Here is a 144,179-nt window from a genome sequence, read left to right on the forward strand (position 1 = left end):
TAGCAGAGGAATTCCGGAATTGCTCCAGTTTCCTATTTAGTTCCACCACTTTTACCTGGTGATCAGCAATCTGTTTTTCTTTCTCAGCGATTAACTTGGTTTTCTCTTCTAAAACCTCATAGCTTAGATCGATCACATCAATTTTCTCAGCTAATTTTGTTTTTAAACTTTTAACGTCTTTTTCACAAGCTTTAATTTTTATTCTATAATTATTTTCTCTTGTTTTTGTGAAGTGATGGTCTTTTTTCAAGGTTTTAAATTCGGCATCCAACTTAACATACTGATCAGTAATTGTAGCAAGCTGTTCAGACAAGTTCTCACATTTAGTACAGATAGGTTTAGTACATACCTCAGAGTTCTGGTCATTAGCCATGAAAGCTTTTTCATTTTCAGCAGCTTTCATACATTCTTCAGCTGCAACCTTTGCCATGTGTGCCTGCTCAAAGAGTTCTCCAGAGAACATGTTCCAGTTGTATTCACCAGCATCAGACATCATGGCATTATCCCCATTGTTATTTCCACTTTGCTGTGTAGTCCTCCCCTGACTACGTTCTACCTGTGCATTAGTGCACTCCTTTGCAAAGTGTCCATTTCGTTGACAATTGTAACACCTCACCCTTGACTTATCAAATCCTGGCTTTCCACCTACGAACTTTCTGCCAGTCTTCTTAATGAAACGCTTCACTCTTCTGACTATCATCGCCATCTGCCACTGCAGATCCATTTCCTCCAGATCATCAGGATCGATCTGGTCATAGTCATCTTCCAGAGCAGCAGGGTCCACAATCTTCCCTTGTATGTAGTTCTCGTAAGAAGCAATAAAAGATGCATAGAGTGCAAACTGCTCTTCAGCAGATTTGACACTCATTGGCATCTTAGTGTAGTTATTGCTTGAAGCACTGGGAGAGAAACTACTTTTGGATGCTTGAGGTTTTGAAGCACTTGATCCTCCAGCAACAAAGCAAACATCACCGTTCATGTTTACTGACACATTTCCTTCATGAGAAGAGTTAGAACCAGACTCTCCTTTGGAGTAGTAAGCAGCAGATTCAGACTTCGAACTTGAGCCTGAGTTAACTTTGGCACCATACATACCAGGGTCTTGAACCTGATCCGTTGATGTCTCTTTACGAACCATATTAAGCTCAAAGGTTCTGAGCTTGTTTACTGCTGTCTCCAAGTCATAATTAGGAAAGTCTTTGTCTTCCCTCATTAGAACAGTGTACATTTCCCACTTTGGTGGGAGAGCATCGAGAAGCTTCTCAACTATTTTCTCCTCTCTGTAAGCAATAGAATAGTTGTTCAGCTCTGTCATGAGATGATAATATCGGGTGATAATATCATCGAGCGATTCGTTCTACAAATACTTGAAGACAGAGAACTGAGTCTTTAACAGCTTAATCTTCGAGGCACGAATACCCACGTTCCCTTCGAATCTATTCTCAAGAGCATCCCAAAGCTCTCGTGCAGAAGTGTACTTCCGGAATGTATGGAGAATCTCTTGAGGAAGAGCCATAGTAATTGCAGCATGGGCCTTGCTCTCGGCCTCGTACATCTTCTTCTCTTCTTCCTCCATCTTGCTGTACTTCTTTATCACATCCCGACCTTCGTATTCCATTGTTGGTGGAATATATCCATCCTGGATGCACACCCACATCTTTGCATCCTGGTATTTAATATACTGAATGAACCTATCCTTCCAAGCTACAAAGTCGGTTCCTTTGATCAACCTTGGGGCCTTAGTAGCCGACCCCGCTTCAACTTCCATTTTGACTAACTCTGAGATGTTAATTGACGACATCTTCTCGAAAACACGAAAAACCTGAAACAAACAAAATTTTTTTTTTTTTTTTTTTTTAAACAGTACTATAGGCGAAGTTAAGGATAACTTCGCTTAAGTGTTAACTTCGCTGGAAAATCCTTAAATTCGCGTGACTTGGCGAAGTTGAGAATAACTTCGCTTAAGGTAAGCGAACTTAGGAGGTAAGCGAAGTTGAGGATAACTTCGCTTAGGCGAACTTATGAGGTAAGCGAAGTTGAGGATAACTTCGCTTAGGCGAACTTATGAGGTAGGCGAAGTTGTGGATAACTTCGCTTAGCCTTATATCTTCGTCGAAACCCTACTTCCAGTGACGGCAACTTCGCCTGAAGAACAACAACTTCGCCCGAAGAACACTGAAAATATTCAGATCTGTTTTCGACGATTTAGCAGTTTCCGGTCGGTGTAACGGCTTGAATATGACTGTATAAGGTGAGTATAACACAATATCAACGAAAACGCGTCCCGCGAATAGGTCAAACGAGACGTTTTCTACACCCGCGTGAAATCCCGAACCACACAATCGAGCACAAAGGCTCTGATACCAATTGTAGGTTCCCGGACGGATCTTACACGGGATATCGCTATATACGCAGGTGCGGAATCCCTGCGTAGGTAGTTACGAACGTAGAATACGTAAGACAATCACACGCGATACAAACGAACACGTTATATATTATAACTTGTAACACGTCTATTACAGACTCGATCTCTCGTCTACTGACTTACACGTGATTAAACAAAACTCTCACTGACCAACTCAATCAACCCTTAAACAGTTAACCCGTAAACTGTTTAAATACACGACAACTTCGCCTCAGGCGAAGTTGTCTATAATTTCGCTCGTTGAACAAGTTCGCCTAGGCGAACTTGTCTACAACTTCGCTTGTTCAACAAGTTCGCCTAAGCGAACTTGTTGACAACTTCGCTTACATACAAAATCATAAACTTAAACATAATTACATTACAGACTCGATTACAAACGCTAGACTATGAACTACTGACATTTATGTACCAACAGAAAGTCATTGTGACTTAAATAGCTTGTCGGTGACTTTAACGATCAGAAAGTTCGACTTTTAAGGTGAACCGACATGAGTTTTTGGAACTGAATTAAAACAGCTCCTAAAGTCATAATATTCTTATATTTAACATAAGTTAAAATATAAGAAAAGTCAAGAATAGCAAAACTTAAACCAACACGGTTCGTGTCGCGAAAACCGACACGAAAACGTTAAAAATTGGCATTTTTAAGAAATTGGCAATAAAATAAAAACCAAAACATTTTTATTGAAAAACCAATAAAACTTGACTAAAAACCATATAAAAAGTGTTTTAGATAATTTAAAACGAAAAGTTTCGTAAAAAGGGCAACCGGTTCGTTTTAAGCTCAAAACCGACGAAACCGGCAAAACCGACAAAACCGATTATAATAGAGTCAAAATTTTAAATAAAATGATAACTTGAATTTTTCCAAAACACTCCAGCAACTAAAGGTAATAAATTTTATAAATTTTAATAATTAAATTAAATTATTAAATAAAACAATTATTAGTTGATTATTACTTGTTTATATTTTTAAGTATAGAATTATAAGTAGTAAACTTTATGTGTTATATGCTTGTGTGGATTTTTAGAATAAGAATATGTATATTTTAGTCAAATTTAAGATTAACGAACGTGTACTAATATAGGAACGAGCGTTTATTCGAAATCAAAGGTGAGTTCTTCCTCCGAAATGCATATTGTATATCTATATTCGTATTTATATATATGTTTTGAAAACGCATTATACTACAAATTGTCGTTATTGTGGGATGAATCAATTTGGTTAAATAACTGTTAACCGAGTGAGGGCACAGAAATGTTGGTAGATCTATCGGGGTGACGCCCCCCACTTCCATTCGCGTTGGGTTAAAAGTGGGAATATTTCGAGTATGGTACGTTTCGAGTTATCAAATTGGTAGTCATACACGCGTTGTATTCGTAGCTAGTCTACAACTAACGCTTTTTGTGCTTAAAGGTAAAATGCGGGTTTCGTTATTGTGTGTACCGTGTTTGATCGGTCTTTAATTGGGAGTATAATGGCCGTACACCATTATATTCATGTGTTGTTTATATATAAATTGTTTATATTTATATAATAAGTTTTTCTTCTCAGGAATAACTCACCAACATTCGTGTTGACCCAAAAATTATTTAAATATGCTATGCAGGAAAGTGAAGGTTTCGAGATGGTATGGAAACGAGAGCGTGGGGTGTTTGAACAAAAGTGATGTGTTGTAAACCGTGCATCAGCACGTGTAATAAACTCTGATGTTGTAAAATATTTCCTTATAATAAAAGACGATGCTTTTATTATTAACTGTTTATTATTGTTGACTATCGGCGTCTGTCATAACCCGACGAATTAAAGTTAAGACTTCCGCTGTGTTAAGTTAAGGTTTTCGGGGTGTGACATCGAAGTCCTTCGAAATATTTAGTATTACACAGGTACCGAGGGAAGAAAACGTTGGGGCAGATGCCTTAGCAAACTTAGCCTCATCTCTGAAGGTTCCTGAGGATTTGAAAATCCCAATAATCCATATTCTCTCGCCAGCAATAGGAGAACAGGAAGTTGGAGAGATAACGAATGATAAAGAAATCGTGCTCTGCGATCCTTTATTCTCAAATAATAGAGGATCATGGATCCATCCTATCAAGAACTATATTCAGACTGGAGAAATTCCAGCCACAGAAAATCCCAAGTCCTTCAAACTCAAGGTATCCCAATACATTTTGTTAAACGATATGGTATATAGAAAATCTCTTGCATGTCCATATTTGAGATGCATTGAGGATCCTGAGATCCAAGAAGTACTCAAGAATTTTCATGAAGGAGATTGCGGCAATCACACAGGTGGAAGAGCATTATTTTCCATAATACTTAGAACTGTATACTTCTGGCCAACAATGAAGAAGGATGCAGTGGAGTATTCAAGGAAATGTGATGCTTGTCAAAGACACGCGAATATCCTTCATCAACCAGCGGAGCCTCTATATCCTATATCCTCCTTATGGCCTTTCATGAAATGGGGTATGGATATTGTAGGCAAGCTACCAAAAGCACCAGGTGGAAAAGTCTTTATGCTTGCTATGACTGACTACTTCTCCAAATGGATTGAGGCAGAAGCATTTGTACAAGTCCGAGAAAGGGAAGTAATATCTTTTATTAAACGAAATATTATAACTAGATTTGGTATTCCCGCTGAAATTGTTTGTGACAATGGTTCCCAATTTATCGGGAATAGAACCACTAACTTTTGTGACAGTTGGGGCATCAAAATGATTACTTCTACTCCAGTTCACCCTTAAGCCAATGGTCAAGCAGAATCTAGCAACAAGATCATCATCAACAATCTGAAAAAGAAGCTAGGATCCAAGAAGGGAAAATGGGCTGAAGAACTTCCTTATGTTCTTTGGGCAGACAGAACCACACCTAAAAATGCAACAGGCCAGACACCTTTCTCTTTGGTGTTTGGATCAGAAGCAGTAATTCCCACAGAAATGGTGGTTCCTATAGCAAGAACAAGCATCCGTGATCCTGTGGCCAATGAAGAAATCCTTCTTGAAGACTTGGATACTATAGAATAACTCAGAGAGTTGGCCAAGATCAGAATGTATTATTAATAATGCTATTTGGTTCTTTACAACTTAGAAAAAAATATCACTTTTTCCAAAACTAACCAAAATTATATTTTTTCTAAAAAGAACATGGCGCCAAAAACAAGGCGATCCACTAATAATCAAGCAACCGGATTACCTTCCTCTCAAGACGAGTTATCTCAGCTAATCGCTCAACATGTAAATACGGCACTCGAGCAACATGAGGCTAATCGCAACACAAGCCAAAACCCCCTAAATACAACTAATACTTCGAATGGAGAAACACCTAGAACCGAAAATCTAAACGAAAACCCCTTAGGTAGCACGGTACGCGGGTGCTCATACAAAATTTTCCAAGGTTGCGGACCGAAAGAATTTACCGGTGCCGAAGGACCTTTGGAAATTATCCGGTGGATCGAGAAAATGGAATCTGTAATGAAAATCAGTGATTGCACTCCTCTCGAATGGATAAAATACGGAGTGTGCTCATTCCGTGATGAGGCACTCGAGTGGTGGAACTCCATAATTCAAAATCTTGGAGAAGATGCCGCTTACCGTCTAACCTAGGAAGAACTAAAAGAAATGTTGTTAAAAGAGTACTGTCCCCGAAACGAACTTCAGAAAATCAAATACGAATTCTGGCAGTTAAAGATGGAAGGTGCTGACATTGGAGGATATACTTCCCGATTCAACGCTTTGGCACGGCTAGTACCCCGACTGGTTACGCCTGAATATGCAAGAATCGAGAGGTACATTTGGGGCTTAGCTCCTGAAATCCGAGGATTGGTTACCTCCTCCAAACCAACCACTATCCAGTCAACCCGAGAGCTGGCAAAATCTTTAACTGATAATGCAATTCGTATGGGAACTCTGAAAGACTTCGGTAAGAAAGCGACTAACGCCGAACCTGAACGAAAAACAGTTGCCGAAAATCAGAAAACCGGAGAACTCAAACGAAAGTGGATTGGTAACTCAGGAGGACAGTTCAATCGAAACTAAGGAGCACGAAGAATGTTTGCAGCGAACGCAAGAGGATCAGGACAAGGATTCACTTGTAACAAGTGTGGAAAGAGTCATAATGGGGAATGTTGGAAATGTCAGAAGTGTAATCGATTTGGACACCAGACTCAGAACTGTTTCAGTAAGGACTCTCAGTCCGGTTCAGGAAGCCGAACTTTCGAATGTTTCGAATGCGGTGTCATCGGACATTTCAGAAATGATTGCCCCAAACTCAAGGTACAAAATGCTAAGAGCAAGGCATTCGAGATGAACGCGAAAAAGGCCCGGAAAGACTCATCCGTAGTCACCGGTACGTTTCTCGTTAATAATCATTATGCTTATGTACTATTTGATACTGGAGCAGATTTAAGTTTTATTTCTAATCAATTTGAACCCCTTCTCGGTATTGAACCAAGCAAGTTAGACAATAATTACTCAATAGAATTAGCCAACGGGAAGCTAATTGAAACCAGTAAAATTGTCCGAAACTGCAATATTCTGTTAGAAAACCTTAGGTTTCCAATCGATCTTTTACCCGTAGAGTTAGGCAGTTTTGATATAGTAGTAGGAATGGATTGGTTATCCAAAAATGGTGCTGAAATCATATGCTCCGAAAAGCTAGTTCGTTTACCAACCCCAACCGGTCAAATTCTGAGCATTCGAGGTGACCAGAGTAACACCAAGTTAAAACTCTCTAGTATCACAAAGACTCGCAAAATGTTAAGGAAAGGATGTTCTGCTTTTCTTGTCAATGTAGTCGACACAAAGGCTAAATAGCGAAAGATAGAGGATATTCCTGTAGTATGGGATTTTCCAGAAGTTTTTCCTGAAGACTTGCCTGGATTACCTCCTCAGCGTCAAGTCGAATTCAGAATCGATCTGGTGCAAGATGCCGCACCGATAGCTCGATCTCCGTACAGATTAGCACCATCGGAAATGCAGGAGTTATCTAATCAGCTCCAGGAACTACTAGACAAAGGATTCATAAGGCCAAGTTTCTCACCTTGGGGAGCTCCAGTCTTATTTGTGAAAAAGAAGGACGGTTCTTTTCGAATGTGTATCGATTACAGAGAACTGAACAAACTTACTATTAAGAATCGGTACCCACTACCGAGAATTGATGATTTGTTTGATCAGTTGCAAGGATCAAGCTATTACTCAAAAATCGACTTGCGGTCCGGGTATCATCAGTTACGTGTTGCAAAAGAGGATGTTCCTAAAACCGCTTTCAGAACTCGTTATGGCCATTATAAATTCTTGGTCATGCCTTTTGGCCTAACGAATGCACCGGCTGTGTTCATGGATCTTATGAACAGAGTTTGTAAGCCATACTTGGATAAATTCGTGATAGTATTCATCGATGACATACTTATCTACTCACGAACCAAGAAAGAACATGAACAACACTTAAAACTGATTCTAGAATTGCTAAAAGAAGAGAAGTTATATGCCAAATTTTCCAAGTGCGATTTCTGGCTTCGAGAAGTTCACTTTTTAGGGCATGTAATCAATGAGAATGGTATCCTAGTTGATCCAACAAAAATTGAAGCAATTAAGAATTGGGAGACACCAAGATCGCCCACTGAAGTGCGACAATTTTTAGGATTAGCTGGCTACTATCGTAGATTCATTGAAAATTTTTCTTCTATAGCTCAACCCTTAACCCAATTAACCCAATAAGACAAGAAATATGAGTGGACAGAAAAACAAGAAGGAGCCTTCCAATTGCTTAAACAAAAGTTGTGTAGTGCACCAATCTTGTCCTTACCAGAAGGTACCAATGGATTTGTAGTATATTGTGATGCGTCTCGCATAGGTCTTGGCTGTGTGCTTATGCAACAAGACAAGGTGATAGCATACGCGTCCAGACAACTCAAGGTGCATGAAAAGAACTACGCAACGCATGATTTGGAATTAGGAGCTGTTGTGTTTGCTCTTAAGATTTGGAGGCATTATCTGTATGGAACCAAATGTACAATATTTACTGATCACAAGAGTCTCCAGCATATCTTTGATCAGAAAGAGCTAAATATGAGGCAACGTCGATGGGTAGAATTACTCAATGATTACGACTGTGAGATTCGTTACCACAAGGGTAAAGCGAATGTTGTGGCTGATGCGTTGAGTCGAAAGGAAAGAGAAAAGCCTCTGCGTGTTCGTGCATTAGGATTGACGATTCAAACGAGTCTTACTACTCGAATTCGTGATGCACAGCATGAAGCCTTAAAACCGCAAAATGTAAGGTTTGAGAAATTGCGAGGACTTGAAAATGAATTTGTCTCAAAGTCTGATGGAACACTATACCTACTCGATCGAGTTTGGGTACCACTCTATGGAAATCTGCGTAATCTTGTTCTAGACGAAGCGCATAAGTCTGGATATTCGATCCACCCAGGATCAACCAAGATGTATAAAGATCTCCAAGAACATTATTGGTGGCCTAACTTGAAAAGAGACATAGCTATTTATGTCAGCAAGTGCCTGACATGTTCCAAAGTGAAAGCTGAACATAGAAGACCGCCTGGTCTACTGCAACAACCAGAGATCCCTTAGTGGAAATGGGATAATATTACCATAGACTTCATAACCAAACTGCCAGTTACGCCGCGAGGTTATAATGCAATTTGGGTAATTGTGGATAGATTAACTAAATCCGCTCATTTTATACCCATTAGAGAAAAGACAGAATGGAGAAGTTAACTCAGCTGTATCTGAAAGAGATCGTAGCCAAACATGGAATACCGGTCTCAATCATTTCTGATAGAGATGGTCGATTTGTTTCTCGTTTTTGGCAATCTCTTCACGAATCCCTAGGAACTCGCTTAGATATGAGCACCGCCTATCACCCCCAGACAGACGGTCAAAGCGAGAGAACTATCCAAACATTGGAAGACATGCTGCGAGCCTGTATCATTGATTTCGGAAGTAGTTGGGATACTTATCTGCATTTAGCTGAATTCTCCTATAATAACAGCTACCACTCCAGTATTAAGGCTGCACCGTTTGAAGCCTTATACGGAAGAAAATGTCGATCTCCCCTTTGTTGGGCAGAAGTCGGAGAAAAGCAACTTACAGGTCCTGAAATTGTCCAAGAGACCACCGACAGGGTCTTTCAAATCAAGGATAGGTTAAAAGCTGCAGCCGACAGACAGAAAAGTTATGCGGATAATCGCAGGAGACCGTTGGAATTCCAGGTAGGAGACCAAGTGTTACTAAAGGTATCACCTTGGAAAGGCATAGTCAGATTTGGTAAAAGAGGAAAACTTAGCCCGCGATACGTTGGACCGTTCAAAATCACCGAACGAGTAGGGTCGGTAGCCTATCGACTCGACCTACCTTCAGAACTCAGTGGAATACACGACGTGTTTCACATATCCAAACTGAAGAAATGTCTATCTGACGAGTCGCTGATGGTTCCTATTGAAGACATAAGGGATGATGATAAGCTTCGTTTTGCAGAAGAACCTGTTGAAGTCTTGGACTGGAAAATCCAGAAGCTAAGGCATAACAGGATTAAGCTTGTCAAGGTTCGCTGGAATTCAATACTTGGTCCCGAATTCACGTGGGAACGTCAGGATCAAATGAAGGCGAAATACCCTCACCTCTTCCCAGAAGAAACCGAAACCAGCACTACATCCTAAATTTCGGGACGAAATTTCTAAAAGGATGGGTGAATGTGACAACCACCAAAAATTAGACTAATCTGGTAATTATATTAACCATAATCGTGTATTAATTAGTAAAATAAGTACATAGGAATAATATTTTTAGTCAAAGTTTTTGACTTTAGTTGAATTTTAAAATATGGAACCCGAGAAAGTTCAATTTTGTCGTGTAGCTGACACTGTGTAAATTGACACCGGGTAATATCCCAAAACGGATAAATTCATAAACGTGTCAAGATGACCTCGAAAAATAAAATTTTATGTTAGAGTATTAGAGATAGTGTATAAACTTAATTTTAGAAGGTTCGAATCGCAAAAATTAGAAAATAAGTAACCGAAAGCCAGTAGAGGACACCGTAAGAGCCCGACATTAAGTTTTTCAGAAAATTATGTTTTTAGGCAGACATTGACTGTAATCTAATTTCGCTCAAAGTATGATAAAAATTATTAGAAACGGAAGTCGTTTGGCTAGATAAATTACGAGATACGTTAAACGTTAATACCTAGTTTTTAGCACATGTCAATATTCAAATTACCTCTCCCTCTCCCTCTCCCATCTCTCTCGGCCGCCACACTCACACAACCCAACCCACCTCCCAAACCCACCAATAAGAAGCTCACATGTATGTATCTCATGATTACTTAGGTTACTTGTAAACCCAACAAGCCATCTAACACACCTATCCTAGAATCCAACTCACCACTCTACTCCTCTCTTCCTTCCTTCATATAACCGGCCACCCCATCACCTCCCTACCATCTCACATTTTCAAACTTTTACACACACAACAATTGATTAGGAGGTATTTGGTAGAGGTTTAAGCAAAATACAAGAAGTATGAAGCCAAAGGAAGGATTATAGCTAACCCAAGGTCACATTATCACCACCATAGGCACCAAATCCGAAACCCAAGGTAACCCACTTCAAAGATTTGTGTATACTAGTTGTTATTTGATGTTTAAGGTTTGATTCTAGTATGTTTGGTAGTATACATGCAAGTATGATATGGATATATGCATGTATGTATGTGGCCGTGAGTTTACATAGGAATGTATAAGATAGGTTTTGTTGATTATAGGACTTGATATGGTTGCATTTAAGCTTGTATAGATTGTCCATATGGATGTTACTTGAGTTTGTTTAACAAATGAGTTTAAGTATTGTTTTTAATATTGGAAGTAAATGTGAAAATGGTCAAAAGATTGGAAATGGATTATGGGTAAAAACACCCATTAGAACCATGGGTTTTGATTTTGGTATTGGATTGAAGTTGTAAGCTTGTTAAATGGTAAAATGGTTAAAGAAAGAATGATAAATTTTGAAAACCCACATACTTGATTACTTGAAAAAGTTGTAAGTAATGATAATAATGGTTTTGAAAGAATCTTGGAAAAGGGTTGACAAAAGTGTAAGGATTTGACTTTGTTGGAAAGTCACTTACACATGCAAGTAATACAAAATTTGACTTTTGATCATAAAGCTCATACTTGACTTGTATTGATTTTATATGGATTGAAAATGACAAACTAAGTGATTGAATGGGACATATGGAAAAGAATAAAATCTACTAGAAGTACTAGGATGCATGAAACATGATAACTTAGATAAACAAGAGTTTGTGTTAAACTTACTAATAAAGGAAACTTTGTAAATTGTACAAGATGTTTTGCAAAATGATTTGATAAGTGAACTTAATCTTGTGTGGATGATTAAAGACTTGTGATTAGGATTACTTTAGTAAACTCTATTGTAAAGATTGTTAGTATGATAATAGGGTTATTAAAAATTGCTACTTACTAGTAATAGAAACTTTGTTGTTAAAGAAATCAAGAATGTGTTTGTTAAAGGATAATTATGGGATGAAATAAGATGTTACTATGGATTAGTAAGATCTGGAAATTTTGGTACATAAACACCTTGTAGAGATTGAAGAAATAACATGTATATTGTATAGTTGAAAACTTAAACTAAGGCTTGAACATGTGTAGTTAAAAATTTGTTTTATGTGCATACTTGGTGCTAGATGATCAAACATGTATATGATGATATATTATTTGTTATTATGTGTATATTTGCTGTACCAAATGGTTTGGTTTTGACATTGTGACTTAAATAGCTTGTCGGTGACTTTAACGATCAGAAAGTTCGACTTTTAAGGTGAACCGACATGAGTTTTTGGAACTGAATTAAAACAGCTCCTAAAGTCATAATATTCTTATATTTAACATAAGTTAAAATATAAGAAAAGTCAAGAATAGCAAAACTTAAACCAACACGGTTCGTGTCGCGAAAACCGACACGAAAACGTTAAAAATTGGCATTTTTAAGAAATTGACAATAAAATAAAAACCAAAACATTTTTATTGAAAAACCAATAAAACTTGACTAAAAACCATATAAAAAGTGTTTTAGATAATTTAAAACTAAAATTTTCGTAAAAAGGGCAACCGGTTCGTTTTAAGCTCAAAACCGACGAAACCGGCAAAACCGACAAAACCGATTATAATAGAGTCAAAATTTTAAATAAAATGATAACTTGAATTTTTCCAAAACACTCCAGCAACTAAAGGTAATAAATTTTATAAATTTTAATAATTAAATTAAATTATTAAATAAAACAATTATTAGTTGATTATTACTTGTTTATATTTTTAAGTATAGAATTATAAGTAGTAAACTTTATGTGTTATATGCTTGTGTGGATTTTTAGAATAAGAATATGTATATTTTAGTCAAATTTAAGATTAACGAACGTGTACTAATATAGGAACGAGCGTTTATTCGAAACCCCGAAATCAAAGGTGAGTTCTTCCTCCGAAAAGCATATTGTATATCTATATTCGTATTTATATATATGTTTTGAAAACGCATTATACTACAAATTGTCGTTATTGTGGGATGAATCAATTTGGTTAAATAACTGTTAACCGAGTGAGGGCACAGAAATGTTGGTAGATCTATCGGGGTGACGCCCCCCACTTCCATTCGCGTTGGGTTAAAAGTGGGAATATTTCGAGTATGGTACGTTTCGAGTTATCAAATTGGTAGTCATACACGCGTTGTATTCGTAGCTAGTCTACAACTAACGCTTTTTGTGCTTAAAGGTAAAATGCGGGTTTCGTTATTGTGTGTACCGTGTTTGATCGGTCTTTAATTGGGAGTATAATGGCCGTACACCATTATATTCATGTGTTGTTTATATATAAATTGTTTATATTTATATAATAAGTTTTTCTTCTCAGGAATAACTCACCAACATTCGTGTTGACCCAAAAATTATTTAAATATGCTATGCAGGAAAGTGAAGGTTTCGAGATGGTATGGAAACGAGAGCGTGGGGTGTTTGAACAAAAGTGATGTGTTGTAAACCGTGCATCAGCACGTGTAATAAACTCTGATGTTGTAAAATATTTCCTTATAATAAAAGACGATGCTTTTATTATTAACTGTTTATTATTGTTGACTATCGGCGTCTGTCATAACCCGACGAATTAAAGTTAAGACTTCCGCTGTGTTAAGTTAAGGTTTTCGGGGTGTGACATCGAAGTCCTTCGAAATATTTAGTATTACACAGGTACCGAGGGAAGAAAACGTTGGGGCAGATGCCTTAGCAAACTTAGCCTCATCTCTGAAGGTTCCTGAGGATTTGAAAATCCCAATAATCCATATTCTCTCGCCAGCAATAGGAGAACAGGAAGTTGGAGAGATAACGAATGATAAAGAAATCGTGCTCTGCGATCCTTTATTCTCAAATAATAGAGGATCATGGATCCATCCTATCAAGAACTATATTCAGACTGGAGAAATTCCAGCCACAGAAAATCCCAAGTCCTTCAAACTCAAGGTATCCCAATACATTTTGTTAAACGATATGGTATATAGAAAATCTCTTGCATGTCCATATTTGAGATGCATTGAGGATCCTGAGATCCAAGAAGTACTCAAGAATTTTCATGAAGGAGATTGCGGCAATCACACAGGTGGAAGAGCATTATTTTCCATAATACTTAGAACTGTATACTTCTGGCCAACAATGAAGAAGGATGCAGTGGAGTATTCAAGGAAATGTGATGCTTGTCAAAGACACGCGAATATCCTTCATCAACCAGCGGAGCCTCTATATCCTATATCCTCCTTATGGCCTTTCATGAAATGGGGTATGGATATTGTAGGCAAGCTACCAAAAGCACCAGGTGGAAAAGTCTTTATGCTTGCTATGACTGACTACTTCTCCAAATGGATTGAGGCAGAAGCATTTGTACAAGTCCGAGAAAGGGAAGTAATATCTTTTATTAAACGAAATATTATAACTAGATTTGGTATTCCCGCTGAAATTGTTTGTGACAATGGTTCCCAATTTATCGGGAATAGAACCACTAACTTTTGTGACAGTTGGGGCATCAAAATGATTACTTCTACTCCAGTTCACCCTTAAGCCAATGGTCAAGCAGAATCTAGCAACAAGATCATCATCAACAATCTGAAAAAGAAGCTAGGATCCAAGAAGGGAAAATGGGCTGAAGAACTTCCTTATGTTCTTTGGGCAGACAGAACCACACCTAAAAATGCAACAGGCCAGACACCTTTCTCTTTGGTGTTTGGATCAGAAGCAGTAATTCCCACAGAAATGGTGGTTCCTATAGCAAGAACAAGCATCCGTGATCCTGTGGCCAATGAAGAAATCCTTCTTGAAGACTTGGATACTATAGAATAACTCAGAGAGTTGGCCAAGATCAGAATGTATTATTAATAATGCTATTTGGTTCTTTACAACTTAGAAAAAAATATCACTTTTTCCAAAACTAACCAAAATTATATTTTTTCTAAAAAGAACATGGCGCCAAAAACAAGGCGATCCACTAATAATCAAGCAACCGGATTACCTTCCTCTCAAGACGAGTTATCTCAGCTAATCGCTCAACATGTAAATACGGCACTCGAGCAACATGAGGCTAATCGCAACACAAGCCAAAACCCCCTAAATACAACTAATACTTCGAATGGAGAAACACCTAGAACCGAAAATCTAAACGAAAACCCCTTAGGTAGCACGGTACGCGGGTGCTCATACAAAATTTTCCAAGGTTGCGGACCGAAAGAATTTACCGGTGCCGAAGGACCTTTGGAAATTATCCGGTGGATCGAGAAAATGGAATCTGTAATGAAAATCAGTGATTGCACTCCTCTCGAATGGATAAAATACGGAGTGTGCTCATTCCGTGATGAGGCACTCGAGTGGTGGAACTCCATAATTCAAAATCTTGGAGAAGATGCCGCTTACCGTCTAACCTAGGAAGAACTAAAAGAAATGTTGTTAAAAGAGTACTGTCCCCGAAACGAACTTCAGAAAATCAAATACGAATTCTGGCAGTTAAAGATGGAAGGTGCTGACATTGGAGGATATACTTCCCGATTCAACGCTTTGGCACGGCTAGTACCCCGACTGGTTACGCCTGAATATGCAAGAATCGAGAGGTACATTTGGGGCTTAGCTCCTGAAATCCGAGGATTGGTTACCTCCTCCAAACCAACCACTATCCAGTCAACCCGAGAGCTGGCAAAATCTTTAACTGATAATGCAATTCGTATGGGAACTCTGAAAGACTTCGGTAAGAAAGCGACTAACGCCGAACCTGAACGAAAAACAGTTGCCGAAAATCAGAAAACCGGAGAACTCAAACGAAAGTGGATTGGTAACTCAGGAGGACAGTTCAATCGAAACTAAGGAGCACGAAGAATGTTTGCAGCGAACGCAAGAGGATCAGGACAAGGATTCACTTGTAACAAGTGTGGAAAGAGTCATAATTGGGAATGTTGGAAATGTCAGAAGTGTAATCGATTTGGACACCAGACTCAGAACTGTTTCAGTAAGGACTCTCAGTCCGGTTCAGGAAGCCGAACTTTCGAATGTTTCGAATGCGGTGTCATCGGACATTTCAGAAATGATTGCCCCAAACTCAAGGTACAAAATGCTAAGAGCAAGGCATTCGAGATGAACGCGAAAAAGGCCCGGAAAGACTCATCCGTAGTCACCGGTACGTTTCTCGTTAATAATCATTATGCTTATGTACTATTTGATACTGGAGCAGATTTAAGTTTTGTTTCTAATCAATTTGAACCCCTTCTCGGTATTGAACCAAGCAAGTTAGACAATAATTACTCAATAGAATTAGCCAACGGGAAGCTAATTGAAACCAGTAAAATTGTCCGAAACTGCAATATTCTGTTAGAAAACCTTAGGTTTCCAATCGATCTTTTACCCGTAGAGTTAGGCAGTTTTGATATAGTAGTAGGAATGGATTGGTTATCCAAAAATGGTGCTGAAATCATATGCTCCGAAAAGCTAGTTCGTTTACCAACCCCAACCGGTCAAATTCTGAGCATTCGAGGTGACCAGAGTAACACCAAGTTAAAACTCTCTAGTATCACAAAGACTCGCAAAATGTTAAGGAAAGGATGTTCTGCTTTTCTTGTCAATGTAGTCGACACAAAGGCTAAATAGCGAAAGATAGAGGATATTCCTGTAGTATGGGATTTTCCAGAAGTTTTTCCTGAAGACTTGCCTGGATTACCTCCTCAGCGTCAAGTCGAATTCAGAATCGATCTGGTGCAAGATGCCGCACCGATAGCTCGATCTCCGTACAGATTAGCACCATCGGAAATGCAGGAGTTATCTAATCAGCTCCAGGAACTACTAGACAAAGGATTCATAAGGCCAAGTTTCTCACCTTGGGGAGCTCCAGTCTTATTTGTGAAAAAGAAGGACGGTTCTTTTCGAATGTGTATCGATTACAGAGAACTGAACAAACTTACTATTAAGAATCGGTACCTTACTCAATGAAGCGAAGAATAAGGATTAAATGAAGGTAGCTTACTCAATGAAGCATCAAATGCAAAGGACGGTTCTTTTGCTTTCTCTTCTGTTCAAGGTAGCTTACTCAATGAAGCGAAATTCTCAACTGCAAACAACAAAAGAGTATAAGGATTAAAATCGAAGAATAAGGGATCCTGCTATTCCTTAGGGATTCAGGATCCTACCCTTCGTGACCCACGTTGAAGGAAGATCAGTTCCTCCTGGTATTGAGTCGCGTTTTACGAAGAAGAACTGATTCCTCCACACGGAATCGTTTAGAGTGGCTTTTAAGATCGGATAGGGCTATCGGGGCTTGTATTTGAAGATGAAACGAGCGGGACCGTGGGTAGTGAGGGTATATAAGTATGACAACTCGGGAAGACCAAAATCGAATTTCTCCTCTTTGATGATTCTTTCGATAGTGCTCAAAACTCTCCACAACATCGGCATAGCCTGTATGTAGGATATGTCGGTAGAGTCGAAGAAACTTTGGGTAAAGGATGGAAAAGGGTACTTGTAGCCGATTAAAAATGGAGTCGCCGGGAAACAGATCCAAACCTTGGAATACACATCGCTTCTGACACTAGATTCGTAAGGTCGGAATAGGGTTTTTGGAGGAAACAATGTACGAAAGTTTTCGACCTCGGGATCCGTAAGCTTGCAAATTTCAGAAGATGGGTTGGCAAGCAGACATTGGGGTTCCATTTCGGTTAACTCAGAACCACCGGAGGTATGTTCAGAAGGTTTAGAAGGGACCGGAGAAGAAGAAGATGAAGCAGCAGACATGATTAAAGAAAATAAGAAAGAAAGGTAAGAAGGATACCTGATGCGTCGGATGAAGGCGTGTATATAATCAAAGATATAGGGCGGCATATATAGACGGTTATAATTAATCTTGTGGGCTAAATGGTAAATATTCTGGCAAAACCGTCCCATCTATCAATTTTCACAACAGGTTTGAATTTCAAAATGCCAGCTGTTTCGCATAATCACCCGCCATTTTGGGGGCAATTGTTAGGCCATGAATTTTACACTGAGGATCCTTTATCCTTGACTGTCTTATGGATAGTTTATCCTTGAAATATATATATATCAGGATATAAAGGATCGAAGATCCTCGGTATTACTTGTTTACTAATGATTGCGTTTAGTATGGTGATGTGTTAAACAGGTGTAGCAACTTTAAGACGAACTTGCATCAATTATCCTCACAGGACAGCTTCTAGCTGGAACGTGGATCCAGGATCCTACTTCAATTTAGCTGATTATGGACGAATTCATGTGAAGATGAACGTGCAAATATCAACAACGGCTATGAGACTCGTTATTCCGCTTATCTCGCTACTAGGTGGCTATTGGCACGTGGTCAAAGGTCGTGGAGCGGCTAGGTGGGAGACTTCCGGATAGATAGGAGATATAGTTAGTGATATTATCTTATTTAAACGAGTTATGATTGAGTAGAAGGACACATGTACTTACACACACACTAGAGCATAAGCAAACATTCTCTCTATACACTAGCATACTTTGTAATCTCGATCATATACTTCACCGCATTTGTAACCACCTTTTGTTTATTAATATAGTCGACGATGATAGTTTTCACCGTCCGGGGTTTTTTGTGTCGGAGACCACGATAATCATATACTCATCGACCAAAGGTTACCTTGTTGATCCTTGAGCGAAGTGACTTGACCAAAGATTAGCTTATTAATCCTTGACCGACGTCATTTCTTCAAAGATTACCTCGATAAGTTTTGATCGAAGTAAGACTATCTTGGTTAAGGGCTTTTTCCCTCGTGATCAAACCTTTGTGTTCATTAATCTCACGCTCATACACTTGTCATTATCAAGTCAGCACCTTACCCCACATAACAGATTTGGATACTTGATCCTTAGCTGATTTTTGTCCAAAACAGGGGTTACCGTTGGGATCCGTGGAAATGTTTCTGGAGATGGGTTACCGTTCACCGCCGGTGAGTAACTCCGGCAGCGGCTGTTCAAGTTTTGACCGGTAAGGGTTTGTTGGGTGGTGGCGGTGGTGTTGGTTAGGTTTATCCGAGGTATGGATGGGATTGATTCCAACGACCTGTTTTTCGGCGAGTTGATCCCGGAATGATTTAATGGACAACGGACTTGGAATCAATTGTGATTTAATGAAAAGGAAGTGACACGGGAACGTGAAGATATTGTGGACGTGAGTTTAACTCCATTTAATACTGATCATATCAAGTTTTATAATATAGTATAACTCAATTTTGTTTTACTCTACTTTCTTTGTTTAAGGTTTTGTTTGAGGCTCCTTTATATTATTTTGTTGTAATCTGTTTTGTTTTGTTTGATCCCGACGACCTGTTTTCTGGCGAGTTGAGTCCGGTTAAGGTTAAATTTATTATTATTAATTAAAAAAAACAAAAAAGTGTAAAAGTGACTGGACGCCACGTGGCGCAAAATGCCCAAGTGTGGAGAGTTATGACTACACCCTCTTTTTGCAAAATTTGAAAAAGTTGACTGGACGCCACATGGCGCAAAATGCCCACATGTGAAGAGTTATGACTACACATGGTCTAACTAGCTCACTTGATAGAGATTTTTGTCTCTTAGTGAAAGGTTTTGGGTTCTAATAAGATACACTCTTAGTGACTCACGACCAAATAATCTTAGCATCAAACAAATTATAGACAAGAAAATGTTAAAAAAAATTACCTAAAATCGTGGATGTTCGTCTGCTTAGGACTGTTCTTCAAGAAGGTTGTTCGAGTAGTAGTCGTCGTCATTGGCGACATGGGAGCGTCGCATGAGTGACATCAGTTAGCAAAGACAGTATACAGTTAATAGGGGAAAAGCCCCACTCAATTCCTAGCTAGCAGTGTATAATTTCTAACAAATACACTAATGTCCCTAAAAATTTTAGCAACAGGCCAATAACATACGTAACAAACTGTTATATAATAAGCCCATAGTCCATGGCCATAGATTCGATACAAATTTCCCGGGAGTTTCAATGTTGAGTAGACTCTTCCCCCAAGCTCTATATATCCGACTATCCTCCCTCGTTTGTCAACTTCATAATTTCAAACGTAATTTAATAAAATGCGCCACTAGCTATTTAATGGATTTATATTTTCATTGTAATCATTTAGATATCATTGAAGTTAAGACTATATGTTATGTTTTATATCTTTCTATTTATAATATGTATTAAGTTAACTCTCTCTCCTACTTTGTTTGTCATATCAATTTTTCCAAGTATATAATATATATAAACGAAAACATAAAAATCCTACGTGTCGCGATGTGGTTGCTCCCCCTTTTTTTGGAGTCACCAGATTTTTTTGATTTTTAAATGGAGGCTTCTCATGCATTTGACCTGAATTCACGGGTATGGATCTTACCAAACCCAGATATTCCTTAAACGGGTTATAACATCTCATTAAATTAAAAATTAATCTTACCAAATATTTGATGTAAAAATCCTATAAAATAGGGATATATTAAACATTAACTAAATGGGTGCCCGCGCGATGCGGCGGCGTGTTTGAACATGTTAATCACGTACAAATATAAGTGTTTATGGTTTTTTTTAAAACCTTGAAATCGTTTAAATCGATCATTGGTTTGACTTCGTTTTTTCTTTTTCTTTTTTACTTTCGGTTTGTTGGTCGGTTTCAAAATTTTCAAAACGTAGTGAACGGTTGGTTCGTAGTTTATATCGGCAACCAGCCATATGAAACCAGAAAATACTGTAAATTAACCTAATTGCAATATGATTCCTTTTGTAATCTTTGTTGTTAGCATTTCACGTCCTAGATCTTCCATTAATATTTACCATTTATGTAGCTAAAATTATCATTTATGATCATTTCAAGTATCATATCATGTTGGTTTTAGTTAAAATTGACGGTACATTTAAATTGTTAATTATTTTAAACTAAATTTATTATTAAAGTTTAAACTGTGAAACCAAAATGAAACCAGGGCGTTAGTAACAATTCGGTTTCAACTTTCAATTGTTGAGTTTGGTTTTAGACGACAAAAAATCAGTATTAACGGTTTGACTCACAAGTTTAACTTAAAAACCATCAAAACCGACACTGAACACCCCTACGTAACATATTAATTTATTTAAAATGAAAATAAAAATTACAACAATATCATATCCAAATTAAAGAGAATAAAATGTCTGTTTTTATGGTGCAATTTTTTATAAAAATATTAACGTATGAAAAGGTTTTAGTCATTTAAAAATCATGGGTGGGAAGTTAGTTTACAAGTTAAATTAAAAACATAATATGGTTAAAGATGAGACACCAAACTTATAAGTTGAATGGATTGTGTTTAAAAGACATGTTTACCCTTACTAACATATATACCTCTTGTAAATTACTTAAAAACGGGTGTCTTAAATTGCCCTTGTTTGGTGTTTTATATATAGTATAGATATATGAATATTTTTAATATATATTATTATAATAAGAAACAATTTTATGTTAAAAAAAATAAATAAGTCTTGTGTCTCACCGAACTCATATAACTTTTAAACCGGGTTATAATTTGTGAAACATTTTATCATCAAACTATCAGTATATTCTTAACTAACATACAATAAATAATATTAAAATTCAAAAAATATATAAATACTGGAAACAAATAATATAAAACAATCCCCGTAATACGGGGATAAAAACTAATAACTTATATCTTTTAAAAAATATAGCTAATGCATTAGACTAAATATTTATTTCAACTTAAGAAAAACATGCATTTATATATATGATGAATGGTGTAGTGACTACGACTCTTGAGAGTGAAATGTATATTTTAGTTTAAAGTGAAATCTATCTATCTATACTAATAAAAGAAAATAATTATGGACACATGTTATTGTAAGGTTAATTCTTACTATCAAATTCCCTCCAAAATTCTTCTCTTCTATTGACGAAAAGGAAAAAAAATCTCGGTTTTAAATATAATATTAATGTCATAAATTATATTCTAAACATACTTAATATAAAAATAATATTAGTATAATAATTACGTGTCAAAAATATTTTCTTTAAGATTGAAATGTATAAATAAAAGAGTTTATGTTTAAATATTACATCAACATTTAATTTTTTGAAACATCTCCATATTGAAAAAAACTATAATAATTTTGTATATTTTTTTGACAAATATTTAATCTTAAAAATCATAGACAAATTCTTCATTTTATATTTAGTATAAGATTATTGTGATAGTTGAACAACAGTGTGTTTATAAGGACAACATGAAAACTGTTTAAAAAGAAAAAGCTGGTGTCTTTTTTGTCTTTGGCCGGGTATGGAACGTATAACATTTTTGTGAAAGACTTTAGTTACATCTTTCACATCGAAAGACCTCATTGCTTCCAGTGGCATTGCTTCATTGTTGTATACCACTGGTAGAACAACTCATTCTCGATTTAAAATTCAAATATATTTGATGATATAACACGACTATATTTTTAATACATATTTTTTACATAATATAAAGAGACTTAATTATTATTTTTTTATTTGTATTAAATTATTCATTGTAATTTATATATTAATTTATCACGTATAATACACGGGTTTCTAAAACTAGTCTTTTTATATAAACTAAAACAGAAACGCTAAAGCTTTTTTAGACAATGAGAAAATATTTTAACAAAAATACTTAATCATAACAATACATCAACTTACATAATTATATGTTCCCAAACCAATATATATAATTTACCCAACCTATATCCAATTTTTATACCCACTAACGAAAAATCTTGTATTCTCATCGAAAGATTATTTTACGACGACCATCAAATCTCAACGCCCTTAACTATAACCATTAGAATCATCATTTCATAAAATATATAAATCCCTGGTCTCTTTTCATAAGTTTTGAAATAAATTGAAAAAAAGAAAAATACTTTTTTTTTGAATGACAAATTAGGATCACTCACGGACCACTGAAGCATCATCATGTCACTAGACACCAGCACCAGCAGAACCACGCGATCATATCCATCTCCACTGGACAATAATGTCCAACCACCCATTTTAACTTTTTTTTAAAGTTGGTTACTCAACTTTACCCATATTATAATATTCAGTTACACCACAGTTGATGTTACCACTTACCAAATCTTCCTGGAACTTAGAAATTAAGCTTTACTTTTATAGCCCTAACCCTAACTGTAACTAGTCAAAATCCATTTGCTTCAATTTCTACACTTTTCTTCCTGCAAACTTTAATTCATCACCGATCTCAGCTACCCTTTTCTACTAACCCCCAAATTCACCTTTTATTATTATTCCAATTAATAATCAAATACAAAGACTAAATTTCAATTAAAATCTCATAATGCTAGTGAATCTGAAACCCTTGAATTCAATCACCATAGCCACCATGTTAGCTTTCTCACTCTTGATCTTCTTCTGTTACATCCTCTTCAATTTCCCATCTGCTGCCACCACATCTTCCATCCCAATTGCCACCACAAGTCAACCCAAAAGTCAACTCCAATACACGCATCTTCAATCTGACCGAGAACCCTTCCAGAAACTGTCCGCTGCCTTCCGAAACTGGGATTCGCAAGTGGGTTGTGTTCGGTTTAAGCAAAAACATGTGGGTTTGGTGAAAAGGAGGCTGAATTTGTCATCTTTGCAAGTGGTTGGTGGTGATGGTGAATGCGGTGAGTTGAAGATGGATCATGTGGGTGTGTTGATTAAAGGGTGGACTTGGATTCCGGATAATTTGGATAATTTGTATTCGTGTCGCTGCGGGTTGAGCTGTTTGTGGACCAAATCTTCGGTGCTTCTTGATAAACCGGATGCGTTGTTCTTTGAGACCACCACGCCGCCGTCTCGGGTATTATACTTAACCTTTCGGTTTTGTTGTTGTGAATCAGATTTGGTTCATTTCAGATTGTGAAATTGGCATACATGTGCTTAGATATGATCATTTATGTTCTTGTTGTTATTAGCTATGAGCCTATGTATGATGCCTTCTTAGTTTTGGTGTGCAAATCTGAATATCTTGTGGATGCATTGTTTAGTTAATACGAAGTTATGAACTCTAAAATTTGGTGGAAAGGTGCGTGAGGCTATTAGGAAAAAGAAAAACGGCGCGTCTCAAGTAGTTCTTAGGTCAAATTAGGGTCTGTAGGAGGTTTACATACCAAAGAGATGAAGTAGTTATGAAAGGTTTGCTTGATAAATAAATTGGCATGATAAGATGAATGAGAGAGACACAACTTCTGGTTGTAAATAAGGCTTGTTTGGTTGTGCATGGACGAGCACCTTAGGTTCGTGATACGTGTGCTCATGGTTTTTAGACCAAGGTTCCAAATGGTTTTATAATCATGAAATTAGAACACATCTTTCTTATGTATGACTGTTACTCGTTTATACTTGTGCCCTTATACACGAATTTTAAGATCTTTTGTTGTATTTTTTGTAGATAAATCTTTTGTTTGGTTTGCCATATGAATTTGTATTATTGATTCCTTGCAAGAATAGGTTTTTGATATAGTGACAAGGGGATTATGTTGGGAGTTTAATGATATTAGACTTTTTTTTTTAATATAGCATCACATCATTTACATGCACTTTAATTTAAATCTTTAGAGACGCACTGGAGATCCGCTTCGTGTGTACATGGATCTTGAGGCTGGCAGAAAACGATCCGGTTATGAAGATATTTACATCAGTTATCATGCCAAAGATGATGTTCAGTCAACTTATGCTGGTGGCCTCTTTCATAATAACCGCAATTATCATCTTTCTCCCTTCAAAAACAACGTAAGTCGCCCTACCACATTCTTTAATATGTATAGTATTAGATGTAAAGGACAATTTCGACCCAATTGTATATAAATGGATTGATTCGGTTTATGATAATCTCTAACAGGTTAAAGAAAAAATATTAGCTCAAAATAAATTGGGTCAGTAAGTGAAAAGCCCACATGCAAAAAAACCTTCTTTTATCTGAAAATTTATACAAAAGGTGTTTCGGGTCGGCCCAATCTGACCCGTTTTAGCCTGTTTCATAAAGGGCCTGTTTTGGCCCAACCAGTTATCCAAAGCTTCCAACCTGCTGATTTTATCCAAAACAAACAATTCATACAAAAGGTATTTTGTGTCAGCTAATCTGGCCCATTTCAGAATTACGATAAATAACCCGTATTGACCAGACTTGTTATCCAAACATTCTAATTTATGAGAAACTTCAAAAATTTTCATACAAAAGGTGTGTCGGGTCGGCCCGTTTTGACCCGACTCGTTATCCAAACCTTCCAACCCGCCGAGTTTATCCAAAATAATTTATACAAAAGGTGCTTCGTGTTGACCCAATTCAGCCCGTTTTGGCATGTACCATAAATGGCCCGTTTCGACTCGACCCATCACCAAACCTTAAAAACTCTTGATTTTGCCAACTCTAGTAACAATAATAATCGTAAGTGTTTAATGGGTCACATTTACCAGGATACCCTCGTGTATTGGTCTTCATCACGATGCCTGCCTCAAAGAAACCAGCTTGCAAAACGCATGCTCAGCTTATTGCCACATCACTCGTTCGGTAAATGTTTAAACAACATGGGCGGTCTAGATATGGCCCTATCTCTATACCCCGAGTGCACTAAAGACCCGAACGCATCTCCTCAATGGTGGGACCACTTGCATTGTGCCATGTCGCACTACAAGTTCGTTTTAGCAATTGAAAACACGTACATCGAGAGTTATGTAACCGAGAAGCTGTTTTACGCCTTGGATTCAGGCGCGGTCCCCATATATTTTGGTGCACCAAATGTGATGGATTTTGTACCGCCACATTCGATTATTGATGGCACAAAATTTAAGTCAATGGAGGAACTGGCTGATTATGTTAAAGCAGTTGCTAATGATCCAGTAGCTTATGCAGAATATCATGCTTGGAGAAGGTGTGGTGTGTTGGGTAACTATGGGTACACACGGGCTGCCAGCCTGGACACCCTGCCATGTCGCCTGTGTGAAGCGGTTAGCAGACGAGGTGGCAGAGATAGTACAGCTTCTTGATGGTTGTATGTGATTGAGTGGTGACATGGTTCATATATGGGCTACATTTGGTTCAACAATTTTTTAGGAAGAAAATATGAGGTCATAAGAGTTAGATGGGAGGTAAATCTTGATTTGTGAAGCATTCAGTTTTGAATATATTTGGTATGTTGAAATTTGTGTTATATAGTTTATGTAGATCGTTATACAAAAGTTGAGCATGTCGAAGCATTTCTTGTTCGTGATCGTGAAGCAACTTTGGTTACTTGATCTTCGAGTTCTTTTAGTATTTACCATCTAATCTTAAAAGGCAAATACTATAAAATATCTAACACGATTTCTATTTTTCCTCACAAAAGTCTCTTAAGAACTTTTGTAATAAAGTCCATGTACTTGTTAAATTTAAATAAAATATTGAAATTTTATCTTAAAAACAACTTGAAACTTGTTCATCCAAATTGTTTTAAAAAACATCCGGGATAAGATAAGTACAAGCCATGTAACACAATAAAAGGACATGTAAAGTTATTTATTATTCTTTGGAGAAAAAAGACTTTTAATGACTTGAATAGAATGTTGGTGTGTTATGAATTATGATATTAGCCCAAAACTCAAAATTCAAGTTTCATACTTATATTTCTCTTTAATCTATAAAACACTAATATGAAGTTTTATAAGTAATGGTATAAAGTAGTATCATTTACTAAGAAATGAATATATTTGAAACCTTGATTATATATAATAAAATCAGAGTAAACTGGTTTATAAGGGAGCAAAACAAAATATGCTAAAGTTTACAACAATATAACATACCAAAGTCTATGTTGTCAAGTTGACAATTTATACACTGCTTCCACTTTAGAAACTAAACACACATCTATACATACACCCATTTCATAGCAAAGCCCGGTTTCCAAACAGTAACTACCAAAACTCTTAAGCCGGTTTCCAAACAGTAAGCACCTCTTGAAACATCTCCTGAATCAACTCTCTCTCAGCACTCCTAAAAAAGTCATCAACCTCATCTCTAATATCATAAATCTTCCCAAAGTCAAACAAGTAAGTCAAACACCCCTTCTTCAACTTATTAAGCTGGTAAAGCCATGCTTCTTGCAGCCTCTCAAGAACATTACCAGTGTTTATATCCTCCAACAAACTCTCTTCACATAAATCTTTCAAACCTGAAATCGCGTACTTGTTTGCAGCGCCTAATAACACGAGTCGGTGCTTCCAAAAGTCTTCTTGCACAATGGTTCCATATAAATAAGATAGAAGCGCGGTGCATGACTCGAGTGACATGTCTTGAATATTAATGGTGGATGATTCTTTTTCTTGGAGGTTATGAAGAAACATGCTGTGGAAAACCGGAGAACTTGCAGAGAGAATTGCTTTATGAGCTTTTAGGGTTCCGTCACACGTGTTGATGGTGACATCAGCATCGATTGAGTCGTGGAGCATGCGTGAAAGACAGCGCAGAATGCTTTCATTTGCTGATGACCGCAGCATTCCATCATTCGGCCATACTGAACTTGCTTCTTCACCCTGCAGGGTCCATTTTCGTTATGTTTTTAGGGTTCGGACATTCACAACCATGAAATGATATCAAATGATCAAATCACGATGCTTACATTTAGTTGATAAATCTGCAAATCCAGAAACTCGACATCTATGATGAAACGACCATGGAAAGTTGAATCAACGGGCCACACAAAGTCTTCACTCGTCCTAAGAAGTCTTTCATGAACTGCAGCATTAACACATGAATCAAGCAAGTGTTAAAATCTTGGTTATGCATAACACACACAATCAAACAACTGCAGTAAAATAAACGAATGTTACAAATCAGACCCAAGAACATGAACACATAATATGATCTCAACCAAGATCGACTCTTTCTGTACAATTATTATTATTCTTGACACACTTACAACGACCCCTAACCCATCTATTTAAATGAAAATAAGTCATACTAATCCAGCTCAAACTAAAAACATAAACAAACGCAAACTCGGAACTTGTAGACATTCAAAAAAACAAGATAAAGTTGCAAAACATTCAAAAACTAAACAAATAAATAAATCTAAACTTACAAACTATTAATTAAACCCTAATTAACTAAATAAACTTGCTACTTCAATAACTTAACTAAAAGCAGGATTTAAGTGACGTCCACGGGCTGCAACCAGGATTTTATCTACGAAAAAGTAAAGGGTTCGTACTCGGTGAGATATACGGTCTGCGATTGGTTCCGGGTGCGGTGACTCGGATAATGAATTTGGCAATCGGCGGTTGTTCTTTGGAAAGTCGAGATGGTTCAGGAAACAAACGAATATACAAATACCGATTCTTCTCCACTGATAATTGCCTGAATAATAATCATATTATTAATAATAAGCATAAAGTGATTGATGATATACAAATACAGGATAAGTACCAATTCCAGATGCCTATTTTGAAAGGTTCGGATCGTTTAAGAGTACAGGGTCCGAAATTGTCGATTCTCCATTGAGCTAATCTGGATATGGTCTCTACCTTTGTATCCACCATCGCCACCGGAGATAGGAGATATAATAATAATAATAATAATATACAACTTCTTTTTTAAACTTTTTTTTGTCTTTTAGTATTATTATTTTTATATTTATTTATTCTATAACACGTAGATATTTTAGGAAGACTTCAATGGTAAGTAAGTAGTAAATTTCACGTTAAAATCACTCACTAGTTTTTTTCTTTTCTTTTTAGTATAAAGTCATTTTATTTGAGTAGGTGCTCTAAATGAGACATACAATTGCTACATTAGGACTATTTTGTTAACATTATTATTCAAATTAATTTGAGTTAGCCGGTGATACTTTTTATTTGATGTTAGCGTATAGCTCATAGTTTTAGTAACCCAATATTAGAATTTTTCATCTCAAGTTGGGTCGAATCATATAATAAAAGCAATGTCTTTATAAAAGTACATTGTCATTGAGAAATGACAGAAATAAAGGTTGTAGGTCTGAGGTCACTTGCCGATCAACTTCGATATTCAGTCGGCTATTCTATGTTCAGCATTTAGGTTAAACAATTGGGGAATTGAGTTTATTGAGGAAATAACAAAATGGTTTTTTATTTTATTTTTAATTTGTTAAAAATATTTGTCCTTATTGTTAAGAAATAATTGTGCTTGTTTAAATTGGAATTAAGATTAATGATTTGATTGGTTAAACAACAATAACTTTTTATTAGGTAAAAGTTTTATAAAAAAAGTTATTTAGTAAAATTTTCATGGGCAATTGGCCTAAAATATTTATTTTCACAAAACAACGGGATCAATCCTTAAAAAGAGTGGGTTCGTTCGAAGAACTTATCGTGCATTATACAAAATTAAAAATATAGCAACAACCTATGTTATTAAACCTACTAATCTACTTAAGTAAGACATGGAAAAAGGACTCAATTTCACAAATATTTGCCACATGCCCTAGTGAGTATGTTAGGGATTGAGTTTGAAAAATATTTATAACTTTTAAAAAGTCAGGATTCGAGACTTTTGAAAAACTGTTTTTTAGTTCTTTCAAAAATCTAAAATAAGAAAGTTTTTTTATGATTGCCAAACACATTTAAACTTATTAAGCTTTTTGAAAACACCAATAAGCCAATAAACATTTTTCAAACTCAACCTCATACATAGTAGTACTTTAATAACTATAAGAAACACATGCCCAGTCTCCATAAACTACTCGGTTCCAACTCACTAAATTAAGGTCTCTTGAAGTTTGGATTAGCTTTCGGATGTTGAAGATAAATTAACGTAGACATCACAATGTATTCTACAACGTATGACTCACCCAAATCCAAGTTACATTTGGTTTAATATGATTTTCACAAGATGGTGAAAAACAACATGTACAAAAAGTAGGCGTGGTTATGCCATCATAAACCACAATCACGGTCATGGCCCTAAAGTCTAAAACTTTAAATTTTGACCCAAAGCCCCAACTTTAATCATACAAAAGCTAACACCATATCTTAACAATGCTCAGATACATTTCTAACAAATTTTTGGATGGCTATATATGTTGAGGTTTGTACAAGGATATTCAAAACAACTTTAAACACTTTAAAATTCCAACCAGCTATACATAATAAGTTTTTTTTTTTTTTAAAAAAAGCAATCTTGAAGCATATGTTCAAGAAAATAAAGAGAAGTATTACACGCATCCTTTTCATGACAAAAAAAAAACGATAAATAGATAAAAAATACAAACATGCATATACGGGTCATGATTGCCACCAATGTATGTTTATAGTTTACACGAAGAACATGAAGAGTAAGTATTGCATGCGACCTTTTTCATGTAACGTTGGAAGCCACGCCTCTTCCAAATTTTCGGCTACAAGGGGTAATAACAGAACTAATTCTATTTGTTTCTCTCGCTGTGATATGACAATGAAAGGAACTACTTGGTGGAGCAATGAAGACAAAGAAAGATGGAAAAATGACCTTTTTTATGTCTCTACCTAAAAGAAGTAAAGAACGACTAATGCAATCCCAAATGTTATCAATGACAATAACATGTTACAGGGCATGTACCTTTGTGTTAGGTTGTTAGGTTGGCTTGCTTACACATTTAGACATTTACTTAAATATGTTATAAATATGTTATGTTCAAGTAAACATATTTAACCCGTTAAATTAAGATCAGAATTTGAAAAAAAATGTAATTTATAAATCAACCTACATAGTCTTAAGTTCTTAACTAAACTCATTTGCAACATGATTACAACCAGATACAGCCAACCAACCCGTTTGATTCATTTTGATGGCTTACAAAATCGTGTTTGAGTAGACGATTTCAAGTGTATTTGAGTCATGGTCAATCTTTTGACAAGAATATATACTTAACATATTTAGGTCGTAATCAAGTTGGTGGATTCAATCCATCAACAACCCGTCTCTTGTCCCCTTTTCATTAACATCAGATAATAGTAGCATCTAGCTACAATTATCCTTAACAACAATGCTACAGACTGCAAATACCAATTAACACCATGATTAACCATTTATATATCAAAAACAGGGACATTTCCAAAAAAATATTTTTTAGTGTTACAGATTGGGTACTTTTTTTCTTCTTTTTCTGAACAACCAAACTAAAGTCAATAAAATCAAGGGTGTGGATCAAATACAAATGAAATTAACGTGCTAAACGTGAGAATCAAGTAGAGTAATTATCTAATTACATCATAGAGTAATTATTATAGAGTAATTACATAATTACTCTACTTGTATATATAATTACTCTACTTGATTCTCACGTTTAGCACGTTAATTTCATTTGTACGTTAACTTTCCCATAAAACCAAAAGGTTACTGAGCGGTAAGCGGGCACATAAATATCAATCAATAATTTGCCTGTTCCTTTTCATGTGATTACTTTTTAGAAATTACATAAATGTCAATCCATAAATTATGGAATTACGTTTTGTTTTTTAATTTTTGTTTTGTATCAAGAAGAATCTATCTATACTTGCTTTTATTTTACAATCTTTGGTCCACAAAAATTATCACTCATGATGCTGGACCATGAATCCATTTACCAAAACCACATCAAATGGTTAAATCCACTTCAATAATATGCTGTTCATTTGCTAAAGGGTAATTGCTTAACACCTTTCTCCACTGCATTTCTCCATAACCTGTATCTTACCCCTAACTTATCATATGATACCGGCCAGTTCCACACGTTTGCCCCGTTGATCATCCTATCCTGTTGCCCGAGCACAAGCCTTAAATCCTCATTTAGAACCTGTAATATTAAATTCATTAATTGAATCTTCATTTTGATATGTACCAAATGTTATTCTTTTTAAGGTTGTCGGTGACTCAGTGATGTTACCTTTTCAGCAAAATGTCTCCATAGGTGATGCATAAAAGGAATGTGTTGCAAAACTGGAGCAAAATCGAGTGACATTCGGTATAATAATCCAGTCTTGTTTCTTGATGGTAAACACACGTGTAGTTGATGAAGATGTGTTGAACATTGTTTAGTGCTTTGTCCCTCTAGTTTTCCAGGTTTTGAAATCCCAATGGTTGATAGAACCATACAAGGCGGTCGAAATTCCATATCGATTGGATACGGGTCCCAGTATCCTTGAAGCCCAGATTCAGGGGTCAGAAACTTTACAAAGCTGTAACATGAAGCAAATGTCGTTAACTGTTAACCAAACTGTATAATGTTGAAAATTGTTGTAAATGTGAAGGTGGAAAGAATACTTTGGAACACTCCAACCCTTTGCAAATGTGGAAGTGTGAGTGAAAGGCGCGTGTGCAAGATCTAGAAGGTTATCAAGAAGCAGCCCGTGCTCCACTGGTAGTTCCATGACAATCTATATTCCCAATAAGCATGATGGCATTATAAACATTAATATAAACAATAACATAAGAGTAAATTACAAATTTTGTCCTATAGGTATTATACAAATTACGAGACATGTCATTTAAATTACACCAAGTGTCCTTCGCTTTAAAAAGTTATCACGTTTTATGTCCTTTCAACTAATAGAAGTTAACTTTTGAAGTTAGTTAGATGAAAATGACCATATTGTCATCGCCTCTTTAAAGGACAATATGTATATTTTCACTGAAGTAAATAAATTAAAAAACAAAAAATATTAGCGAGAACTACACATTTCGTTCTTTAAGAGGTAAGTGCAAAATGGTCATTTTCATCAAACTAACCTAAAAGTTACTTCTGTTAGTGGAAAGGAAAAGTGTGACAACTTTTCAAAACAAAGACACTCAGTGTAATTTTCGCGCTTAAAAGGCACGTTTATAAATTTGAATAATACATAAAAATTTGTAATTTACTCTTAATACAAACATTTGTAACAGACCTCAGCATGTATTTGGAATCCGGGAGGTGGTTGTAGTGAAGGAATAATGGAGAAGAAGGCTCGTTTCCGGGCCATATCCATATCATGCCCTCATGTTCAATGCACGGAAGTGACTTTATCTTCACGTTTACAAATTTTGTAGACGGCATTTTCTCACATGTCCCATCTGTAGAGTACTCCCACCCTGAAGAACAAAAATTATATTAATATACTTATATACTAGATGAACATATATTGTAATTTTTTTAATTCTTACCATGGTAAGGACACTGCACACGACCCTCACTCACTGAGCCCAAGTCAAGAGGGCATGCTCTATGTGCGCATGTGTTCTTTATACATCCCGGTCTGCCATCTTTCCCACGAAATAACACCCACGGTTCTTCAAAGCACTCGATAGGTGTCTAAGATAATCAAAAGATACTACTCAAATAAGAAATGTTTTGTCTGAAAACATGTTGGCTCTTTTGATTCCTAACAACCAGTATATATCTAGGCTTTGTAAACAAACCGAGCGTCCAATGAACTGTTCAGCTGAAGTACGTTTATATAATAAACGGGCATGAACAGATGTTTGTATTTATTAAGTTAAACGAAAGATCATGAACAAATATCTCGTTCGTTCATTTATGCTCATGAACATCCATTCTTTAAGTTAGTTTATGTTCGTTATTTTACGTTTGTTTACGTTCGTTAATATACTCAGTTAATTTTCTTTGACCCATTACAATTTAGTCCAGTTTAATAACTTTTTAGACACAACACTTTGTTGTTCACATTTACTAATTGGTTTTAACACAGCTATGTTAATTCATCTAAGTTCAGTTATGTTCGTTTGTTTATATTGTTAACGAACAAACATAAATGAGCATGTTCATTTTTTTAACGAACGAACACGAACAAGAAAACTCTGTTCGTTTAGTCGTACATGTCTGATCATTTGTTCGATTAAAGTTAAATGAACACAAAACAAGCTCCGCCCGGTTCATTTACAGGCCTATTTATAACTAACCGGCTTACCAAATTGTCATCTTTGAGATCACTGGAGAAAGCAACAGGGTACCAGAAGTTCTTCAAACGAGGATGGTAACGTTTGACCGGACCCGACACACTTATGCTTTTTCTTTGAGCTTTACTTTCAGCAGTTTCAAAGGTTGGAGTATAAGTAGCAGTAGGTAGAGTTGTGGTGTCTGGTTCTGTTGACTTTTTGTCCTCCAAAAGTGTGTCATTGACCAAGGTTTCCATGTATGCTATCTTATCTAAAGCTGCACTAACCCTTGCTTCTGATATGTGCACCTACATTTTATGGGATCCACAACATGAATATAATATAGATATATAATCAAATAGATGTGTATTCTGTTGGTTAATCATCGATCTCGTTAAAGATCTCGTTATTTATCAAAGAATAGTTAAAACTCTGTTAGAAAGTTCAGTTAGTAAAGTTAGGGTGTAAAGTTTAATTAGTAACGGTTATTATGACAGTATGTTAATATGTAAATGTTGTAAATTATGTCGGCCCTCAGAATCGATTAACACAATATGATAGAAATCAAACGAAATATACGAACACGATTGAATATGAACGATTATGTATTATTGATTTTGTCTTGAATTGATGAATTACAATGGTGGCCGATGGTGGTATTTATACCCACCGGCGGTTATTCCGTCAACCGTCGTAACGTTTCAATAAGCGACGTATCACATCGTTTCTAACTTCCATATTTACAATATCTACACAAACTATTAATTAATTACAATTTACACCCTAACTTTGTTAACTGAACTATATAACAAAGTTTAACTAAACTATAATAAACTAACGGGATATTTAACGAGATCGGGATTATTCCAACAAATTATACCGGTACATCATACCGGTACATCGGGTCGTTTAAGAACAGGCGCACCGGTTAAAATGTAACTTCCAGAAGGGTATAAATACCACCACCGACCACCGTTGTAATTTATCAGTTCATTCAACAAAGTTTAATATTTAATTTCGTTCTTGTTAATTGTTGTTATTTACATATTAATTGTTGCGTTAATCTATCCTAAGGCCTTCATATTCATGTCGATTCATATACAGTTATACATATTACATGTTTGCTCGCTCACCTGTTTATGTGCTTGTGCAAGCTCTTCTTGTAACTCTGCTAGATCCTTCTTTAATGTCCCAATGGATTTGTACTCACGAGCAAGAGGATTTAAAACATCAACAACCTGCAAAAGAGATCCAAGTTATAACTAGCAATTTTATAACTATAAATCAAATTAGATAGATTGAAACATCTGTAACCTTATCATGAAGAAGCATAATTGTCAGAAGGTCTTGACGAGCTCTCCAATCACAATATTGCAGATCATATCTAGCGACTTCAAGTGCTTGATTAACATCCAAAAACTTTTTGTTACTTAGTGGAACTAATTTAGACCTTGGATCTTCAATGTTAAACATACTATTCCATGAGTTTTTCTTCTCATCAAATTCACTCTCTTCCCCACCGTTTGATGCGGCAAACACCACGAATCTTCCTTTGAAACCCTGATATCAAAAAATTCAACATAAATTCATTACAGGGGATCACTACTCTTCATAGATTCATATGCAGGCATCTTGTCATTTCAAAAACAATATTCATATTTCATGATCAAACAAATCACAAGATTTAATCTGAATTTCACTAAGAACTCAATTCTACTGATCAACATTTCATAAACACACTCCAAAACACCAGTGGACCCACCCTACACCTACAATCAAGCATGATGATGAGTTGATCCATGAGTCAACAGACTCTTATATGGACCAGCTTGATAGTGGGAAACATGGCAAACTTTAAAAGGGCATAAGTTGGTGGTGAATTTGGATAGAGAGAAGGGAAGAGAAAGAGCTCCGGCAGCAGCAGCAGCAGCAGCAGCGGCGGCCATGGTAACTCTGAGGAAGAAGAACAAAAGAGTGGCATTTATTTTCATTTTGTATTTGTGGTTGAAAAGATTAGAGGTACCATGTAAATCGATATATATATATGGGGACGTTACGCCAATTTCTAGCCACACCACTCGATTCTCCCTCCCTCCCTCTACATACAAACATATTTCTTTCAACTAATTAGAAACATTTTTTATTTTTTTAAACCTTTTTCTAAAAAACAAATTTGTATTAATAAAAGTTATCTACTTTCAAAATGCTTTTAATCTTTTTTTTTTTTGGTTTGTAAAGGATTACGGGTTAAGATAAAATAGGAAGTTAGTTTTTTTTTTCTAAAATGGCTAAAAAATAAGCTTAGTTATTTAAATTTTTAATGGATGGAGTTCATTAAAACAAAAGGTTGCTAGGTAGTTCATAATGTTTTTTCTTCATTATCTTTTTCAGTGACCGTTTCCCATAGCGATGATGGATGGTGGAATGGCGGTGGTTTTTTGAGATATAGGGTTTTCAATTGTAGAAACCAATGAGGCGGGTGAAGATGTAACTGGGTTTATGAGATGAAAGTGGTGGATCATAAATGTTTTCCTTCCTAGAAAAAAAAAACCAAACTTCTTATTTGAACCCAATCTTAGTTATACATTTCAAAATATTCAAGAAAGCCTCGACTTTCTATAGATAATAAAAATTGCACCTTCTATACCATAAGAGAGGTGCAGAAATGACATGAGTTTAAGCACCCGCAGGGTGAAAGAATGGACACGGCATGCAAGCAGTGGTCTTTATGCGTAGAGAATTTCCTGCATGAGGAATATGGACAAAAATGGACAAACATGTGAGTGGATGGAGCGACACCATGGGCTGGTGTAAAGGCTCTAGGATTCCGAGACCACCACGTTGGTGGGCAGGGAGCGAGGATGGATCAGCCATATATAGCATATATAATCAACCAAACACGTAGTTAAACAAGATTAATTTTTAGTTAGAAGATTAAAAAAAGTAACAAACTAAAAAGTTTAAAATAATATTGGTTGGGTGTCGTAAAAAAATACTGATGATGTGTAATATGGTTATTTGGACGTTTAGAACTAGATGTTGAGGTTGCTAGAATTATAATCATGGTTGTAAAAATCGTGCCTAGGCGTCGAGTAATCACTTACCAACTATTCACTGATTAATTACTATTTGGTCAAACATAAAAGTTTTATATATAAAATTTGGTATATATATATATATATGTATATTTGTAAATTACATATACATTTTAATCTGATTAATCCCTGTTAGTCGCTAGTCTCTACCCCATCCCAACGCTAATTATAACAAGTGAAAGGATGCATGCATACTAAGATTAAAATGTCAACCGGATTAGAGCTCTTATATGTAAGTCACATTTGAGAAATTTCACAAATGAACTCCGTATACAACTGAATAACCAAATCAAAGCTAGATAACTAAATCAATTGAAAATTGATTTTCTTCTATGATTTATATAATCGTCTATATGTACTTAGGCATGTTCATGAAACCGAAATAATCGTTTTCATAAGATGTTATAAACCTTGAAAAACGAATTATAGATATCCGTTTCTTTTAGAGTAAATTCTATAACCCAAATATTTTAGTCCAACGTATTATAATAAAGTCCAAATTTATTATAATAATCAATCAATCAATCATACCCAGTTAAGTCCCACCAAGTCACCAACAGCAAAGCTATAAGTAGGGTCTGGGGAGGGTGGGATGTAGGCACACCGTACCTCTATCCAACGGGATAAAGAGGTGGCTTTCAGAGAAACCCTCAGCTCTGTAAGACATATGTATGAGGCAATATATAGTAAATGAGATAATAATAATAATAATAATAATAACAATAACAATAATAATAATGCTAGTATTAATAATAATAATAATAATAATAATAATAATAATAATAAAACAATACTAGTAATAATAAAATAATAATAATACTATATGGTGTGTGACAAAATAAGGTAAATAGGAGACCACCCGTAGTGGGTGAGTTTTGTGTAGCGTTTAGGAGGAAAACGCGGGGGGTACCCCCCCCCCTGCGTTATATGATTTTTTTTGCTACGTTGTATACAAAACGCGCAGAATGGCACAAAAATCAAAAATGGACCGTTGTATATTACCGTTGGTGAATAAATAAAAAAAATATTTCTTTATATATTAAACCAACTAATTCCCAATCAAAACTTATCAAATTTATAAAAATTCTCTTTCAACTCTACAACTCTATAATTCCTTTACACAAAATTTACCATATATGGATCCTCCATCTATATATAAACAGTTTTTCGGGCCCGACCAAGAAGCCGAGGACGTGGAGGAGGAACAGGCGGTTACGAGTGCGATTATGCTCGCGACACAGTATATGAGTTCCGTTACGGGTGTCATTAGCTCTCCACCCCCCCGTTTCAAAAAGAGCATATATCGAACCAGATCGTGCCGAAACCAACCACCGGTTGATGGCGGATTACTTCTGCGACTCACCGAGATACAAGAACCCGAAGACCTTTAGGCGCCGTTTTCGGATGTCTAAAAATTATTTATGCGCATCACCAATGATTTGGAGCGTGAGTTTGATTACTTTAAGCAAAAGCCTGACGCTCGAGGGATGCTAGGATTCACGGCTATTCAGAAGGTTACGTCAGCCGTGCGTGTGCTCGCCTACGGAAACACGACCGACATCAACGACGAGTATTTAAAGATGGCCGAAAAAACAACTCGGGACACCTTGGAGTATTTTTGTTACGGTACGTTTTGTTTTTTTTTTTAATAGTTTATCACTTGTTTACTGTGATCATTTATTTTATAAAAGTTTTGTAAAATATAGGAATATTTAAACTATATGGACCACATTATCTGAGAGAGCCCAACGTTAACGATCTACAACGCCTTTACGAGGCACATACAAGGGTTTCCCCGGCATGATAGGGAGTGTAGATTGCATGCATTGGGAATGGGCTAATTGTCCAACTGCATAGCGAGGTCAATTCACACGAGGCGACCCAAAGGGACCAATTGTCAGCCTTCAAGCGATCGCTTCATACGACCTTTGGATTTGGTCGGCATTCTTTGGTGTTCCCTGTTCCAACAATGACATAACCGTCTTAGAGCAGTCTCCTGTGATGGAGAGTTACATTTCTGGGACCGTTCCCATCGCTTCGTTTTGGGCTAACGATAACTTCGTTTTGGGCTAACGATATCGTTTTGGGCTAACGATATTTATTTATTTTATTAAATAAATATTACAAGAAAATAAAAAAAAAACTATTCGTCGTTGTTGTCGTCGTCGTCTTCGCCCTCTTCGTCGTCGTCCTCGTCGTCCTCATCGTCGTTTTCATCGTCTTCGCCATCGTCGTCGTTGTCTTCATCATCGTCTTCATTGTTGCCCTCGTTTTGATCATCGTTTTCACCAGGAAGAGGTCGATACATCCAAAGATGTTGGACAATCCTCCTTCAGTGCGTTATGTATCTCTCTTGACCGCACGGAATCCGAGTTTTCGAGTCGTTGCTCCATACTTGCACGGAATCCGAGTTTTCGAGTCGTTGCTCCATACTATCTGGGTGATGGAATATATCCAGAGTTCGCGATAATTGTTAAAACATTCAGAGACCCGATGGATGAAAAAAGACAGTATTTTAAGAAAGTGCAAGAGTCTGCGAGAAAGGATATCGAGAGGTGTTTTGGTGTTCTTCAACAACGATGGCATTATGTTAAATATCATTGTCGTCTGTAGTCTTTAGAAAGAATGAGATCTGATATATATGCGTGTATCATAATGCATAAAATGATCATCGAGGACGAGGGAAGAGTAATATGTCCAACTTTCATGCCGGACCCGGATCCACCACGGACTCCGGCAAGTATGGAGCAACGACTCGAAAACTCGGATTCCGTGCGGTCAAGAGAGATACATAACGCACTGAAGGAGGATTGTCCAACATCTTTGGATGTATCGACCTCTTCCTGGTGAAAACGATGATCAAAACGAGGGCAACAATGAAGACGATGATGAAGACGATGATGAAGACAACGAAGACGATGGCGAAGACGATGAAAACGACGATGAGGACGACGAGGACGACGACGAAGAGGGAGAAGACGACGACGACAACAACGACGAATAGTTTTTTTTTATTTTCTTGTAATATTTATTTAATAAAATATTATTGTTATTTGATTATTCTTATTAAAAATTAAAAAACAAAAAGTGTAAAAGTGACTGGGCGCCACATGGCGCATAATGCCTGGATGTGGAGAGTTATGACTACAGCCTGTTTTTGTACAAAACCATAACTCTGACTGGGCGCCACGTGACGCATAACCCCTGGTAGTGAAACTTTATGACTACACATGGTCTAAGGAAGGTGCTCATTTCTCCCTAAAAATCTTTAACTTTAATAATATTTCTCAAAGAATTCATATCTCCAACCATGTCCTCGAAAAGGTTTAGGTCTACCAAATCACGCCTAATCCTCTCATCCCAAGTCAATTTAGGTCGTCCTCTACCCCTCCTCCCCTCTATAGTCATATTTTCTACTGTATTATAATAAAGCAGTTATTATTATTCACCGAAATGAGGCCAAATTTATTACAATGTTCAAAAAAAATCGGCTCATAAGTTTCAAAAACCGAATGGTTTTAAAAAACTAAAATACCAAAATTTTGCTTTTTGATTCGGTTTTACTGAAACTGGAAGTCTCAGAACACAAACTATTTAAACAAAATCTAACTAGCTAATCGGGAAAGATATCACATGCCATGATAACATGTAATGTTGTTATGGACATCGAAGTTGATCGGTGAGGGTCAAAAGGAAAGTGAGATTCCAAGTTTCCAAAATTGCACATATTATCAACCAGCAAACTAGCAAAGTCTTACGAGGTTTTACACATGTCCATTCGAGCATACACATCTAACATGTAAAACGACAGCCCTAAGAAACAACTCAAAAGCATAATTACACAACTCTTAACCTCAACACGAGCCAGGTGAGTATATAGTCGACGCCGGTCAAAAAGCCTCATTCCTTGTAAGATATATGTTAAAACATAATACATCATCTTTCTAAATACACAGCTAGCTCAGCATTTTCCCTTGCAAGATATTTCCAGCATCTCATTCTGCAAACCACAATTACATCATAATCACATCATAACACGCATGCATTCAAGAAAAGCACATAATATCATATAACCACATCATTCAAAATAATTAGTCACCAATTAAGAACATTACCCTTGTGAAAGTATCAACAATCCCAGTCACCAAGCGAGGAAGATGAAGGTTTTTCTGCTACACGATTAAACAAATAAATATATAATTCACAAAGCTACTACACTTGTTCTTGATAATCTTGATCAAACTCACAAAGGCATGTAATTGATTCTGGAGAAACGAAATCCTGATTCTCTTTTTCACCAGATTCGACTTGCTTTTGATTTTCATGTGAGTTTTGTTTGTGTGCATTTAGAGTCTTGCTTCTTTTGTGCAATTGACCATCGTTAACTGAATTATCCTCTAGACTTTTCCGAGCATTCTTGGTATGATTTCTAGCACACTAACATATACAAATATTGTTAAAATAATATTATTACACCTACAAAAGATTTGAGAATAAATTTGTAACTTGCCTCTTTTAGCTTCATAGTGCTTTTTCTATAAAGCAATGCAGGAAGTAAGATACTAGTTGGGGTGTGTAACACGAGCATTCCACTATTTTTGTTTTCAACTAGATACTTGGATCCCAAGTTAGCCAGAACATGCAACCTCTACAAGAAACTGGAATCATGAATCCTTATCATGATAAATTAGCATATAATGCAAAAAAAAGGCTAAAACTTACAGAGGTTTTGTCAACATCAACTGCATCTTCAGCCATCTTGATAGCATTAAATATATTATGCAAGTCAGAAACAACGGCATTGATTCGATCCTTATCACCGTCTACAAAAGACGGGTTGAGTAGTGCATCGACGGTAAAAGCAATTGGGCTGAAAAAATAAAGGAGGTGTGTTAGATAGATGTGGAAACGAGTGGGTTGGATAACAGGTCAAAACCAGGTCTTGTCAAACAGGTGCTTCTGGTACATTTTGATAAACTTTTGTTCAAATTCAATTGAGAACAACTTACATGGATGGTCAACGTCGTATGTCCAAATTTTGGTTTTGGTCCCCAAGTTCTAGAAACTACATACTTAGACCAAAACTATGCATGAATTTAATATGTTTGGTCCCTGAAGTTGATGCCCGTAAAAATTTTCTGTTAAGTGCGTATGAAATGACCAAATAATCCTTGGAATATTAAAAGAAAAGAAACAACCCTGATTGGCATGTTTCAATTAGATTAATTTGTCATGCGGGGCCCACCACTAATATATATACTATTATCTTACTAAAAAAAGAGGTGAGCACTGAAATTTAGATTTTTTTTTTTTTTTAAAACATTTGAAAGGTATTTTGGTCATTTCACACACACTTAACAAAAAGCGTTGACAGATATTCACTAAAGGACGAAACACGTTATATCCGTGCATAGATTTGGTCCAATCGTGTAATTTCTCAAACTTTGGGACCAAAACCAAAATTTGGACATACCATAGGGACCATTCGTGTAACTTTTTCTTTAATTAATTTGTGTTAAATATTAATACAAAAACGATATTACTTCTATTACATTCCAACTTTATTTAAATAAAACGATTTAAGAGGTCAGTTAAAAATTCACTTTGACCCTTTTTAGCTTAATATTTTTGATTTAGCAATTTGACCCATTAAAATAAAACATTGCCAAATTTGAACCACTGATTAGTAAATAAAAATATCAACATGTTTACTTACCTGAAAAAAGAACCAAAATTCTCTTCATTTTCAGAATCTTGTGAAGGAAAACCAGTATCATGGGCAAGAATGTGAATTAAAAACATCACTGAGCATACTGGATTATCAGTAGCATCACGCTTTACAGTTTTAGTCCGGGCCACTTTAGCTTCTAAGTGACGGCTTTTAATAATTTCCTCCATATAATTTAGTGACTACAAAGAAAATGGTATTGAAAAATAAAACATGAAAAAACAAAAACAAATTAATCACAATTTAACATACATCATCTTTTGGAGAACCTTCCAATGAATCAGAAGCAGCCAATGCAAAAGCGCATGCATATTTGCAATGAAGAACGTTATTTTTTAAAAGCTTATATGTTTTCTTAAGAAACGACTTCCGTACCAGAGAAGAATGATCCTGAAAAGAGGCAACTTTGATGATATCATATTTCTTTCATACTGATTATTTATATTTATAATTTGTATATAAAATAAGAGAATTCATCTACACTCCTAGTATCATTTCAGAACTCCAAAAAAAGTTAGGAACTTCTACGAACTCATAAGAGCCAAACATTTTTTTTTATTTTTTTCATATATTAACATTGTTTGAGACTAGTTTTTCCATATTTTATATATAATTTTTTTATTACATATAAAATCACAAGTTTACAGATGTGTGTAAAAACTAATTTTCATAATTGTAATCGTAAATATAGATATAAAAAGTGATAAAACAACACTCAAATAACATTTACAATTTTTTTTATAAAAAGCATTAGTTACTAAGAGTTCCTTCAAGTTCGTACATGATTTAAGAGTTCTGTAATGATACTCTCTCTCTCTCTCTCTCTCTATATATATATATATATATATATTCCCAATGCAAACTTAATATCATATATGGCCTTAAAGACTAGTTGAATATCACATTACCCATATTTAACCTTAATAAAGATTTGAATTATAGCATATCTTATTTAATAACTTTAAATTTAAGTATAGGTAAACATGTAACTTTAGAGTTTTAGAAAATAAGGGTAAAATGGTCATTTCTTAACTTGTTTCTAGTGAAATGGGTAAATTTGAGATTTTAACTAGTTTTTGAGGGGCATATATGATACTTTAAGTTTAGATTGGGTGTGCGTGCGTGTGTGTGATAGTTTGGAAATTGAAAGATTTAGGGGTATATATAAAATTCTCAAAAAACAAAACTATAAAAAGATTCCAACCTTGGCCATCAAGACTGTCTGACAGTAAATATCTGCAGGAATATGCGGGTCCCATAATTGAGAAAGGTTGAGAACAGATGTAGCTGCAGCTAATCTGAGATGATCTTTGTCATTTTTACTGTATTACACAAAGCATGGGGTTAGACAAAAACTGGCATTGTCCATTTATGCACTATTAAATGGTTAGATGCATGTGGTTCATGTTGTATACAAGTAAAATTTTTATAAATTCCAATAATATGAGTATATCTACTAACTAAACTCAAATATACACTCAAAATTAGACCACTTCAACTTTGCTTCAAAAAGACTCATACCTAATGAGTGTGCCATTGGAAATCTCACCCCTTGAAAGCATCGGTGATATAATGCCAAGTAATTCATCTATTTGACGAGTGACACCTGTGCGCTGATTTGGCAAAAAGCTTTTGACGAGTGTTTTAAGCCCAAATATCTGAAAAAGGAAACATTCAAAAGCCAACTTTATAAAGTTACAAGAATATACCTAAAAATGTATTGCACAACACAAATAATTCTCATAACATGGTCAAAAGGTCAAGCAATGCTGCACACCTTCAATTTGCAAGAAGTACTGGAATCGCATGCAAGACCGGAAGAACCTTGAATGTTTGACCTTCCAACCTAATGATAGAATTCAGGTGATATTTTATACCATGTTTATAGGTAAAAATGATTAGAAAAAAGGTAGTACGACAAACAAAAATAAACATACCTCTTTTACTAGAAAGATATTGTCGAAAATATAACGAGTGATCTCTTCAGCATGGGATTCAAATGCAGAAATAGAATGCTGAGCCATGCAACCCAAAGACTGTAGGACCGTAGGGGTATGCGGCCCACTTTCAAGAGCATCCACAAGCGTCTAGAAACAATAAGATATTGTAGAGTGTATGAGTTTATAATAAAGAATAACATATACAAAAAGTCTTGATTTCACTCGTAATCTAATAGATTGTAGACTGTGACTATAATAAATAAAGTAGCTAGGGGGCACTTGATTAAAGAGAAGGGGGGGGGGATACTAGAGAATGTGATGAGAATTCCTTTGTTGTTGGTATTATTACCTTTCTTATAAATCTTATTAATGCTATTTGGTTCATACAGCTAACTGTCATAGTGCCATATATATCATCATCATCATCGTACTCAGTATATCCCACCAATAGCAAAGCTATGGTAGGGTCTGAGGAGGGTAAGATGTAGACAGCCTTACCTCTACCCCATGGGGATAGAGAGGCTGCTTCCGGTGAGACCCCCAGCTCGATAGTAGTTTTGCATCAAGCCTTGGACATATTACATAAGGCACATAGCACTCAATCATCGGGACGCCGGCTGATTGGTGCATGTACCCTTGTCTTTCGGCTATCAACGCCACCACATGATGCCTGATTAACCTTCCATCACTTTTAACGTTATTTTCACGAAATTAGTAAAATAACGTCAAAATTAGTGCAATTTTACTTTTGCCCACCCGAGGGTTCACACATATATACATTATATGCGCGCACCGCAAGCAGGGCACACATAGTGCCATATATATATAAATACATATGCAAACACACATTTTATATGAAATTATGAATAATTATGAACAAATACTACGCTTAATTATTAATAAGTATATATATTAACATAGCAAATATCATCATCATCATCATCGTACTCAGTATATCCCACCAATAGCAAAGCTATGTTAGGGTCTGAGGAGGGTAAGATGTAGACAGCCTTACCTCTACCCCATAGGGATAGAGAGGCTGCTTCCGGTGAGACCCCCGGCTCGATAGTAGTTTTGCATCAAGCCTTGGACATAAAGCACATAGCACTCAATCATCGGGATACCGGCTGATTGGTGCATGTACCCTCGTCTTTCGGCTATCAACGCCACCACATGATGCCTGATTAACCTTCCGCCACTTTTAACGTTATTTTCACGAGATTAGTAAAATAACGTCAAAATTAGTGCAATTTCACTTTTGCCCACCCGAGGGTTTACACATATATACATAATATGCGCGCACCTCAAGCAGGGCGTAATATTAAAGTTATATATATTAATATAAGTTACATACATGCATACAATGTAATATACTTGGATAGATTAAACATTAAAAATATAAATAAAGATTAATATTAATGTTAATGTAAATATAAGAAATATTTACTATTAGCTTATGTATGTGTGTATATGCAATCATGTATATGTATATGCATTAAAAAAATGACAAACTTTTTACCACAATAATTTTACCATACCTTGCACTTGCAAGGATTTAAACCCATCACCACACTTGTGAGAGGGCAAACACCATACCACTAGACCAATTGGTTATGGGTAATTATAAAAATATACGTGTATATCATATATGTTATTTGTAAAAAGAGGGTTTGTTGAGCTCGAAGTCTCATTGGAAGAGAGAGACCTCTCTATCTCCGGGGATAAAGTAAGGTTTGCCCTCGCCTCATCCTGCCAAGATCATACCTTACAAAGATAGATACAGAAAGTATAAATGCAAAACAAATTAATTGATTTGTTAAAAAATAAATTTAAAAAGAGTTTTACATTTATACTTATTATTTTCTATAGATTCTTACCCTCTAACATGTCCAGCCAAGCACTCCCTTATGAGAAAGAAAAAGAAAAGGCTAATATAATTAAACCTTGCACATGTATGAGAAAGTGAACTGTTGAGAAGTAGCAATTAATTCACTGATTGCAGAGATTGCAAGCTTCGCCTGCGCACGAGTTCCATTTAAGCAGATCCTCTCTAAGAACGGGTAGATAACTCTACACATAACATATGAATGTTTAACTTCAAGTCAAGAAAACATAGTGCCACAAAAGGATAACATTAGGATTGGCTAAAGTCAATAGTGGATTACTTGAGGTCAACAGAAATATGAGGTCCAGCTTTAACTAACATTTGAAGCAGCTCATTACAAAATGGTGATTTCTCTTCTAACAACAGTGTGCAGAACTGCTCCTCAGAACCTCTCAGAAGTAGCGGGAAAACGGTAACAATAATCTAAATAAAAAACATAAAGTTTAGTTAGTTTAAAACATAAGGCAGAGTTTTGCTAGTTTAGTTATTTGAATATTAATTGATGCATTTTATACACATTAAATCCAATACCATAAGAAGTGACACGCAAGCCTTCTTTAAATTGCTCTGTCCAAATTTGTCTTCAGAAAGATGATCAAGTATGCATCTCACGTGATCAGAACTGAAGATATTTAACGAACATTTTGTGGCAAGTGATTGTAGAAATTCAAAATCCGTACGAAGGCCCTTGATCTTCCTGACAAAAGTATCCTTTATACAGAGAAAAAAAATAAAATATATTATTACACTTTTATTAAACAATAAATTATTGTTGTAAGAGCAGAAACAAATACTGCTTACTCTGATGATTTGTGAACTTTCAAACTTCGGTTCATTCATAATATCTTTGATTGTGTTAAAAAGGTCAAGATCTTTCCCCAAATGTAACTTACTAAAGCACTCGTCTGCTTTGACTTTCACAGGGAAGCATTCTGACATTTTCGCAAACAACTTTTTGATTACTTCTTCCTCTTGCCCAAATACATTCTGCTGAGCGAGAGACATTATTAGACACTACATACACTGAACAAAAAAAGAGTAATAGAAAAGAAACTATTAAACTTGACTTTTTGATATATATGTGATGCTATACTATTTAATATAGCAGCATAAAATAAACATTTTAAAACCTTTGCTTTCGTCTGAATATCCAGGTAATTCTGAATCCCAGATTGCAACCTTCTTTTCTGACACAAAACAGCGGTTAGTGCCTTCTCATGAGCGGGGGTAAAAATGCCATTCTTGTGAGCTGATTCCGAATGTGAAAACAGAAAAATCCAGTGCCTAATTCTCTCCTCCATCGAAAGTGAAACAGGAAACAAATCCTCTTCAAGCACATGTTCTATGTTCTGAACGCTGAGAAACACATTTCACAAAAAGTTACTGTATGTAAACATTAATACTTTTGACAAAAATTATGTGACAATAATTGAATAAACATACCCAAACTCTGCGTCGTTGTCGTAGCAAAGTAACAAAATACCACATATGATTTCTTCAAAGTCAACACTCAGTTGAAATATGCCTTCAGAACATCTAAAGCAATAATCATGATAGGCGCCTAATAGCAGTTGCATTGCTTTCTTTCTAACAAATACCTTCATAAAAAGAAACAAATGAATATAAGTTGTAAGAAAAAGTAATCAACAATTATTAATTAATATACTTTGGTTATAAATAAAAACCTTTTTATCACGCAATCTTTTAGCAGCCTGAGCTATCATTTCAGACGGTACCGGTCTGAAATTAGACTTTGCAAGATCACACACCACAGCAACTGCTTGTGTTCTAACTTTATCATCAAAGTCCAAAAGGCGACCTTCAAGGGCAGCTAAGAGAACACATAAAAAAATAAATATTTACATAAATTACCAAAAATAAAACGTTAAAAAGCAGTTAACTTGCTAACATACACAGAACCGCAGTAGATTCCTCTCCTGGTGGATTGATTAAATAAAAAGATTTAGCACATAATACCGCAATAAGCCTAACTGCAGTTGATTTATCAGAAAATCTATTTATAAACTCCATAAAAAGATTGTGGTTTTCTTGTGCAACATGATGTCCGGGAATTGAAAAAAGTTTTCCAACACACTTGACAGCTGCTATCCGAACATCAACCTGGTCAGTCTGTAATTATAAAATAAATTTAAAAAAACAAATAAGTTGATAAAGTCGGACGTAATAATTTGAGTTTGCAAAGCAGAAAGAGAAAGACGGACCAATAATTCATGAGTTAAGTTTGGTACAACATCAATAAGCGTTTCTGGAGCACACCGAATGATTTCATATATGACAGCATGATATGATACTTTGAGCTCACTGTTAACACTGTCTCGATCGAAAATACAACGGTTAAGAAAACGACGAATATACGGTGCAAGGGCCTCTTTGCAATTGTCAATAACAGAAACCGCCAGCTGCAAAGAAGCTGGAGATGTGTCCTGAAAACAGGAGTAAATGATTGACTATTGGACACAATTATACCAGCAAAACTTTACAATAATAAGACGAGTGAATAAAGCATGTGTAACTAATAGTAGCAAATTACCTTTTTGTCCTTTAAAAGATTACGCAAAATTACTTCTGTAAGTGCTTGAAAAAGTTTCTCCTCTAAATCTTCCTCCTTTAAAATAGATGACATTATCGATGACATTGCACCAAATACATTTGAAGAATGTTCTTTCCTGCAAAGCAACGCTTACTGTGACTTCAACAATATAAATAGTCAACGATGCATATACAATTATTAAATGTCTTTTTGAGCAAGAGCTAAAGTAGCTCCGAAAAAAACTGTTATTATCCCTATCAAAGAGATAAAATTCATTATGCGGGGTACTTGTAAAGAACTTAAACGTGACAACGGTATGATAATACGATATGATGACAATGCTGCAGTTGTGATTGATCAAGAAGGAAATCCAAAAGGAACTCGAGTTATTTAAAACTCTAAATACTTAAAGCAATGATTAATTTGCATACTGCAAACTTACAATCAAGCAAAACACACAAATAAAGCATATGAATTATGAATAAATAGGACTTCCACTCATATATGATAACACTGTTCATACCTTATCACACCAAAGAATATATTGAACATCTTCGGGACTAAATCTTCACATATCTCTAACATTCGCAAATAAATTTTGAATTTTTCAATAGCCTCCAATATCTCTACCCTCCTTGAGTAATATGGACTCTTTGAATCAGCAAGCTCCCCAAACGTACCCAATAAGAGTTGAAAGATGCTCTGAAAAACATGATTAAACATCAGATATGTCAATAAAACACTGAAATTGCATTTAAGTCAAACCATTTACCCTGAAATCTGCATCACTAAAACCAGGTTCTGGAGAAAGAATCCTAAGTATTTCACATACACAGATGGAAACCAAATGCCTCACATCTTTGTCCTTGTGCTGCAGCAAGCCATGTTTGAATATAGAATCGCTCAAGGGCTTTACAACAGGCTTTAGTAGAGCTGTTTGTGCTTTTAACTCTGGCAATGCACTTGCTGCCGGCTGCCAAAAAACAAGATACAACGTTAAAGAATTAAAGAGCCCTTTTTCATAACAAAAAACTAAGTGTCATCACAGTTTCTTCAACTTGCTACTCATGAAGTAATCAACTGCAAACGAGCCGAGCCGAGTTGGAGCTTGACTAAGCTCGAGCTCGGCCCATTTAACTTACACAGAGCTCAAGCTTGGCTTACTTGCTTCGATCTCTATTTCTAAAGCTTAAGCTCGGCCCGTGAGATGTTTTGAAAGCTTGAGCTTGGCTCGGGCTTGGCTGGTCTACTCTCTATTAATTAATTTTTATATATTTGTAATTATTTTTAAATATCTTTTTCAATTATAATTTACATATAGCATAGTACATATTGTTTAACTATTTTTCCATAACACTGCATATATTAATTAAAAATTATATCACTTACATAAATGACACACTCATGCACTGGCTCGTTTATTAAACGAGCTTACTTTTAGGCTCAACCTCGGGGTCGTTTAAGCCCAGCTCGATTGAGCTTTTTCATGAGCTAATTCAGTTATGTTTACAATATCATTCAAAATATAAAAAATCCTCAAAATAACAATAACAACTTGTCAAAGGCCAAGGTTTATCATTACATCAATTCTCACAACAAAAACAACCAATAGAACCAACTGCATGTACAATCCACTGAACCAATTAACACCACAAACCCTAAAACTAACAACAGAACACACTGTCTTAGTTCAACACGTCTACATTTCATAGCCAAAAACTCAAATTAGGGTTTCAGTAAATATACACCTGCAAAAAGTCGAATTCGATTAATATAGACCTAATTATAAGTTGAAATGAAAGAATTAGGCTCTGCATGCAGGTATATAACACAGATCAAGTGGTTGCAGATAAAATGTAATCAGTAGGAAAGCTTACTCGGAGTATTTTAATGAGGAGGTCTTTGTTAGGGCAGTCCTTTTTGGCGGAGAGTTGTTTTCCGGCGTCGCGAATTAGCGTCGATGCGGCGTTGCCGTCGGCATCCGCCATTGGTAGGGTGGAGTGTGGTTTGGGAATTGGGAGGGAAGGGGGTGTTTTTCAATAGAGTGTGAAATGAATGCTGAATGGGGGTTGTAATTTATAGACCTGGAATTGGGGTTAATTGTTATTGGATTCCCTTTTTTATTGTGTTTTGGTGGTTAAATATGTTTGAAATGAAAGTTAGCACTTTTACGTCTTGTTGTTGAGTTTTATAATCAAGGAAAGAAAATAAAATGAGAGGGATGGATAAGAAAGGGAAGGGAAAGAATGGAAATTTTTTTTAATTAGATGTGTTCTTGAGTGGGAGAAAATTAGAGGAAAGGATAACTATGTTAAATAATAGTTATCCTTAGTAATCATCCCATTTTTGAGAGGATAATTTATTGGGAAAATACATTAATTTAATCATTCCTAACTCCTCCTACTCCTTTCCTTTCCATCCTAAAAAAACTCAAGAATACCCATTTTTTAACTATCCTTAGTTTTCCTTTCATTTCTCTCCTTTAAAAAACTCAAGAATAGGGCGTTAGTAATAAGTAATAACTTAATAACCGACCGGTTTTGTGATAAGGCTGGTTTTGTGATAAAGGTTATGAATTTTATTCATATTTGAAATATAGGTTAGAATAAAATAGATAAAAATAACAAGGATTGGGTTTGATTAATAAGGTCGGGGGTAATGGGGCGCCATTCAGGGGACGCAAACTAGGTGGCAGCGGGCTATGGTCACTACCACCCTCACGCGAGCAAGGGCGCGAAGGCCTGGGGCGAGCCGGACCACTGAGCTAAAACTAGTCGTTGGACATTGGTTTGCTCAAAAGGAGCCGTTGGGCTTGAGTTTAAAAAATATATATATATTTTTAATTAAAAACCCTACCACTATCACTATAAATAATAACCCCATTTTATAAAAATAACACACCAATCTCACTCCCTTTCTCTCTACTATTATTTACAAAACCTCTCTAAATTTCTCAAATTTATAACCATGTCGGGTTCGGGTAATTTCAACATCAACGACCCTCAATTTCCCGAATGATTGAACTACTTGGACGACGAATCATTTCAAGCTTTCATTTATCTTAAAACGCGACTTTTTACAATTCCGAGATGTCACAACCCGAATATTCGGTCCCGGAGCCACAACTGAAGCCAGAACCAGTGCCGGCTAAACCCGCAATACGATCCCACAAATGTAAGGGGAAGAAAACCGGAGAAGCGGGTGGTTCATCGGCATCGGTTGTGAGTAAGCGGAAGGTTACTCTGTGATCTAAAGAAGAGAAACTCGCGTTGGCAAATGCTTGGATTGAAATACCCCAAGATCGGAACACAGGTAACTTATTTTTCGAATTTTATTTTTAATATATCTTTTTAGTTTTTGTATGCAGTTATTACATGTTTTGTATTTATTTTGTACCTGACTTTCAAAGACGTCGAGTTTTTTGGGGCAGGGTTCGGGAATGTTTTCATAAGCAAGTGGGGAGTACGGATCTTACCGAAAATATGATATCGGGTCGGTGGATCGATATTCTTAAATTTGTAGGATTGTTTACCAACCTACATAACCGAAATGCTAATCGCGGCCGATTGGGACCGATGATCTCTCAGCTTACCAATTCACTTGTGATTAATGGAAACAAGAGGTGTTTAGGAAGTACGAGATGGTGAAGACGTTTGACGAGGGCTACTTGTGGGAGTTGTTGTGACATTCGTCAATTTCGGGTCACTTTGTATTTGTTTTAGTATGTAAACCCGACCCGTTTGTAACCCGAACATTTCAAATATATAAAATATTGGATTTTTTATGTTATTAGATCATTCCCGCTTGTTCAATTTGAAAACCCCGTTTACGGATTTGAAAACGTCTTTAAAACGCTCAAATTACATCGAAAACGAACTTCCAGGACGCAAAACGAACCACACATGACGAGCTGGACCAACCCACCCCACCCCGAACCACGCCGCGCCGCGCTGCCAGGGCAGGGGGTTGGTCGCGTGACGCAAAGAGCATCAGGTCAGCAGCTTCATGTTGTTGTTGTTAATGTTTTACACTCTATTATCCAATCTGAATTTTTACACATTAGACCTCATGCAAGACCTTTCCAAGCTTACCCTATATATACCAGACCCTCTTCTTCATTTTAAACCTGCTCATACTCTATTTTCTCTCCTAAATTCTTAAGATTAAAGGTTGTTCTTCATGTTCTTGGCAGTTTGACTTTCCAAAGTCAAACTGACCATAGTCTTTCATTTTAATCAACTCGTTAACTCCTATTAATACTTGAAGCTTGTTATACAGCATATATATAATATACACTCTTTTTTACCTTTGGTGGTCACTTCTCCGGTCTCGGTCGGTGGAGTGTCGGGCCTCGTAAGGTAAGGTTTCATGGAGGATTGAGGACTCATATTGTCCTTGATATATATATATATAATTATATAACTTGTTAATGCTTACTAACCATGCTTAAATTCTACTCATTTTAGTTTTTACATCATTATTATTGATTTCAATGGTTATGGGTTTGTAGAGACTAGCCTCGGTCAACTGTAAATAGCTTTAAACCGTAAACCGAACTTTGTTTACTAGTTTTGTTAAATAATTGTATAAACACGCTTTATGTTATATTTAAGTTTCTAAAATCATTTTTATGAGTTCCATGGTAATGGGTTTGTAGAATTTAACCTCGGTCTTACCCCGAAACAAGATCCGAACCGAAAACCGAATTTTTGTTTAAAGACTTTATTGTTAACTTTTTGGGTTGTAAAACTTAAGTAACATCATTCATAAATTATTATACAAGTTCTTTGATGTTTGGGCTTGTGGTAACCATTCTTGATCTTATTCCGAGTTGGAAACCGAGCCTAACCAAACTAAAACCGAGTTCACTCGCTTAAGACACACAGGTGTGTTTCTAGCTACCAAGACTTGTATATTTCTTTAAAAATCATTTATAAACTGATTTTAATTATTTTCTCAAAGTACTTGGAATGTTGAATCCAACTTGATCTTATAACAAAGTTTAGACCGTCAAAACCGAATGCCCGCTTAGCGGACGTTGTTAGTTCTAAAACGATATAACCACATACTTGGTTAAGTCTTCTTAAATTTTATTGAGTTATCTCATTACATTCATTATTTTGGAAAGTTGGCTTTGGGTTTGACCAATTATCAAGACCCGAACCAACAACCCGAACACTCGTTAAAACCCCTTTTAGTATCTATATTATAAAGGGACTTGCATTCTTGCATTTTTACCCACCTTATTACTTAACATATGTTGAGTAAAATTAAGGGCTAGATACATTAACCCGGTTTCGAGCAAACTTATATTTTTAAATGAACATTATTATAATTTCTTAAACATTTACATTTTTAAACCTTAAACTTTAAATTGTTTGCATTTCTTATCATTTATTTTATTTAAAGACTTCCTAAACAACCTTTCTAATACAAGACTTTATTTCATCTAGGATTTGCTCGTTAAACCTCATCATTCCGGTTACTCGTCATTTTACTGATCAAGTTTATTACTTGAACGTGAGTACTTTCATTTCCCGTTTTTCATCTTTCGTTTTGGGGGTGATATTGCATACCTATTCAAACTAAATGTTTTATACTTGAGTCTTACACCACAAACTTTATTGTATACCTTACATAAATAAATGCTCGATTTGGTGTTATATGTGTGCATGCTTAATTGCTAATGCGTTTACCGCTTTTGGTTGGTTGATTCATAAATCCGAGTATATTTGGCATCCCCTTACAGAAAGGTGTCGTTAATGTATTCTTATTAACGATTTCATATAAATCCGAGTCTATTTGGCATCCCCTTATAGAAAGGTGTCGTTAATATATTCTTATTAACGATTTCGTTATATAAATTGTTGTTATCATTTATTGTTTTGTATACAAGTTGTGGAATTTCCTATTATATACTTATTGTTCAAAACTATGAAATTGCTCACCAGCCTTTGTGTTGACAAATTCTATTTTATGCAATATTACAGGTTTGACTTTAGGTTGACTCGAGGACTTGAAGAAAAACGTTATCAAGACTATTAGGATATTAGTAAAACGAACAATATATTATTTGCTATGGTTAAATTTGGTTAATGTATAAACAAGTTATGCGACTCTTTATGATTTTATGAATTTAAATGAGTTGATTAAATATTGTCACTTTAATAGTGTCTTATGTTCTTGGGCAATCTTTGCACCCCGACATGTTCCACAGCTTTTGGTTGGGGTGTGACAGTTGTTAAAGAAGTGCTCGAAATGGATGCAACAATGTGTGGAGGACTTTGGCAAAGGGGCAAAACGTACGAGAACTAGTACGTCCGGCACATGTGATACCCGGAAGAATAAAAAGTATTATTATATTCCATAAACGAGATTAGGACATGTTTAGGCTGGATTAAGTGAAGACTAAGACCCATAAGTTAAATATAGTATTTTAAGCTAATAATGAAGGGAATATATATATTGTAAAACATGTGAGAAGTGAGACGGAATAAAGAAATTCCGGTGATAAATAACGGAGAAACGAACGTATTCGGTTAAACGTGTGAAAATTTAACCTGACATTCAAGAAGGTGTCCATGGGTGAATCCATTTGAATATTTTATAGGATCGAAAACCAAGAACACAGGCGAAAACGTGGCTCAATTCTGAGTTATAATGAAGCGGTAAAATGCAAATTAGTATTTTCGAACACGGTCGTTAAAGCCCATGTACCGATGAGCTTGTAAAAGTTGATATTATCTCCGTAATTGAGGTTTATTATATGCATAAAATAAACCAAATAGACACCATAATTTTGGATGAGTTGTTTTTGGGAAAATCAACTATGCTATGTTTATTAAGTTCGGAGTAACACATAACGACACCGGTAAACGATTGATAATAACTTATTAGCGAATATAATAAGTTAACGAGACAAATTTAAGTCGAGAACAGAATAATTATTTTGATGAAATGAATTTGGAAAATACAACGTCACTATTTTCTGAAATCTAGAGAGAGAGAGTAGAGAGAAGGCAAAGAATTCCGGTGGTGGAGCGGGGAGGTCCGGCGGTGGTGCGTGGCGGTTTGGCGGTGGCCGGTGGTGGTCCGGCGTGGTGGTCCGATGGCGACAGAATTCCGTATTTTACCCGGAACCATTTTTCGACCTCCCGAACGCAATGGTAAGCTCTGATCATCCTAATTTTGAGCTTAAGTTTGTTAAAAACAAGTTTTAAAATCTGGACAGATTGTATTATTCTTGCATGTCCACAAAGATCGGTATATAACCGAAGATCTAACGGTTCGATCATCTTGATATTTTTACAGAGGTTTCATAACCCATAGATAATCATTTTGAACGATGGAGATGAGGATTGGAGTTGCTTAGGCTGGGTTTCTAAACCCGTTTTATTATTCAGCTCGCTGGGCGGATTTTCAAAACACAGCTCTAAAGAAATACAGATTCCCGGAGATATGGCCATCGGATCGAGCTGAAATTTTCGGTGAACCTTTATAACATATAGATATTTGATTCCACCGAAGGGATCTATGATCAGATGTTTATATTGTGAGTTATAAGATTAGTAAGTTACTGGTCAGATTATAGAACGAAAATAGTTTCTTAAAACGAGTTGCATGTAGGTTTTGAGGTGTCGTACGGACGATCCGAGACGGAGAAATGTTCGTGACGCAAAAACGAACGCGTTGATATATCCGGATCGCATTGAATGCGGGTTTTGAGCAGATTTCTAGACTCGAACCGTACGCGAGAAGGTATATCGTTTATATCTTTAAGTGTTGAAAAACATAGATAACAAGAAATTAATATAAATATTGTTATCGAAAATAACTTGGACAAAATGTTAATAATTATTTAGAGAACCGCTAGATAATATCGAGTGATAAAAATGGTACAACTGAGACTTGGACGATTCCGTGCGTTTGTATATATTTATAAACACGATATTTGGACTGAAATAGTTTATCCGGATAGTGACCACAATTAATATTAAAAATAAATATATACTTTTAGAAAATGTAAATTTTTATATAAAATATGAAAACAAAGTTTTTATATTAAGAATATTAATATAACACGTTTCGCTATAAATAATAATAACGATTATATTATGTTTTGTTAAGAAAATGGTATATAATATATTTGTCAGAATTCAAACACTCGTCTATTAATAAAAGAATATTATATTTTAAAATAACTATATATACTTTTATTAAACGACGTCCAAGTGTAGTTTCAAAAGCATATATTAGTTTTACAACGATTATTTGAAACTATGGTGTTCCAATATATTTATAAGATATTTTAAAACATTCGATTCAGTTACGATTTTTCCTAAACAATAAAAGTTTGTAATTTAGTTATTAAAATTATAATAAATAAGACACATGAGGATAAATAAATTAAGTTATGATAGGATTCCATTTGTATCTATGTTTATGTGTTAATATACTTGGTATTAAACATAGGAATCTGGTTATCATTTGGATGACTATTAATAAGATCTTGACGTTGATTGCCATATTATCACACATAAATGTTATTTGAGCTGAGGCAAAGGTGAGTTTTCTCGTAAATCCTCACTTTTAAATGTTTTAATGATTTATAAATGTTTTTAGGAGGAAAGTATGTAAAGAAAAGGGCTATATATTTTACAAATTTTGTTAAATGAGATGAGTCATTATAAAAAGAAAAACCGTTAACCTATGAAAAGGGCCTAAAAATATTGGTTGATCTATCGGGGCGACACCCCCCACTCTTCTAGTCGCTCTGGTTGAAAAGGTGGAAATATTTTGATTTTGGTATGTTTCGAGTTTATTATAATGATAGTCATACATGTGTTGCACTCTTTGCTCGTTTACAACTAACACGTTTTGTTTAAGAAATATATAGCTATGTTTGGAAAAGTGGAAATTAAATTCCCATTGAAAAGAATGGTGAATAATGAAATTTATCATTGAAAAGAATGATGTATAAATGGGAGTAAAGTTGAGAACTGTTACATCTTGGTTTTTAATTGAGAAACTCACCAATATTCGTGTTGACAAAATTATTTTAACATACTTTTCAGGTAAATGAAGAAAATGGATGCTTCGTGAAGGATTCGGGAAAATGGTGTTGTGCGTGACTTTGCTGGACTCACCAACATCTCGTGGCAATCCCTATATGTATCGAGTGACTTTGCTGGACTCAGGGTTAACCAGTTGGGGAACAAGGCGACAGTACTCAAGGAATTTGGTATTGTATTCTCGAAGGTTTGTCCCTACGACCTTATGGTTAAGGAACTTAGTTTGGATTTGATCAGTCTCGTGCACTGGACAAAACTTCCCCATCACCATGGCCTTAAACTCTTCCCACGCCAGGCCGTACATCACATCTCTTCCCTTAGTCATCAATAACGCATTCCACCACTCGTGCGCTTCACCCTTGAACATTAGGGCAGAGTACTGGATTTTCTCTTCCTCGGAACACTTGCTTGTGATAACAAGAGTTTCCATCTCCTCCAGCCACCTCACGGTTGTGATGGCTCCCTTGTCACCATGGAACTTTTTCGGTCCATAGTACTTAAAATCTTTGAACGTACACCCACTAACTTTCAACCCCTTAAACTTTTGCCTAACACCTTCATCGACATTAGACCCATGATCGCTCTCTTCATCAAATGGTTTAGGACGAGATTTAATGGATTTCGATGGATGAATAGAAGGGTTAACAGTTCGGGAATGTCTAGATTGTCGAGATTGAGATCTAAACGCGGATTCTTCCCTAACCGCATCTTTAATCATCTTTTGGATTATATTCATGTATTTCTCAGGAATTTCTTCCTCTCGCTTGTTCTCAGGGCCTTTCCCCTTATCTCTCATTTCTTTTTCTTTTCGAGCGTTTTCATTGTTTTTACTTTGTTCAGACATTTTCTTTCTTTTTCTTTTTAATTTGGTCTGAAATTTTAACAACATTACTTATATTAAACACACGTTTTATTTCATATATACATATCACAAACGGATATGTATATTATATATTACACACACACACACATATATATATATCGTTTCAACGATATATATATAATTTGTCCTATCATTACAAGAGAACGTTTCAAACGTTCTTTTATTCATACACATATCATACAAGACTATTTTACGCACATAGCTTCTCATTATATTCCAGCATCTTCAGTTCTTCAAAAACTTCTACACAACCTTCGATATTTTGTTGCACTTTCGAAGGAGTGTTTCCCCAACTTTCTTCTTTTTCTTCTCTTCCTCGTCTACCTTCTTCCTCTAATCGTCGGTTTCATGCAATGCACGATCCAGATGTTCTTCATACGATTGAGGGACTATATTGGGGTATCCATACTGCGGAGGTGGGTCACGGTAACCCAGAGTCACCATCTCATAATGATTCCTCGGCTCTGGATACGGAACATAGTCCATGTCGGATGAAAGGTAGAGGTAGGTCTTGGCAACTTGATTTTGCTCTCGGATCTCGTCGGCTTGTTCTTGAATTGATGGAATTTCTCCTCGGAATTGTGGGAAGCTTGACGAAGCTTGATTCCTTAGTTTCTCAAGGTGCTGGACATACGGATCCACAGAACCATAGCTTGCGTTTTGGGAAGTGAGTGATCCTTCCATTGGGCTTGCCATTTTATGAAGGTTATCAGGATGCTCTTCTTCTAGTTCTTCCTCGGGGTCTTCTTCTTCTTCGGGATCTTCCTCCTCTTCCGGTTCCTCTTCCTCTTCCGGTTCATCCTCCTCTTTTGGTTCATCTTCTTCCATGGGTTGTGTGGTCTCATTGTTTATTGGGATCATCTGGAAAATCTCAGAAGGCATCATTACCTTCATCTTGGGTCTACAGGACGGTCCTTCACCGTTGTTTGGTTGGGAACTAACTTCTTTGAAGGTGGAACTTCCGGCATGCCACTCTTGTTGTTCTGAGAGATTTTTCATCCATTCGGAGGATGGTTGAGAGTTTGGTAGGTATCTGGTTGGATAGTATTGTGGTATCTCCGAGGGTTGGTAAGTCGGTATTTCAGAAGTTTGATACATCGGTAGGATTGGTGGATGGTAGCTTGAGTGTCTTGGTGGCTCAATTCCCTGATTTGGTGGACTATCGGGAACATCTATTGGGTAGTGTCGACTTCCGAGGTAGTATACTGGTTTGGTCAAGTCGTGTTCCACATCTTGGTTGAAGTACGCCTCATAATATCCATCACTCATGTTGTCTTCGGGTAAGGTTCGGCAATTCCGGCCTCTTTTGCCTTGCGTACAAATTCTTCGATATGAGCTTTGAACGACATCTAATATTATGGGTGGTTTAGAATGTAGAGTGGGAAAGAAAGGTTACCAGCCTATCTTATCCCTAAAACACATAATCAATTATTTCCTATACTTGAATCGAAGCTTGGGTATTGTTTTATGATACACAATTCGCTAAGATCGATAGCTCTGATACCAACCTGTCACACCCCCATCTAAGGCCTAGGAGCGTGACCCATAAGTTGGTATCGTAATTGTAAATAAATCAGAGTTACGTTTAGTTTGCGGAAGACTTATAAATTTTAAGGATCGAAATATAATATTTACATAAAAGGCGGGATTATAGAATACCCGTTTTGAGTTAACAAAAGATTACTTGTTTATGTTACAAAACCACCATATATTAAGTTTTACAAAATAAAATCTGAGCCATCGGATATATAAGCACTTCGTCACTCAAAGTGCTAAACTTGTTCACCTGCAAAATATAAGAAAATACATCAGCAACGAATGCTGGTGAACACGCCGACGCAGAATAACTTCTTTTACTTTATTACCCTTCGAGACTACGTCTGCCTCGGCCCAACGTGGCTTAGGAATAACAAAGTCAAATAACACATTATAAACTAGAGCCTCTACACTAGGCCACCTCACAAACACCGCAGCATTTGACTTAGTTAAGTACCCGTAAATATACACAACGGTCGTACTCCCTACAGGAGAGCGTCCTACGACCAAGGGTGGTGCGATCATGCCCATACATCGCAAAGTACCACCTATGTAAGGATCCAGAAATATGTATACCACAGCCTGAGGGCTGGGTTCATACCCATAGTTATAACGGTTTTAGGAACACATAGTTCCTTGTAAACAATTTCATATAACAAGTTTAACTTATTTGAAAACAAGTTTAAAAGTTTGGGGGCGTATTCACCTTATCTCTTTAGGATCGGCTTCACTCACCGTCCAAGGGTCTTTCCCTTTCTTTATCTCGAACCTATAGTTACGAGTATAAATATTTGTTAGTCGGATACACGATCCGGCTTAAGACCTTTAGTCTTATATCTCAATCCTCGATTGAACCTTTAGTTCAATACTTATTTACTTAAAAACCTCTTGTTTAAAAGTAAATTATAAAACTTTAGTTTATATGAAAACCCGACGTTTCTTCTTCTCTAAGAAACGTAATCTTTTCTTTTATTATTTAAGAATACTCTTTATTCATTAAATAATATTTTCATAACAAAGAATATATACATATATACTTACACACATATATATGTTATCACATATTCAACATTCAATCTTTCATTCATTTTTTTGTTATGTTTTCTTTTCTTTTCTTTTATCGAGGTATCGAGTATAACCTCGACTTAAGGCCAAAGCCTTGAATACAATATTAAACTATATTGAATTCGATATTACGCCTAACCTTAATGGCGTACCGAAATCCTAGGGACTTGAGCAGCACTCCGACGCCGCTTTACTTCTAGATCGTCAAACGATTACGCCAAACTTCCGTACTCGTCGACACGTTTATCGAGATTCATTGCCATTTCAACAACACCTTCTTCGTATATGTGGGTGGAGGGTGGCACAACTTCTAAAGGAAACGTTGGTACACAAACGAGAGATTCGAGACACGCTTATCGAGGAAACGAGGCACGAATTTCGAGGTATTCTAGAGAGATGTTAGAGAGATGTGTGAGCTGTGTTTGGGATGCCTGGAGTGAGATCCCATGGCCGCTATTTATAGGCAATATTTTGGACCCCATCACGGTACGCGATGGGTCACTGGACAGACCTATCGCGTACCGCGATATAGGTCTGTCGAGTCACACATATAGGCCTGCCACGTGTTGACACGTGGCAGTCGCCGCTCCACGTGGCGGCAGTCACGTGGCAGCACATGGTGCCACCGTGTGCCACGTGGCACACTTGTCACAATTTGTCAGAAGCCCCATCGCGGTACGCGATGGCTTATTCTTTTGTCCATCGCGTAGCGCGATATGACAAGAAATCAGATTTTTCGTTTTTAACCCTCAAGTTTAGAATTTGGCAAATTTTAGTCCCTAGACTTTGGAAAGTTGATACTTTGAACTCGAAATTTTCATGTTGTTACATCCTCCCCACCTTGAAACAAATCTCGTCCTCGAGATTGTTTTACTCGAACAAGTGTGGGTATTTTCTTTTCATTTCTGATTCGAGTTCCCAAGTATATTCGGGCCCTCTACGCGAGTCCCATTTAACTTTCACAATTTTCAAAGTCTTTCTTTTTAATTTCTTTGTTTTCGAATCTTCAATTTTAATTGGACGTTTACGAATTTTAAGTTTTCTTTTATTTCTACGTCTTTCAATGGCATAGCTAGAGATTCATCAGTCAAACATTTACGCAGATTCGAAATATGGAACACATCATGTATTCCTTGCAATTCCTCATGCAGTCGCAATCGGTATGCAACATTGCCAACTCGTTCAAGTACCACAAAAGGTCCAACGAATCAAGGACTTAACTTTCCTTTCTTACCGAAGCGAACAACGCCTTTCCAAGGCGAGACTTTCAACAGAACCTTGTCACCGACATTAAATTCTAATGGCTTACGACGAACATCGGCGTAGCTCTTTTGGCGATCACGCGCCGTCTTAAGTCGTTCTCGAATTTGAAGAATTTTGTCGGTTGTTTCTTGGACAATCTCGGGTCCAGACAATTGATTATCTCCGGTTTCAGACCAACACATGGGCGTCCTACACTTTCGACTATATAATGCCTCGAATGGTGCGGTTTGAATAATTGCGTGATAACTATTGTTATACGAGAATCTTACATTAGGGGTAAGTGGTCATCCCAACTTCCACCTAAGTCGATCACACAAGCAAGGAGCATATCTTCCAACGTTTGAATAGTTCTCCTTTGCCTTCGAGAATCTTACATTAGGGGTAAGTGGTCATCCCAACTCATGTTGTCTTCGGGTAAGGTTCGGCAATTCCGGCCTCTTTTGCCTTGAGTATAAATTCTTCGATATGAGCTTTGAACGACACCTAATATTATGGGTGGTTTAGAATGTAGAGCGAGAAAGAAAGGTTACCAGCCTATCTTATCCCTAAAACACATAATCAATTATTTCCTATACTTGGATCGAAGCTTGGGTATTGTTTTATGATACCCAATTCGCTAAGATCGATGGCTCTGATACCAACCTGTCACACCCCCATCTAAGGCCTAGGAGCGTGACCCATAAGTTGGTATCGTAATTGTAAATAAATCAGAGTTACGTTTAGTTTGCGGAAGACTTATAAATTTTAAGGATCGAAATATAATATTTACATAAAAGGCGGGATTATAGAATACCCGTTTTGAGTTAACAAAAGATTACTTGTTTATGTTACAAAACCACCATATATTAAGTTTTACAAAATAAAATCCGAGCCATCGGATATATAAGCACTTCGTCACTCAAAGTGCTAAACTTGTTCACCTGCAAAATATAAGAAAATACATCAGCAATGAATGCTGGTGAACATGCCGACGCAGAATAACTTCTTTTACTTTATTACCCCTCGAGACTACGTCTGCCTCGGCCCAACGTGGCTTAGGAATAACAAAGTCAATTAACACATTATAAACTAGAGCCACTACACTAGGCCACCTCACAAACACCGCAGCATTTGACTTAGTTAAGTACCCGTAAATATACACAACGGTCGTACTCCCTGCAGGAGAGCGTCCTACGACCAAGGGTGGTGCGATCATGCCCATACATCGCAAAGTACCACCTATGTAAGGATCCAGAAATATGTATACCACAGCCTGAGGGCTGGGTTCATACCCATAGTTATAACGGTTTTAGGAACACATAGTTCCTTGTAAACAATTTCATATAACAAGTTTGACTTATTTGAAAACAAGTTTAAAAGTTTGGGGGTGTATTCACCTTATCTCTTTAGGATCGGCTTCACTCACCGTCCAAGGGTCTTTCCCTTTATTTATCTCGAACCTATAGTTACGAGTATAACTATTTATTAGTCAGATATACGATCCGGCTTAAGACCTTTAGTCTTATATCTCAATCCTCGATTGAACCTTTAGTTCAATTCTTATTTACTTAAAAACCTCGTTTTGCGTGCCAAGCATCGTAGTGCGTGCCAAGCTCTGAGGTTCTGACAGTTTAAGCCTAGAATGCGATAGAGAGTGGAAGTGCTGCTCAATCAATCTTAGTTAGCAAAATTCCGAATAGCCGTGTGAGGTAGGGGTTCTGCCTAAGTCATTATTTTATTATTATATTATATGGCTTAGACCACAGTCAGGGGTAGCCCAAAACCTTGATCATAAATATGTTTACATAAGCTTTAAACATACAAGGATTTTAGTAATGTTTCTTTACAATTGAGAAACACCTGTTTTTCATTCATAAGGATATAGTCGAGATATAGTTTCTTAACGATTAAGAAACATAGCATTTCATACACAAGGAATATAGTAAAAATATTGTTTCTTTATGATTAAGAAACATAAGATTTTACATTCAATATTAGCAGTCAATAAATGTTTCTTCTTGAAGAAGAAACAGATTACAGATGTTTCTTCATGAAGAAGAAACTCAGCATATGATTTGGTAAATAAATATAAAGACTATATGTCTCAATATTTTATTCAAACAAATGATCAATCAAGGTTTAAAGCTATCAAAACCGGACTAAGGGTCTGTAGCCGGATCAGATGACGATCCGAATATTTATATAAACCTATTTTATAATAGGTCAATCATCAATCAATCAATCAATCATTCACAGTCAAGGTTTCAAACGAGATCACCATATCATTCAGAACAGTCAATCACAGGTGAATACGTTCAAATCTTTTATAACGTGAATACGTTAACCTTTTTAATCAGTCAAAACATATTTATACTCAATGAGACGAACGAGTGTTTGTCTTAACGAGTCAATCAATGTTTACATGAGATAATGAAATCTCCAAAACATTATAATATAAAGTAGAGAATAATATCAACTCAGACCGAATACGCATGTGTCTGGATCCAAACATAACTGTTAAAGCTCAATCAATCAATCAAGCCGCGAGCTTAAACGGTCACGACCAGTTCTCAGTTTCGGGCCGTTTGGCTCGGGGAATACCGTTGTGTGTGTAGGGAAGTGGTACACATACCGGAAGTAGAAATGCTTCCGCTGAGGTTGTCAAGAAAACTACATTTGTATTGTAATCGTCATTCAAAATGTTTTATTGAGTCATACGTGTTCACCAGCATATCGCTGACGTATTTTTCCCCACATTTCAGGGAAACATATTAGCACATGTAGCAAGGAACATAGTCATTCATGAAGATAGACGCTCGCAAGGTAGAGATGGCCCAATTTTTAAAGATTATAAACAAGATTTAAACATGATTTATAAATCAAGCACTCGGGTATTTATTATCTGAGAAAGCTTTCAAATAAATTAATATTTTATTATAACCAAAGTCTTCCGCTAAAAACAAACGCAACTTTGATATATTTACAAAACAGGTACCAACTTGTGGTCACACGCCTAGGCCCTAAGTCGGGGTGTGACATGTGTTTAACCAAAAAAATTCAATCAAGCCCCGGATCACCTGGACTACTGCACCATCTGGGTCTTATTCATGTGCCACCTCAGCACCTACGTGTCGGATTTGTATTGGATCACTTAGGATGGGATCAAGTCCTATTACCCTTAGCCTAAGTTTGCTTTTTCTATAAATTCTAGAAATGAGAGCATTTTGGTCAAATACTTTAATATCAAACACCCACTTACATCTTCAATCATCTCCTCCAACCACCACCGCCCACCGCCACCAGAATTGTCACCCACTGCCACCACCTTGCCTAAAATTTGCCAGAAATTTCTGACGGAAAAGTTGTTGGAATTTTGGCCTGAAAATAGTCTCCCTAAAAAGCACAATGGAAAGCACTGTGAAAAAACATGTGAAAAAAAAAACACAATGAAAAACACTATTTTGTAAAACATAAGTATAGGTAAAACACAATCTGTAAAAAACCCCAAAAATCTTTTTTTTTATATATTAATATGATACTCATATAAAAGATAAAAAACGCTCGTTACTTTTATGATATTGTTTGTTTTTTTAATATCGTATAAAAAATTTATGTACGTTTTAAAATAATAGGGGAATTAAAATGTGTCTCATGTTATAAAAAAAGGTTAACAAAGGTACTATCTATATTATGACATTCCATTTATTTAACACTTGATTTCACGATGGGTGTGCAAGACACCGAAAAACCGATCCAAACCCGAAAAAAAACAAAAAAATCACACATCTCAATTGAAATAGCACAAACATAAAAGATATATAATGAACGTAACTAACTAATATATGTGTACTAAATAAAACAAACTACGTTAAAAAATAAAACAAATCATTACAAAATAAAACAACAAAATAATTAAAAATTAAAACTTAAATAAACCCTAGGAGCTCAAACTAGTTTACAATAAAGGTGAAAACAAACTTCTAAATTAGAACCGATTAGAGAATTCTCATCATATTAATATATTATATATCTCTAAATACAAAATTACAACTAAAACATGCTACATTTTCTCTCTCATTTTCAATTAAATAATATTTTTATACCTTTATCATTACCATTTATCTATCATTCACTCACAATCACTTTCAAAATATATTAAAAATTTATAAGGGATGAATAGTAGTTTTTCATATATACAAAAAAATCACTGCATTTTTTAAAATATATATACATTCACTCACAATACTCTAAATCAATCTCTAAATTATAAAAACACCATTCATATAAAATAGGAGGTTAAATGAGAATGTTAGAATCTTAAATGTGAATGCCTATATTCCAATATTTGAAATATAATTTGAATCTATACTTATTCTTTAATGGTCACATCCAAAAATAAATAAATAAAAGCATATACATGCAATTTTTGATGAATAACTTATTATTTTCATATGCATGGCACAAATATGCTTATTAGTAATTCATAGCCTAAAGTTGAATTTCCAAAGTCCCATTATATATCACTAGGCCTGTTCAAATCGTTTGTGGCTCGAACTCGTTTGAAAATTGCTCTATTAATGCTCGCTCGTTTTTTCGCTCGACTGTAAACGAGCCGCTATGCTTGATTCGGTTTGCAAACGAGCCAAGCAACGAGCAAAGGTCTGCTCGGTTCGGTTCGACTCGAATATTTTTATATATAATTATATATATAATTATATATGAACAAATATATAAATATATAGGTATAACACATAACTATAAATTTATAATTTTTTAACCCTTTTAAATTTTTTCTATTCTGTAAATTTTATAGTTTTATTTGTTCCCTTCAAGTTTTTAGAATACTATAAGCTTGCTTACGTGATCATTTTATCTTGCTTCAAACTTACTTTTAATAAAAATTTACAATCTATTACACGTTTGTCAAAATACTTCTAATTTATTTATAAAATACTCCCTTTGTCCCTTTGTAAGTGTCTACATATCCATTTTAGTTTGTCCAATTGCAAATGTCAACTTTTAAAATTTATTAACTAATTTTCAAGTTTATCCTTACAAAATACAATCATTGAAACTTTTTAAATTTTGTCTTTTTATATATGTAAAGGGCATTATAGTCATTTGTTAATCAAAAAATGCAATCATTAAAAGTTTCTTAAAATTTTTTTTTTTAACCGTGACACTTGTTTTGGGACAGAGGGAGTATATAATTTACTACCTTTGAACTTGTTTGTTATTGAAAATTTTAAAGTGAAAAAGAAATAAATAATGCTCGAAATCGCTCGATGTTCGATCGAAAAATGCTCGATTCGATTTTGACTCGTTTCGGTTTTCACTTGGTTCAAATTTCAACCGTTCGGTTCGGTTGTAAACGATTCAAGCAACGATCGAGCCTTTGCTCGGCTCGTGAACAACCCTAATATGACTTCTTAAAAAATTTGGGGCTTAGAAAGCAGGTGGCCTACATCCCTTGCTTGGGTTGCCTCCACTATTGGGCCGGCCCTGTTCAGTAGGTTAACAGTTTGATCAAGTCTGATTCGACTTTTTATCGTGTTAAATGCACAAGGACCCTTAGTTATATATCTATCAACTCGCAAGTTATTTTATGCTAGTCGCTTTCACCCAACTAGCCAAGGTCATTTATTTCATTAATAGTGTTTTATACAGTAATTGTTGGACGACCTGTTGGTGATATATGTTTTAGTGTCTTTTTGAAAATCTAAATTTATATATCAATATAAATATTAAAGTCAGTTTGTGCTAGTCGATTTCATCAAGCTAGTCAAGTTCATTTATTTCGTTAATAACATTTCATACATTAGTCGTTGGACATGTGGTTTTCATTATGGTTTTCGTTGACTAGTTTAATTTATTATTGTTAACACAATAAATACAGTATTTTATTGTTATTTCATACACTAAGGCCTCAATTCACCTATATATGATCTCCACAAATTATGGTGAGTTTTATCATGTCACTTCCTCAAAATTGGTTATTTTAACTATTCGAGAACTAGCAGGAAGTTCTTTTGTATTCATAACCACCACAAATCATGCGTTAAGCATGATGTATCATAATCTCAAGTTTAGTGTGACCTGTGAAGCACCCGATTATGTGAGTTGGAGAACTAGTGAGTTTTGTTAGTATTACTAGTTTCACAACTACTTTTAAACATATTTCATATTTAGTCACAACTTACAATATAGAGTTATCATTTTCATAACTAGCCAATATTGATTAGCCTGATATATCCAACTACCATTTTTAGTTCTATCCATTGCAATGATCACTTAACACAAGTTTGCATATATGAAGTTACGTCAAACACTTAAACTAATGAAAAAGTCACAATACTGAAGAGGATTGAAAATCATATTGAAAACCACACACCCTTCGCATTATATATACGAGTGCCAAGAGCTCTTGTCCATGATCATATTTGAAACATCAATTTAATTGAGATAATTACATCATGTAATTTATATGGTATGAAATGGAGCACATTATCCTAAGGATCGAGCCACAGATAATCCATGTTCATCCCGCCATACATGACTCGTGTTACATGTTAAGATTATTTAAGGGTTTGCATAGAGCAAGACATGCCCAAATAGTCTTGCAGATGCAAGACCCAAGTACACTTTTATTTCAACAATCTTCAAGCAACATTCAATTTTAGCCTGTTTTCTTTTCAATTCATGTGTGTAATTTGATTATCAATCATTAGCAAATAATAAGAATTTAAACACTAATATACAACTAACAAAGGGAGATATTACTATGCAAGATATGTATAATTTGAGTTTTCTGATTGAGGTAGATGGTTAGGTGTGCCGAGTACATCTTGCGACACTGTTAAAGATGTTTAACGACCTTCGATCATTCTTTAAAAGTGTTTTTTCTTTTCTCGCGACAAGTCTTCTACATCTAATCACATCGTACATATGGCATTTGATGCTACGTTATAAAATAGTTAATGAAACTTTATTTTACCCAACTATATAGAAATTTTACGTTTTTTTGTTAAAGATTTTAGCTATACCTTCTAAAAACAATCAAGAAAAGAATATTATTAAAGTGGGCATAGCCAAATAGGATTCAAGGTGATATGATTGGACACATGGCGATTGTGTCCACCTTGTTAAACTTTGTACACACCTAAATTTTGTTTTGCGTTTTTTTGTTCTTGTTTCCTTCCCAAACGCCAATCGGTCTACTTAGACTTCTCAACATTTTAGGCTGTGTTTTAAGTTTATAATTAACAATTCTCAATGTTCAAACTATTTATTTTAATAACTTTATTATCCGTCTAGAAACATTTCTCTAAACCATGACAGATAATGCGATTTATGTAATGGTATAATTAGTTATATCCACACTCCCACTTTATTTTACAAACATTATGGTTTTTAAAAATCTTTTTATCTACAAATCATATCACCCATATGATATTATGGTTGATAAGTAAACAACTGATGTGTTAATTCACAAAGTCATACAACTCGTATATCATTTCTCACCTTGTTATACACCTACGAAATGTGACAAACTCTAGTGTGCAAACTTGATTTGATATCATGTGACAGACATATCATGTATGTTTTTGGGGTGATGTTTGTATAACAACACCGTTCACTCAAAAAGTTTATTTCACAAACATGCGAACAAATGCCATAAAGATCTGCAAGATAAATTTTCGCAATCAATTAATTATGTATTTTTTTTAAAACGTCGACTTTCTTTTGTGTGTTTAGGCCATCACACTCTCTAATTTGAAGCACACCGTTGCCTCACTCTGGACATACTATGTTGTTTTAACCGAGCCCACGCTGACTTCAGAGTTTGACTTGGGCATTCTCTGGGAAACCATATCGCCGACTGCCTCTTAACAGTCGTTGTGCCGCCACATGAGCAAAACTCTATGACGTAACACACAGTTTGACAATAACCCGAGTGAGCTCGGGATCTGAACTAACAACCTCGTAAAAACTCGGTCAAATCCTTAATTATCAATATCCAAACATCAATGGAGATCAAAGTCGAGCCTATGCCACAAGTGGGAGATTAATGTGAACAGAGAATAGAAATAAAACAAACAAGTCAATCAATCATGCCCAGTAAAATCCCACCGACAGCAAAGTTATAAGTAGGGTCTGGGGAGGGTGGGATGTAGGCACATCGTACCTCCATCCAAAGGAATGAAGAGGTGGCTTCCAGAGAGACCCTCGGCTCTAAGTACATGTGTATGAAGCAAAATAAAGGAAATCAAAGTTTAACAGTTATATACAAACTACTACTAATTATAATAATATTAATAATAAGATCACAGTTTAACAGCTATATAAAAGCTAATAATAATTATAATAATAATAATAATATATGTAAGGGAAATACCATTATGGTATGCGACCTAAATAAGTTAAGTCTAAGCCCTAAGGTATTAAATTCTCTCTAAAAATCCTTAACTTTAATTCTACTTCTCCACGAATTCCTATCCTCAACCATGTCCTCGGAGAGGTTTAGGTCTATCAAATCATGCTTAATCCTCTCATCCCAAGTCAATTTCGGTCGTCATCTACCCCTCATCCCCTCTATAGTAATGTTTTCTACGGATCTAAAAGGGTTCGTCGTCTGTCTTCTCTTTACATGTCCAAACCATCTCAATCTCCACTCTCTTATCTTGTCTGCTATGTTCGCCACCCCTAATCTCTCGCGAAACACAACGTTTCTTATTCGGTCTAGCCTTGTGTGCCCACACATCCAACGTAGCATTCTCATTTCTGCTACCTCCATCTTCCGCACTTGTGCCTTCTTGATGGCCCAACACTCTGTTCCATATAGCATTGCAGGTCTAACTGCCACCCTATAGAATTTTCCCTTTAGTTTAGTCGGGAAACTCTTGTCGCACAATATACCTGTGGCTGCTTTCCATCTACACCATCCTACCTGAACTCGGTGGGTGACATCACTGTCTAATTCCCCATCGCTCTGTACAAATGATCCTAAATACTTGAACTTCGTTACCTGCGGGACCACCTGCCCTTCAATTGTGATCTGTGCGTCTTCATTGTCGTTTATCCCACCAAAATCACAGTGGAGGTACTCTGTCTTAGATCGGCTAATCTTTAAACCTTTTGTCTCTAAGGTTGTTCGCCACTCCTCAAGCCTCATGTTTAGATCTTGTTTTTTCTCAGCAAGTAACACAATATCGTCTGCGAACATCATGCACCACGGGAGAGTCCCCTGAATCGACTTTGACAACTCATCCAAGACTACTGCAAAAAGAAACGGGCTCAACGCTGACCCCTGGTGAAGACCTACCTCTACAGGAAAGAAATCAGTATCCCCCACTGGCGCACGGACACTTGTTTCACTCCTGGTATACATATCCATAATTATCTCTATGTATTTCCTGGGCACTCTTCTACCCTCCAAGCACTCTCAGAACACCTGTCGTGGCACACTGTCGTAGGCCTTTTCTAGGTCAATAAACACCCTGGTGAAGACCTGCCTCTACAGGAAATAAAACAAACAAGCAATAATAATAATATGAAAAGAATAAAAAAAAGAATCTCAAGGCTTCCTCCTCCTGAACCCTGGCGCCAGTAGTACCATCCAGCAGCGTCTGAAACTACTTCTTCTTGGGATTCTCCGTCACTTAACTCACGCCTCTCACATTTCATCAGCCATCCTTAAATTCGCCATTATCTTATTATCTCCATCTGCCAGCTGCTTCTTCAACCCCAACGCTCCAGGTAATTAATTAACTATATACAAAACCCCCAATTTTATACTACATCCATATCATCTCTCTCTACAATAATAAGTCATATAGATTTCATCATCTGGATCATAGATACCTAAATAATTTGCTCTTCTGTTTGTTTATCAGTCTTATTACTCAACCTACATTGTGTATTTCAACAATTTATTTATTTTCTAGGGTTAGAAGAGTAATTCGGACATCAGTGCATATGTCGTTGGAGTATTGGCTCCTCTGTTACTCACACTCGCCCTTCGCAACACTAACAAAGGTAAAAAACGAGGCGTGCCCGCTGACGTCAGCAGGGAACCCGGTTATGCAATCTGAAACTACCGGTTTACGTCACCGGTTGAAACTGCGTGGGCCGGGATTGAAACACTAGCGGATCTCTTCGAGCAGGCGTGCAAGAAGCATGCTGACAAGAATCTGCTTGGAACGCGAGAGGTAATATCTAGGGAGACTGAAGTGAATCAAGACGGGAGGTCGTTTGAGAAGCTGCATTTAGGTGAGTATGAGTGGATGACGTATGGTCAGGTGTTTCAAGTCGTGTGTAATTTTGCGTCTGGTTTGGTGCAAGCGGGACATCGAAGTGGTGAGCGTGTTGCGATCTTTGCGGATACACGGGAAGAATGGTTTATTGCATTGCAGGTGATTATAATATTATATACACTCTGCTGTTATGATAATAGTAGTATTTCATAAGTTGTGAACTGTAACCATTAATCTTATATTATTGATCAGGCTTGTTTTAGACGCAATGTTACCGTTGTGAACATGTATGCATCTTTAGGAGAAGAAGCCATTTGCCACTCATTAAATGAGGTATTTCTTTTATTATTGTTATTATTATTGGACAAATGGCATAATTAGTATACAAAATTGGAAGCACACGTGTATGCTACAATGATCTTAAGTATAACCAATTTATTGAGTGATTGGTTATTTTTTTTAATAGTTCTAAGCTTGTTTTTCGGAAGTGATGTCTCTAATTGCCATGTGATTACATTTTAATATGTTTTACAGACAGAGGTTACTACTGTAATTTGTGGAAACAAAGAACTGAAGAAGCTTATAGATATAAGTGGACAAATCGACACAGTACAACGTGTAATATGCATGGACGATGAAATATCGTCAAGTCCTTTAGTTACTGATGGAGGCAGCAGTTGGAAAGTCTTTTCATTTTCTGAAGTAGAAAAAATTGGTAGAGAGAACCCCGTTGAAGCAGTTCTACCGCTCCCGGCTGATGTGGCAGTGGTTATGTATACAAGTGGGAGTACCGGCTTGCCTAAGGTTAGTAAAATATTATGATAGCTAATACTTTGTTTGTCATTGTAGTAGTTTAATTACAGAACATTTTAATACTAAATGTTTCGCTTCATGCAGGGTGTAATGATGACACACAGCAATGTTTTAGCTACAGTTTCTGCTGTCATGACCATTGTGCCTGGCCTTGGAGCCAATGATGTCTATTTAGCTTACTTACCACTGGCACATATTCTTGAACTTGCAGCTGAGGTATACCAAATCTGTAAAAAAAAATTAAAAATATTATAAAATAATTAATGTATATACTGATGTTTGTGTGCATTTTAATTTTCATGTTACAGAATTTAATTGCGGCCGTAGGTAGTTCGATAGGTTACGGTTCTCCTTTAACTCTTACAGATACATCAAGCAAAATTAAAAGGGGCACAAAGGGAGATGCGTCTGTTTTACGACCAACATTAATGGCAGCTGTTCCAGCTATTCTTGATCGTGTCAGAGATGGTGTAAGGAAAAAGGTTTGTTCAAATTCCACGTGTATATCTTATGTTCTTATATTACAACTTCCTTTCTGTTAAAAGAAAAACTTCAATAAATGTTTAAATTTTGGCTGAAACTGGTCAGGTAGATTCAGCAGGTGGACTATCAAAAACATTATTTAACTTAGCTTATAACCGCCGGCTGTCTGCAATTAATGGAAGTTGGTTTGGGGCTTGGGGTTTGGAAAAGCTTTTATGGGATTATTTAGTATTTAGAAAGGTTCGGGCCATTTTGGGGGGTCGTATCCGCTTTATTTTGTCTGGTGGGGCTCCGTTGTCTGCTGATACTCAAAGATTTATCAACATTTGTTTAGGGTTAGTGTTAACCAATTCTAATTGATTATTTATAATGTGTATTTATAGTTTATGATGTTATAACACTATTACCATGTTTTTTATGTGAATGATTACTCAGTGCTCCAATTGGTCGAGGTTATGGTCTTACTGAGACGTGTGCTGGTGGGACGTTTTCTGAGTATGATGATACGTCTGTTGGTCGTGTTGGTGCACCCCTTCCTTGCTCCTATATTAAGGTATCCTTCTGAAACACATATGTCGGTGGTTGTACTTTATGCTTTTAGACTTGTCCATTATATTTGTTTCTACATTTGCTTTTAGACTTCTAAGGTTTTGATTTATTGAAATGTTCACTTAATTAGCTGCATGAAGAATTTATTTAACTTAGCTTATAACCGCCGGCTGTCTGCAATTAATGGAAGTTGGTTTGGGGCTTGGGGTTTGGAAAAGCTTTTATGGGATTATTTAGTATTTAGAAAGGTTCGGGCCATTTTGGGGGGTCGTATCCGCTTTATTTTGTCTGGTGGGGCTCCGTTGTCTGCTGATACTCAAAGATTTATCAACATTTGTTTAGGGTTAGTGTTAACCAATTCTAATTGATTATTTATAATGTGTATTTATAGTTTATGATGTTATAACACTATTACCATGTTTTTTATGTGAATGATTACTCAGTGCTCCAATTGGTCGAGGTTATGGTCTTACTGAGACGTGTGCTGGTGGGACGTTTTCTGAGTATGATGATACGTCTGTTGGTCGTGTTGGTGCACCCCTTCCTTGCTCCTATATTAAGGTATCCTTCTGAAACACATATGTCGGTGGTTGTACTTTATGCTTTTAGACTTGTCCATTATATTTGTTTCTACATTTGCTTTTAGACTTCTAAGGTTTTGATTTATTGAAATGTTCACTTAATTAGCTGCATGAAGAATTTATTATTGTAAAAGAATATCTCACCCTGTATTTTTCATTCAATTTTGTTGCATTTAATCTTTTCTGCAGTTAATAAATTGGCCTGAAGGTGGTTACTTAACCAGTGATTCACCTATGCCTCGTGGAGAAATGGTGATCGGTGGGCCCAATGTTACTCTTAGATACTTCAAAAATGATGAGAAAACAAAGTATACAAGGTAATATTCTTTCTTCCAATGCTAAATACTTTATATTAGTACAAGATGGGAACTTTGCCGGGGTTATTCCCCTTTAACTAAAAAAAATGGGAATTTTGCAACTTCCAGTGGTTTTACTTATGAATGGATCGATTTGGATTATGTGTTGCCCACAATCTATTATCAGCGTGTACAATCTCTAAAGCTTTTTATTAAGGGAGAATTTTAGGGGTCTTAATTGTGTCAGGTTAGTGGGTTGACTTGTTCAACCTAAACACAACCCCCATATTTTTGTTCATGTCAAAAATATGTCAACCTAATCCACACTGACCCGAACACACCTAAAATTGTGTAAACGTGAACACGATCTGTTTAACTCATTTATCTAAATGTCTCAAACGGGTTGACAGGTGATACTCAAGTTGCAAACGTGTTAATCGAGTTGATGGGCTGCTAAAATATGGTTTAAACTGGTTAGTGGGTCGAATTGTTTAACTAAACAGGTCAAACTAAACACTACCCGTTTAATTAAACAGTTAAACCTAAACGGCCAAACCCGACCTGTTTTTTAAACGAGTTAGATGTGCCAACCCAGAACCTGATAATTTTCATGCCGTGTTCGTGTCTTGTTTTGGGTCGTGTAGGTAAGAATCTTATAAAGTTTCGAAAATTCTAGATTATTACAGTGATAATATTTTTGTAACAGTAATCAATGCACTAATTATGTAAGAACTAAGAACACAAAAAACCTAAAAAAGTATTTTGCAGATCAACTTAATTTGGCCCGTACTAAAAACGACTCGTTTCATCTTTAGACTGTTTGACCTTTCAAATTTGTTGGTGCATAAAGGTTGATGAGAGAGGCTTGAGGTGGTTCTACACTGGTGATATCGGGCAGTTCCATAAAGACGGTTGCCTTGAGATAATTGACCGTAAGAAGGATATTGTTAAACTTCAACGCGGAGAATATGTTTCTCTAGGAAAGGTACATATTCTTTTTACACGTTTATTTCCTTTGCTTGGTTTTCCTTAAACGAGTACATTATTTCCACAGGTGGAGGCGGTTCTGAGTGTTAGCCCATATGTTGATAACATAATGGTGTATGCCAACTCATTCCATAGTTACTGCGTGGCCCTTGTGGTGGCTTCACAATCCGCATTAGAATCTTGGGCTTTGCAGAAAGGTATCGCGGTTGATGATTTTGCAAGTTTGTGTGAAATGACTGAAACCGTGAAGGAAGTTTACAGTTCACTTGTGAAGGTAACACTTTACATTATTATTATGAACATAAAGTTACAGTTGATGTTACATTTGATTCAACCAAAATATATTATTTGCAGGCTGCAAAAACGGGTCGATTGGAGAAGTTTGAGATTCCTGCAAAGATTAAGCTGCTTCCGGAAGCATGGACTCCTGAATCTGGGCTGGTGACTGCTGCACTGAAGCTTAAAAGGGATATTATCAGAAAGACTTTCTTGGATGAGCTGGCAAAGTTTTATCAATCTTGATTGGTAGGTGGATTCAGGCATATACCATATAATTATCTAAATAGTTTGTTTATCAGTTATGTACTAGATTTGGTTTTTCTTCCATATATTGATTTCACTATTTTTGTTATTTCTGTGATCAGTTTTGTTTTTCATATTAATTATGAAGTAGAAATATTTGGTCAAATCTCATAAACTACCACCAATCTACTTTCACATTTCTTTTGTTTTGATAACGTACTTAGTTTGATACTCTGATCTCATTTGTGGTTTACACTTTTGATTCGGGTATGATTTTGTGTGTTTTGACCATGAACAAATTGAGGGTAGGGTTTTTTGTTTTTTTTTGTTTTTTTTTTCACTAAATCTGAGTTTGCCTAGTCACCTTTTCATGTTCTTTTTTAATCTTTCTATTTTGACCTGTAGATTATTATATGTTTTTTTTTGGAGTTTTGTGCTTTATATATGTTAATTTGAATGGATAAAGTGATTACAAGATAGGCTTTGACTAACATGGAGGCCACATAATGCCATATACATAGGACATTAATTTGTTAATCTAATCAACTAGAGGAATTACTAACTATATAGTAGTTTATGGAAAATTAGGATGTGACCTCAACTTGAAATGTTTATAAAGTTCATAGACCTTACAAAAATTTAAGCACGATCCAAAGGTGTGTTATTTTACTGAAAGTGTTTTAGGCCAACATATGATTAAAATAACCGGTTTTCTTCATGTGTCCATTTCAGAGACTTGAATCACTCAATGATAAGTTTATTGCATCTTATGTGAAAGTATGTGATTAGCAACATATTAGTTTTAGTTTAAGTGATATTATACCATCATGAGATATCTTAATGTAGACCAAAAGATACCCACGTATGTATTGATAGTATGTTAGTGTATAGTAAAAAAGGTTTTGAGAAAACGCATCATTTACCTGACGTATGTATACTTTCATGAGCGTATGGATACACGCCTTGCATGAATTTCTCACTTTTAATCACATTTTTATTCAATTCACAGATGGTACCTTATTATTTCTTAGGATACCTTAATTATACACAATTTAGATGATTAGGATCACTACAACAATCTAATTGCTCCATTACCAAATCACATTGAAATTTCAACTATATGATCACATGCATCATTTCAGCTCCACAATAGTAACTTGGTCACATACAACTTTGTGATTTTATTTCATTGATTTGATCACACGCACCTTTTAATCCTAATTCATCATGTTGATCACATGCACCATTATGAATCAAGGGTGATTACCCCATCAACCAATCATAACATAAACCATTTTAATCATTACTTTGATAACTTACTCTTATGTGATTCTAGTTCATCCATTTGATAACATGCACCTTTGTGATTCTGGTTCATTACTTTGATCACACACCATTGTAATTCAATATTTGAAATTTACACCTCTTACCTCATTTGAGAATCTTTTTTAATACGCACAAGCTTATAATATCTTTTAGAGCATTCCCAACCCGTTTCATATCTCTATTTTTATAATTACACTAAAAATCATTAAATTTTTCTTTAACATGTTCAATCAAATAATATATTTTATACATTTATCATTACAGCTTACGGCTTTTTATTTCCTCTACTCACAACCAATTCAACAAATATTAAAAAATAAATTGGGGCAAACAAAGTTTTCCCAAATTTACAAAAGTTTCACTAACTTTTCTTTCTCAATTACTCACAACCACTCAAAATTCTATCATATAATTTGCAAAACCTTATAAAAAAATAGGAAATGGATTGAGAATACGTACCTTAAGAAACATAATCATATACAAATAATAGCACATAGCTCAATTCATTTATGTAAATACGTAAGATAGATTCACATTTAACTAACCACGTCTTAATGCTCTGATTAGCATCTCTAAACTATTGAAACTCGCTTATCCTCGATTGGGCTCTTGGATCCGAGTTTTCACCTCTTCATCCGTTACTTGATTTCTTTTTAGCCGCTTAGAGCTAAACTTGCAACAGGAATTAGACTGGGGTACTTTTGAATACACCCTAATGCTTCAAACATGACCCAATAGATATGAATGACCAAAAACCAATTATAGCCATTTAAACATGTCAAATTGTCTTTTTTAGAATTTTAGGTATAAAACACCTACCATCTTTACTAAAAACCACTATTTCCAACACTTTCACCAAGTTTTTTGATTAAATTTCGTTCAAACAATGACTTCGGTTAATTTTTTCAATAATATCAAATTATGTTTATTATTAACATCCCAAATTTGGGTCAAAATAAGTCAAAATCTTCAAGAACACACGTAGTTATTGAACTCTCCTATGTATTCAAGGTTAGTGGAAGCCAACTATTTGTAAACATCGAATGTGATGCTTCTAGACCCATAAACTTATTTTCAGATTAATGTTTCATATTCCATAAAATCTTATAATTTTTTTTTTCTCAATTCTAGATTTCTATCATTTGAGCTTAATGACTCAAAACAAGTTAAATCACTAAATGAAATGTTACTAATCTTCCCAATCTTAATTTCACTGAAATTTTCAAAGAAAATTGTTCATTATCAAAATCATATTAAAAGTTAAGTTATATATAGATAATACACCGACGACTCTTTTTATCTTAGACTTGATTGTATGATGGTTCTCTAGGGTTTTGATTGCACTCATTTTGTAGTCAAATCTTGTTTTTCTACCTCAATTTCTTCTTCCTAATCCACTCCACACACACATTCACATAGCTATCTTTTGAGATGATGGCTAGAACTATATATGGCTCCCGAAATACCATTAACAGAAGATATCCACATATTAATGAGGGTACATAATACAAACCCATATGTTGATAATTTGGTTTGGGATTACGGTGGTTTTTTGGTCTTTGGTTATGCATATACAAAAAAGATGATATAAGAATCATAGATCAAAAACAGGAGCCATGATTTTATAAAAGTTAAAATCCAAAAAGAGATAAAAATGAGAATTGTAAGAAAGATTTGTGACCACATAAAAAACCTTTTAAAAATATATTTATAAAAAATAATAAAAAATCATAACTCAAAATATAAATAAAAAATGAAAAAAATCATAAAACTAAAATGTTTCGCCATCATTCTTGTTCAAAAAAAAGTTAAAAAAAAATAAATAAAATTGCGAAAAGACGCAATGACGAAAATGAACAAAAGACACAATTATAATTAGTAAAAGACACAGTAGATCGCAAAATATAACACAATGTCGAACAAAATATAGCACAATGTTGAGTAATATAACACAATTTAAAGAAAAAAAGACATAATGTTAAAGATAAAAGACACAATCAATGACGAAATTAAACACAATACACAATGATAAACAAAAGACATGACTTTTTTCACTTACCATTGTGTGTGTTTTTATTTTATTTTTAAGAGAACGAGAAAGACGGTGAAAATGTTTTTGTATTTTTACTTTTTTTGTTTATTTATTAAATTTTGAGTTAAGATTTATTTATTTAATTTTTTGTAATTTTTTAAAGGTTTTTCTTATGTAACCACAAATCCTTCTCATCATTCTCATATTATTCCTTTTATGGAATAAGAATATTAATTTATAATATTATTATAATACAAAATGTTAAATGTGCCAACGTTTTAGTGGTCTTTAACAAAAGTTTCATAAAAGGTGATGGGTGAGGCAAATGCCTTTGAGGGGCACGTAATCATATATACCTATTACAAATGTTTTAACTTTGTTATATAAAGCTATGCTTTGTTGGAGTTGCGAAGACCGAAGAGGGTGTGGAGCTGCCACGTAAGCAAGGTGGGCGTGGAAAGAGCGTGGAGGGCGCACGTGTAAAGGGTATCGTGGGCGTGAGATCGACGATTGTTGTTTGTATTAATTTTTTTATTACCATCAATTCATTATCACATTTCACACTGCTACAACACACGCTGTTAAGCGTGAAATGTGAAACCATCCCATGAACATATGATATGATGCATATATAACAAACACTAGTGCACATACACACACATATATATATATTTATATAAAAATAAAATAATAGATTTCTATATGTACATTTATTTACTTATATATATTTATAAGAATGCAAGCTTCTCCACCAAAATATGAGTTCTCTCCATTCATGCGAACTCATCTCCCTTGAAGGTTGCTTTCTTGCCTTCTCTACGCAACTAGTCTCTCTCTGCCATTTCCATTATCATCATCCACCTTTTCTTTTTTTAGTATGTTTGATCTTATTTTCAGTGGAGATCATACAACACTAATTCATCATCATCATCATCATCATAATAAAAAAAAAATCATTTTCATTTAATCACCATCGTTTCAATATCCTCATAACTTATCTCCTTTGTATCCAATTCCACTGATTAAATCAATCCCATAACCTTCCAAACATCATGAAGAATTCCAATTCAGGATTCACCACCTCACAGGTTAACTTAACTTAATATAATACTCTGTTCATTCTTCCCGTTTGTTACCATACTTTAACTCGTATGAATTTAATCCAGGTGATGGAGGAGCTGAACGAGCTCCTATCCATGGCGATTCCAATCACTGCAGCCAACTGTCTGGTTTTCCTCAGAGCGGTTGTATCAGTTTTGTTTCTCGGCAGCCTGGAGTTAGCCGGTGGTTCGCTGTCGTTAGGGTTTACTAACATCACTGGCTACTCGGTCCTGGTGGGACTAGCCTCCGGGCTAGAGCCTGTGTGCAGTCAGGCGTACGGTAGTAAAGGGATTAACAAGTGGGAGTTACTGTCTGCTTCTCTGCTTCGTATGATATTTATATTACTCATAGCCATCATACCTATAAGCTTATTATGGCTAAACCTAGAGCCGATAATGTTATTTATGGGACAGGATGCAGCGATTACGTCAATGGCCGCGACGTGCTGTATTTATTCGTTACCCGATTTAGTAACAAACTGTTTGTTACAGCCGTTACGGGTTTACTTGCGGTCACAGGGCGTGATTAAACCCGTGATGTGGTGTAGCTTAATAGCGGTGGCGTTGAATTATGTGTTGGTGGTGGGGCTGGGGTTGCAGTGGCTTCGGTGGTTACGAATTTGAATATGATGGTGTTGATGGTGGCGTACGTGTGGGTGTATGGGAAGTGGAGGTGGACGGATGGGATTGGAATGGGGGCGTTGGTGAGATTGTCTGTGACGAGTTGTGTGGGGATATGTTTGGAGTGGTGGTGGTATGAGATCGTGACCGTTCTTGCTGGATATCTTGACAATCCACGGCTGGCGGTGGCGGGTACTGGGATGTTGATCCAGACTACTAGTCTGATGTACACGGTTCCCATGGCTCTGGCTGGGTGTGTGTCTGCCCGAGTAAGTTTCTTTGAGTTTTTTTTACTGGCTTGGGTTGTAGGGAAAATTTATTTACCAAAATAGGTTAAATGAAACTTATTTACCCAAATAAGTTTTTTATTAATTTTGTTATATGCCTCACAAGTCGTTCACTGCCAAACTCTGCCCCTACCAGAGTTGTCGCCGGCCATCACCATCAACCGCTCCATCGCGCTCGTCGGTTTTCCGGTAATATTATAAAATTTCATATTTCATTCAAACTATTTCAATTTGTTCACTTAAACAAGCAAGCTCCATTCAATTAAATGACTAAAAGGTAACAGTTTAAATTGATATTCAATTGCTTGTTCACTTGTGTTTAGCACCAAATTTAAAGATTCATCTTTGTTATTTGTCTCCTTCAACAGTCATTGATTGCACGTATATCTTCGAAAATGGCAAATCTCGTAATGCAATTAATCAAAATAACCAATTGAATTCCATCTGTGAACCAAATAACTGTCCGATTCCATATGTGAACCAAATAACTGTGCGATTCCATCTGTGAACCAAATTGTGATCGGCGCCGGCGTGTTAAGCTGCAAAACGAGGTCATAATGCCCTACTCCTCAAGCAATTCGACTCCTCAGATGGTGATCGAATAGAAGAAATTATGGCTCGAAGCAAAAATAGAAACTGGATATAAATATATTATGTTCGCTTCGAAACCGAGCAACCGGATCTAGGTCGCTAAGATCCATTCATCCCCCTTATGTATAGAAATAAAGTTTTGAATAATAAAACAAAAACTTAAAATCGGACAGGAAACCGTCGAGGGAGAAGGAGATAGAACTCCGATTATGGTGGACGGCGCGGCGGAGAATGGCCGGCGACCACTTTGGCATTGAAGGACTTGTGGGGCGTAACAAAATAAATAAAAAATAAATAAATAACCTATTTTGGTAAATAAGTTTCATTTAACCTATTTTGATAAATAAATTTTCTATACAACCCATTTTGATAAAAAACTCAAGTTTCTTTCATAAGAATCTTTATGTTCCATCAACATTATTATTCTCCACGAAATAATAATAATAATAATAATAATAATAATTATTATTATTATTATTATTATTGTTTTGTCTTTTGAGTTGCCACACGTATAATATCATATGCTTAAAATTCAACTAACGGACAATAATTTTATAACTATAAATATTTGGTTAACATATATATATTTTTAAAGCATTCCCAATTCATTTTCTATCCGTGTATAATTAAGGGGTGTTTGGGATTCCTTATTATTATCAATTTATAACTTATAAACTTTTTAAAAAGTTAATAAGGTGTTTGACAAACCATAAGGTCTTATGAATTTTAACTTATGATGAAGACAAAATAGAGGGATTTTGAAAAGTTATAAATATGTAACTTGTTAACTTAATAAGTTTGATTTACCTATTACACTCCTCACCCTTAAACCCCATTACACTTTTAAAAAAGAGTGTCCGTTTTGGTCATTCTGGTTTTCCCCAACACATAAGCTAATCCAAACATTCTTTTAAAAACTTTTTTTCAAAATTTTATAAGTTTATAAGTCCTTTTAATCAAAAGTCCTTTTTAACTTAAATGAGCAATCCCAAACACACACTAACTAAAAATAATTATATCTTTTTTTTTGTTTTTATTTAAATAATACTTAGTTATAACTTTATAATTATCATTTTTTTTCCTTCACACAAAACCAATTTCATAAAATATTATAAAAATAATACGGCATTAACAACGAAACTTCAAATTTAACTTTTTTTCATATATCATTTTCTCTTCTCTACCTCAACCACTCCTAACCGCATTCTATTATTTGCAAAACCGCCCATCACATGTTTCACATGTTTTTAGAGTATAGGCTAGGCTGTGAATGCTCTTTCTGGTCTAATGTTCTCTTTTTATTAGATGATAAATAACATAACCATTAGATCAATAATGTGAAATCTATATAGCTTATAATTGAATTCATATATTAGTATTTGGAATTAAAATTTCTTGATAATACTAGAGATTTCAAAATGGATAAGCCAGGCATCAAATTTTGACTGTGGATAATAAATTTCTTTTTGGTACTTCTCAAAATAGACCACGTCGAGTTATGTTTGGACGTTATGTTATGGGTGTATAATTGTACATTTAATCAGGCTTTTAAAAAAAAAATCTATTTTCAGAATTTATTAGTTTTAAAAAAATCATTCTAAAAATGTCTATATATTTTATTTTAATCTTAAGATGTAATATAGCACTAGAAAGTGAAATCTATGTTGCTTTTAATTGATGGTGATAAAGATTTATATAGAAGGGTATATCCTCTTTTTATAAAAAAATATATCGAATGATGACCATGGATATTGCGTTTCTATTTGGAGCTATTCTACCTAAAGAAAAAAAAAGTATTTTGTTTTTATAGAACTCAGGTGTAAACTATATTTTAATAAACTTTTGATTTTGCTTTTTCAAGGTTTGTTATTTTTAGTCATTCTAGGATTTTAAATCTTTATTAAAAATATATTACATTGTATTTATTTTTGGGTGCGTAATGTCACAACCGTATAGGTATTTTTACCAAATTATAATTAAATGAAACTCAAAATCTGATACATATGTATCGCATTTAAAACAAATTATTAATAACTTTTTATTTTCAATGGGTTTTATATATTTGTTCGTAACTTTTTAACGATAATCTTTAAGGTGGGAAATGAGCTTGGAGCCGGAAGACCAAACAAGGCAAAACTAGCCGCCGTCGTGGCCCTGGCGTGTGCTTTTGTAATCGGTTTTATTAATGTGATTTGGACCATAATCTTTAGGGACAAATGGAGTGCCCTATTCACGCTTGACCGCATGCTCCAATCACTCGTGTCATCGGTCATGCCCATCATGGGTCTATGCGAGCTCGGCAACTGCCCACAAACCACCGGTTGTGGGATCGTACATGGGATTGCTAGACCAGCAGTTGGTGCACGTATTAACCTCGGCTCTTTTTACTTTGTTGGCACCCCGGTGGCCGTGGGCTTAGCTTTCTTTTACAATGTAGGGTTTAGTGGTTTGTGGTTCGGGCTTTTGTCGGCTTAGTTTGCATGTGTGGTTTCAGTTTTGTATTCGGTTTTAGTAAAAACGGATTGGGAAGGTGAGGCTTTGAGGGCAGAAAAATTAACAAATTCGTCCACAAGTGTGTTGGAGATGGTAGCGGAGTAAAAACCCGATGCTAGTGATCAAGTAAAAGGGTTATTGATGATCGAGTGACAATTATATTAGCGGGAATGGAAGAAGAAAGAACGCGAGTGTGTCGTGTTTGTAATAAGCAAGTCGAATCCCCTATAAAATTTTGGTAACTTAACGTGGCGTTGAACCGGTATTTGTATACGTATTTTGTTTGGTATTTATGAATATATTTCTGGATCAACGCGCGGATGACATTATGGGACAAGATTCGACACCTGAATTGCATTTGTTTATGAGCAAATTGACACGAGCATTTATTCTTTTGTGGTGTTTTGATTTTACTTTTGAGAAAACAGTAACAGTGAATAAGGAACAAAAGAATTCCAAGTTTTAGTGAAATGAGAATATGATGCTTTTTAAGTTTTAACAACACAACACAAATACGAACTTTTCATTATTTTCCCAACTGATGAGAACTGGATTTTGGTTGTAATCAAGCCAATCAAGTCCCGAATCAACAGTATGAACATAAATGATAAAACAATCAATAGTTTGACTACAATGTAAACTATAACTCGGTTTATATAGACTAACTTAGAGTTGTTAGGCTATGACTCAAAACTGCTAGAAACTATAACTCTTAATCAATTTGCTTGGACCTCCACAAGTAATTGCTAATTAGTAGGATTTATTCACTTTGTCAACTTTGGTCCTCTCGTATTTACCGGCTAGTGAATATGATCTAGAATTACCAACTACCAAGTCAACTCATAAGGTCTTAAACGGCTCTAGCTTAAATGACAATACTTAATCTCGTGAGACTTTATCGAGTTATCGTTTTATGCTTTAACCTTTCATATATGATATCAGTGACGAAACTTGTACTTTTATTTTAAAAGAAAGAAATATTTGTGTTCAAGTCTAACATGTGACAAAAATATAGGATTTCATGTTAAGTTGTTAGGTTTTCTAGTATATATAGTACTATAGTAGGTTTCTTCTAATTGTAAAATAAAAAATAATCGAGTGGGTTAAAGGTGTTTTAGTGATTCAAATTGTCTTTATAAAACATATGTAAATTTGATTAGTGACACGTGTCTTGTAGGGGGTACGAACGAATATCTTAGCTATCTAACACGAATTCCTTTATAGAAGTTGAATTCCCATCCCATTATAAAGTTTTATTTCAAAAGTTTATTTGTTAGGAAATAAACGGCATCCGAATAAGATAAATTAATCCTCTCTATTGTCCTAAAAGAATCTTTCCTTTTCTTATTAAAAAATATGGAGTATTATAATATAGTTATTATTATTCTAATTCCAACATAATTATTGGGTAAATGATATAATGCGTTGTTCGATTATTATTATTTAAACCGGATTTAAAAGTCGTTGTAGTACGTGGAAAGGGTTGTGTTGTGTTTAACTAGTAAATGGAATGGAGTGACAAAGATTTGCTTTATTGGTACTTTCCACTTTTAATGTCCAAATACTAATATTACCTGCTTTTCCCTCCACTACTTCTTCAGTTTTTATTTTATTATTATTATTATTATTATTATTATTATTATTATATTTTTTTTCTTTCTACCTCACCGTTATATTTTAAAATTGTATTTTTGGGAGGAGTATTTCCGTAATAAGAGGGCATATTTTTCTATAATGTTATATAGCACTGGTAATTTAGCAGTTCATAGATCATATTTTTCTATCATGTTATATAGTACGGGTAATTTGGCAGTTCATAAGTAGTTGGTGGAAGGTTCCTTCAGTTTATACATTTGAGTTCCACGATCTCCTCACCACTCATTTTCATCTTGGGATTCTGGAAAATAAACGAAAGGCCATCCATTTAGTTATTCTTACAGCAAGTTGGTGCATTGGAAATGCAAGAAACATGACGATCTTTGATAACAAAAGGGTATCGATCGGTCAACCTCCTCAAAGAAGACATAAAAAGATATAGCTTCTTTTGGGTAAAAAATGGAGGAAGACTTGAGGAATTAGATCGGGAAAAATGGTATTCGTTTACATTTTGAGCATAGTTTTGTTTTAGGTGTGGTTGCTTTTGGTGTTTTGTTTTCTCTGGTCTAGCTTCTTGCTAGGCTAGCTTTGGAGTTTTAATAAATTTAGCTGTTAAAAAAAATGTATAGTGGGTTTTGTAGGGATCGGCAACCCTAGGCACATCATCAGAGTTCTCCCCAACTCTATTAGGCTATTTGTAATGAAGAGGCTATAATATAGGACGATTTTTAATATGTGGCCCCGGTCAGTAAGTAGAGAATTTTGTTTATGTAAGGCCCAGTTACCGGTAGCCCTACTTTGGTGTTGGATTTACTCATAAACATAGTTCTAAATAACAGAGTTAATTAAAAACATTCGCGGAACATAAAAATTTTCATAAAACATTTCATAACAATCCAAAACTTGTCTTAAACAACAACTTGTCTTTCAAAAACTAAGTAATTAAAACATAACACGTCCCGAGTCTTCCGATGCCAACCTCTTATTCAATGCCACGCGTCCCCTCAAGCGAGCTGCCTCACTACTCACCTGCGTGCATACTAAAAGTCAGCTACGCTGAGTGAGTTCTAGTTAATCACGTATCGTATAATACATACACTTACCTTCAATCATGCATCCGAAGATACATAATAATTACTTTACTAACTTACTTTCATTACATAATTTCATACATACATTCATACTTTATTACTTTCATATTATATAAATTACTGTCCATTCTATCTCAGATATTATTAGGGTCTGGTCCCTCTTTCCTTTATCTATCTCAGATATTATTTAGGGTCTGATCCCTTTCTTGTCTATCTCAGATATTATTAGGGTCTGGTCCCTTTTTACTTCTCTATCTCAGATATTATTAGGGTCTGGTCCCTCTTTCTTCATCTTCGTACATACTGTCTTCACATACCCATAACATACATACTTTCTTTAATCATTCATACGTATTCATATATTGTACATATATCTATCATACGCATTCATCTATCATAAACATACCTCCCTTGTTAGCACGTGCAATATCCGAAGATCGTTCACGTGCCGACAAGCTTTCGATCACATTTAAGATATACATACATAACATATAAACAATATAAGGCATACACTTACCAGTTAAGGTAAGTGTATTAACTATCACATCGAGTATGCACACAGCCCCGAAAACATAACAAGGAAATGGGGATAGAAACTCACCTGAATGCGGTTACGTTCTCCGTTTATGGTAATTCCTTTCTTCAGTTGTGCACGGCTGACTGTATAATAATTACACGTATCAATTAACTATTACTACTCGCATCGTATTTCTATCTTTATATAACCCACAGCGAACGGGGGTCCGGGGGCGACAGCCCCTAGCAGGGTCCAAGGGGCAGAGCCCCTGGCTGGGGTCGAGCTGCCAAGTCAGCTTGGAAAAATTTTATTTACATTAACTGTCTTAACACATTTTTCACTAGGATTTAATTCATTTCTCAGCGAACTTAACTTTTGGCGAACTTAATATTAAGCGGATTTATCATTAGCGAACTTGTATTCAAGCGAACTTATATACATGCGAAGTTAGCCACCAACGAACTTAGCATGTAGCGAAGTTGACTTGAACGAACTTATCACCAGGCGAAGTTACAGTTTGGCGAACTTAGTCCTGGCGACCTTGGTGTCCGGCGAAGTTAGTGTTCAGTGAAGATAGCGTCCGGCGAACTTGCTCAGCAGCGAACTTACTCAGCAAGTTCGCTGTAACGAGCTGCTGCTGTCGGGGACCGTTTTATCAATCAAAACATGTATTTCGAGCCCCTAATTTGATTTTCATGGTCCGGTCTCATTCCCACCCGTTTCCTAGACTAATTGTGGACCAAACTTGACCCAAACGAATCATAAAGTTTGATCCTTTTAAGCTAAACATTCCAACTAGGTTCAAGGGTTTGTTTAATCGATCCGTTTCCAGTTTCGGGTTCAATACACTTATTTTTATTATCAAGTTTACAACTTTATGCTTCGTTTATACCCGATCTATTCTCGTTCTAAGTTTCAAGGCTAAACGTTCATTAAAACGTAAACTTTAAAGGTCAAGAACATACCTTTTGTGCTCGTTCGATCTTGGTTAGCTTGTTTAGGAACTCTAGATCTTGTGTAAGACTCGAATAACAAAGATCTAATCACAACTAACGTTTACTCGCTCTCGGATCTTGCTCGTCTCTCTCTCGGCCGTCGGCCGTATATGGTGGTGTAGGATGTGTGTGTGTTTTTGAGTGTGTAGAGATTAGGATGATAAGAATGAGGATTTAGGGTTTTAGGATGGTTTAGGGGATATTTATGTCCCTTAAAGCCCATGGACCTAAGTCCCATTCCTTTTAATCCATCTTAATTAGTCCAAGTCCATGATCTTTATTAATACTAATTAATTATTTAGGCCCAATAACTAAACACGACTTTCTTTTATTAAATACGAGAAGTTTTGTCCATTTGCCTGCCGTTCAGTACATCGACGGACATCTTGTTGGAGTCAGAATTTTGTTGCATCATCGGAAAACGTTGACTCCCAAGGTCGTGTAAATTGGCAAGTTGGCGGTTCATTTCGGTGAATTCTTCTCTAACTTCCACACATGAAGCACTCGCCGACAACGACCCACTCTTTCCCGCCGACAACGACCCACTCTTTCCCCTTTTCACGACTTCTTCTACCGCTCGGTCGAGGCAACTCCACATTCTCTTGCTCGTTATCACCGACTTCGTCATCTTTTAAGTCGATGTTTTGAGCATCGGACCACGACGTTTCAGGATTAACCGGGAGGAAGTTTTAGACCTTTTTGCTCGTCGCCTACTTCCGGACACGGAACGGGGGTACAACGTTCCACTTAGCGTGATAACGGAGAATATTCTAACAATTCATATATATATATAGGGAGAGGTTATTCTAAAAAGAAGAAAGTGTCTAAAAAGTGTAGGAAGAAATCTGGAGCATTGGATCTTAGCAATCAACGGTTAAGATGGAAAGATTAGATAATTGAGGGTGTGTTTTATTTTAAAGGCATATAAAGATGTGTTAAATGGCATAATCGTCTAATGTGTTATATTATATATGGAAATAATTAATAAAGCTTTAATTATCATATTTTCATCCAAATTAAAAACTAATACAAAGAACATTAATGAACTATATCATGAACACCAATAATTAACACAGTAACATGAATACACTATATATGAACCTTGCTGAATTACCAGAAAAACACACTAGAACATCAAGAACACATAACATAAAACCTTGCTGAATTACAGTGTGTTATAAAACATAACACCAAATTTTAGTCCAAATTCTAAAAAAAACACCAAGAACAAAAACACACTATGATTATCATATTTTAATCTTTAATATAAAATTAAAACAAAGCACCAAGAAAATCATAATCTATTTTACAACGCGTTTTAAACACAACACCAAATTTTCATCGAAATTTAAAACACAACTTCAAGAACATCAAGAACAAAAACACACTATGTTGAACATGATGAACAAAAACACAATAAACATCAACTATAAACACTAAAAACACTACCACAATAAGGTTGAACACATCAATCCATTAAATCAATATTACAAAAAGCCTTTAACAAAAATAATCCGTCAAAGAAAAATTCAAGATCTATACACAATTTATGTTCACGCTAATCTTACTATAAACCCAAAATTGAAATCCCAGGTGGGGGCTTTACTCAATATTGATTCATCACCACCGCTAAAAACCCTGTCGCGGCACCGTCACCCTCATCGTCGCCGGACGCCGCCTTCTCGTCACCGCGATTCTCGACGATCCGGTCAACCAGTTCTTTACCCATATAAACATGGACATCATAATCCTTGGAGGAAGAACCCATCGAAAAATAAAACAATTCTAGCCTGAAATTGAGTTGTGGAGCCTTGGAATCCCTTTAATTGCTCAAAATAAAACAGAATTTAAGATATAGAGATAACATGTAGCTGTTGGTTTGATTAGGCCGTAGGTTTCTTTTTTTAATTTTTTTTAAGACAAATTGGGACACGGAAAAGAAAAAAATAAGTATTATAATAACTATTAATTCCAATTTCCAAAAATAATAAAAACTTATGGACAATCCTACCCATATGTGGTATGTTTGATCCAAGGGTCTTTATCATTTCCTACATTTCTTAGGAAAGATTGTCTTTTTATTTTAACCTTGTTCTCTATATATATAAAGGTGTAACATTTGTTAATTTTCAAACCCGAAAACCCTACCCATTTAAAATTTTTGGTTTTGTTTATAAATATATGTATATATATCTCAAGTTTCATTTCATGTATTTTATGCATTTCATGTGACACTTGTGAATTTCTATTATTTGTATTGTATTCGTTAAACCGACCCGTTTTATTATTCGATGTGATTAAGTTAATTATACATATACCCATATGTTACATATTTCGTATATATTAGTTTTTTTCCTAAAGTTATTTAATGATATTAATCATTACTAATATATATATATAAATCAAAATTATAACACTCATGATTTTTTATTATTCAAATATCACATAAATAACATAATTGATACATAACCAAAGTATATCCTTTTAGTTTAGTCATGGCACATTTATTTTCACATAAGGTTATTTTTTTTAAACGATGAAAAATATCTTCCTACATCATTTAAATTATAGTCAAACCTCTTCCCCAAAACACTCTTGTAAGGCCCCATTATCGGTAGCCCTACTTTTGTGTTGGATTTACTCATAAACGCAGTTCTAAATATCAGAGTTAATTAAAACATTCGCGGAACATTAAAACTTTCATAAAACATTTCGTAACAATCCAAAACTTGTCTTAAACAAACAACTTGTCTTTCAAAAACAAAGTAATTAAAACATATCACGTCTTGAGCCTTCTGATGCCAGTCTCTTATTCAACGCCACGTGTCCCCTCAAGCGAGCTGCCTCATCCTACTCACCTGCGTGCATACTAAAAGTCAGATACGCCGAGTGAGTTCTAGTTAATCATACATTACACAATACACACAAACTCATATTATTTCACTCCTACTTTCATACTTACATACTTTCTTACTTTCTTTTATACTAACTTGCTTTCATATCTTACGTTATAAAGAGCATTACGCGCTACATTCCTCGAGTATTATTAGGGCTCGGTACCCTCCTTCCTCGAGTATTATTAGGGCTCGGTACCCTCTTTCCTCGAATATTAGTAGGGTTCGGTTCCCTAGTTCTCGAATATTAATAGGGTTCGATTCCCTCTTCGTTACCATACAACCATACATCATACCTCGAGTATTATTAGGGCTCGGTACCCTTTTCGTAACCATACAACCATACAACCATCCTTTGCTTCTTTTATTAACTTTATCACGTTCATACACATAAGCATACATATCATACTTACCTTATACATAGCGTTACAACCTGACAGTACGTGCAATATCCGAAGATCGTTCACGTACCATCAAGCCATCATTCATACATATCACATCATTCACATAAGGCATACACTTATCTCTTAGGATAAGCGTATTAACAAACATATTGAGTATGCACACAGCCCCGAAAACATAACACATAAATGGGGCTAGAAACTCACCTGAATCCTGTTACGCTCTCCGTTAATCGTTATTCCCTTCTTGAGCTGTGCACGGCTAACTGTATAATATTTACATGTATCAATTAACTACTACTACTCATGTTGTATTTCTATCTTTATATAACCCACGACGAACGGGGGCCCGGGGGCAGCGCCCCTGGCAGCGGGGTCTAGGGGCGGCAGCCCCTAGCAGGGTCCAAGGGGCAGAGCCCCTGGCTGGGGTCGAGCTGCCAGGTCAGCTTGGAAAAATTTTATTTCCATTAACTGTCTTAACACATTTTCCATTAGGTTTTTAATTTATTTTCTAATTTGCTAACTCCAGCGAACTTATCATTAAGCGAACTTAACAATAAGCGAACTTAACATTAAGCGAACTTAAGCATAGGCGAAGTTAGTGATCGGCGAAGTTAACCCTAGGCGAACATATGCAAGGCGAAGTTATCATGGGCGAACTTATCACCAGGCGAAGTTATCAGTTAGGCGAACTTGACCTTAGGCGAAGTTATCAGTTAGGCGAACTTGCTTGCAAGCGAACTTGCTTGCAGGCGAAGTTCGCTTGTAGGCGAAGTTGTCAGCAGCTGCCGCTGTTCATCTTTAATCCCCAAAATCATCATCGTTTTACCGAGAAATCCATGGTTATGGTATTTGACTAACCCGCGATCATTCCTATGGTCGTTTTTGGATATGGTTTGACCCGAAAACACGTAAAGTTTGGACCTTTAAGTTCAAAAACGCTCAATACTAGTGTTAAGGGTTCATTAACCGAGCCGTTTCCATTTTCGGGTTCATTACACTCGTATTTATCATCAAGTTTACAACTTTATGTTTCGTTTATGCCCGATCTACTCTCGTTCTAAGTTTCAATGCTAAACGCTAATAAAACGTAAACTTTAAAGGGTCAAGAACATACCTTTAGTGCTCGTTTGGATCTCGTTGAACTTGTTTACGCAATCTAGATCTCGTGTAATAAAGATCTAATACCAACTAACGTTTAATCTCTCTCGGATCTTGCTCGTTTCTCTCTGTAAGGCCCCGAACCCGGTAGCCCTACTTTAGCGTCGGATTTACTCATAAACACAGTCCTTCAAATCAGAGTTTATTAAAACTTTTCGCGGAATATAAAACATCAATCATTTGTTACAAAACATTAAATCTTTTCTTTGATACCATTACACAAAACTTTATATTCAAAACATCTTTACTTCTTTCTTCAGATGCCAGCCGTTCAATCCATGCCATGCGTCATCCTCTTGCTAGCTCTGTAATCAGCTCACCTGCGTGCATACTAAAAGTCAGCTACGCTGAGTGAGTTCTAGTTAATCAGGTATCATACAATTTATTCCCATATATTACTTCCCGTATCCGAAGACACATATTACTACCTTAACCTTGTATAAATATCCATAGGAGGATCGTCACGTAATATTTATTAAAAGAACCATTACCATTACCCTACCATATATAATTTCCATAGGAGGAACACTATACTATCCATAGAAGGAACACTTTACTATCCATAAAAGGAACACTATACCTTCCATAAAAGGAACACTATACCTTCCATAAAAGGAACACTATACTTTCCATAAAAGAAACAATATACTTTATTATTTAATATCCATGTAAGGAGCTAGTTACTTCCCTTGACGATACGTGCAATATCCGAAGATCGTTCACGTACCGTCAAGCAATCAATCGTATCGATCACATATACCATACACGGCATACACATAAAATTATATCCTTTCGTTCATACTTTCTTACTTTCTTTTATATTATCTTACTTTCATATCTTACGTTATAAAGAGCATTACGCCCTACATTCCTCGAGTATTACTAGGGCTCGGAACCCTCTTCGTAACCATACAACCATACGTTATCATTTCTTTCTTCTATTATCTCTATCATGTTCATACACATAAACATACATAACATACTTACCTTATTCTTAGCGCTGCAACCTGACAGTACGTGCAATATCCGAAGATCGTTCACGTACCGTCAAGCAATCATTCATATATTTCACATTATCCATATAAGGCATACACTTATCTCTTAGGATAAGTGTATTAACAAACATATTGAGTATGCACACAGCCCCGAAAACGTAACACATAAATGGGGCTAGAACTCACCTGAATTCTGCTTCTTTTTCTGATAGCTGTAAATCCCTTCTCTAACTGAGCTCGGCTGACTGTACAAGTTACACGTATCAATACTCGCCTGATCTAATCTGGTGGCCTAGTAGTGGCTTACTTAACTTATCGCTTTTTAATTTATTTTCTAATCAAACTTAGCTCTAGGCGAAGTTAACCTTAGGCGAACTTAGCTGTAGGCGAAGTTACCAGCTAGGCGAACTTAGCTTTACAGCGAAGTTGCCATCAGGCGAACTTGGCTTCAGGCGAAGTTGTCATCAGGCGAACTTGGCCTCAGGCGAAGTTACCAGTTAGGCGAACTTAACTTTACAGCGAAGTTGCCATTAGGCGAACTTAGCTTGCAGGCGAAGTTCATCAGGCGAACTTAGCTTGCAGGCGAAGTTCATCGCGTTGAAGGCGAAGTTGCCCAGATGCAGGCGAAGTTACCCAGACAGCCGCTGTTCGGTTTCTTTCCAGCATTTTGAGCGTTTTTAACACCCTTGCTATGGTTCAATATCACCCACTACGCTTCCCGACCATTTTCGGTCGCTTATACACTAAAAAGCTTGGATCTTTAAACTTCAAAGATCAAGAATCATACCTTTTTGGGCTTGTTTGGATCTCGTTTACTTGCTTATCACCACTAATCGCTCTCTCTCTCACTCGGGTCTGCCGGATCTGCCCGGATCTGCCTTCGGTCCGGCGGCGGTATGTGTGTGGTGTGTGTGTGTTAGGGAGTTTGGTGAAAATGAAGATATTTTGGGATTTTGGGGGTATTTATATCCCTGAAATCCCATTCTCATTTAACCCATCTCAATTAATCCAAATCCATAACCAACGTCCATTACCCGACACTAGCCCGACCCATACCAACTCCTATTCTTCTATTTATTTCCTGATAACCCGAGTAATTTTTCCCTCTATTATTAAGTAATATAATTAATATTACTTGAAATTTCGGGATGTTACACTCTCTCTCGGCCGCCGGCCGTATATGGTGGTGTGTGGTATGTGTGTTTTGGATGTATAGAGAATAAGATGGAAATGAATGATGGTTTAGGGTTTAAGGGTGATTTAAGGAGGTATTTATACCCCTTAAGGCTCATGGACCTAAGACCCATTACCCTTAACCCATTCTAATTAAATCCAAGTCCATTATTTTCCATATTAGACGTTAGTTAATATTATTAACGCATGACAATTTAACGCAACTTTCTTTATTTATATTAGAATATTTTAGGATGTTACAACTCTCCTAATCAATTTTATCATTAAAATATTCTTAAGAGTAACCTCCTAATTTTATTATAAATAAGAACCTACTCCTACCCCTTTTATTCTTTACACCACTCTTTGAAAAGTTCAAGAGAATTATTTATTTATTTTTCCATTTTGAAGGTAGGATTTTTATTATTCAAGTTTTCTTCATCTTATTTCTATTTATTTTAGTTCTTGTTCATATTAGTTAATCAAATGATCACATGAAAATAACACAATCATGTCTCGGAATCCACATAACCTATACACGATGGTGTATAGGGTGGATGAGACAAAGAACACAAGGAAATGATCGATTACACGAAGGTCACACTTGAAATGTTTTTACATCTTTATTTTTATGTTTTGAATCGTTATTTTTTTATTCAAATGACCCAAGAATTTTTGATAGTATATTCTCATAAATGTTATATAATCATATCCAAAAAATTCCATAATTTTATTTCATCAAAATCCTTTTCGAAATCGTTAAACATTGCTTCTAGCAATATTTCAGTTTTGACATTAGATATAGCCGTCAAAGAAAGAGGCATATCTTGTCCATAACAAACTAGAAAAATGCAATACAAGATTTTATGATACACTTCATTGAAATACGGGTCTAAAAACTATTTTTACGCATTTTAATTCATTCGTCTGAATTCGCAATCAATATTTTATAAACAGTGCGTCGATTCGTACCCTCTGATTTACATGGCTGCTTTGGCCTATTTAGGTTACTAATTTGAAATACTTGTCTAAATGAAAGTTGTTCAAAACATTCTAATTTAGTAGACTGGAAAGTCTTGATTTATAATAAAATTGGTTGATATTTTAAAAAACGTTAAACAGAACAGAACAACTACGTGTCCAAAAACTGATTTTGTGTTTCATCTTCCTTTTTGACCTTTTCCTTGTTTTTTTATCTTATTATTTATTCATTTGATATAGTATTCTTTAAAATTTACAATCCCGTTAGTTAGTCTTTAATTATTATATATTGTTTATTTATTGTTCGTGAGGTTCGATCGTTCACTTTCTTTAACGTGCTTTCGCTTGTCATTTCAAGTTTAGCTTTAATCTCAAAGGATAGTTTCTCACACCCCATTTTTAACGTTTTTACACATTTTGGGGGTAACATATATATCCTATCAAATCAATTGTTTACTTATTCATTTACAAAACTACAATTCGCTATACGGACTTGTGTGTTTACTTGTTACTTGCTCAAAATTACTTGCACATGGTTTTCTTCAAGAAAGTACGATCATATGCCCCCCTTTGCACTAAGGACCTTGTTGTTATGAGTGGAAAATGGCCTCAGTATATGAGTACGTTGATTGTTACCATCGAGAAAGGACCTTATTTGCTTTTCACAAGTTTTCAAGGAATTGTATGGTTTTTGTGTATTATATCAAACTGTGTGAACTCACCAACTATTAAGTTAGTTGACATTATTTTATATATATGTTACAGGTACAATTATTAGATGACGAAACAGAGAAGACACTAAAACTTATGTTATATTAATAAATGGACAATTTGTTAATTGTTCTTGTATTTTCCTTGTATTTCTTGTTACAAACTTTTTTACTTGATGTTTAAATTAATTAATGATTATATTGTCACTTAATAGTGTCACATGTGTTTTGAGCAATATGTACGTCACACTATTTACATCAGACCATTTTCCCGTTATAGAATCGGGCGTTCAGTATTCGTTCTCTTTGCCCATTTTCTTGGAAAAAGGTTCCCGAACTTTGCCTCAAAAACCTCCTAATGATTGATAGTTGGATAAAAAAAAATAGAAAACATATTAGTAACCTTTAATATTTTGAACATATATAAAAAAAAGTTAAAAAAAACACTTACAACACTTGGGATCTTCCGAACCGCGCACGCACGCCCGTGAAAGGGTCAAATACTCCTTGGGGGTCCATAGTTGAGTTGCTTTTTTAACATGAGACTCAGTCGCGTCTTTCTTTTTGTGTGACTGTCCTCGCCCGGCTTTTCTTGAACCGACTTTTTTAGATTTGCTCGAACTGGGTTGTATCTCCGGCTCGTCTTGAAGCACCGGATCGAGTTGCATCTCCGGCACCATCTCCTCTAGTGTTGGTGAGAATTCCCGATGAGTCGGTGGGTTAAAACCAACGGGTGGTAGGTTGGTGGGCATCCCCAAAAATTGCTTGTATGACAACATGTTAGGGTCGAAATTCATACCGACCATGAATGCTTTTCCCGAATGGGAATGAAATGAGCTGATTTGGTTAATCGATCGACGATTACCTAAATGCTATCATGTTGCCTCTTGGTGGTTGGAAGTTTTGTGACTAAGTCCATCGTAATGTTCTCCTACTTCCAGACTGGAATAAAAGGTTGCACGAGCAAACCAACAGGTTTTTGGTGCTCGGCTTTTACCTTAGCACATGTTAAACATTTTCCGACATAGATAGCGATATTTTTCCTTGCCGGGCCACCAGAAAGTAGTGCGAAGGTCGAAATACATTATATCCGCACTGAGGAGGATAGAATATCTTGACTTGTGAGTTTCGTCCATTATAAACGTGTGAAGGCTGTCATGATCTGGGACCTAAAGGCAGTTGAGAAAGTAGAGCAAACCATCACGCTTGATTTCGAGTTGGAGTTCAGCACCACACGACATATCTTTGTACAAATTGCTTTAAGTGACGGAGATGCGTTGGGCCTCAAAGATACGTAGCTAAAGATCGGTTTGGATAACAACACTTAGAAGAAGAATGCTTTTGACATGGGTTTTGCGACTAAGGGAATCAGCTACTACGTTTGCTTTACCAGGATGGTAACGTATTTCGCAATCATAGTCACTAAGATGTTCGGCCCATCGTCGTTGCCTCATGTTCAAATCTTTTTGGTCAAAAATATGTTGGAGACTCTTGTGGCCGGTGAATACCACACATTTCGTTCCATAAAAATAGTATCTCAAATTTTTCAACGCGAATACAACAGCACCGAGCTCAAGGTCGTGTGTCGTATAATTCTTTTCATGAACCTTAAGTTGTCGTGACGCATAGGCGACCTTGACTCGTTGCATGGGAATGCACCCGAGACCTTGATTAGAGGCATCACAGTAGACAAGAAAATCATCGTTTCCTTCAGGAAGGGCTAGGATAGGAGCACCGTAAAGTATATGCTTCAAGGTTTGAAAATCTTCATCTTGCTTAGCTCCCCACTCATAAGGTTTACCCTTATGAGTTAAGACGATGAGAGGTAAAGTGATCTTGGAAAAGTTCAAAATGAAACGACAGTAATAACCAGCGAGACCAAGAAAGGATCGAACTTCCGTATGTGAATTCGGGGTCTTCCAATTTTTAACGGCTTCGATTTTAATGGGATCACATGAATGCCTTTTTCGTTAATAATATGGACAAGGAATTGGACTTCGTTTAACCAAAACTCACATTTGGAAAACTTGGCAAAAAGTTGTTCTTTCTTCACCAACAAGTGGATATCATGCAAATGTTTTTCATGCTCAACTTTAGATTTCGAGTAAATGAGAATGTCGTCGTTAAATACGATCACGAACTTGTCAAGATAAGGCTTGCATACGCGGTTCATGAGGTCCATAAACACCGCAGGTGCATTAATCAAGCCGAAAGGTATAACCATAATTTCCTAATGACCGTAACGAGTTCGAAAAGCGGTTTTGGGTATATCATCCTTATGAACGCGCAATTGGTGATAACCCGAACGAAGTTCGGTTTTTGAAAAGCAAGATGCGCCTTGAAGTTGATCGAAAAGGTCGTCAATTCTAGGCAAAGGGTAACGGTTCTTAATCATGAGTTTATAGAGTTCATGATAATCGATACACAATCGAAAGAAACCATCCTTTTTTTAACGAAAAGAACAGGTGAGCCCCAAGGTGACGAACTTGGGCAAATGAAACCTTTGCTAGAGAGTTCTTGGAGTTGACTCGCTAGTTCTTGCATCTCCGAAGGTGCTAGAAGATAAGGAGTTTTGGCAACGGGATTCGCACCAGGCACAAGATCAATACGGAACTCCCCTTCGCGAGTAGGAGGTAAACCAGAAACGTCATCAGGGAAAACTTCGGGAAAATCATGAACCACCGGAATGTCTTTTATTGTCTTCTTTTGTTGTTTCTTTTCCACGACGTTGGCAAGGAAAGCCACATACTTTTTACATAAGTAATTTTGGGCTTGAGTACACAACATAAGCTTGAGCCCCTTGGAAGGCTTTTCGCCGAAAATACGCAAAATCTGATCGCCATCTAGCGGAATTCGAATATACTTCTCAAAGCACACGATTTTGGCATAGTGTTAAGCTTAGCAATCCATGCCTATTATGATATCAAAACTTCCGAGTTGCATAGGAACGAGATCGATAGAAAAATCATAGTCATTGAGATTTAAAGTACAACCACAAATAACCGAGTTAATCAAGATAGTTTTACCATTCGCGACACCGTAAAGGAACTTTAGAATTTAGAACGAGACGACAAAATCATAGGCTCAAAATTGAAAGATACAAAACTCATATCGGCACCGGTATCGAATAAAGTGGATATATAAACGTTATTAACCAAGAACGTATCGTTCACCACATCATTGTTATGCCGGGATTGATTTGCATTGATCATGAATGTCCTCCTGCGAGCATTGGGGACAACTGGTGTAGCTTGAGAAGTCGATGCTTGATTAGCTTAAACCGGTTGAACAACTTGGTTTGCCATAAGTTGCGGAAATGGTTGAAAGAACTGAACTTGATATGCTTGAGCAGGGTACACAGGCGGAGCGGCCATTTGGACTTGATATGCGAGTCGGGGACACGCGTTGCGGAAATGACTAGGATCTCCACAATTGAAACACGCTCGAGGGGTGGGGTAAGCTTGAGCAATGGGTTGAGCTTGAATTAAAACACGGTTTTGGTTGAAAGTGTGGGGAGTGCGGGGTGGTTTGGTGAGGGTTGGTTGGGTACACGTGGATTCAAAACATGCACCTAGCAGGTGTTCGTAACGGCCACAATGGGTGCATTGTCCGCAAGGAATGCCGAGTTGGTGGTGTCGTTGGCAAATTTGGCAAAACGGGTGTGGTCTGTTGTAACGTTTCTTTAGGGGTGGAGTTGAAGGTTTTGGGTTTGTTGGTATTGAGGTTAAGGTGGGTTTTGTTGGGTTAAGGCATAGTTTTGCTTTCGTTTCTTGGAGTGGTTGTTGTTGTTGCGGTTTGGTTTGGGTATGGCTTAGGCCTTGACCTCTTTGGAAGGTTCGGCCTCGGTTTTCTCAATAGTCTTCTTGCTGCCTTTGAGGGTTCCCACCTTAACGTGGTTATCAGACAAGGATGCAGGAAGGACAACAGCCTCGCGAAGATTTTTGGGGGTGCTTTGGACCGAGTCTTGGATTTGCCTTGACAAACCCCCAACATACTTGATAATCCTACGAGAAAGAGGGGTGACAAGATGTGGCACCAAAACGCTAAGCTTGTTGAAGCGAGCGGTGTAAGTAGCCTTATCACCACCCTCTTGCTTAAGATTCCAAAATTCCACCTCAAGGTTCATGAGTTCATTGGGTGGACAAAACTCTTCGGTCATGATTTCCTTAAGTTCTTCCCATGGCAAAGCAATGGCTACATGTTAGTGCACGGTTTTGCGTCTTGAGTCTTTGTAATTATCGTTAACGTTTTTGTGTATTATTTAATGTAATAATTAGTTTAGTTATTATCTAGTTCGTTATGTATAAGGTCTAGTTCGCTAGGGGATGTTAGCGAACTAAGACTTAAGTTTATTCCCTCCTGATTCGTTAGGGGATGTTAACGAATCAGGGGTGTTTCGTTATTTAAGTATATATAACGAAGCGAACTCTAGTACGTTAGGGAATGTTAACGAACTAGGTTCGTCTTCTATATATAGTGAACACTGTTCACGCATAATTTAAGTTTTGAGAGTTTAATTATCGAAATCCTGTCCAATCGCTCTCTCGATCTTCAACCTATTATTATACAAACAATTGATATACATATACTGATAATATATAAACACATACAACACTTAATCTAAGGTAATTATGAGCTAGATCTATATAAACGTATTAATCGATTATCCACAGATCTGAGATCTGTTCTTGTTATAGTTATTAGATTGATACGAATTAGTACGGGTTCCAACAAGTGGTATCAGAGCTGTTGGTGCTCAATTACACTTGGTTTGGTGTTTAATTAGGTTTCGATAGTGTTGGTTTTCAGTTTAAGTGAATTGGACTAAGTTTATGTTGAATTGATTGAATTATGGACGAATTGGAGTGAATTCGTGTTGGTTAAGGTATTAGTACGGTTTTGTGAGTTGGAATTGAGGTTTGATTTGGTTTGTGTGGATTGGTATTGGTTTTTGGTTTAAGTCCGAAACAGAGTTTATATTGTGATAAAATTGGTTCGGTAATCGGAGTCGTTTGGTATCTAGGATTAGTGTGTTAGATTCGCGTTGATGTTACGAGTATTTTGATCGGTCATTTGTGTGATTTGGTTAAGAATTGAAGTTGTATTACAAATTTACGTATTCTGGGTTTTTGGGTTTATTGTTCATCAAATCCAGATTTCTGGAAATTTTCTTTGAAGATTTGAAGATGAATATGATTCGCTATCATCTTCATGGTGATTCGTTTCACTCGTTATCTATATTAGTTGATTCGTCATAAATTTCAAGTGATTCGTTAGTCAGTTCGTGTTAGTTGTTAATTCGTGTCACTTGATTCGTTAATTGGACAAACAGATTCGTGTGACAATTGTTCACCTTGGGATTTGTGTCATAACAACCTTTGCCACGTGGCATAGGTGTCAGACTTTGTTACAAACGGTTGTAACAACCTGATTCATTATAGTTGATTCGCTATCAACTGTAGCTGATTCGTTATCTCATTTCGATAAAGTTTTCCTTGGTGATTCGTTACTGATTATCATTTAATTCGCTAAGCTGATTCTTTGTAATTCGCTTAGTCAATTCGTTAGTTTGAATTTCTGATTCGTTAACCTTTTGATTCGTTGATTGATTCGTTAAATAAAATTGCGATTCGTTGACTGATAAATCTTAACTTCGTTAAGATTTGATTCGTTATTTTCCTGTTCACAGTTCGCTACAACTGTTCACAATTCTTTAATCTTATTCGTTGTTTGATTAGTTAGACCCTTAAATTTTCAAACTTGTCAAAGATGGCCGGTATGTATGCATTGGCGTCTCAAAATATGTTGATGCATCAAATGTTGCAACTTGATACCGAGATAGGTTCACATTCGAAATTTCCAAGATTGATGAAGTTCAGTGACTTTGCCAAGTGGGAACCTCAGTTTCGTGCTCATTTAGGATTAGTTCATCCTGATTGTTCATACTGCTTAGATGAAGTTTATACTGTTCCTATGATTGGAGATGAGACTATTGGTTATACACCAAAGGCTATTTTACAATACTCAGTTGAAGAAAAGAAAGCATTAGAGATAGAAACAAAAGCTTATTCTACTCTAACCATGGCTTTGCCTGAGAATATTTTTCATCAAGTAGGTAGCATAAAAATATGTGCTTCTTTGTTTCAACACATTCGAATGAGAAGTATGGGTAACACAGCTGAAAGCAAGAAGGTGATGCTTAAGTTTCAATTCAGAAACTTTAATTTACTCTAAGGTGAGACAGTTGAAGAAATGACAACTAGATTCAATCACTTAATTGCTGAAATGGACAAAATGAGATTAGAAGTCTCTGAGAGGGATAAAATTGACACTATTAAGAGTGTACTCCCAAGTTCTTATTCCATATTCTTAATGGTTTTTAAGGAGAATAATTATTTCTTGAATGAAGATTTGACTGCTATTGAATTCTTACAAAAGATTGAAGCTAGGGAATATGATCTTAAGTGCCAGAAATCTTCTAAGGAAAGTCAAGATCCTTCTTTCTATGGTGGTAGTATGCCTCTAAGTTCAACTATTTCTCCACTAACTGATTTCCTTACTCAAGCTGCAAGTGAGAATGCTACTACAATGTATAGTGATCCACGAGCCTGTTTCTACACAACTAGAAATACTGGATCTTCTGGTATCTCTGGTTCATCTGGAGGATCGGGAACTTCATCATCTACAAGTCAATTCTCATCTCAAACTAATGTAAAGATAAAGGAAGCTGAACAAAACTTTGCATTTTTGTCTGCCTTTATGTCTTCTTACGAGAATTTGGTGAGTAGCAAGATTGCAACAAGTGATTTAACCGATGAAGACTATGATAAAATTGATCCCGATGATCTTGAACTCATGGATTAAAGTGGAACATGGCAATGATTGTTCGTAAGGTAAAAAGATTTATGCAAAGGACCGGAAAAGATCTTCCTACTCTGAATAAGAAGTAGGGTTTTGACAAGTTGAAGGTAAAATGTTATAATTGTCAAGAATTCGGACACTTTGCGAAAGAATGTGACAAGCCAAAGAAGGAGTATACTGGTCCTCGTGGTCAAAATCAAAACTCTTCTACACCACGAGTCAATGATACTGAAAAGAAACTGTCTACTTCTGGGTCACATGCAGTGTTAGCTGATGGAGGTGATTGGTCACAACGACTACTGTGCAATGATAATCAAGCTAATCTATCTATGTTTGGGTTTCCTGAATACACACAAGATATAAGTGGAAGTGAAGTTTCTTCTGACGCTGAAACTGAGTCTGAATCTGATAATCAAATTGAAAAGCTTCCAACTAGCTTTGCTTGTATGGCTAAGATAAGTGATTCTGCGACATCTGCTTGCATGGCCAAATAAAGCGAGGTTAGTAATTCAAATTCTAAATTATCATGTGTTGATTGTGAGTATAATAAGTCAAATATAGACTCATTAAAACTTCAAAATGATAATCTGTTAAAAGAGATTGTGTCTTTAAAAGATACTTATAGGCAATCCTTGACCTCTCAAATCAACTCGAGAGAGAAAATTGAGGCATTAACTATAAGCAATCATGATCTTAAAGCCGAGTTATCTGTGAAAATGACAATCAATGACCAAAAGTTTCAAGAAATCTTGAAACATCGTTCGTAAATAACCGAGCTTGAGAATGAGGTTCTTGAGTTAAAGAACAAATTGGGTAAATTTCGAAACTCCTCGTTCTTGTTGAATGAAATTATTGAAGTTTTTGGAAAACAAAAGGATTCTAAGAAAGGGATAGGTTTTGTTGAAATTCCACCACCATTTCATAATGATTATAAAATCAATCCTTTTGCTCCAACTGAAGAAGATGTTATTCCTAAAAAGCCTGTGATTTCAGAAAATTCTAAACAAAGTAAATCTGAAACTGTTAAAACCCAGTCTGTTTCTCAGAAACCTCATGTTCAAAGCAACAAAGTTTTTGTTTAAAATGTTGACAAAGTTTTCATCGAGGATGTGTTTGAACCTGAGATTATACACAAGAACAAGAACATTCCAAGTTCTAATCACATACTGTGTGAACCTCATGAATTTGAGGAGGCTGTGTATGGTTCGCACACAACTAAGATGAAGCAAGATGTTTTTGTCAAACCGGTGAAGGCTAAGAAACCAGAAAAACCCAAAATTTCTGATGAGGATTTGTTGTGTTTTATAAATCCTAATGCACTTAAGCCGTCATCTGCTCGTGTGTTTAAGTTAAAGGGGATGGATACGATGTTCACTGAAAAAGACATTCCAATTAGTATCATTAAACCTGAACTAATTGAGAGTGTGTTTTACAATGAAACCTCCAAAGTTCGTGAACTAGAACGTCAATATGCTCAAGCGAAAACATCAGTTTTATCTGACACATTGACTAAGGCAAAACAAGTGTTAAAACAAGCTAAGAAAATTAACTTTGTAAAGTCAACTGGGACATATACATTGAAAAGTTTTTCAAACAGTTCCAATTTAGATTTTTACTTGAAAAAGAAATTTGAATTATCTGATGAGTTCGCTAAGAGCATGACCAAAAATGTGAGTCATCATCAAAATTCTGCTTCATTCGTTCCAACTACTTCTCAACATCATCGTGTAGATATGCGAAGTTGCTTTCTTTGTGGTCTACATGGTCATGTTGTAAAAAATTGTAGCCAGAATATCCATCAGAATCTTCACCCTTTTATCAAGGACCATTCTAATCCGGTTCCTGTAGTAAAAGAGATTCTGAAACGACCAATGTTGTATGCTGATGATACTCATATCATGTTTTCAGATGTACATCCTCGAAAAGTAGTTCATATGAATGAAACTCATGGTTCTGTCAAACCTAAGTTTATTCCTACTGCACCCCTATGCAAGAATGAAAATTCAAATGTAGTTCAAGCCGCTTACTTAAGACGAAAGTCTAGAAAGCCTGTAACTTATTCCCAAGTTGCTGAACAACAATTGAATGTAGCTAAAGTTAACTTTTCTCAAGGAAATCAAAAGGTGCCCAAGACTGAGGCCTGGGATGCCTTTTTGAACTAATCATTTTCTTTTGTGTGTAGGGTTCATCCAAGACCATTTCTGATGAAAACTGGATCATGGACAGTGGATGTTCTCGTCATATTACTGGAAATCTCAACCTCTTATCAAACGTTAGAAATATTCAAGGGGGTTATGTGACGTTTGCAGGGAATTCTGGGGGTATGATTACACAGGAAGGTGATGTGTCGAATGGAAAGATTACCTTTGAAAAGGTTAATTATTGTGATAAGGTGGATAATAATTTATTGAGTGTGTCGCAAATTTGTGATAAGCAATACACGACGATATTTACAGATAAAGAGTGTCTTATTCTGAAACCGGGTTATGTGATTTCCGAGGACATGGTTGTCATGCGATCACCTCGATCAAATGATATTTATGTCTTGAATATGAATACTAAAGTATCAACATCGATCAAAACGTGTTTTGTCTCGAAAGCAACCGAGAAAGACTCCGTACTTTGGCATCGAAGAATGGGTCACATACATGTTCGAAAGATGAATTATTTAATGGCAAACGATTTGGTAGAGGGGGTGTCGTTGAAGAATTTTAAGTTATCAGATCACTGTGTTGCTTGTAAAAAGGGCAAACAGAAGAAGAAATCGCACCCATCTAAGATATTGAATTCCATTGATACTCCACTTGAACGACTTCATATGGATTTGTTCGGTCCGGTGAATCGTGCAAGTATTTCTGGAGACTGGTATTGCCTAGTCGTGACTGATGATTATTCGAGATACTCATGGGTCTTATTTATGAGTTCAAAAGATCAAACGCCTGTTTTGGTACAAAATCTTATCACTAAAATTGAATCACTTTACAAACAAAAGGTGTGGAGAATTCAAAGTGATAATGGAACTGAATTCAAAAACAATATATTGGATTTTTTTTGTGTTCAAAAGGGAATTCACCGTGAATATAGTGCACCTTATGTACCTCAACAAAATGGTGTTGCAGAACGAAAGAATAGAACCTTGATTGAAGCTGCAAGAACTATGCTCGCTGATTCTAAGCTTCCTGTCCAATTCTGGAATGAGGCGGTGAACACAGCTTGTTACACGCTTAATCGGGTTTTGACTGTTAAACGACTCAAGAAGACAAGTTATGAGCTCTTGAACAATCGAAAGCCTAACTTAAAGTACCTGGAACCCTTTGGGTGTCCTTGTACAATTTTGAAGAAGGATGCGGGTAAATTAGAAGAAAAAGCTATCGAAGGTTATTTTTTGGGGTTGCATCTCCAATGAAAAGGGTATATAATTTTACATCTGGTTGTGTTGAGGAATGGTTCCATGTGGACTGTCAACGGTACACTACTCCTCCTCAAGGGAAAGGTCCCGATTGGATGTTTAACTACGATAGCTTATTTAATACATTTACTCCATCAATCGATCATCCAGATGAAGATTTTGTCCGTGCTTATTTTGAAGAACAGTTAGAAATTCCAAGGTTTGTCAGTTCCAATGATGTTGAAGCTCCGTTTGTTGCTCCAACTGAAGAACCTGATCATGAATCTCCTGTTCATTATGATACTGCTTCGTCTTCATCCGATGATAATGCAATTGTGAATGAGGATAATGTCTCATCTCCTGATTTGGGTGAACATTATACTAACTTATTTGAAAACGTTGCTGTTTCTGAAAATCCTACTCTCAGGATTCATAATTATCATCCACAAGAAAACATTATTGGAGATCTTGATGTAGGGGTTCAGACACGACATCAAATTGCCTCTTCAAATGACAATAATGCTCTATGTGCTCATGCTGACTTACACGCATCTGAAATTGCAACTGTTGCTAAATTTACTTGTTTTCTATCTCAAGTTGAGCCTACAACTCCTCATGTGGCTCTGCAAGATCCTTCTTGGGTAGAAGCTATGCAAGAAGAATTACAACAATTTGCACGTTTAGGTGTTTGGGATGTTATTGACAAACCTGCTAGAGTCAAGAAGGCAATTCCGACTAAGTGGGTATATAAGTGTAAGAAAGATGATCGTGGAGTAATTGTGAGAAACAAAGCACGTTTGGTGGTGCAAGGTTTTCATCAGCAAAAGGGTATTGATTACACTGAGGTTTATGCTCCAGTTGCAAGACTAGAGTCAGTTTGAATCTTCCTGGCTTATGCTGCTTACAAGAATATCAAAGTGTATCAAATGGATGTTAAAAGTGTCTTTCTCAACGACGAACTTCATGAGGAAGTGTTTGTTCTACAGCCTCCAGGTTTTGAGGATCCTGATTATCCTGACCGTGTTTACCGATTAGACAAGGCATTATATGGTCTACATCAAGCCCCGAGAGCTTGGTATGGCACGCTCGCCGATCATCTGACGGATAACGGCTTCAAACGTGGAACTGTTGACTGCACTTTATTTTATAAGAATATTGGTGATGATCTTCTGCTTGTTCAGATTTATGTTGATGATATAATCTTTGGGTCTACAAACGATTCATTGTGTAAGGAGTTCGAGAATCTATGCAGACCAAGTTCGAGATGAGTTCGATGGGAGAGATGAATTTCTTTTTAGGGTTGCAGTTTCATTAGTCTACGAAGGGAATCTTCATTCATCAGACAAAATATGTGAACGATGTCTTGAGCCGATTCAAGACTACTGCCGGAAAAATCCCTTCTACTCCTCTTCCCGTGGGTCACAATTTATCACCGGATGAATTGGAGGATCCCGTTGATCCGACCCTCTATCGTGCTATGATTGGTTCTTTAATGTATTTAACTGCTTCTCGACCCGACATAATGTTTGCTGTTTGTTTATGTGCTAGGTACCAAGCTAGTCCCCGAGTGACTCACCTTGCAGCGGTCAAACGTATTCTGCAATATCTACGGGGAAATCCTGACATCGGGTTATAGTACCCCAAAGATGATACTTTTGATCTTACCGCTTACTCATACTCAGATTATGGAGGATGCAAGATCAATTTCAAATCTACTACAGCAGGAAGTCAATTCTTAGGTAGTCGGCTTGTTTCCTGGCAGTATAAGAAGCAGACAACAATCACCACTTCAACCGCCGAAGCTGAGTATGTTGCAGCCTCGAGTTGCTGTTCCCAGGTTTTATGGATACAACAACATCTTCGCGACTACGGTTTGAAATTTCTTACTACTCCCATCTTGATTGATAATTCTGCTGCTATTAGTATCACCAAAAATCCCGTACAACATTGTAAAACGAAACATATCGAAATTCGATATCATTTTATACGGGATTGTTATAAAAAGAAATTAATTGATCTTGAGAAAGTGCACACTGATTTTCAAAAAGCCGATCTATTTACCAAAGCGTTTGATAAAACACGTTTTAACTTTTTGCTTGGTTTAAATGGATTGAAGACCCTTGCTGAGATCCTAAAGTTAGGATAATTATCTTTATTTTCAGTTTTTATTCTTGTTTAAATTTCATTATGTTTTTAGGTTTTAGGGGGTGAATCCTGAAAATACAAAAATATTGTGCTTTGAGTTTGTATAGATAAAACCCAAAAACATTAGAGAACATAGAAAAATCAAAAATATTGTTCTTTCTTGTTTTATTTTAATATCTGAAAAACCAAAAACATTTTAAAATTAGAAAATTTCAAAAAGATTGTGATTTCTGTTTGTACAAAAAAATTTCTGAAAAAGTCAAAAAGAATGTGAATTTTTCTTGTTTTTGTAAAGAAAAATCCGAAAAGACAAAAAGATTGTGTTTTTAGTTTGTAAAGAGAAAAATCTAAAAGATTTTTGCTTATGTTCGCTGAAAATTATGACATTTGCTTCTATTTCGAAGAACATATACTTGTATGTATTTGGTCCTGATAATTTCTTGAAAATCTTCGAGTTAGCCATTTATCTGACAAATGGATAGTACTTGGGGCGTTCGATAAGCTTTCTATTTATTTCAGCTGAGAATTTTAGTCAGTTAGTTAAGTTTGTGAAGCGTGCTTGCATGTTTTGGTCCTGTTCTCTACTTGTAGATGATTAGGATAACCATTAATTTATGAACTTAAATTAACTGGGGCAATTTTTAAATCACTTTATTTTATGCTCCTCAAAATTTTGAGTTTTTGAAGCAAAAAGAGAAAATGATAGTACATTGATTATTTGACCCCAAATCCAGAAAGGAATAAGCTTAAAAGACTGTGTGCTTAATAATTGATGCATTGACAGGTCTTAAACAAGCTGCTAGAGTAATGTAAGTGATATAAACTTAAAGAAAAGCCAAATTGAAAGAGGTGTTAGTCTCTAGCAAAAATCTCGGTGAGGATGGCAGAAATGTAATAACCGGGCATACTCAAGCCTTATATTTGTTGATCACCAAAAATATAATAAAGCAAATAACAAGCGTTAGGATTATGGACACTGTGAGTCTTTATGTGGCTTAATCATCTGGGTATTCATAAGCATGAATATTTCACTCGCTTTCTAGAGCAAACCCAAAGTCATTAAACTTGATCACCGCTGTACTTTGTACAATCTAAATTACTGACTTGATCAAAATCCGCTGTTAGTCATACAATTGTTCCTCCCTTGCGTGCGTCTCATTACCAATAAGAAACGGACCCCAGGGGATACATTGTGTGTAAGCCGACAGATGGACACGTGCATACTCACTCATAGTAAAGGAAACTTAATGCATTGCTCAAAATTTCTACAATTGGTATCAAAATTTTGATCAACATTATAATGGTTTAAGTCAAGTTGGGGTGATTTGGCAAAAATCAAATTAAGCTTGAATGTAACATCCCAAATTTTCCGTTCGGTTAATAATAATAATAAAATATGATTGGATAAGTAGGCTTTTAGATGGAATTAATTATGGACCAAAAGAGGAAAGATGGGCCTTAGGTCCATGGGCTTAAGGGAGTATAAATACCCCTTAAACCCTAATCCTTTCCATTTTTATCCTAATCTACACACTAGCCTATACCTTAGAAAACACACACAACACCATCTTATAACCCGAACCAAGATCCGAAGGCGAAAACCCGAGCTTGTTGGTGCTGGAACGTCATGACGGACCAAAACAACATCAAGGCTTAACCGTGTTCGTAGTTTGACTCGTTCAAGGTACGTTTATAGTTAGAAATCGTTCGTATAAGTTCGGTTTGATTTGGGAAATCATAGATCTGTGTTAGTTTGTTATAAACGAACCCAAAACAACAAATATTACTGGAATTGATTAGCATTTGATAGGTTAATTGTTAACCTAAAAGAACCTGTAACCTATATGCCTAAATCGCACCCCTTAAACATCGATGTTAGGCCGATTTGATGGTTGGGGTTTGTAGGCGCTGGTCAGACGATTCCGTTGATACCAAAATCATGATATTTGGTTAAGAAACGAAGGTTTAATTGCAGATCTAAGATATGTTGACTATTTGCTGTTCTTGACGATTTTGACTTTGACCCTCGAGTCAAAGTCTGGATAAGAACTATGGGTGATTCGTTATGGGTGATTCTTTAGCTAGTTCTTTATGGGAGCTTAGCGAATCAGAGGGTGATTCGTTAGCTAGTTCGTTATGGGATCTTAGCGAATCAGAGGGTGATTCGTTAGCTAGTTCGTTATGGGAGCTTAGCGAATCAGAGGTTGATTCGTTAGCTAGTTCGTTATGGGAGCTTAGCGAATCAGAGGATGATTCTTTACCCAATTCGTTAAGGGCAAAGTAACAAACTAGGAGTTTAATATAAAGACAGAATGGTCCCTGGACTTAGAAAAGAATTATATATTTACATAACAGCCCTTGGAGTTTGGCAATTTATGAAAGATACCTTTAAAGGTTAATGAGTAACGATTAACTAACCAGGTAATGATTTAATGAAGTAAAACAACTTAGACGTGTAAGACTAATTAAGTAGCAGTGAGATGACTAGAGCGGTACTTAATACTGTAATTATTAAATAGTTAGACGCGCACAGCTCAAGAAGGAGTAACCGTTAGCAGAAGAAGTAACCGAGTTCAGGTGAGTTTCTAGCCCCATTTCCTTGTTATGTTTTCGGGGCTGTGTGCATACTCGATGTGAAGTGTGAATACACTTACCTTAAGTGGTAAGTGTACGCTATAGATGTTATACGAGGTAGCTATTTTATAATTCTTGTCGGTACGTGAACGATCTTCGGATATTGCACGTATCGCCAAGGATAGTAAATTCCAAGTGGTTGTTAGTGTGTATGAATGCTATGATGTGACTTTCTTATTACGTAAATAATGAACTGATATGAAGTGTGATATAGGCAGGTAGAGGTAGAGTGTGTTAGAAGTGGCAAGAGTCTAGTAAGGGTGTTAGTGGCATAACGTGAGTGCGTGATAGGGAAAGCCTATACGTGCCTTCGTTATTAAGTGGCATAACGTGAGTGCGTGATAGGGAAAGCCTATACGTGCCCCTGTTATTAAGTGGCATAACGTGAACACGTGAGAGGGCAAGCCTCTATGTGTTTCCATAAACAAGTGGCTAAGTGGTTAGGGGCAGTTAAGTGGTTAAGTGGTAAGGTGGACAGGTTAGACAGTGGATTATGTGTCTTCGGATACATACATATTGTATGAAGTGGTTGTATGGTAAGTTGCTTGATTAACTAGAACTCACTCAGCGTAGCTGACTTTTAGTATGCACGCAGGTGAGCGAACCAAAGAACTAGCATGATGATTGCACATGGCATGGATTGAAAGGCTGACATCTGAAGATGGAAGAAAAGATGTTTTAAATATAATGTTTTGTGTTATGGTATCAAAGAAAAGATTTAATGTTTTGTAATGAATTATTTAAGTTGACGTTTCCGCGAAAGTTTTAATTAATTCTGATTGTAAGAACTATGTATATGAGTAAATCCGACGCTAAAGTAGGGCTACCGGGTACGGGGCCTTACATTGAACCTAGATTAGGGGCTGATAGTTTCTGATATTCTGTGCGCTAATTGAACCATAAATCATATCACAAAAATGCTCGAAGGTTTGTTATAATATTTAAGTGGACAACAATATCAATGACCGACTTAACGCCAGTCATAATATCGCTGAAATATAAAACTGTGATGGAAGGGCATTATGGTCAATATGATTCTCTGCTCAAACTCATCAAAAATACAAAAATATGATGTGTTTTTGATAAATCATTGAAAAACACAAAAAGATTGTCTATTTTTTTTTATGATTCGGATATTCTTTTGTAAATACATTCTTTATTTATTTTACAAAATACCAAAAATATTTTCTTCTTTTTATTTTCACATATTATTTAATGGTTTTAAGTTATGTTTCATAAAAATGAAACGGTTTTTAAGGTATTCAGTTATCGGGATAAAACGGTTCTCTGTAACGCCTTTAAATTAAAAATTGATTTATTCATTATTTAATTCATTTAATTTAATTTAATTTAAAATTAAATAAAGATTTTAATTCGTTAAAAGCTACTTCGTTATTTATGGATAACGAACTAGGTGATTCTTTAGCGAACTGGTTTCTAGTTCGCTCACCTAATTCGCTTCTGCACTCTGTAACGAATCATCCCTTCTTTGTTATACATATTTAACGAATCATGTCACGAATCATGACACGATCTATGTCTCATTCGCTATGATAATGTAACGAATTAGGATAGCGAATTATCTAATTCGTTATCTCTAATTCAAACGAATCACTTGATTCGTACAACTTGTACCTCGGGTAGCGTGCTTTGCTATATAAGACAGAAAAAACGAACAGTCCTTCACTGTTCATATTTTTCTTTCACACTAAAGATACCCTATTCAAACTTTCTCTGAAATTTCGACTTCCAGATTTTGATATTTCAAGGATATCTTTGTGTTTCTCAGGTATAGATGGTCATGGCGATGTGTTTTTCGTCAAAAAATGATTATGCTTTGATAGACGAATTATGTACTTTTGTGGTCTAAGGGTTTTTCGAGTTCTAAAACCCTGATTTATTTATGATTCTTTGTGTTAATGTAACTCATTTATAATCCAATGTGGTCGGAATGCGATTCCAATACCCTGGGTAGACTTTAATCGTTGATTGATTATTGTTTGCAGGGTCGATTGAATAATTGCTGTTTCAGGGTTTTAGACTATGTTGATTGTTTTATTTAAGGCACGGTGTTAAGCCTTAATCTTAACACCGTGAGCTTCGTTTAGTGATTCCGAGTCACATAGACCTATTATTTTGTTTGTTCGACGATGAATATGTGCTAATTGTTGCTGGGTTTGTGTTGTTGACCTTAGGTGTTCTTATTAATTTTGACCTTGACTTTAAAGAGTCAAAGATCAAGTCAAATTTTTATTGACCATTCATTTTTCTTAGCGAATTGGAACTGCCTCGTGTTCAATTCGTTAAGGACATAGACGAATTAGCTCAGCGAATAATTTAGTTCATGAATCAGATTTGGATTCGTTAAAAGTTTAACGAACTAGACCCTTAGTTCGTCATTTTGAATAGTAATTCGCTACGTCTAATTCGTTAGCTAATTTACCTGATAGCGAATCGCTCGATTCGTTACTGATTGTAACGAATCAGAGTGATATTTAATTAATCACATTCAATTTTAATTATTTATTTAAATTAACAATGATGTTTAACGAATCAGTGGGATATTTAACGAATGACATCTAATTTTAATTATTTAATTAAATTTAAAATTACCCTTTCAATTAAATAAAATATTTCAACCGTCTAAACGCGTAAATACCTTACTTTCACACATTTTACGACATTGAATACACCATTTATAAATAACTAGATATATCTGGGTGCTAAAATGTAGAGTACATCTTCACATTTCTCATATTCGTCTACATTTGTACAGTATAAATGTCTGATCAAGTAAATCAAGATCCTCCGATTGCCGATCAAGGGCAACCCGAGCAACCACCACCAGAAAAACCTCCACAAGATCAACCACCACAACAAGAACAACAAGATGATGTTATTTTACTACCATTTGACAAGAAACATAATATCTGTGCATATGTGAATCAAGATGTTGCAGATTTGGATGTGTTTGGGGACATGTTAACTTTCTTAAGACGCTCAGTGATACACTATGCTATAACTGCTAGACCTAAGGTGTATCTGAGTATTATCAAGCAATTTTGGAACACAGCTGAGTATGTTGAAGTGGAGAAACACATTCAAGCCACAATCAATCAAACTCTGATTACAATTGATGTTGAGGTCATTCGCCGTGTACTTCAATTTGGTGATAATGATAACAACCCGAGTGAATTTGACAAACCGTTGGTCAAGGGTTTATTCACACGCTTGCGTTATGGTGGCGACATTAATAAATCTATGTTGAACAAGAACGGGTTGTGTCCACCATACAAGTATCTTATACATGTTCTACTTCATTGTATGAGTGGTCGTCGTGGTGGGTTTGACGAATGTAGACTTAGCTTGCAGTAAGCTTTTGTTGCTTTGATTCTGAACAAGCCATTTAATTTCTCAGAGTTAGTCTTCGACCATTTGATAGAACAAGTTCAGCAAACACTTCAGTCAAAGAAGTTCTTAATGTATCCTCGCTTTCTACAGCTGGTTATTCAAGATTTGATCCCTTATTTGGTTATTGATCAGACATTGGTGAACGATGTACTTCATATGGAACACATGACAGCTGAAACTGTGCATCGAATGTTAACTTATAGAAAAGAGAAGCCAAGAGATAAATGGATGATTGGTCATATAATCAATCCGAATTATGTATGTCCTCCTAATGATCGCTGGATCCACGATGACTCGGATTCCGAGCGTGAAGGGGGAGAAGGTGGGAACGATGATGATGGTAATGATGGTGATGGTGGAGCTGGTGATGCTGCTTTTCAAGAGCAACAAGAGGCAGTCAATGCAGCTTTAGCTGCCACCATTGCAGCTCAACAAGAAAGGAAACGAAAAGGGAAAGCGGTGGCAACTGGGGAGCCATCGAAGAAGGTAATTATAGGTGTGCCACCACCACGTCAATCAACGCCTCAACGCTCGCTAGTGCCGCCTATTACTAGCACTCCGATGCTTACAATGACGACGACGTTGGTGTCCCTTGAAAGGCTTGGTTTAATCTCTCAAATGGCGTTATCTGAGATACCAAGGCCTCCTGCTACATTATTTGCCATCCCTTCAACACCCTCGATGAGGCCTCCTCCTCCTCGTCCTCCTACTCCACTACCTCCAAGTGATGTCTCGTTTATAAGAATCACTCGACCTCAGGGACCGATTCAACCTGTTCACCCCTCAGTATACAACTTACCATCAAACCGTCAGACTGAGATGCTGTTGAATCTTCTACATCTTTATGAAAACCAAATGGCAACTGACCGTCAAAATCAAGAACGCCTCATGGAGAATCAAAGACGGATGATGAGTTATATCTCATTTTGTCAGAAGGAGACTATGTCGTTGCGTACGATTGTTGAGTCTCAGGGGGTGAAATTAAAGGAACAAGAAGAGTTGATCTTACAGTTAACTTGTAAAGAAGATGCCCTTAAGAAACTCAAGAATGACAATCAAGACCCTGAAGAGTCTCGTGCAGGAGGTGAGACGAAACAATCGCATGGTTCATCTTCCGGTGCTGGTACTACAAGTGGCGATGAAGACTCGGGCAAACAGATTATCATATATCAAGATCCAACCGCTGCTAAGCTAATTGAGATGATTGCGGCTAATACTGTGATTTTTGTGGATGGATTAGGGATGTTTAGGAGTGTGGTGAACAAGGATGAGATAGAGGTTGGTGAGTTTGTGGATAGATCTCTGACAAAGAGCAGATTTCCATACTGCTTGGGCTTAATGACGAACAATTAACCGTGTTAGAAACTGAGCCAGATGTTGAGGTGATGAATGAAGAAGGTTTAGAAGATGATCCGTCTATTCAGATGAATACGGATTTTATTTATGAAGACGAGGATATTGAGATGGAAGACGTCATTGCTGAGGAGTACCCTGACTTGTTTCAACACACTAATGTTGATCAAGGTGCTCCAGTATTCGATGAGCAAACGTTTAAAGAAACTGAGGATGAGTTGGAAAAGATCTTGAAGTGTAAGCGGACAGTTCACTCACTTGAAGTCATAACGGATGATGATATTGCACGATGGTTTAAACATCAGAAAGTGGGTAAAATTATTAGTGCGTATCGATATGTTGATCGAGAACGGAAAGACACTGCTGCTGCATGGGTCAAAGCAAATCAAGTGACCTCCTTCAAAACTGTTTCCAAGGTACATGGTGATATTGTCTCCTGGTTGTATGAGTCTGAGCTTAAAGTATGTATAATCAAATGAGAGAAGGGGATTCAGTATTACGAGATGATAATGGATGTTCTTACTTTGCCGCGGTGGGATATTCGTACCCTCGCGAGACGTCCATTTATCAATCGTGGGGGTTACCGAACAGCTGAGTGGTTTCACCAACACTTACTTTTCGAGGTCAATCATGGCTTCAAGTTCTTCAAGCCTCAGGACCCTAGGCGTAAACGTGTTGACGAAATTGATCCGAGGACTGGCTGGAGAAAACTTGTGCTGAGGGTGAAGCCGCCGAAGACGATGAAAAAGGTTCCTGTGAAGACGATGCCTCAAGATATGTATCTCTCATTCAACCGTTGGTACTATGACAATCGTACTGGCGAGGCCGTTATTGTTCTTGGTAGAGGACTGAAGACTGAGCTCATCAAGATAATCGGCCCGATGTGGTTGGTTAATTTATCAGAGACAGACAATGATGTGCTCCACAGGAAACAGATTCTGTTCGAGCGCCATGAAGACTACGACCTGGCTATACAATTCCAACGAGTTGTTCGTGTGTGTCATGAGCATGGAATTCATAGTTGCAGAGACTGGCAGTCCAAGCGCTTCAAGTAATTTAAAGACAAAGAGCTCAAGACGAGGGGGTGTCTGTTAGTGCATGGTTTTGCGTCTTGAGTCTTTGTAATTATCGTTAACGTTTTTGTTTATTATTTAATGTAATAATTAGTTTAATTATTATCTAGTTCGTTATGTATAAGGTCTAGTTCGCTAGGGGATGTTAGCGAACTAAGACTTAAGTTTATTCCCTCCTGATTCGTTAGGGGATGTTAACGAATCAGGGGTGTTTCGTTATTTAAGTATATATAACGAAGCGAACTCTAGTACGTTAGGGAATGTTAACGAACTAGGTTCGTCTTCTATATATAGTGAACACTGTTCACGCATAATTTAAGTTTTGAGAGTTTAATTATCGAAATCCTGTCCAATCGCTCTCTCGATCTTCAACCTAATATTATACAAACAATTGATATACTTATACTGATAATATATAAACACATACAACACTTAATCTAAGGTAATTATGAGCTAGATCTATATAAACGTATTAATCGATTATCCACAAATCTGAGATCTGTTCTTGTTATAGTTATTAGATTGATACGAATTAGTACGGGTTCCAACACTACATCAACACCACGAGTGGATTTTTCTTGAACCCACCAAGTTAATGCTCTTTTTTCGAAGACACTAGAAGCAAAGCATGTCTTCTTGTCCTCGGGACATTCGATATGGAGGAAAGTATTCTCCATACTTTGGTACCATTGCAGTAGGGCAGTGGCACCTTTAGAGCCATTAAACTTGAGAGGTTTCGTATTGGTGAAGGTCTTGTAACGAAAAGAGTTGGAGTTCGAACCCGAAGTGGCTGAGTTCGAATTAGAAGAAATGGTTTGGTGTAGTTGAGCCACCATTTCTGGGAGCACAGCTGCCAGTTGCTTAGTGATCTAGGCTGTCATCTTACGGCTGGAGTTTCTTGCGGGGCGGCGAGGGTAACGAGTAGACATGCTGAAAAGAGAGTACTACACGCGTGAGTTATTGAGTGAAGATTTCGAGAAGTGGAATACTTAACCCTTTTGAATAAAAGAAAAAATGATAATTCTAATATCACATGAAAATTATCTTGAAATCAGGATATTCCTTTACCACCATGACTTGTATGCAATTTAAGAGCAGGAGTGCAACCATTCTCTATTCACAAAGGAAAATGGCCACGTTTGACGACTTAAAGTTATCGTTCGTATGACGTTTGCGTGGTATGATTTGGCCTAATAAGTTCCAGCACCCTTTTCGAACCCTCCAGGTAAGCAAACGGGTCCCGCGTCTGATTGGGATTTTTGCGCATTGCTTATCCTTAGGTTTAAAAACCTTGGTTTCAAGGGTTCGAAAAAGAAGTGTGCCACCCTTCCAGTTACGACATACCCGTCATGTAGAACCATTTTTAAGAGGATTGAAAATCGTTTTTTTAATAAATAAATAGATAAAAATAAAATAAATTGTTTAGGCATAAGCCTTGGAGTTTGTGCATGAATATGTGTACAGGTGACGCTATAAAACATAATAAATTCGAGTGTATGAATGAACTTTTAATAAAAGTGCGAGCACATAGCACGTAGGGTATACATGCAATTCGGGGTCCTAAAATAAACTATAACTATACTAGGTCGATACGTCTAACAACCTATCTTATAGTTACGACTCTGATACCAATATGTTGTGACATTCGTCAAGTTCGGTGTCGTGTTTGTGTCCGTTTTATTATCCGTTGTAATCAAATCTTTATATTTAATAAAAACGTTCAATTATTAATTATGTATTTCAGTTTTGTCTTTATTATACTTATGCATATTCTAAATCGTTTAAAGTATCTATTACACTTTTAACCCCTACACTATAGTGTTTAAAACAATTGATCACCAAACCAAATTATAGGGACTAAATGGCAACTTAAACAAAATTATATTTGTTTCCCTCCTCTTCCTTCCTTCTCCTCGTCGCACCGACAGCCCCTCCCCACTTTCCAGTTTGTTTTATTCAATTGACCCACAAATCGCGGAATTTGATTAATTAGTTTGATCCTTAACATACACGCTCCATCTTATTATGGTATAACACGTAATTAACAGCTAGAACGAATCAATTACGAATCATTTTTGTTAACTATGAACGCGGGCTGAAATTGACCTTGTTGCACTATAAATACCCGCTTATATTTCAATTAACGAGTCCCACACAATCATTGCTTCATCGCGAACCTAAACCCTAAACCAATTTCACCTTTTAAGCTTTCCTGAATTGCGTTTAAGTTCTTGTTCAAGCCGAAACCCTAAGTTTTTGTTCTCCCTCAATCCTTATCCAAACCATGTAATCATTATATGGGTTATCATCTATTTGGAGCATTTTACAAAACCCCCCTGTTAATTTTTATCAACAGAGGGTATATAATCTTCAATTGGGATCGATATGATTTAGGGTTTATAATAGATTTGGGTAAATCAGAACAACAGTATACATATATTATTTTCTGTGTTCTAAGCATGTTAGACACTGGCTCATATGCCCGGTTTTTGATGATTTTTTTTGTATTATTGTTTTAAGTCTTTTTTTGTTATTAAATACTTTACTATACTAAACTAATATAGTTTACACTCGTTTAACTAAACCGAACCCTGTTAAACTTTTAAAATAGAATCCTTAAATTGTTTTTGTATATATATATATATATAATTCGGTATTTATATTTTAAAAAGTTAACCTTATAGATTTCGTTTAATAATCAACGATGGTTTTCTTTATTTTATTATAATAATTAAACTAATAAAACCTTAATTACACTTTCATCAAATATTCCATTAAATATAATAAACCCTTTAACGATCCCTGAATCCGTTATAAACCCATCATATCATGTTCATGTTTTTCCTTTATTTTATCTCGTTAGGATGTTTATGTTGGTTATACTTTAAAATTAGGACAAATTGTCGGAATTTCTCTCGGGACCATCTAGTTGCTTTAATTATTACCATCTCATCGTTACCGTATTCTCTATTCAAAGTGAGTTCTTCATAACCCCATTTTTAAAGCTTTTAATATTTTTGGGGTGTAGCATGTCACAAGCTTTTTCTCGTTAGTTATGTGCTTATTTATAAACCGTTTCACAATTAACGTACATGTTAATACTATTCTTGCATACTGTTTATGATTATACGTGAACTTGCTTGCAACGTGTTTACTATTCATATGGTGGAAGTTACGCAAACACATACATATAGTGGGAGTGTCCGACCGACGTACCTACGTTGTCTAACATTACGACTTCGGTTGTTCGTAAGGTGGTTCTCATTTCCCCTATTACTACGACCTCGGCTAAAGGAACGGGAGGACGACATTAATTGATTTCATTTACTTTACGTTTGAATATTTATTACATTACGAATGTTGAATCGTGCCTTTCATATATATGTATACTCAAAAACTTATGAAAACTCACCAACTTAATTGTTGACAAATATATTATTTTCAACATGCTACAGGTTGAATCGATGGCATGCTAAGGATGAAGATTATTAGTATACCCTAGGATATTTCAATAAAGAACTTATTTATTGTTTTGATGAAGTGTTTCTTTTTATTTTTAATTATGAATATTTGTGTACTTGTTACATTACGAAATGAAATGATATAATTATTGTCGCTTTAATAGTGTTACGAGCTATGGGTGATCTGTACGTTACACCCGGGCGTATTCCGCTTAAAGCCGAGGTGTTACAGTGGGGATTGGTTGACTCGCTTGGGTGATGTTCGGTTGAGTCGATTGTGTGGTGTTCGGGCGTTGGTTGGTTGCAAATTGACTAAAACCGAACTTGGAATGGCTGAATGGATTCATGGTGGTAAGAGAGTGGTCAGTTTTTTTATTTTTTTTATTTTTTTTTAATTTTGATAGAAAAAGAAAGAATTAGAAGATGTGTTATAAAAAAATGGCATGTTTGATATACAGAGAGGATGATGAAGATTATAAATATTTTTTTTAAATAGCCGTTAACCAAAGACATGTTTGACCAAAAATGGGGAAATCCAGGAGGAAGAAGGAGTTTCTCAACGCTGTGTGTGAAGCCCCCCCAAAAGTGAAACAACTCGGATATTATTATTATTATTATTATTATTATTATTATTATTATCCATTTACCCGACCCTCTCTTATGTTCGGAAAACTTTATCAATAAAATATCGTGTTTAACAAGCCATTATCATTATTTTAATATTATTGTTTTAATAGTTATTTAATAATTTAAAACTACTTTGATTAATATACATTTTTAACCCAAATCTAAACTTTAACCCATTTTTGTTCCCATCTTTATACTAGAAGGACCATTGTGCAAATCTGAATTATATTATTATATTATAATATCTTAACCCTATAACCCGTTTACCCATATCCTCTTACCACACCCATCTCGCGAATCCGGATCCTGTTTTGGTTAACTTGGCCCTTAATTCTCGTGTGTAACATGGAAATTGAATCACTTTGATAATCTTACCATCTGCGGCCTAACCGACAACTCTAATATGTTAATTGTATCAAAATCGTATATGCAGATTGTGTTATACCAGCCGACCCTAACCCTAGATTAAATACATATAAAACGATGTTATAAAATCAATTACACCCGCAGTTAGCCTCACCTAACCATCACCATTAAAACCCCTCAAATCAATTGGATTATCATAGCCGTTTGATCGCCGTTGGTAATTGTTTTGGCCGGCCCTGTTTTGATGTCGTTCACCATCTTCTGATCATCGTTAAAGGTCATTGAATACATGTTTTAAATCGCATTATGATCAATAATCCTAACATTGTTGGATCAAACAATAAGCGGATTAACGAATTTGTAAATTAGGGTTCATATGGTTTTGGGGGTTAATGTACGTTTTGTATATAATAAACGATTTTCGTTTATCAATCAATTGACTGCGTAGTTCAGCTGGTAATGTGTGTGGTTGTTCCATCTTGAGCCGGCCATGGCGCGGGTTCGAGTCCCGGCCATGGCAGATTACTTATTTATTTTTCTTTTATTATTTTTGTTTTAATTTAAAAGCTATTTAATATAGTTAATATTATATATTAAATAAACATTATACAATTAAAACAGACATATAAACCGATCTTTTTTTTCGAACTTTAGTTAAACGCCACCTATATATGACACATATTTTAGTTGTTAAAAATTATTAAGAGTTTTAATATAAAATATATATTTAAATTTTATCACATCAATTAATATACTGAAATATAATATATAAATTCAAGTGTTTTATAAAAAGATTATAAATAGTGTTGTCTATTACTTTTTATTTACAATACTTATTTAAAAGATCTCTTTATTAATAATAACAATATGTATTAGAAAGTATTTAGTTTAAAATAAATACGTTAAGAACAATCTCTTTATGTAATTGATTCAAAAACTACAAATATTTATTTAGTTAAGTATCTTATTTATAAATATAATTTTATAATATATAATATTTCATATAAACTTGTTAAGTAAAGGTAGTATTACAAACCTATTTATATAATTTATCTAAAATTATAAGTATTATTTAATTCAAGTATTCTACTTATAATGATAATCTCATATAATTAAAATACGTTATTTTCTTTAAACAACTTGACAGATAACTGTGATAATATAATTGATAATAAATTTATGCAATATTTAATCCTCATTTAGAACATGCCCGATCATCATCATCAAATCCCGAACCACTATCTAGTTTTAGTTTCGTTGTTGAATTCTTATTTAATTTCCGTAATTATTATTATTATTAGGGAAATTCGTTAGTTGATATACCTCATCGAGCGTGGTTTATCGCTTTCTTGTCGTATTCATTCCCGCTATTGATCAGGGGAGTACACATTCCCCTCTTTTTACTCGTTTTCTCACATTTTGGGGGCATATGCGTAAATTATATTTCTTATATATATATATATACTTATACTCAAAACTGCAATTATTGTCTTATGTGTTAACAACTTATACCTTACTTGTTTATGTGCTTCCGCATTCGGAGAGGTCCATCATAATCTCAGAATAGTATGATCATACGCCAGTCGTTATAGCCTTTGTGCTTCTCGACATCTTAGTTATACATTCTCATTTGGTTAATTTATTATTCTCATATGGCTTGTTGCAATTACTTATTTTTATAGATACTATATTTACATTTAAACTGGCGTGTTGCTCACTCAACATGTGTTGTTGACAAAATTCTATTTTATACGCATATGCAGGTTATCGTAGGAATTTAATGCAGGTTGGTGAAGACTTAGTGAAGAATTTAAGTTAGAAAGTAATTAATCAAGATCATTTGTGATATAAGTTGTATGATTATGGATTATGTATTTGTTGTATTTGATTTATTTGAAAACTTAATTTAATTAATAGATATTGTCATTTTAATAATGCATGATAGTAACCTTTGAAAAGCTGTGAGCAATCAGTTCGCGCCCCAGCATTTCCGCCGTGGGTTGGGGTGTGACATAAAGCGACCCCGGAGCGGTGTTCCCGGCGCTATGGGGAGCCTTTAGGGTGGGAAGCGCCCCACTACCTTGGGTCTAAGCTCATATCCTACCCAAGCAAGCTCCTCTCAAAACACTTTTTACAATACAAAGTCTCAGCGACTCATAAGGAAGTAACGGTGGGTGAATTCAAAGAAGAAGCTTCTGGTGGCCCAAACAGGGGTTCCGGTACCTGAAACTCGACGACGACATCTTCTGGTAACCCAAAAAAGAGTTCTGGTATCGGAAACATGCAGCTCGACGACAATGACCGTGGTGGAATCTACTAAAAACCTGCAAATCCCTCTCTAGTCTTCCCAAAACACCACAAATCCCTCTTTAGTCTTTCTTACTTCCTCCCTTAGTTTTTGTGATTTAGCCAAAACTGCACATAATTGCAGTTTTTGGCAACCCAAAAACAAGGGTTCGGGCCTAGATGATGGCGGCGGTGAAAGTCTTGGTCTACCAAAACCTGTAACTCGACGACGACGAAGATGGTGGACTCAATCAGGACCATGCAAATTTCAAGGTTAAGCACTAAAACAATGGAGATGTTTTAAAATAATAAGACCTTAATATGTATGTTATTAAAAAAAGTAAATAAATATGCACGCGTGTATGTTTTTTTAAACGTATGTTATATTTGTCTATAAACACATGTATTTAATATCTAAAATTCTATCTTAAGCTGTCTTTAGAGTCAAATGGAAGGTTTTCAAAACCCAAAATTAACATGACTCTAAGCCTATCCATACAAGTTTAGCTAAATATGGTAAAAGTCATAACAAACATAATAGAAAAAAAAATACTTGACTCAAAAATGTGAAAAATAATAGTAGTGCTTGAGAGACTATAGAAAATTCTTTTGTTATCACCTCCTAAACCCTTCAACGTATATAAAAGTTTGCTTTGACAAAAAAATTGTTAGAAATTATAAAAAATAATTTTGTTGTCCACGTTTCCAAATATGATTCGTTGTTGTACAGAGTTTCTACTTTCTACTATGAATTTGCGTCCAACTTTAGGTACATGATGAGAAAATGTTGATAACTAATAAAACTAACATAAGTACCCTTCCCTCCCTAATATTCACGCTTGTACATGTATTGACATATCGTATCCTCAAGTCTTTTTACACTTTCTAAAAAAATCTTCTTTCAAAATTTGGTACGTGTGAGTGTGCGCGTATATATATATATATATGTGTGTGGTAGGGTTATTGTAAAAAAAGTAGTTTTGTTAGAAGTACGAGAAAGGAAGAGAGAGATGGTAAGGCTGGTTTTGGTGGTTGGATTCACGGATGTGACTCCGATGTGGGTGTGGTAGTGACCCTCAGCATTAACCGTCAACACTGCGCTTAATTGTATGCATGCATAGCATCATTAACCATTTCCTCCATTTCCATGAGATCTTGTGCCATCTTAAATGCTAATCATATTAGATTTGTTATAAAATACGGTTAGATGAAGATCAAAGTTATGGGTGTTTGTCTATTAGGATTTTATTTGTATATTTATTAGAAGGGCATAGGCATTTGTCGATATATTATGTTGGTTAATATATGTATTTTTAACATGTGTGGCTAGCCTCAGCCACTTTAGTTTCCGCAATTCCCCATATGTAGTCTTTGTTGTGCAGGTCATTTTAAACCAACCAACAAACAATGCACACGACAAATCAATGATATAAAATTTGTTGGCTTAAACTCGGCTTATACGAGTAGCTTGATGAGAACAAGTTTTACTAATAAAATAAGCAAAAAATTAACCAGCTAGAAATTGTGGAGGTAGGGTCTCAGACCCCATGTACAACCTTTACTTATTATATTATGCGTTGTATTTATTACATTACTAGTTTTGCACCAGTCGCGTTGCGGCAGTGCATTAACATGCATTCGCTTGGTTGTTATGGACTAAGTTCGTTATGATATTGATACTAATCTATAAAAAAGATAATTTCTCAAACGCAGAAAACGGTAGCGACACTCTAAGCTTCGTTACGGTACTAAAAAAACTAAATTAGTAAATGCCCAAAAGTTCGTTATGGCATCGGAAATAAAAAAAGAAACTCATATAGCTAATAGAAAAATATAGCATACTTAAAATGATGTCTATTCGGTCAGTAACACCCGGTAACACGGAGACGAGTCGATGCAAATTTGGTTTTTTGTTACGGTATATGATAAAAAAAAGTAATGTATCTAAAATGACGGTTATTTTGTCAATAAAACCTGGGCATTGCGGTGGTAAGTTGGCTCGAATTCGGTCAGTTTTAGTTACATTCATAGCGGTCTATGCTAAAAAATATATATACTTATAACGACGTTTATTTGATTAGTAAAGTGCGAGGGTTTCTACGGAAAGGCGATGTGAATTCGTTCAATTACATTTATTACAGTTCGGAACTAAACAAATTACATATTTAAAAGTAAAAATAACATTAAAACAATCAAAAATTGTAAAAAAAGAAAAAATAATAACCATTAGAATAATTAAAATAGAAACATGTGGCACTGGTTGAGATATATAAATACATTGTATGTACAACTTGTGAAACACATAATACAATCCTTGAAGTACCATATCTTTCAATATTGTATATATAAATATTTGTCTACTAACTAATGCTTAAGGGAAAATTCTCTAAATAACTCATTTGAAGAGAGATAAAATTAAAATGATCCATTAATAATCAATATTTTCAAAATGGATCAACAAATTTGGACTGGAGCGGTGGGGACCAGACCTTTTATAATATCTGTGATGGTGGGGACCAGACCCTAATAATATTTGTGAGGATAGAGACCAGACCCTCATAATATCTGTGATGGTGGGGACCAGACCCTTTATAATATCCGTGATGGTGGGGACCAGACCCTTTATAAAATCTGTGATGGTGGGGACCAGACCCTTTATAATATCTGTGATGTTAGGGACCAGACCCTTATAATATCTGTGAGGTTATAGGGCGGAAGGCTTTTTAAATAGGATGAATAGTTAGGTATGCAAAGTAAGTATGAATAATGTACACCCCTTCGGGCATGTGTGCAAGTATGTGAACCGATTGTATGTTGTATGATTAACTAGAACTCACTCAGCGTAGCTGACTTTTAGTATGCACGCCGGTGAGTAGGATGCGGCAGCTCGCTTGAGGGGAACACATGACATGGAATTGAAGATACTGGCATCTCAAGGAAGTGTTATGTTATTTTAAAGACAATGTTTTATGTTTAAACTACTTTGAATGTTTATTATGATGAGATTTGAAAGCTATGTAATATATTATGGTTGAAGTTTTTATATTCCGCGAATGTTTCTATTAACTCTGATGACTAGAACTATGCCAATGAGTAAATCCAACGTCCAAATGTAAGGCATCGGTAACGGGGCCTTACATTTCATGATTGTGGTCATGAGGATCTCCATATAAGGGGTTTTCATATCTCATTTGAAAGGACTTTTGGTCTCCACCATAATTTTTATGTCTATGAATAAGAGGAAACTCTTGACAATCACATCCATTCCCCCACTCTTTCATGGCAGATCTCGAGCAATCCGGAGAAGAAGATCGAAGTGTGGGCTCGTTCATCTTGAAGAGAGGAGAACATTCATTTGCTCGACACGGGTTGAACGCATGTCTCCTCAAAAATATAAAACTCAAGTAAAGGAAAAACTTCCCCCATTTGTTCATGGTGATTTCGAAACCCTAATCACTAATTCTTGTAGTTTCGATTCTAGTGTTATTTGGTCTTCTCTTTACTTCCGCACAAGATTATTCCGCTCTCAACTGCTTTCACTTTTCGGTAACTCATATTCAATTGTAAGTTTTTATCAAATTGCATTTCATATCATTTTTTTGCATTTGTATCATGTTGATATATGTTAAGGATTGCACCGTAGAAGTTATTTTGATGCATTTGGAGGTTAACATTAATTATCGTCATATAAGAAACTGAATTTGTAACATATAGGGATTATTGTTTTGCGACTCTGATGAGTGAAACCCTAGGTTGAATGTTAATACCCTAGGTTGAATGTTAATCTCTTGTTATTCGATCATAAATAAAGATATATATAATATGTGGTTTGAGTTATTCTGCAAAAACCAATAAAAATGAGAAACGTGAGAGCCATAATTAATTGACACGTGTCAAGTGACGAAAAAAATGTATAAAATTAATTATACACATTTTAATTCTTCAATTATTTTAAAACATTTATAACTTTTTCGTACGATATTTAAATAAAAAAAAATTCACCGTAATAACAACCTTCTTCTTTAATATGAGTATGATTATGTTAAATAAAAATTAAAACAAAAATTACGTCATTGTGTCTTTTTGCTTACTATTGTATCTTTCTATTTATCATTGTGTTTTTTTCGTCATTGTGTCTTTCAAATTATCATTGTGGTTTTTTTCATCTGACTAAAACATTGACTAAAATACAATGATAAGTAGAAAGACAAATGTTGAGCACAAAAAGTCAAAAACACAATGACGAACAAAAAGATACAATAATCTTTTTTTAATTTGATATTTAATACGAGTACCGATTGAAGAACACAATGACTAAAATCTATAATACAATGCATAGAAAAATCCAATTAAAAAACACAATGAACAACTAATAACACAATATAAAAAGGTTTATTGGATTTTAATAATCTCTATTTAACAATATTGACCGATAATAATCCATATTCATTTTATTGCCACTGGCGGTCCCAAATACAAAAAAGTTTTCCCCCAATGGTCCCCTGTTAAAAAGGACTTAACGGCGTTATACTTTTTTCCGAATTTTAAAATAATATTTTAGGGCTTTTTGATCGGAAGGAATATGCGAATCGATTGATGTAAAACTTAGCTCGAAGCGGTGATCCAAACGACTTGATTTTTGTTAATTGTAATTTCGAACACTCGAACTAAAGCATTATTTCTTCGTTTTGGAGCACCGTTTCAAACTAAGTTTACGTCAATCAGCTCGTATCCTCCTTCTGATAAAAAGCTCTAAAATATTAGTTTGAAATTCGGAAAAAAAAATATAACATCGTTAAGTCCTTGTTAACGGGGGACCATTAGGGGCCAAATTTGTTAAATTTGGGACTGCCAGTGGCGATTAAATGAATAGGGATTATTATCGGTAAATAGTATTCAATTGAGATTATTAAAATCCAATAAACCATATAAAAAACTCACTAGTTTTTTTATTTTTATATAACAATATGATATTCAAATTAAAAATAAAAAAACGCTTTAAATTATAGTGAATTTTTTTTAAAAAAATGCCGTATGAAAAAATTATGGACTTTTTAAAATGATGATGGAGTTGACATGTGCCTTTCATGTGGAGAGAGAAAGTTATCATAAGTGGGTTATTACCTTAATGCCATTCTCATCAATTTGTATTCTTGAGTTAATCTCCATCATCAAAATCTAAGATCAATGAATTAGATTCTCTCTCACCTTTCTCACTTTTGTTATATTTTGTATTTTATGAAACCTTAGGGTGAACATCTTGAATTTGACTGCTTAAGTTTTTCTAACAAGCCCACTGATTTGCCCCAATTTTATTGGTTGTGTTGCAGAACTCGCTTTAGTCAAAGTCCAAATGTCAGAAGGTCAGGCCACATTCCATTGGATGCTGGAAATCCCGAAAAGGCTTCCCGTCAGATCACTGATGCGGTTCCGCATAGTCTCAAAGACATGAAGGTCTTTGATAAATAGCTCTAAGTTTGTTACTAGCTATCGCGGCCAATAGAAACATATATTTGTAGCATATGAATCTCCTGAAAGTACACCAAGACATCTCTCGGTTGTTGAAGATGATGATTTCCCTTTAAACACATATTTATTTACCCTTCCCCTTGTAACAACTCGGGTTTTTCGAATTTATATAAATACCTGACCCATTTCGATATTTGGGGAATTTTACCGCGTTTATCGAGTTTAAATTGATTAGTATATTATTATTTGTTTATTATAATTATATCTTTCTTAAGTTTACAAATTCAACCCAAACTTAAACTTTTAGCTTATATTATACCCACCTTCAACTTCAGGGTCCCTTTTGTAACTTGTGTTATAACCCGTTTATCAAACCGGGTTACCAAAACCCATACCCTGATCCAACCCCTAATCGCAAACCCGGATGCAATTTGGAAACCTTGAGCCTTAATTCACGCATCTAAGTTGGGTAATCAAATCAAACAATATATTATACCTCCTATTTACGGCCTACCGACAATCATAATATGGAAAAATCAATCAATCACGATCCGTTTTCTTAATATACGTAAGCCGACTCCAAACTGGACGTATTCTACAAGAAAACAGTTATACAAACTCAATTCATCAGGCAGACACAATCACTAAACCCTATATGACATTAACCCTCTGTATAATTGGTTTATCATCGTCGTTTTATGGACCGTTCACTTCTGTTTTCTGTTCTTCGCGTTTTGACCCTCGAATCATCATCATTACAGGTATTCTATATATGCTTCTGGTCGTCTTGTTCTACTGAATATTAACCCTAAGGTTAATTTAATTAACGTGTATCGAATTAACGGATTTTTGAATCTAGGGTTTATGTTCTTGAAAGGGGATCTTTCTGCTAATTATAATGTTTATGCCTGGTCCCTAACCAACTAATGCACCCAGCTCAGTTGGCTGGGTGCGTGTAGGGGTGTACACGGACCGGACGGACACGGACAAGACCTTGTTCGTGTCCGTCCGTTAAGCTTTTGACAGACAAACGGACGGTTCACGAACACTCTACCGAACGAAAATTTATGTCCGTGTCCGTCCATTAAGAAATTGAGTTTGTCCGTGTCTGTCCATGTCCGTCCGTTAATATTGTAAACGGAAGTTAACGGACACTAATGGGCAAACGGACACTAATAGAATCTAATGGACAAACGAACACATGAACATTAATGGACACTAATGAACATTAATGGACAAACAAACATATAAACATTAACGAACACTAATAAACAATGAACACTAATACTTTCATTAACGACGAACGAAATACAGAAACCTATCCTTACGGACGTTACCGAACGGATATTACCGGACGTTACCGGACGTTCACGGACACTATTGAACGAACCTGGCCTTTGTCCGTGTTCGTCCATTAAGCTTACCGAACGAAACTTTTTTTTCCATGTCCGGTTCGTTTATTAAACGGACAAACGCAAACGAACTTCTTGCCGAACAGACAACCGGATGTCCGGTGAACGTCTGGTTCGCTTACAGCCCTAGGTGCGTGTATTATAACTCTTGGAGACGGCCAATGGTGCCGGTTCGAGTCCCGGCCATGGCAGTTTTGATTTTATTTTTGTTTTAATTATTTTATGGATCTAAAAAGTTTTAGCAACTTAATATAATAAATTTAAATATTAAATAAACATTATTCTAGTAAAACCGACTATAAACCGACTATTTTTCCAAATCTTGGAAAAAACCATATATATATATATATATACATATATAAATTAGTTATTAAAATTGATAAAGGTTTTTTTTTTAAAAAAGGGTTGGTTTTGTTTAATAAATTATTAATTATTATTGCTATAAATGGTAAATAAAACTTTATTTTATTAGACCGACATCGTTTACTTGGCGTTTTCGGTATTTTCATAAAATTATATATGTGTTTATAATTATATGTAAATATATGTATATAAGCTTTAATAAAGATTTTGACAAATATAAGTTATATAAATACCTTAAATGTATTTTTAACTTAAAATAATTATCTAAAACAAATATCTTTATATAATATATCCAAAGTCTTATAAATATTTACTTAAGCATTTTCAAGTAATTTTGTAACTAAAATAATATTATTTATGAGAAACCGTTGTTAAATAAAAGTAATTATAAATCTAAGTAATATTAAACTTTCGTTAGAATGTACCCGGTCATCGAATCCCGAACCTTTATCTAGTGTAGCTTCGTTGTTCTATCCATATTTATTTCCTCAACTATTGTTACTTAGGATTTCTCGTTGTTAACTTCCGAAGAGCGTAACTTTTGTTTACTACCGATCTTACCGCATTCGTTAATCTCTTGCTTGTTTCTAAGGTGAGTACCACATTCCCCTATTTTACTTGTTTTCCACGTTTTCGGGACATATGTGTAAATAATATTCTCATATATACTTATATCAAAACTGCAACTATTGTCTTATGTGTTAACAACTTATACCTTACTTGTTTATGTGCTTATTTGCTTTGTATGTTTCCGCATTCGGAGAGGTCCAACATAATCTCAGTCTAGTATGATCATACGCCAGTCATTAGCCTTTGTGCTTCTAGACATCTCAGTTATACTTGCTCATTTGGTTATTTTGTTATTCTCATATGACTTGTTGCAGCTACGTATTTTGTTATATATACTATATGTACAACTAAACTGGTGTGTTGCTCAATCAACATGTGTTGTTGACAAATATTCTATTTTATACGCATATGCAGGTTATCGCTTGAATTAGTTGCAAGACTTTGTGAAGATTTAGGGAAGAATTATGTTAGAAAAGATAAAATCAAGAATTAAATTTGTGTTTATTGTTTGTTTAATGAGTTGTATTTTGTATTTGATTTATTTGAAAATTGAATAAAAATAATAAATATTGTCATTTAAATATTGCATGATAGTACCTTGAGAGCTGTGACAATCAGTTCGCGCCCCGGCATTTCCGTCGTAGATTGGGGTGTGACACCCCTTACCTTATACGATGACAATTATATCACTAGTTTCGTAAGCGGATGTTGCCATGGATTGGTTTGTATTCACATTTATGCTGTAGGTGGGGACATGGCTGCTATTTTGAATCTTCCAAATAGGCAGATATACTACCGTTTTCGGTTTTGGGGTTTGCCCAGTTACTAAGGACCTAAGATTGTCAAGTTAACAACCTCCCAACAATTTGGAAAGCGTCGATGTGATTATGTCTTTTGAAATTGAGATTATTAGGTTAAGCATGGGGTTGTGGAGAACTCTAACCGGTAATCTCCCCCGTGAATTAGTTTACCTCAATGGGCGGGTACGTGACCATTATTCGGTATACACCAACGGGTTTATCTATTGGCTTGGGATCGCCCTGATCCCCGGGGGTGGTAGACAACATGTAGTATTTGTTTCATCTGATATTGCTAGAGAAGAATTTGGAGAAATAGACCTTCCGATTGGTTTAGCCCAGTCTGAACATTTTGTTTCAATGTCTAAGGAAAGGGAGTTAGTTGTAATTGTATAAAATATTGATGAGCCTACCAGAATGGTGTTCAGCGTATGGAGGATGGAGGAGGGTGGTTTGATTACACTATTGTACACCTTTAATGTCGAAACAGAACATGAGACATATATACTAGGGTTTACACACAGTGGCGAACTTGTAATTGAGCTTGTAGATGATGATGATCATACTAATCATAGTAAACTTGTTGTTTACTAGCCACAAGTTGTTGCCTGCTGTTGAGGGTGCAAGTGTTTGTCGATGCTTCTTTGTCCATGTTTGATCAATTTTTAATAAATGACTATTATGTAAGATGTATCACATGGTAATGCTCCTGTTGAGGGTATAAGTGTTTGTGGATGGTTCTTTTGTCTTTCCTTTTTGAACATTTTTTGATAACTCTTGTGGTAAGTCATAAAAGAATCATACTCAGCATGGATGCCATTCTAGATATTTGTGTTCACAGCTTTTGGTGTGACATTTCTTAATATTCATGTTAGGAAGTAGGAACTCTTATGTCCCTCTGTTGCAGGCAGAAATATAATGGATGTTTGGCTTTAGTTGGTATTGAAAAGCTATATGAAATCACAAAAGTTTATATTTTAACTTTGGAAAGTCATATATGATATGAGGTGATCTTTCTGTGTGTGAATGTTTGTATGCAAAATTCTTGATTTTTGTTCAACAACTATTCAATATACAAAAAAACTTGTGATATTGTATTATTCTTACAACCATTTTTAGCTTTTGAAGTGAAATTATTCATTCGAAAATGGTATTTTGACTTTTAAAAGTCAAAACTAGAATATGAAAGTAAAATTTTTGTTCGTATAAAAATATCGATTGTTATTAAGAGTATGCAAACTTGTTCATTCTAAAAATGTATTTGACTTTTGAAGGCCATTTGTAGCCTAGTATTGATTTTTTTGTTTGAGAGGCGTCATATATATATATATATATATATATATATATATATATATATATATATATATATAAACCACGACTAGCAAGAAACTAGACGGGGGAAAACAAGGAAAGCGTTACACATACATCAAAGGGTTTAACAACAACTATGTCCAATAAACACGACATTTACTAGACCGACCACTATACAAAAAAAGAAGATAATTGAACGATGCCATCAAAAAGACGCTCCTTACTTCCTTTTAATTTGAAGATGATGTTGTTTCTCAGCCTCCAAATATTATACCAAGTGATAAAGATAATCGAACCCACTAGCTCTTTCTTCTTTTCCACTAAGTGAGTCAAACTAAGCCAATTAACTATGAATGTGGGTATTTAGGCTGTGAAAAGTCAAATGAAATTGCACTTCCAGTATAGATATTACTGTATGCAACAGGTGGTGGTTTGGTCTATGATTAGAAATATATACAGTAGTTCTTAATCTCCATTTATGTTCCGATCTGCTGCACGTTTTCTAGTGGGGATGATTTTTGTCACAAGATGATGAATGCTTCTGAAGTGGGGGTCAAAGCGAATGTAACAAAAATAATAATCATATAATGATACCCTAACTAATAAAATGTAAGATGAATGTAAAAACGAATAATCGAAACACATTGAACAATGAATCCTAATCGAATGCTAATCAAATATAAATACATTGAAAAGACTAAGGATAAATACATTTATTGCAAGTGAAGAGTACAAGACCAAATAAAGGTTTGACCCGTGCAACCAAACTTTTGGCAAAAAATGACCCGTGCGAACAACACATAATTAACATTTTAAAAGTGTTTGTCAAATCATCTAAAGTATAGATGGATTATAATATGTTTTTTTTTTGAAATATAAATATCAATATAATTAACAAAGAAAATAAATGAAAATAATAAAAAAATCATACAAAGCATGAAGATTTTATTATTACAACATCTTGTATTAACTCAAAAATAGAAAAAAAAAACAGAAAGTTATATATAATATTATAATGTAACAAGTAGCGGTGTGAATATATGAACAAAATGAAACATGCCAATGAGTGTAATCTGTTGCCAAAATTAGAAAAAATCAGACAAAAAGGAATCTTGTATTAACTCAAAAAATCATGTATTAACTCAAAATTAGAAAAGGTTCCAAAATTCGATCAATCATCTTGATTCTTCTAATTTCTTGTTTGAGTCACAGGAAAACCATATAAAACTAAAACTTGTTTTCCTATTACTTTTACAATTTCCACGTTAAACAAAAGAAACATAAAATCTTAGCCTAGTTTATTATTATTATTATTATTATTATTATTATTATTATTATTATTATTATTATTCATGAACAACTTTTATTTTCGTTCAGAATAGTAGGAATTATGAATAGCTTTTACAATTTCCATCTTAAACAAAAGAAACATAAAATCTTAGGAATCATGCTTTTCAAGTTTTGCCACATTTTTCAACTTTGGCCATAAATTTTTTAGAACTTTTACAAATTGGTCAAAAAAATCATTTCATTTTTAACTTTAAAAAATTTTCACTTTCAACTTTGATCGCAAAATATGTTTTTGGCAGTACTGTAACAAACCAATACCAACCGGGGGTCCTCGATGAGTCCCCGCCGTAACACGTGGGTTTAAACAACTTGTTGAATTAATTAAGAATGTTGTCATATCGTACAAACTGATAACACTCGGAGCTTGTAGGTATTGAAAACAAAGTGTGAATAACAAAATACACATTGTATATTTAAACACTCAAAACAAACTTTGAACACTCAGAACAAAACTAAACAACACTAAGAACAAAACTTTAAACATTCATAACAAATTCAATAACAAATGGAACAAAATTCACACGTACTCTATAATTGGGTTGGGTACCAAACCTTTGGCCCACTTATAAAACTGACATTTTTGACAATATTTTTAATGTGTATGTAACTATGTAAGTATGAATGAATTATTATTATTATTAACCAGTGTTTTAGGCGCGTTGCGCCTGAGCAATAATAAACCCAAGCGTTGTCGTTACAAGTGTTGAGGCGGTCAGTCGACACGAATTTGGTTGATTTCGTTTACGTGTGTTATTGTACCAAAACTAAATTCAAAATAAAAAAAAATAATAAAATTTGGGGTGGACCAATGAGGTGACGTCAGCCGGTAAAACTCGGATGTTGGTAAGACCTGACCGTTGTTGATCCCGAACATTGAGTCTAGGTTGGTTTATGTCACATTCGTGACTGTAACATCCCAAAATTTCCTAGATTAATATTTAATATATTAATTAAGTTGGAAGAATTAAATTAAGTTAGTAGAGAAATAATAAAATAATAAGATATAAGATGGTGAGCTTTAATAAATAGAAATTAAAGATTAACTAAAAAGGAAAGATGTGCTTAAGGTCTATGGGCTTAAGGAGTATAAATACCCCTTAAACCATAATCCTTTCCATTTCCATGCATCTCTACACCATAGCATACACCTTCAAAAACACACACTTAAGCTAAACACTCTCTACACTAATCCTTTCAATGATCCGAGACCAACCTAAGGTAAGAAATTATTTATCTCAGCTGACCCAACATATTAGAACCCGACACAGCAGCCCCATGATGCCGTATGAGCCGTTTGGATCTAGATCTAGCTTTATTCGGGTGTTTAATCAACAAAAAACGAGCTTAAGGACCATCTTAGCTCAGATCTGGACACCCTGAAGCTACCTAGGCCATAAAGGATCAAACCTCGACTAACCATGGTGGTTAACAGCGGCTGACGACGCCGGAATCAAAGAAAAACCATAAAACGCGCGTGAAAAAGGGGGTGAGCTGCACTTATACGCCGTATAAGTATATACGCCATATAAGTTCAACGTGTAAGTAGGTAGTGTATATGTATGGACAACATGTAGCGCATAAGTTGCAGCAGCGTATATGTATGTAACGTGTAAGTGTAACAACGAATAAGATAAGTTGCAGCGTATAAGCATGAGCAGCGTGTAAGTATAAGCAAACCGTATAAATATGCCTAGCCGTATATGTATGTTAACGTATATGTCTCCAAGTAACGTGTATGTATAACTTATACGTTGGAACCACTTATACGATTGGACGACTTATACGCTGGACGGCTTATACGTTGGACAAGAGAACTTATACGCCTAACCTGACTTATACGAAAGCGATATTCAAAATAAACGATAGACATGTACTTATATGATGTATGAACTAAAGATAAATAATTAATTAATAATGAAAGGTAATGTTTAAAATGAGTATTTGATTTGATTAAATAATTGAACTTCAGTTTTCTGATGAAGTTTTTAATAAAGACTTATTAATAAAAATAAAATTTTTCCAAGCTGACCTACTAGCTTAACCCCAGCCACGGGCTTTGCCCCTTAGACCCCGCAGGGGCTGCCGCCCCTAGAACCCTGCTGTGAGGGGAGCTGCCCTCGGACCCTCGTAGCTAGGGGTTACAATAACCTAGAAATATGATATGGATAGGGCTAGTTAATTGATACATGTAATTGTTATACAGTTAGCCGCGCCCAATTAAGGAAAGGAGTTACCATTAACTCTGAAAAGAATCGCTTACAGGTGAGTTTCTAACCCCATTTCCTTGTTATGTTTTCGGGGCTGTGTGCATACTCGATGTGATTAGTTAATACACTTACCTTAAGTGGTAAGTGTATGATATATGAATGTGTTATGGATAATGTACGAATGCTATATGAATGTGGTATGAATGATCTATGAATGATTTAGGAAATGTTAAGAGTACGTAAATATAAAAGTAATGAATGAATGTATGAAGGTATGGTTGCATGGAAAGAAGGGTACCGAACCCTAATAATATCTGAGGATGAAGGGTACCGGACCCTAATAATATCCTATGTATGTATGGCAAAATGCTCTTTATAATGTAAGAATAGTTATGGACGTACTGTGTATGTTAAAGATAGAAAGTATGAAATAATGAACATATGTATATATGGAAGAATGATAAACAGGTTAAGTATGTAATACGTACCTTTGGGCACATGTATGTGTATGTAAGTATGTATCTGATTAAATAGAACTCACTCAGCGTAGCTGATTTTTAGTATGCACGCAGGTGAATAGATTGAAGCAGCTGACTTGTGAGTAAATCCAATACCAAAGTAGGACACCGGGAACGAGGCTTTACAGTGATGGTACCATATTAAAACAAAAAACAAAAAAACAAAATCAACATTGTGTCGATTTTGTCACGATACTAGAACTAAAATAAAATGCGTTGAGTCTACTTGAATTCGGTCAGTTTCTATCATGTTCGTTACGATATTAGAACTACAACAAGACAAAACAAAATTTACATTCGGTCGGTTTTCGTTACATATGTTATGGACTTAAACCAAAACAAACTAAAAAGGACCAATACAGTGCCGCAAAAGTGCCCAATCGAAACATTTTGGAACCAAACTTCTTGTTTGTATTGTATAATAATAATAATTTTAATAGGTAAGTCTCTTAATACATTATATTTACAAATGACAAATGGTTACAGAGCAAAGTTTAGAACTTGAGGCTATCTAGAGTGAGTTAAAAAGGAATAAAAAAAAGTTGAAGACAAGATAAGATAGAAACTGAAGTTTGCTGAGAATTGAGTTGAACACTCGTTCATCAGTAGCTGACAGTGATAAGGCTGATGGGTGTGGGGGGCTCTAATGGGGGCTTTAGTGGGGGCTCCAGCCAATAATATTATGACGTGTGACAGAGAGAGAAACTGGATAAGGGGGGTGTTGGAGCCCCCGTTGGAGCCCCTGGCCCTGGTGTGGAGGGGCTCCAGCAGGGGCTCCAGCGATTTTTTTTTTTATTTTTTTATAAATATATTCAAACAACGTATTATTAAAAAAACTCATAAATTATTAAAAAAAACACACATTAATAAAAACACACATTAATATCTAAAAATAAAATAAAAATAAAAGTACTAAAAAAAACATTATTCTTATTCTTCGGCTTGGTCTTCTTCGATCAACCTCTTTCGGATACGTTCCTTTTGCTTTTCCATTAGCATTTGATCGACCGGATTTAGGTTACTGAAGTCTCTAGTAAGGAAATCCAAATCTCTCATTCGACTTTTTTCCTTTTTGTCATTAGAGACCACCTCCATGGTTTTGTTAAATTTATTGAGGGATTCAACAAGATTGGCGATGTTTACGGCTTCCCCCTCAGCCGGTTTTTTCCCCTTGGCGTCCCTTCCCAATGGCCGCCTCCTCGGCGGTGAAGACGTTTCCTCCTCCGCAATGTTTAGGTCGAATCCAACGCGGCAATCCGACCCGATTGAAGTGCTATACGCTCCTGACGAACTAGTTTTAGTCCGTTTCGGCCGTACTTCCGCATCAACGTCCGGCGCCACCAGCTTAACCCACTTGGAACACCTTTTAAACCTCTCCCACAACTTTAAATCGTCCCACGTCTTCACCGTCCCATACCTCCGCAAACACTCCTGCTTCCACTCTTCGACCGTGAAATTGTAAACCGCCAAATCATCACTGCCACTTGGTCTCATACGACCGCTGTTCCTGTTGAAAAGATTAGTAAACAAGCCGACAAATTTTCTGATTTCGGACCACCGACCCGAAATCATATCGGCGTTCCGCTCTGTACTCCCAACGAGCGTATAGAACGTCTCCCTAACATTTGTCCAAAAAATCTTGCTCTTTTGATAGTCGGCTGCAAAATGAATAAATAAATTAGATTTCCATTTAACTTTTTTATTAAAAATCATTTTTAATCTGAATCTAGGTTTGGGTACCAATTTCCAGCCATTTTTTTTAAAAAAAGTTGGGAAGATGGGTTGATTTTGGGTTTTATTTTGAAGTTGTGGTGATTGATATGGGTGAAATGGGGTATTTTATAGATGAAAAAAGTTTTTTTTTAATTAAATAAGAGCCCAACGGCTCTTTGTATATGTCCAACGGGGCTTTGCACACTCCCCTATGCCACTTTATGCCCTCCTCTGCCGCTAACCCCATCACGCCTGCTTGGATTTTCGTGCTCGCGCCCCGTTAGCGCCCTGGCTAGCGCCTGGTGGTGTGGTGGTCGCGCCTGGGGGCGCGAGCGGAGGGGCTCTAGCGCCCCCGTTGAAGCCCCACACCCCTCAGCCTAACACCGGTCTTGCCCTAACACTCAATAATAAAGGTGATGCCACCGGTCATGCCCTGACACCTGACAGTGATGGGTTGGTGACGGTGAAAAACCCCCCAAATTGCTACACTCGTTAAATCATGTAGCCATTTCTTTGATTAGATATGGTAGCATCAGTATCTTTATTAAAATATAAGCCAAAAGTAGTAATTTCTCGCAGAAAGCATTCCGAATGATGAAATTGATATTTCCATTTTGTTGAGTATTTTCTTTGATTGTGGTGTATGTTGCCGATCGTGGTGTGGCAAGATTCAGTGCCTCTGTCTCTCTTAGTTGACGACGATGGTGATTAGCTACTTGTTTGTTATACATTTGAAATGTATAATAATAAATTGCATTTAAAACCACTAAAAGCAATGTCTATCCATAATTAGACCATGTGTAGTTAGAATGACCTATCCTTGGGCATTTTGCGTCGTATGGCATCCCAATTATCAATGAAGAGTTTTGCAAAAAGTGGTGTAGTGGGCAAAACGTCACAACTCTCCTATAATAATTACATATATTTAGCACATGGAACCCATCGGGGTCCCGGGACACCAGTGTTTTTTAAAAATTACTTAGAGACGATATATTAAATTCTGTAAGGACCCCATAAATATTAATACTTGGAAACCATAATGTTAAGATTGAACTGGTTTGGTGGAAAGTCACTTGTTTTTTTTTTTTTTTTGAGAGGTTGCATGTTCAAGCCTCACCCTACATTGTTTTTTTTTTGTTTTTTTATATCTAAGTCAATATTAGTTATTTAATTAGGATATATGTGTTTTTCGTTAGTTTCTCCCATATAGTCATTATCACCATGCAACATATATAGTGATAACATGAGTTTTGCATATTCTTTTATAATTTATAATGTGTATGTATATTATAATTAATCATTTATTTATGTTAGAGTTAGTTTTTCATGTTTGATCATGTATCTAAGACCATATATATACCTTACGTTTATGTTTTTCAGGTATGACTAAAAATGAATTAAAAGTTTATGTTCTATCTAGTTTCTAATCTAGATTCTTTCTACTTACTCGTTTCCAATGACACAATATTTTCGAGTTTTATTATGTTCATCGCCTTGACCGGATCCGAATAACGACTGACCCGAAAAATTTGTAAACCAAAAGAATTGGCACCCCATTGACAAAAATTCCTGGATCCGCCACTGCATATATTCCTCTCGCTCTGTCCCCTTCCCACACACAAAGTTATTAAGATTCGAGCCATAGCAGCGTTTTGTAGAAAATGCCTATTCAAAAACGCCAAGCCATACCCTCACCCACCCCCAGGGGTGCCCCCGTCGTTTCCACTCCAAAACGCCTAAAAGAGGCTGGATTACGCTTGATCTTAAGAATTTTAAATACCGAAACTTGAATGAAGTTTAACTTAAAAAATATGTTAGTAATTCTAATATAGTTAAGTTATGAATAAAATATTTTGTGGTTATTGTTATTCACGTATTTTTTATCTGAAATATTTAACGAGTGAATGGGGGTACATATGGGATTTTACCTTTATAGTTAATTAAAACGTGAAGCTTTAGCAGTAGTTTTTATTAAAAACGCTACTAAAATGGAGTTTCATGTTATTTGACATAGTTTTGTAGTTTTAGACGTGTTTTTTATACACACGAGATTTCTATGGGTATAAGGAAAACTTTTTAGACGCGGTTTTGGGTGTTGACCGCGTCAAAAATAAAACGCAGCCCTGTCTAAAGCTTGTTTTTCTAATATTCACTTGACAATCGTTGTGCCACCACAAAAACAGAACTCTCTGGCGTAATACACGGTGGGACAAAAACCCAGGTGGGGGCTCAGGGTTCAAACTCAAAATCTTTCATTGCCAATATTCATCAAAAGTCACACAATGAGAATCTGACTTGAGTCTCCATTGAAAAACCCAAGCCTCTTATCACTAGACAGAAGTAGGGATGAGATCGGTACCGTACCGGTACCGACCGTTACCGGTACCGAAAATCCCGGTCCCGAAAATTACAAATATTTGGTACCGATCCCGGTCCCGATAATAACAGTTCGGTACCGGTATTTCGGTATGGTACCGGTTTGGTACCGAATTTCCACAACCATTAATGAAGTAGCAGAAGACGATGCACT

General features: G+C 35.7%; 5 protein-coding genes and 3 pseudogenes across 11 annotated transcripts; 5 read left to right on the top strand and 3 right to left on the bottom strand.

Annotated features, from left to right (window-relative positions):
• The first annotated feature begins 6,475 nt into the window (after nucleotides 1-6,475).
• LOC143553520 (uncharacterized) lies at nucleotides 6,476-7,240 on the top strand. Its single transcript, XM_077043504.1, has one exon. The coding sequence runs from the start codon at nucleotides 6,476-6,478 to the stop codon at nucleotides 7,238-7,240; it is 765 nt and encodes a 254-aa protein (XP_076899619.1).
• An 8,626-nt stretch (nucleotides 7,241-15,866) lies between these two features.
• LOC143553521 (uncharacterized) lies at nucleotides 15,867-16,631 on the top strand. The gene has a single exon (XM_077043505.1). The coding sequence runs from the start codon at nucleotides 15,867-15,869 to the stop codon at nucleotides 16,629-16,631; it is 765 nt and encodes a 254-aa protein (XP_076899620.1).
• Nucleotides 16,632-23,076: 6,445 nt separating this feature from the next.
• On the top strand, nucleotides 23,077-26,248 carry LOC143553530 (alpha-(1,4)-fucosyltransferase-like). The gene is made up of 3 exons (XM_077043514.1): nucleotides 23,077-23,852; nucleotides 24,611-24,784; nucleotides 25,469-26,248. The coding sequence occupies exons 1-3, from the start codon at nucleotides 23,346-23,348 to the stop codon at nucleotides 26,036-26,038; spliced, it is 1,251 nt and encodes a 416-aa protein (XP_076899629.1). The 5' UTR covers nucleotides 23,077-23,345; the 3' UTR covers nucleotides 26,039-26,248.
• A 574-nt stretch (nucleotides 26,249-26,822) lies between these two features.
• LOC143553531 (BTB/POZ domain-containing protein At1g21780-like) lies at nucleotides 26,823-28,599 on the bottom strand. Its single transcript, XM_077043515.1, has 4 exons — nucleotides 28,452-28,599; nucleotides 28,237-28,382; nucleotides 27,646-27,761; nucleotides 26,823-27,559 (listed from the first exon to the last, which is right to left on the bottom strand). Exons 1-4 carry the CDS (start codon nucleotides 28,562-28,564, stop codon nucleotides 26,954-26,956), a joined length of 981 nt encoding a protein of 326 aa, XP_076899630.1. The 5' UTR covers nucleotides 28,565-28,599; the 3' UTR covers nucleotides 26,823-26,953.
• A 2,986-nt stretch (nucleotides 28,600-31,585) lies between these two features.
• On the bottom strand, nucleotides 31,586-35,839 carry LOC143553516 (chlorophyllide a oxygenase, chloroplastic-like; annotated as a pseudogene). The gene is made up of 9 exons (XR_013138840.1): nucleotides 35,760-35,839; nucleotides 35,205-35,451; nucleotides 35,024-35,128; nucleotides 33,923-34,198; nucleotides 33,159-33,306; nucleotides 32,903-33,086; nucleotides 32,283-32,395; nucleotides 31,906-32,197; nucleotides 31,586-31,815 (listed from the first exon to the last, which is right to left on the bottom strand). The product of XR_013138840.1 is annotated as a chlorophyllide a oxygenase, chloroplastic-like (transcript).
• A 4,853-nt stretch (nucleotides 35,840-40,692) lies between these two features.
• LOC143553532 (sister chromatid cohesion protein PDS5 homolog B-like) lies at nucleotides 40,693-51,187 on the bottom strand. Of its 4 annotated transcripts, none has more exons than XR_013138846.1 (24): nucleotides 50,967-51,186; nucleotides 49,862-50,062; nucleotides 49,613-49,791; nucleotides 49,090-49,225; nucleotides 48,761-48,982; nucleotides 48,452-48,668; nucleotides 48,224-48,369; nucleotides 47,982-48,136; nucleotides 47,669-47,894; nucleotides 47,340-47,528; nucleotides 47,070-47,249; nucleotides 46,819-46,961; nucleotides 46,597-46,723; nucleotides 44,651-44,800; nucleotides 44,491-44,559; nucleotides 44,235-44,371; nucleotides 43,918-44,035; nucleotides 42,966-43,103; nucleotides 42,702-42,895; nucleotides 41,708-41,855; nucleotides 41,496-41,633; nucleotides 41,233-41,422; nucleotides 41,101-41,154; nucleotides 40,693-40,985 (listed from the first exon to the last, which is right to left on the bottom strand). XR_013138846.1 is itself a non-coding variant. In XM_077043517.1 (24 exons), exons 1-23 carry the CDS (start codon nucleotides 51,075-51,077, stop codon nucleotides 41,114-41,116), a joined length of 3,558 nt encoding a protein of 1,185 aa, XP_076899632.1. In that variant the 5' UTR covers nucleotides 51,078-51,187; the 3' UTR covers nucleotides 40,693-40,985; nucleotides 41,101-41,113. The 4 variants fall into 4 exon arrangements, 3 of the variants coding, with proteins under 3 accessions (XP_076899632.1, XP_076899631.1, XP_076899633.1); XM_077043517.1 differs by having other exon boundaries at nucleotides 41,101-41,157; nucleotides 50,967-51,187; XM_077043516.1 differs by having other exon boundaries at nucleotides 40,693-41,157; nucleotides 50,967-51,187.
• A 991-nt stretch (nucleotides 51,188-52,178) lies between these two features.
• LOC143553522 (long chain acyl-CoA synthetase 9, chloroplastic-like) lies at nucleotides 52,179-77,565 on the top strand (annotated as a pseudogene). Its single transcript, XR_013138843.1, has 13 exons — nucleotides 52,179-52,325; nucleotides 72,837-73,298; nucleotides 73,392-73,472; nucleotides 73,674-73,943; nucleotides 74,037-74,168; nucleotides 74,261-74,434; nucleotides 74,541-74,770; nucleotides 74,871-74,988; nucleotides 75,755-75,873; nucleotides 76,506-76,521; nucleotides 76,712-76,846; nucleotides 76,916-77,122; nucleotides 77,203-77,565. The product of XR_013138843.1 is annotated as a long chain acyl-CoA synthetase 9, chloroplastic-like (transcript).
• A 4,204-nt stretch (nucleotides 77,566-81,769) lies between these two features.
• LOC143553517 (protein DETOXIFICATION 54-like) lies at nucleotides 81,770-86,700 on the top strand (annotated as a pseudogene). The gene is made up of 3 exons (XR_013138841.1): nucleotides 81,770-81,816; nucleotides 81,895-82,718; nucleotides 85,422-86,700. The product of XR_013138841.1 is annotated as a protein DETOXIFICATION 54-like (transcript).
• Nucleotides 86,701-144,179: the final 57,479 nt, after the last annotated feature.

The sequence above is a fragment of the Bidens hawaiensis genome, unplaced genomic scaffold (assembly GCF_021521415.1).
Source record: "Bidens hawaiensis isolate Kalapana, Puna unplaced genomic scaffold, B.hawaiensis_p1.1 tig00017259_1, whole genome shotgun sequence".
Classification (NCBI taxonomy): Eukaryota; Viridiplantae; Streptophyta; class Magnoliopsida; order Asterales; family Asteraceae; genus Bidens; species Bidens hawaiensis.

What these genes read in the sequence shown, in the direction of transcription:
- LOC143553520 (XM_077043504.1), top strand. Translation starts at nt 6,476, where the DNA reads ATGTTTGCAGCGAACGCAAGAGGATCAGGACAAGGATTCACTTGTAAC.
- LOC143553521 (XM_077043505.1), top strand. Translation starts at nt 15,867, where the DNA reads ATGTTTGCAGCGAACGCAAGAGGATCAGGACAAGGATTCACTTGTAAC.
- LOC143553530 (XM_077043514.1), top strand. Translation starts at nt 23,346, where the DNA reads ATGCTAGTGAATCTGAAACCCTTGAATTCAATCACCATAGCCACCATG. An exon ending in CCACCACGCCGCCGTCTCGG is followed by an intron (nt 23,853 to 24,610) that starts GTATTATACTTA and finishes TTAAATCTTTAG; the next exon opens with AGACGCACTGGAGATCCGCT. An exon ending in TTTCTCCCTTCAAAAACAAC is followed by an intron (nt 24,785 to 25,468) that starts GTAAGTCGCCCT and finishes CACATTTACCAG; the next exon opens with GATACCCTCGTGTATTGGTC.
- LOC143553531 (XM_077043515.1), bottom strand. Translation starts at nt 28,564, where the DNA reads ATGGTGGATACAAAGGTAGAGACCATATCCAGATTAGCTCAATGGAGA. An exon ending in CAGACCGTATATCTCACCGA is followed by an intron (nt 27,762 to 28,236) that starts GTACGAACCCTT and finishes TTAATGCTGCAG; the next exon opens with TTCATGAAAGACTTCTTAGG. An exon ending in TGCAGATTTATCAACTAAAT is followed by an intron (nt 27,560 to 27,645) that starts GTAAGCATCGTG and finishes TGGACCCTGCAG; the next exon opens with GGTGAAGAAGCAAGTTCAGT.
- LOC143553532 (XM_077043517.1), bottom strand. Translation starts at nt 51,077, where the DNA reads ATGGCGGATGCCGACGGCAACGCCGCATCGACGCTAATTCGCGACGCC. An exon ending in AAAGTTCACAAATCATCAGA is followed by an intron (nt 47,250 to 47,339) that starts GTAAGCAGTATT and finishes CTCTGTATAAAG; the next exon opens with GATACTTTTGTCAGGAAGAT. An exon ending in TTGATGTTGACAAAACCTCT is followed by an intron (nt 41,634 to 41,707) that starts GTAAGTTTTAGC and finishes AGTTTCTTGTAG; the next exon opens with AGGTTGCATGTTCTGGCTAA.